This window comes from Phacochoerus africanus, chromosome 15, assembly GCF_016906955.1.
Source record: "Phacochoerus africanus isolate WHEZ1 chromosome 15, ROS_Pafr_v1, whole genome shotgun sequence".
NCBI classification, from domain to species: Eukaryota; Metazoa; Chordata; class Mammalia; order Artiodactyla; family Suidae; genus Phacochoerus; species Phacochoerus africanus.
The window spans coordinates 112,133,478-112,275,540 of NC_062558.1; the positions used below are offsets into that span (position 1 = coordinate 112,133,478).

A 142,063-nucleotide genomic window follows, 5' to 3' on the forward strand; every position below is an offset into this window, starting at 1 on the left:
CACCCTGAGGGGGGAGCACAAGTCCCTCCCCCAACTTCGCCTGCAGAGGCTGAAGGTATGGGGGGGGGGGCCTCTGGTTGGAGGAGAAGGCCCAGATGTACAAAAGCAGCCTCTCAGCATTTCCTCACATATGGACACTCAGAGACACTCAGGGCACACTGACATGCTGGCACACATCCACACACCCTCACAGACATGCATTTATACACCTATAAACTGACCCCTGCAGTCACGGTCCCACACCTGTGAAGAATGGACTCCTTCACAGGCACGTGCTCACAGGAGTGTGTGGCCCTGAGGTACTCACGCACTCAGCCTGCCCCTCATAGCTTCCGCCAAATACCACAGTTGTGGCCTCCTGCTCCCAGCCTTCCTCCAGCCCAGCCTTGTTCACTCCAAACACCCTCATTCATCCTTCTCCAGCTGTTTGCTGATTCCCTCAACGCAACCTTCTCCCTGCCACCGGCCTCTCCTCTCTCCCCTAAGCTCTCATTCCACTTCTTGGTGTTGAGATGAAAGGGAAATTTTGCTCGCTCTACCACTTGACCTCAGCCCTTTATTTGGTACTGAAGGAGTAGGGCCTGAGGGAGACAATGGGGGGGTCCCCTACTATGCCTCCCCAAATACGAGGCCCGTGTGGGATCCCTGTTGGCTGCAGGGGGCAGGAGGCTGTGGAGGGGGGGGGGGAGCAGGCCTCTCCTGCCTTCCATCTATGAAACAACACAGAGCCTTCCTCTTCCTCCACTCCTACTTCTCCCACCTCTCTCTGACCCGTCCTTTGTGGCCTAGCCTGGGGCCCAGATTCTCCAGAAGCATTCCCTCGTGGAGCCACTACCCCTCACTCAGGTGACACTCCTTTTGTGCCTTCGCCTATGATTCTTTTTTCGTGGTTGTGAATCCTGTGAGCCCCTGAAACTGGGGCAGATCCTGGCTGCATCTTGCATCCCCTCACCCCCACACACCTGTCTGGCAGTCCCTCAGCCCAAATGAGTGAGCTGAAGGCTGTTAGTGAACATGGCTTGTCTGAGAGCTGAGTTTGACTGGATGAATGAAGAGGACGTGGGAGTAGAGGCAGCTACATAGGGTAAGTGCATGCCTCCCAACTGCCCTACTACATGGGAAATGTCCATTTGATCAAGAATTAGAGGCTCAGAAAGGTAACATTATTTCCACAAGGTTGGAAGTGTCAAACTCTAAGGCCAAAGCTACTAGCTGCCTCTGTCTCCCTCCTCATGGCCCAGGATGGTGCAGTGGTGCCGGTGGGGCTTGGGGTGGGGTGGGGCTACCTTCTAATAACCATGCTGTCCCACCCAGACTCTGCGGAGTGAGGGGGCCTCTAGTCCCCTCTTCACTATGGGCCCTGAGTCTCTCTCCTTCCCAAGCCCTTTCTTGGGTCGTAATCCCCCCTCCTTTTTTGTCTTTTTGCCTTTTTTTTCTAGGGCCACTCCCTCGGCATATGGAGGTTCCCAGGCTAGGGGTCTAATCGGAGCTGTAGCCTCTGGCCTATGCCAGAGCCACAGCAACAAGAGATCTGAGATGCGGTCTGGGACCTACACCACAGCTCATGGCAACGCCAGATCCTTAACCTACTGAGCAAGGGCAGGAATCGAACCCGCAACCTCATGGTTCCTAGTTGGATTCATTAACCACTGTGCCATGACGGGAACTCCCTAATCCCCCTTTTTGCCCTCTCTGTTATATCATCTGTGCTCAAGATCACCATCTCCTCAGTGTGCCTTTGGCCTTGAACACATTTCCAGGAGCAAGGGAATGGATTACAGTCTTAGTTCCATCCCTGACACTTAGCTGGTGGCCTTGAGCAAATCACTAGTCACAAATTCACTCTGGCCTGTGTGGAGTGAGGTGGGGCTTGCATAGGTGCTGTCTCAGCCTCCCTCCAGTGTCAGCAATCTGGGCTCCAATCCCCGTGGAGAGGAGGGCAAGAACAGCCAGCACCTCACCCTCCTCGGCCCACCCCCAGGCCCCCAGAGGGGTTTGGTCTCCAAGAGGGCTGGGAAATGCTGTGAATTAATTACCATCAGACCTCCGGCCGCTGTTCATCTCTGTAAACAAACATTTTAATATGCAGTAATTAATTACATCTGCTGCACCGACCCTCCTCTCGTTCATCCTTCTTCAGCTCTTCTTCTGCTCACCCTGAACCAACCTCCTCCTCCCAGTTGGGGCCTGGGAACCAATGCAGGGCCCCCTCCCACCATCTCCCCAGCCTTCTCCCCCCACCACCAGATGCAAGTGCTCACATCTGCCATCCTACTCTGCAGCTTTTCGTGCCTTTTCTGTGTCACTAATACCTGTCTGTCTTCCTGACAGTCCTTTGTCTCTAGTTCTCTCTGCCTGGATTTCCCTCTGCAACAAAGTTTAATGCCAGGAACACACTCTGGGAGAGAGAGGAAAATGAGGAAGTCTGTGAATTTACCCCAGGTGTCTAAACACACATTTCAACTCCTTGGTGGTCCAGGACCAGGCTAATTTACAGGGATTATCCAAAAGCCAAAACAGACCCTGTTCCAGGAGTAGCCCTCCCAGCCTTAAGAGCTCCTAAGAGTCCTCCTCTCCCTGTGTCTTCACCCGTCTCACTCCCAGCCTCCACAGCAGCTCAGTGTGAAAAAGAGAGTGGACACATCCAACCAGGTGAGCCCACCTGACCAGGTCACAATTAATTTTCAACACCTTCAGGGGCCAGGGGTATCACCACTGGATCCACCGCCCCAGCCTTCCCTGCCCTTCTAGTCGCCGTGGGTAGGCAGCCTAGCACTGTGGGCGTGTGGATGGCGCCCCCAGCCCCTGGAAGGGGGAGTAGTACTCCTTTTCTGGGGAGGTTCTGTCTACCTTGCCTGGAGTCTGGGTGGGAGCCAGGGAGCCAACACTGGATCAAAGGCAAGAACCCCAAATGAGAACAAGACGAGGGGGCCAGGTGCCTAGGGCTCCGAGCGACAGGAAGGGTGAGAAGAAGAATGCTGGCCCGAGAGGTCCGGCCCAGCTAGGCCGCGCACGGGGAGCCGGGAGCAGGGTGGGCGGAGTAGCGCGGGCGCCACCAGGCGTGGCGCAGGGAACCGACCAGAATGAAATGCAGATGCAAAACGTGCTCGTAAGAGTTTCCTCTCTCTCCCCATCTGCCAAAGCCGAGATTTTAATCTTTAATCCATGAGCAATCAGCGAGCAGCGGCGAATGGCACATTACAGATGTTTTACTGTCGCGGGCGCTCGCAGCTCAGCGCTCAGCACTGGCGCGCCGGCGCCCCCGCCCCGCTCCGCCCCGCCCGCCCCCCTCCGGTCCCTCTTTCTATCGCCTTCGCCCCCAGGTCGTCTTTTAACAATATTCCCTCACCTGCACGCTCCTGGTCCGCAATGGAGCTGGGAATGGGGCGCAGGGCCATTAACCCTTCTTAGCAGACCTGGGGCTCCGCTGGTGGGGGTACGCGCGGGGGCACTGGCGGGGAGGGGACGGCCCTCGCTATTGCGCTGAGGCGAATTCCCGGCCAGGTCCAAATTTGGGGGCGCGAGGATTGGGCCATCGAGTGCCCCGCTAGTTGAGCTGTTCCATCACTAACCCCTTCCCGTCCCATTTCACGACCCCACCTCCAGGGCCGCCCGCAGCTCCTGCGATTAGCGCTCCAGATGTTTGGCTGCGACTGGGGCTGCGATTTCCAGCTGTTGGGCATCTCTGTTCTCACGTGTGGGACCATGCTCGCTTCTGCATGATGAGGGAAGAGAGTACTTTAGTGGTCAGATCCGGGAGATCCTAGGTGGAGTCTTGCGAACCAGCTTGTAAAATCTCACGAGTTGAGAAGTAGTGCTTTCTGTAAAATGGGGACAGGAGTCCCTCTTGCTTCTTGAGAGCTTGAGTGGGAGGAGGATCAGAATCTCTGGAGCCTTTATCAAGCCCTGAAGCCACTTTGCTCCCCCGTTCTCCATAGGATCCTTAAAAGCCACAGGGAGGAACTCTGCCTCCAGCTCAGAAATCCTTAGTGGTGATCTCATTTTGCAAAGATATGTTTGTGTGATTATTTAATTAATATCTGTCACTTCCATTAGCCCATAAGTTCCATGAGGCCAAGAACTGTGTTTTCACTCATCCTTGTGCTCCCTGGGTCTAGCACTGGGCCTCAGTGTCTGTTTATAGCTGGTGTTCAATAAATGTTTTCTAACTGAATTGAAGGGATTCCTGTTGTCTGCTGTAGCCTTGGAGCCTATTTACTTGGGCCATTATCGTTGAACGCGGGCCCTTCACCCCATGCACCTAAGCATGCACACACCATCCCCCTCCTTGGAGACTCTTCCCAAACTGCAGGCCTTATCTCTCTAGGAAACAGCCCATTTCCCCCTACCTCCATGGTGGCTCTTTCCCTTTAGCTAGAAGGAGCCTCCAAGGCAAGGGTATGTCTGACCCTAAACCAAGGCTCCCTTGGCCAGGTGCCTTCTCTCCCCAGGCCCTGAGCTAGGCCCCTTGGACTTAGCCTTCACCCCCAACTCTTGGACATTCTCCCCTTTCTGACTGCTGTCTGCATGGCCACAGACACCATTACCCTCTCTGAAACTCCTGTTTCCCCACCCCCACCAGTCCCAGCCCAGCCCCAACCTAATCCAAAGCTCCATTTCACAAAGCGTGGTCCATTCCATCAGCAAGACTCCCCACTCTCCATCCCAAATAGCTTCTGGTCTCCTGAGAAGAAAAAGGAGAAAGATATGGAGATTGGAAATGCAGAGAATAAAGAGTGGAAAAGAGAAAAGCCTTAGAGAAAAAAAAAAAAATAGGCGTTGGAAGAGGAGATCCACCACAGAGGCAGGGGCAGGCCAGGGCTCACAGAAGAAAAGAAGAGCTCCTTAAATATAGAGGATAGAGGCAGAAACTGTGATTGACAGAGGGAGCCAAAGAGGCCCAGACAGACAGACACTGGCAGAAAGCAGGACGGAAAAGAGGGACGATGCTCTAGGGCCCGAAGAGTGGATTCCGGGAGCGGGAGCAGCAGCTTCAGGGATGCCAAGGGACGGGCGTCTCTGATGGGGCGAAGCTCTTTGAGCCTGGTCCTGTCCCAGCGGGGCACCGGCTTTCGGAGCCGCCCCCGGCCTAGGCCTTAGGGCCCACAGGCGGCCCAGAGAGGCGGCGGCGGCGAAGGAAGCCAGAGTGAGAGGCAGCCGAGCCGCGTGTGTGTTTTTATTATTATTATTTCTGATTAAAGAGGAATTCATCTCGTATCTGCCTCCTGCCAGGGGCCGAGGCGCCGCCATTGGGGTTAACGGTGCGGAAGAATACAAAAAAATTTCATTGAGGAGGATTATAAAAGTTACTAGCTGGAACATTAACAGAAGAGTAACTTGTAAAAAATGCAATATTACAATATTCACAAGGACGGCAGAGCGTGGTAAAGCTATAAAATTCAACATTAAAATCTTCCACAGCCTAGATAACCTAGTTAACAAACATGGTATTGGAACTACTTTTCTGTTGGGGCTCAGGGATACCAGCCGGAGGCAGATCACACCTTGGCAGCGGAAGGGGGCGGGGCAGTCCTGGGCTAGCCCCTCCTTTCTCAGCCTCAGCCTCCTCCCCAGGAAAATGGGGATAACCCTTGTCCATCAAGGGTTGGATGATGCTTAAGGAAGCACCTCAAAACCTCTGGTGGGGCCATACGCTCCTGAGGGTTTTTTTGCGTGCGAAGTGCTGATTAAATTCGCCGCGGATTTAGTCCTGCTGAATGTGATATACATTTCCGTAACTGCAAGATGTGCATGAAAAATGTATTAAGAAAGGATTGTATGTATGCATAAATGTATGCATTCAGGGTGGGCTCTGTGTGCACGTGCAGGATGTGTGTACCCAGGGCCTCTGTGTGTATGTGCATGGTTTTTGAAACTATGTGCCTGGTACATAAGTATGTATGCAGGGTATACAGAGCACAGAGCTTTGAGGTTCAAGGTATGTATGTTCATAATATGCATGTATGTATGCCAAGTGAGATTCTATGTAGGGTATGTATGCATAGAATCTATGAGTAGGTAAGATATTTGTCTACACAAGATAGGTATTTGCTGAATGTATGTGTGTGCATGGTGTCTTTATGTATGGGATATTATGCTATTGCAAGAATATAATCTGTGTTTTTGCAAGATGTGTTTATAAAGGGGATATATGTTTGCTTGGTTCTGTGTGCATGCACAGGCCATTATGTGGTTGTTGAACACAGGATGATTGTGTGTGCAAATAGCATAGAAGTATATGTTTGCTGTGTGTGCAGAATATGTATTTATGCATAGGCTCTGTATGGGATAGTATTCATAAATGTGTCTGTGTGTGTGTGTTTAAGACATGTATACTGTGTGCAGTGTGAGTGCATATAAGCAGAGGATGTGTGCCAATGTGTGTGTCCAGATATTTGTGCATATTCAAGTATCTATAGAGCATGTGCATGTGAGCAAAATACATATATGTGTATGGCATGTGCATTTGTGTGTGAAAATATATAGACATTGTGAGAAATGTCTGCATAAGGGAGTGTCTGTGGATGTCACAGAGCATCTGCTTCTGTCAAGCCACCAAGTACTTATAGTGTTATGGTTAAGAGCACATGCTTTGGAAGCAGGCTGCTTGGGATTGAAGTATGGGACTGAATTTGTCATGTACTAAGTGTATGACCTTGGGCAAACTTAACTTCTGGTTGCCTTAGCTTCCCAATCTGCAAAATGGTAATAACACCACCTATTTCACAGAGCTGTTATTGAGTGTAAATGAGTTAATACTTGCTGTGGTAGGCAGAATAGTGGTTGTCCCCCCAATCCTAATGCCCCAAACCTGTGCTTATGTTACCTTACACGGCAAAAAAGATTTTGAAGATGTGATCACAGTAAGAATCTTGACATAAGATTATCCTTAATTATTGGAGCATGCCCAATGTCATCACAAGGATCCTTATAAAAGTGAAGCAGCAGTGTCAGTCAAAGAAGATGGGAAGACAGAAGGAGAAATTAGAATGATGTGGCCATGAGCCAAGGAATGTGGGTGACTACTAGAAACTGGGGAAGATAAGGAAACTAATTCTCCCCTAGAGCCTCCAGAAAGAACACAGCCCTGCTGACCCATTTTAGACTTTGAATTCAAGAAATATAAGATAATAAATGTATTGTTTTAAGCTACCACATTTGTGGTCATTTGTTATAGTAGCAATTAGAAACTAACACACTTGTATAGCATATGCAACAGTGCCAAGTACACAGCATGGGCATTATAAGTATTTGTTAAAGAAATTCCTTGAAGGTGATGCTTGAGACCCAAGGGAAGGCCTAGTTCACCCGTTGCCAGATTTGCCATCTACATCTAAGGCTGCCTCTGGCGACCCTGGGCCCTCCCCCTGCAGCCCCGCCCCACAAGATTCTGGATCCTGCCAGAGCTTGTGTTTTGCCATCAATAAGCATGGACACAACTCGAGGGGCAGAGGGGATGCTCCCCCAATATACGCCTGCTTCCTCTTCTTTAATCATGCACTGGCTGGCACATGCATTTAGCCCCGTGGTTGAGGGGATTAGGGGAACAGGTTGAGAATCTTCAGACTTTCCTTTTTGCTTGCTCTTTGGCTCAGTCTTGGTAGGGGAAGTGTTGTGTGGAGGAAGGGAAACTTCTATGGGAAGTCAGTGCCTTAAGACCCAGGGGAGTATACACATGTCCTTATGCACAGCGAGCTCCCAAGGTCACTGTTCACACTTCAGCCCTAGAACCCAGGCCACCAGTGGGGGGAGTTCTTGCCATGGCTCTTCCCTTAGCTCTCTGTTTCTTTTGCTGTCTTTCCCTATCTCCAGCTTGGAGCCCCTCCAGGAATTCTCCTCCCATGGTTCCCAGATGGGGACAAGGACTTTAGAGATAATTGCCAGGTGATGATGCAATAAGTGGATTAATTTGCATCACAATATATGTTTAATTCTTACAAACGTGCGTGTGTGTGTGTGTGTGTGTGTGTGTGTGTGTGTGTGTATGAGAGAGACATGGAAACAATCCTTTTCTACCTTCCTCACTTGATATTAAGAGCCTTGAAAGAGCAAGTGCTCTACAATCACTTGGCATCGTTAATGCCTGGACCCTGGAGCCGAACACACATTTACTTGGAGAAAAGAGGCAACTCTGGTCTCTCCTGGGCATGGGGCAGTGCAAAGGTATAAAAAGAAAGGGCAAGTCACATGGAATCTGAAGGAACATTGCTAACAGTTAGAGATCCATTTCTTCTCCCCACGGAAGATAACACAGGAAGTCTGTCCCCCATGGGGACAGCTATGGCACAGGAAGTCTGTTCCCTGTGGGCCTCTGCTTCAGGGCTATGCAGATGTATTTGAGCCAACACATGTATAGGTAGGTCCACACTATAGGAATCACACCACATATAATCAGTGACAGACCCCAGGGAGGTGCGATAGAATATCCTTGAGATGAACCCACTGCGGGTACAAAAGCAGGATGTGGGGTTCTCTGTGCATTTGTGCATTGCTACCAAACTAGAGTTAGAATGACCAGGCAGGGAGCTCAGGCCCTCCACTTCTGGCCAATGTAACGCTGGGTAGCTTAGCTAACCCCTCTGCATCAGCTTCCTCATCTGTAAAATGGGATAAGAGTGGTCTCTAATTCATTAGGTTGTTGTGAGGACTGAATGAGACATGAAATATTTATCACAGTGCCTGAAATATACAAGTCCCCATAAACACTGTTGCTGACTATGGCAGTATTGTCAACACTATCGTTCCTGGAGTTCTCATGGCTCAGTGGTAATGAACCTGACTAGTATCCATGAGGACGCGGGTTGGATACCTGGCCTTGCTCAGTGGGTTAAGGATCTGGTGTTGCTGTGAGCTGTGACATAGGTTGCAGTTGTGGCTCGAATCTGGCATTGCTGTGGCTGTGTGGCATTACTGTAGGCCAGCAGCTATGGCTCCGATTCGACCCCTAGCCTGGGAATTTCCATATGCCGCGGTGTGGCCTTAAAAAAAAAAAAAAAAAAAAAGGACCAAAAAAGAAAAAAAAACATTATCATTATCATTCCTCCCCTCTTCTGGGAAGAGACCGTGTGGTGCTGTGGCCTGTGAGCCAGAGGGACCTAGTTAAAATCGAAGTTCCACCACTAACCAGTTATATAAACTTGAACGGCTGTGCAACTTTAATCCAAATGAGCCTCAGCTTCTTCATCTGTATAATAGGATCAGTAATATCTATCCCAAAGGGACACCCTCTGAGGATCAGAGCTTGTAAATATGTGGCTCAAAAGCCATAACTGGCCTTTAGCTAGGTTTGCTTGGCCTATGCGGTAAATACATAGATCATGTAGTTAGTGCAAAAGTCAAAACATGCCAAAGGGTATACAGGGAAAAATAAGTCTTCCTTCCATCCCTGCCCCCTTCCTTGAGGCAACTACTGTTTCCAGTTTTTTGTATGTCTTTCCAGAGCTAGTCTGTACAGGTACAAATGTGTGCATGTATATATGTACACGTGCCTCTTTTTCCTTCAATAAATGGTAACTTACATATTGTTCCATGCTTTACTTTTTTTACTTAGGTAACCTTGGAGATCTTTCCTTATTTATATATGAAGACTCACTTCATTCTCGGGGAAGGCTGCCTCACATTCCATTGAGAAGATGTATCATAAGTTACTTACCCAGGCTCCTAACAGTGGGTATCTAGATTATTTCTAATCTGCAAACAAGGCTACAGTGACTATCCTTACATATCCATCTGCCTGATCATGTTGGTTTTAATTTTAGACAGTTTCCAATGAATTCAAGGAAACACCAAGATTTCCTGAGTAGAAGCTTAGACAACTAGGCAACACTGGCTCCTACTTCTATACAACAATGCCATCCTCCCATCCTTTAGAGAGAGCTCTGCCCTCTGCGGCCACCTGCAGAACCCCGTTCCCTGTGTCTTCCCAGCTATGCCTACCCCCACAGGCATCTGTGTTTATGAACCCCTGGTAAGACTTATGACACAGCATGTGCAAATAGTGTCTGTAGCCAAGAACGGCTATTGTTAGCCAAGACATGGAAACAACCTAAATGTCCTTCGACGGAGGAGTGGATTAAGAAGATGTGGTACATATGCACAATGGAATATTACTCAGCCATTAAAAGGAAAGAAATAACAGCATTTGCAGCACCATGGATGGACCTAGAAATTATCATGCTAAGTGAAGTTAGACAGCGAGACACTGACATCATATGCTAACACTTACATATGGAATCTTAAAAAAGGACACAATGAACTTCTTTGCAGAACAGAAACTGACTCACAGACTTTGAAAAACTTATGATCTCCAAATGAGACAGGTTGGGGGGTGGGGGGATGGACTGGGGGTTTGGGATGGAAATGCTATAAAATCGGGTTGTGATGATCGTTGTACAAAAAAAATGTAATAAAATACATTTAAAAGGAAAGGCTATTATTACTCTTTCCTGGGGAATTACTGATCTGCAGTTTTTTGAATGGGCCTGTCTGAGGGGTGTAGATTCTCATGTTCATACCCATGTGGGTGGGTTGCCTTCTTTCTGCATGTGGGGAACCGACGGTCCAAACAGGAAGAGGAGCCATGCTCCGAAGCCCCTCGCTCATGCTCACAGGCCTTTGACAGCTCTGCAAGGAGGGAGGAAATTCCTTCACATATATCCTGCTCCATTCAGCAAAATGAAGACTAACCTGCCCATGAGACCTATGCTGGCCAGTATAGTGGCCATTCACCCCAACTAAATTAAATACTTAAATCAAATGAAAGGTAATTTCAATAAATAAATCAATTTGAAAATCAGTTCCTCAGTCATATTTGTCACACTTCGAGTGTTCAGTTGCCACATGTGGCTAGTGGCCACCATACTGATGTGCAGATATAGAACATCTGCACTGTGACAGGAAGTTCTGTTGGACAGCACTGCTCTAGACTGTCATCTCCATGGAGGCAGGGATTGAGTGTGTCTTGTGTAGCCCTGTAACCCCATGCCAAGCACAGAGCCCGTCACAGAGAAGGCACTTTGTAATGGTTAATGACGAGGAATGAATGAATCAGCCAACCAACAGCTCACAGGAGACACAGTCACAGCCTCCTCCACAGCAACCCACTGAGGCAGATTTTTGAGGGGAACCTGAGGATGGGCTAGGTCAGAGGGGACCTCAATATAATGCTGGAGCCTGGCTGTCCCCAGGGAGGCCAGCAGGGTCACCTCCAGGCCTAAGGCCTAGAAAGGAAGCAGTCACCCATGGATGGTTATTTGAGTTAGAAACCTGTGTTCTAAACAATCCTGCTGTCACTTTTTGTGAGGTCTCCCTCCTAAGAATCTGAATAAAAGCCCCTTCTGAAATGCCCCAGCGTCTGTGAGCCTGAGCTGGGGAGACCTCATTAACCCCCTGGGGAGTCAGCACGGAGCTCTTCCAACAGCTGGATGGGGCAGCTGAGGTCTTTCTATGTACTGGAAAATTCCCCACCCAAGCCAGAAGTTGTTCCAGAAGCTATGGTACCTGACCTGTTCCTGTCTAACCCTCCAGTGTATGTATGTGCTGAGAGAGAGGGAGAGGGAGGAGGGCTGAGAATCTGGGTAAGAAGATGAGAGGACAGTGCATGTGTTTAGAATGTATGTGACTTCCTGCTCTTCGGTGTGTCTGTACTGGGGGGCTGTGTGTGCGGCCTGGTAAAGGGTGTGTGTGTATAATGAGCTGTATGTGTGGCGTGTGCGTGATGGAGAGATGCGTGCATTGGGGGCTGTGGGGGGTGTGTGAGGGGCTGTATGTAGCGGGATGACTGCATGTGTGTGCATGTGTGTGGTATGTGTGGTAGAGGCTGTGACGTGTGTGTGTGGGTGTGTATGGGTTGTGGATTGTGTGTCCAAGGAAGACCTGACCAGGCCCTAGAGACCAGGGTGGGGGGCGTTGGGGGTGGCAGGAGAGTGTAAGCGTGTAAGCGTGCTAGGAAGAAGGGCAAAAGCTGAGAGAGTGGATCAAAGGCCAGAGGGAGAGAGGAGAGGGAGAAGAAGGAGAGGCGGAGGATGCGAGAACGAGAGATTGATGGGGAGTGGGGAGAAAAGAGGGGCGGGGGAGGCAGAGAGAGTGGATCAAAGGCCAGAGACGGGGCCCGCGTGGGGTGGGGGAGGGGGAGGAAGGGGCGAGGGAAGGGGGCTCCGCGGGGGGATTGCGGGGCGGGAGTTCGGGCGCTCCGAGCCGCGCGGCTCCCCAGGGAGACGGCAGACACTTTGCGGAGATGTTACTCCGGAGTTGGAGACGATGATAAATATGATAATTTGTATAAAATCTGAATGGGTCTTGTTTTCAGGGAGAATGCCTCGGATGATGAATGGGCCCGGCTCTCAGATAGATGGCTGATAAAAAGTGTATTGGATTGTTGAGAGCGATTTTAATTCTCATTCTCTACCTGCAGATGCCGCGGCCGCCGCGCCCGGCCTCCTCCTCCCTCCTGCCCAGACGCGGGGCGGCCGGCGGCCCGGCCGGCCTCGGCGGCTCAGGAGGCTTCTGAAATGACTCTAATTACAGAGTTATTAATTTTAAGAGGAGGGTGAGCGGGGGGTTTATGATTATTAATCGAGCGCCGGCGCTCGGCGGGCGGGGCGGGCAGCGGGCGAGCGCGCTCGGAGCGCGGAGGACGCTCCGGGCCTCGGGCAGCTCCAAGCCCCGAGGGCTCCACGGCGGCGGCGGGCCAGGTCCGCTTCGCACACTGGCCGGGGCGGCAGAGGCCTCTGGGCGCGGTCCGCACCCCCTCACCTCCACCTCCAATCCGGCCTCCCTCCCACCTCTCGCCCTGGCCCGCGCGCCTGCGCAGCCCAGTGTCCGGGAGACAAGTGGGTCTGCCGCCCTGGGCCCAAGACGCGGCTCTGTCGCAGGAAGCGCACCCTCCTGCCTCTCAGCTCCCAGCTCCCAGAGGTGTGTCAGTGAACCCCAAACCTGTGACTGGTGGAGGGCCGGCTCCTTTAAAGACGTATGATAATAACAGTGGCATTTATGGAGGCCCCTACGTGTGCCAGGAACCGTGTCAGATGCTTTGATGCTTTCATTTCCCCGCTTCTCAGATGAGGAAACTAAGACTTAGAGAGTAACTCTCCTTGGAAGTGGGTGTATATACTCTAGGGATTCTGCAGGCAGCACACACACCCCGCCACCCCACCCCCAACAACTTCCCTTGTCCAAACGCCTCTGGGAGGAAGAGGGCGGCAAGGAAGCAAGCTCCTCTCTCTAATTTACATCCATCCAGTCACCTTCATCCCTAGTGTCTGCCCTGAGTGATTTGGCGGACTGCCTAACACACTGTCCATCTTGCAGGAAGATGTTCAAAAGACCACGCTGCAAACTGGGCAGGCAGACACCCAAAAGAAGTCCATAAGTGGTTTTGCTCCATGGTGCTAGCCCTTGGGGAATATCTGCCTGGCCACAGTGACTACTTTAAAGAACTCACAGGTCATGTCGAAGAGGCCATTTAGTATATCAGGAGAGGTACAAGTTAAATTCCAGGAAAAAGGAGACTCCCTGCAAACATAGGCCCAGACCCCTCCTCCCCATACATACCTATTAATTTCTGCCTTACTCTTCCTGGGTGGGTTAAAGATAGTCTCCACAGGGATAGACCATGATGGAAAATAAATTTTAAAAAATGTAAAAAAAAATGATCCACCGACCTGGATCGTTCCAGAACTTCTTCAACTTGTTTTTTTTTGGCAAAGACAACTCCTGTCCTAAAGGGGAAAAGACAGATCCCTGTGGGCCTAGAGAAAGGAGGGACGACAGGGTGGCTCCAGGATCTAGGGGAGGGCAGCTCTCTGGCCACAGTGAGGTCCATTCCAAGGTGCCCAACACAGTATCTGCTGTGCGGACCCAGAGGAACCAGTAGCGAGGATGAGCTCATGCATAGGGTCCTTGGCGCTCCTCTGCAGGTCCCAGAGCACCTTGGCCCAGTTCGTGGGGATCCAGAGGGACAACCCATGTCAGGCCTGTGAGGAAAGTGCATTAAGTTCAGTCTAGAGAAGTCTTGACTGTGGCTGGTGCTAAGAGTCAGGATCCACCAAGGCCTGAGCAGAGGCAGAGTCCAGCTTTGGGGCGGGGGGCAGAGCATAGAGGGGAGTCCCCACCTCATACTGAGCCTGCAGGTGTGGAAGCTGGGAAAGCCTGAGGGCCCATGGGAAAGGATAAGGCCTGGCTGGAAAATTCCTAGAGTGAGGCTGCCAGCTTCCTGTGAGGCTGAGTGAGGACTGGCGGCCCTGCAGCCTATGGAATGGGCTGGTTTAGGCCAACTCTGAGTTCCCAGATTGAGAAACCCTAGGCAGAGAAGAAACCATGAGATGGTGAAAGGAGACCGCTGTGAGGATCTGGACGAAAGAGGGGCGGAGGGCTCCTGGATGGCCTGAAAGAACCCTCTCAGACTCATTCAGTCTCTGAGCTACACCAGCGTCTCTTCCCCCTCTGGCTCCCCTCTGGGCACTGGGAATACTTTGTATAGCGTGGGCTTAGGAGTGTAGATTATGGAGGCAGTATGGGAGTTCAGATCCTACCTTGGCCACCTACTCGCTATGTAATTGTGAATATGTTACTAAAACTCTCTGTACCTCAATTTCCTTAAAATGGGGTCAATAATACAGTAGGCAAGAATGCATAGAATTAATATATGTAAAGCACGTAAAACAATGCCTGACACGCAGTAAGCCCTCAGACTTGGAAGTTGTTTTTTATTATTAATCTTGTGCCCATGAGGCACCTGGCCTTCCCTCTGGATTGACAACTTCCCCAGAGTATCTTTATATTACTGCTCTGTGTACCCCTGACACCCTGTGTGGGTGCTGGAGACCATGCTCAGTCGGTGTGTGCAGAGCGGTCTGGGCCTGGGGTGGGATTGGGGATGAATTAATGTGGTTATAAACATCTATATGCCAGGGGTTACTCTACCTCTTATTTAATACCACCCAGTAATTCCACAAGGCAAATATTCTTGCCCTTGTTTTACAGATGAGGACACTTAGGCACAGTGAGTTCAAGGGATGCGCCCAAGGTCACAAAATTGGTATGTTTTCTTTCTTTCTTTCTTTCTTTCTTTCTTTATTTTTTGTCTTTTTTGCCATTTCTTGGGCCGCTCCCGTGGCATATGGAGATTCCCAGGCTAGGGGTCAAATCAGAGCTGTAGCCACCGGCCTACACCAGAGCCACAGCAACCTACACTACACAGCCACGTCTGCAACCTACACTAGAGCTCACAGCAACGCTGGATCCTTAACCCACTGAGCAAGGCCAGGGATCTTAGTCGGATTGGTTAACCACTGCGCCACGACGGGAACTCCGAAATTGGTATGTTTTCGAACTGAGAAAGGCGAGGTCTGCCTCAGGACCATCTGGCTCCATTTCCACTCTTGAGGGCTGCTTTCTCTGTCTTGGGGCTAGTGAAACGTTTTCCTCTTCTGCAGTGCACACGAGGCTGCCTGGTAAAGGTACAGGAGACGGGGAGGAAAGAGTTGCCCCCAGACCTGACACTTGAGGTTTCCACTTCTGTGATCACTAACAGAAAAGGTTTACAAGGAGAGGGGGATTGGAGAGGGAGGGGAGGGTCAGAGTTGAGATTAAAGTTACCCAGAGACCTAGATGGACCTTCATTTAGCATCTCTCCCCACAACACACACACACACACACACACACACACACACACACACACACACACGATCTGTGCCGGAGTCCTGCCCATCCTGCCTCCATCTCTCACATCTCCCCTCTCTTCTCTACCTCCCTCAGACATATTTGTTTCAAGATGTCCCATCTTCTCTTGCTGAGACTGTTCTCACAGTGTCTGCTCCTCTCTCTACCTCCAGCCCACTGTCCACACTCGGAGAGTGGTCTTTCCCCTCAAAATCGGATCATTTCTCTAACTTGCTTGAAATCCTCCAATGACATCCCATGGCCTCAAGGAGAAAATCAAAACTCTTTAGAAAAGTGCTCCTTGATCTAGGCCCTGCTACCTACCAGCCTTATTCCTCTTGCTTCAACTCTCACACCCATATCGGCCTCACAGAATCCTTTGCAGGTCCCCAACTAGGTGGGCTGCTGCCCCCTCTCCGTGCCTTTGCTCCTTTGATCTCCTTCTGCCTGGGAATATTTCACCTTGCTATCCCCTGCATTTAGTGTACATTTCATCATCTTGCTGGACCTCATCTACTTTATGAAGTGTTCTCTGACACTTCCAGTCCATATCTCAACAGTTTCCAGAGTTTCTTTGCCACCAGGTAACATTCTCCTTAAAAGCACAGCCAGTGTCTGATTTACCTCTAAAATCCCCGTGTCCATCACAGAGCAGGCCCATATGTGCTGACTGACTGACTCATGCCCTCCCACCTGATCCAGCTTGGTCACTGCCTCTCTACTTTTCCCAGCCCAAAGGATTCTGGCCCAGGTATAAATTTTTTCCTGTCTCTCTGCAAAAGTAGGGTAGACTGAGCTGCTCGTTTTCTTGCTGGAGGGATCCCCTGCCCCAATCCCCTAGTCCAGCTCAATGGCTGACCAGGCCAGAAGAACAAGGCAGGAGGGAGGGGTAGAAGCTGGGAGGCGGAGCAAAATGGGTTGGACCACATCGACCCGGAAGTTCCAAAGGCTGGAAAATTTCCCGGTGTTTGGTTTGTCATCGCAGGGTCTGCCAGGCGGGCAGGGAGGCCTTCCTCTCCTCACCCTCGGTATGCCGAACACAGAGGCCTTTTGGGGTCTCAGTCTCCAACCTGGCGTCCGGAAGGCGCCAGAGCACAGGGGCTTGAAATGAATGAGACCGGAGTGCGCCCACCTTTGTCCACGCAGAGACGTCTTCAGACCGAGGGGAGACGCTCCCTAACATCCTCACTCTGCCTTTCCCTTCAGTCTGCATTTCCACTCTTCGTATCTCTCTGCTTCTCTTCTGCGCGGCCTTCATCCCTGCTTCTTTCTCTTTTTCCCTTTCCTCTTCCCCACCCTCTGTCCAAGGCAGCCCAGGGCCGCGCAGAAGAGAAGAGAAGCCCCTAGAGTGAGCCGAACCTGCGCCGCGCTTCCCAGTCGCCATGGGGAGGCGATTTAGGAAATGCGCCCTCCGCTGGTGCCGGGTCGCGGTTCTCGCAGCATTACTTTTTTTTTTTTTTCTCTCGAAGCTTTGCCCCGGCGCGCCCGCCTGGGCGCTGGGGCTATGCAGGCGGTGGGTGTTCTCGGCGACCCTGCCGAAGAGTTGGGGGGGGTGGGATCCCTAGCTATGGGAAAGCTGGTGGCGGGGCGGGGGGGGGGGGGGGCTCTTCGCTAAGCAGCCGAAGCCTCTCTTCCCTGGGTCCTTGCCTCCCTTTGCTCTGGGGCAAGAAGTCCCAGGCGTCCAATTAGCATCCAAGAAAAAGCCGTGTGCCTATTACTTAAGCATGGGTCCAGGATGATCCCACAACCACCACCAAAATCTGTTGCTTCCAGGAGCAGATACTCTTGTGCGCCCGACGCCCTGGAACTTAGCTTGTAGTCGGGTTCTGTGCCCACCTGACCTAGAGCGCGGAGTGCGCAGGCAGCACTCCCCGCCCGGGACCTCCCGGGTCTGAGGCCCCGGAGCTTGAGCCCTGGCCGCCGCGGGGCGCGCTTCCACTGCCGAGCAACAAAAGCGTTTGCTCTTTTGGGTTGCTTTTATTTTCTTTATTCTTTTGTCCCCTCCTTCTTAATCTCCCCTCTCACTCTTTCTTCTTCCCTAACTTTCCTTTTCTATCCTCCTTTTCACTTTCTTTTCGTTCTCTTTTCTTTATTATTCTCTTAGTCCTTTTCTGTATCTTCCTCTTGTACTTTGGACCCCTGTCTGCCTCTGGGTCCCTGTCTTTCTTTGGGTGTCCCTTCCCGGACCCTTCGTTCTCCCTGCGCTAGGGTTGCACCATCTCCATGCATCATTCTTCTTGACTCGGCCGCCTCTTTCTCACTTTTTCGTTCTCTCGGCGGCCCCAGTCTGGCAGGCTCGGGTCCGGCTGGCTCCCCCGCCGCCGCCGCAGTGATTTATTCTCATCACTCTGAGGAATCAGGTGCTGAACTGAGCCCCGGAACGAGGGAACAGATTTCTCCCAGGAAGGGTTTTTGTGAACCAAACGATGCTAATTATCGAGTGGGGGACGCGCCGCCCGAGGAGGGGAGGCGCGCCTAGCCCAGCGCGCCGGGCGAGGAGAGAGGCCAGGGCCGGACCGCAGCCCTCCCAGGCCACCTCCGCTGCGCCTCTTGCCCCGGCTTTCGCCTTTCCCTGGGAACTTTCCCGTCTGAGTTAACTATTAACCGCTGGCGAGAGGCAATTTTCTTAGGAATTTCAGCGATTTCCTTTTCGCGGTGGAGGCAGATTAACATGCAAATGGTGAGATGCTCGGCTTGAGTCTGTGCGCCGGTGAGGATGCCTCTGCCCCTCCAAAGAGTGTCCTTCGCGACGGCGGAAAACTACAGCCCCGCCATCCCCCTCCCCCGCCCGTGCCGGCGCACGAAGCTGTGACCGAGCCCGTACCCGGCTGGTGCCCGGAGTGAAGGTGGAAAAAGCCGAGTGCCTGGAGCTCGGGGGCGGGGTTGAGGGGAGAGCTTAACCGGGCACAGCTACCCGAGGAGCCCGCGACCCACACAGCCTGGTCCCTACTTGGAGCCCAGCACGTGGGGACGCCCTTGGAGAGACTGGCAAACACGGGGGAAAGCCCTTTCCTGCCTGCAGAAACTCCAAGACAGTGTCTCGCGTCCTCCCCCGCCGCCACAGCCGAGCACCCCTGCCCCACGCGCACACACACCCTGCCCTGGCTTGTGGTCGCGGCAAACTTTGTCAAAGTTGAGCTGCTGGGCACAGACGCCTCGCCTTTTCCTCCTTTCATCTCTTGCCCGGGCGCTCTTCCTGGAGCGGGACAGAAGGAGGTTCTCGGCCTCCGGCCTTGGGAGAGAACAGTATGGGAAAGTCCGAGCCTCGCCTGGCTAGGACGTTAGCCCCTGACCGCCCGCCACGCCGCCCGAAACCCAATGCGGTCCACGGCGGGAGGCTGATTGTTGCGGCGGTCAGGCTTGGCTAGAGCCCTGGCGGAGAGCCGCGTCGCTGCCGGGGTCGGGCCTTCTCGGGGCGCCAGGCCCAGGCCCTCACTATTGCGTCGGGCCCGACTGGGCTTGGGACCCCGGTTCAGGGTTGCCAGCCGCTCGCCAAGCCATCCTCCCTGCACCCTCAGCTTTTCTAGCAGACTTCGCTCCAGCCCTCGCCCCGGGTTAGCTCTCGCCCCCGCCCACCTCGCCAGCTCCGTCTCTGACGGGGCTGCCTCTGTCTCTCTGGCTCTCCCTGTCTCTCTGGCTCTGTCTCTCTTGTTTGTTTCAACGCGCGGACACTGATTGCGCCTTATGAAGTTCTAACTGGTTTTGTGTCAGGAAGATCTTTCTCGCTGCTACCCAGCCTGGCGTGACGGATTAAACATCAACTAGTTAAATAAAAATTAATATCAACTGCCTCCTAACTTCTAATGTCATGTTGTTTATAACTAATGAACTGATTAGGGGATAAACACATCACGGAGACATTCGGCTCTCCTGCCTGGGATCTGCAGCCACCCGGTGCCCACTCCCCAGCACGGCCTGCCAGCTGCCAGGCCAAGAGGAAGGCGGGGGCTGGAGGGGCTGCCAGTTCCCCGGCTTGCTCCTCTGCCTACCTTGTCCCTTTTCTCTCTTTCTTTCTTTCCCTTCCCCTGTACCTTTTCTTTTCTCAGTCCCTCCTCTTTTCTCCTTCTTTCCTCTTCCTTCCTTCCTGCCTTCCTTCCTTCTTTCCTTTCTTTCTCTGCAAAGATCAGTCCATCAGACTGACTCCAGCTTGTGTTTGTCTATCTGTCTCTCTCTCTCTTCTCTCTGATAGTCTGGGCCCCAAATCCGTTTTTCTCTATGAGAGTCCCTGTCTCTCTCTTCCCACTTCTCCACCCTCATTTGGCTTCATTCCTCCCCCAGCACAGAGTGTAATGATTAAAAGCATCTTTTCGACTGGGCTTCTGCCCTGCTACAAAGCAAGAGGCCGAAACCTCTCCCTCAGCACCTTGGGAAAGACTGACACCACCTCCCCAGTTATTTAGGGGGAAAGAGAGGGTGCAGGAATACATGAGGTTGTGTTTTCTATTTCTCCTCTATTTAATCCGGAAGGGGAAGGAGAAAATAAGTGATTTTTAAAACTTTCACCTTTCTTCTTGTCCCAGAAGCAATTAATACAGGTTCAAGTGCTAAATTTAATTTTCAAGGAAAGAAAAACTGCTCTAGTGTCCTTCCTCCAGGGGCTTCAGAGCCCTCTCCACACACCTCCACCTCCCCAGCTAGCTCCAGCCTGACCTGAGCAGGCCTCTACAGGGCCCTTCCTCTAAAGACACTTGCACCAAATCACAATTGTCATCATGACAGCAATAAGGCAGGGGAGCGAGTAATCACAGACCTGGCCCCGAAGATTTTTTTTTTTTCCCTAAGAAGCCACAACGTTTTAACTTGGTTTGCCCTGGACCGCAGGGTCTGACAAGACAATAACAACAGAAAAAGCTTTTAAAACCAATTTAGCACACGTGAAAATGTAATTCTAATGAAGAATCAATAGGCTGGCGGATCATTTTTCCTGGGACTCCTTGGAGAACCTGAGAGAGAGTTTCAATCAATGGGGCGGGCAATGAGCACCAGGGCCCTGCGAAGCAGTGTGGGACAGGGATGAGGGCTGGAAGACAAAGGGAAGCAGAACCTGAGGGAGGAGGCTGGAGGGAAGCTGAGGCACAGGGCTGCCCTTTGACTGACATGGCTTTGCAGGCTCCAAAAGTGCCAGAGCCAAGAGCTGAGAGAGCGCCTTCCTCCTCTTGGTCCCTCTGGTATGCAGACAGGCTGCTTAGCACAATGGCCTCAGCTGCCTTCCCCTGGGCCTAGGCCCCAGCCCTGGCACTGCCCCAACCCTGGGCCCTGTGTTCAGGTAACTGTGACGAGCTGGCTCAGGAGCAGGCAGTATGTGAATGTCCCCAGTTCAAAACACCTGGTTCCCCAGTGGGTGCCTCTCTGCTCTGTGTGTGTGTGAAATGCTGGGTCTCAGTTCCTGTCTCTGAAAACACAGGCATGAAAGAGCAAAGAATGTGTCTGTGATCAATCACACTTCACATTTTATCAATCACTTCACACAAGTTTCTCAAGAGAAACCTGTGAGAAGAGCAAGAATTCTAACCACTATTTTAGAGAAGAGGTAACAAAGGCACAAAGAGCAGTACAGTGATGGTGTGACCCAGCAGGTCATGGCCCACGTGTGTGACTGGGTGTGGTTCTGAGTGGGTGACAGAGGCTAACTATGTGTGTGAACATCTCACGTGTGTATAATGGAGTAACCACATGAGAATGTGTGTGTGTGTGAGTGTGTGACTAGGTTTTCATATATGTATATTGCGCTCCCATCCTTGTCCTTAGGGGTGGTGGTGTGTGTATAACAAAAAGCAAAAAAAAAATTTCTTTTTTACTTTTAAGTTTCTATGCTCTTAGGTTGAAAATTCACTGATTTGGAAAAAAAAAGGAAATGAAACACCAGTAAAGTCTGATGTTTTAAATCACAATATTGGTAAGATGGTAATCTGGCCATGATTTGCCTGAAAGGATAGGGGTTCGTGTTCCTGTAGGATGATTTTTTTAAATTGCACTTGGGAAACCATGATATAGATTTTGCCTCTGGGCTCTTGTGCCCCTCCAGCCTCCTGTCCCTAGTTGTACACTCTTTCTGGAAGAACTTCAGCTGAAGTATCTGGGACTCCAGTGAAGAGCTTCTGTTTCTAACTAAGTGGGTTCAGTAGGCCCTGTGGACCTGGGTCCTGGCCCTTGCTGTGGCCCCCCCACCCCCACCCTCACCCCCATCCCCGCCTGGACACTGGGGCTTACCCAGCACTTTGCTTGTCAGCCTCCCCGTGTCTCAGTGTTACTTCATCAGGGTGAGCAAGCCTATGTGAGAAGGTGTGGCCCAGTGCAAGTGAGTGGGGTTACAACGTGAGTCAAAGAGAAAGGGGTCACGAGTAGAAGCAGTGCTTGAGAGCTGCGTGAGTGTGTAAGAAGGAGTGCAAGACGGTGTGCGTGAGCTAAGTGGTGTGTGAGGTTTGAGGGAAAACTTGTGACAAAGGTGTGAGAGATGTAAATTCCAGATTGGGGGAGCACGATGTGGGACAAAGCGCAAGTCGGTCTTTGACCAGGGATGAAAGCACGAGTGTGCTTGGAGAGGGTGTGAGTCTCAAGGTCCAAGAGACTTGCAGTGAGAGGACCAGGAGCCTGTGGAATCCTCTGGTTCAAAGAGGCGGGCATGTGAGCCTGGCCTGAGCTGGGAGAGAGCTGGTCATTCTCCCTTTCCTCGGGGCCTGTGTTATCTCCTTAAGGCAAAGGGGCCAGGACTTTTTCCTTTTTTTTTTTTAAGAAGGAAGGAAGGGAGGGATCAAAGAAAGAAGGAAGGAAGGGAAGGAGGGAGGGAGGAAGGAGGGGAGGGAGGGAGGAAGGAAGAAAAAGACAGAAGGAAAGAAAAGGAAGAAAAAATATTTAAATTTATTTGGAGCAGGAGAGGCTTGTGAGGGGTTTAGTGAGCAGTTCCACTATGTATTGGTGACAGGGCACAGCTATGTGGCCCGAAAGAAAGTTGGGGTGTGTCTGAAGGAATCTTGGAAACTGGGGCTGAGACCCGGGGGTGTGTGGCAGGCTGGAGGAGAGAGAGCGTAAGAAGGGGCGAGCGCGCAGGAAGGGGCACAGCACAAAGTTGGGGAACGCGTAAGAGTGGAGACGCCCCTGCGTGTAAGGCGGTCGACTGACTGGGAGCGAGTGACAGTGAAGAAGAGGGGGTGGGGTGAGAGGCTGTGCCGGCTTCTAGGCTGGGATTCGGTCTCCGGGCGCCTGCGGCGGCGGCGCGGTGGTGGCTCGCCTACGGCTGGCTCAGGGCCCGGGTGCGTGTGCACGCGTGTGCGCGGGGCGGAGAGCCCGGGCTCCCGGGCGCGTGGCTGTGCCTCGGCGCGGCCGGCTGGGTGAGCGCGGGCGCGAGCGGAGCGCACGGCGGAGGCGGCGGGCAGCCCGGGTTATCTGAGCCGCTCGGTCTTGGGTGGCTGCGCCCAGATCTCCGGGCGGCGGCGGCCAAGGCGAGACGCGCTGTCGGGCCGCTGCGGAGCCAAGAAGCGAGACCCAGGCCCGGACGGCAGCGGCGGGGAGCAGAGCATGGAACAGCGCGCGGGCCGGGCAGGTAAGAGCCGGAGGAAGGTCCCTTTGGCGCCACAGGCAAGAGGGGTGACCGAGGGGGATGGGGGCGGCCGAGCCGAGGGACTCCATCCGTCTTTCATGCCGTGCTTGCCCCGTGGGCGGTGGGCCTGAGGACTCGGGCTCTTCGGCCTTTTTCCCACTGCTGAGGCCTCCTGGCCTTCCCTGCCAGTGTCCACCAAATCGACTAAAAACTTTCCACCCAAAAAACGCGAGTTTTACAACTTCTCCTGGTCTCTTTGCAGAACCTGGCTTTTCCTTTCTGTTGTCGTTTTTGGACTCCATCTTTCCACTTTCCTCAGTGTGGAAATATTTTGCCCAACTTCCTCCAAGTTGGGAGCACCGGGAAGGCCTTAGTTTCTAGTGGGGATGGAGTGTGGGGGTCTGTGCAGGTGTGCTAGTGAGTGGGGATGTGCTCTGTGCACACATCTGTGTGCACACATGTGAGGGTCTTGTGTATTTGAGTGTGAACCAAAGTATAAGCACCGGTGTAGATAACACGTGTGGAGAGAAGGCCACTCCCCAAATAAACACCTCAAGGGAGGCCTGGGGCAAGGGGAGGGATGGCTGGCCCCAGGGGACCCAGAGGAGAATCAGAAGCTGCTTACCCAAAGGGCTAAGGGAATGGAGGGCTGCACTCGAGCCATCCCTCCCTCTCTTTCTCCCTCTCTCTCTCTCTCTACCCCCATCCCCTACCTCCAGGCCTGCCAACTCCCCCTGTCTGCCCACTAGGTGTCCTGGTGTAGCAAAGGGGTGGTAAGCCAGGGACACAAGTTTAGTTTTAGGTTGTGGGAGGGAGAGGGTTGCATCAGGTTCCCAAGAGCTTTTCAAATAAGGCCACAGAGGTCAAGGACTAACTCCAGGCCCTTTTTGCCTCACTCCTCTCCTTCCCCAAATCACCTTCCTCCCCTCCTACCCTACCCTCATCCCCCACCAGCTCAGGTTCTAGTTCTTTCAGCTGGTAATTCAGTTTCCACCCTCAGCACTGCCTTTCCTGTAGCTTCTTGGCCTAGTCCCTGGGCTGCCTCTATTTCCCCTGGGGGGGCCTTGTCCCCACTGGGGAACCTGGGCCCCCAGGAGTGTCAACTGTGGCCTCCAGGGCTTTTAGGGCTCTGGGCCACCCCTCTGCACCAGAGGTTTAAGTAGAGAGATCAATAGCAAACAGTTGTAATGATCTAATTAATTATGGCAAAATTAAAAGCGAGTACAAAATCAATCTCTGATGGTGTTGAAGATGGAATTCAATTGAGAGCCCATCTGTGCACCCCCTCGACCGTATAAATATGCAGCCCAAGGACAGACCTAATGGCTGGGCCTTCCTGAGAACCTCTTTCCGCCTTTCTTCCTCTCCTGCACAGGGCTTGTCTCTCTCTCATTCTGTCTGAATCTATTTATTTTGCCTCCTGCTGGCTCCTGCCCCCACCCCTCCTTCCTTCCCCATCCTGTCTGCTTAGGCTCCCGACACTCCCACTTTTCCATTTTGCCTCTTGGAAGGTGGCTCTCCCTGCCTGGTGTGGGGACCGATTCCCAGTCCCAGCAAAGCTCCCATTTGATGCAGCCTGTCTCCCTCCCCAGCACCGCAGGGAAGAAGGCAGAGTGGTGGGGGCCGTCCTGGAGCACCTGTCAGGGCCCTCATCCCAAGTTGCCTGGTGCAAGGGACACTCCACAAGGGACGACGGTGCGGACTCAGGGGCGCCTGCGCCTACCTGCGTCTGCCCGGGGAGCGGCTCTCTCGGCTCTTGGGCCCGGCGGCCAGCCGGGAGGATGGCAGCGTGCGGCACAGCATTTCCCTTCCCCCCTTTCCCGGCTTTTGCCTGGGCGGGAATCACACTCTCACCGCTTCAGCTTGGGGAAGGGTGAGGGGGGAGCTGCGGACTTGGGCTGGAGGCAGGGCTGGATCGGAGAGAAGGAAACCGCTGTTCCTTCCAAGCTGCCTTCTCTTTCTCTTTTCACCGCCCCTCCGGCTCCTTGGCCCTAACCATCTTCTTACCCATGTCTGGCGGTGCAGACCTCCCCCTGGACCCTGCATCCCCTAGAGGGCCCCTGCACCGCTTTGGCCTCATCCAGCTAGTTCAAAATGAAAATGACATGCACCCGAGCGAGCTAGCTCAGTGGACGCCCTGGCGCAACCGCCGCAGCCGGGTTTGCGAAGGAAGCGGGTTTTATTTAGTCTTACGGAGCCTGTTCCAGAACAGCAAAGACCATCAGGAAAACGCAAGTGAAGGGGGAAGGGGAGAGAATCAGCTACCAGGTCAGTTGTGGTCTTTGACTATCGAGGCCTCAACTCCTAAAATCCTGAAAAGGAGTCCTTTTTATTTTCTTTTTGATGTCCTTCCTTTTACTCTACTGGTGTGTTCCAGCTGTCTCTATGGCTCCCTGTCCCTGGTCCCCTGCCTCTCCCTCCTGGGACCTTGAGCCCACACTAAGTTCCCAGGGATCTCTCTGCACAGGGAGACCCCTCCCACTCCCCATAGTCCTGCAGCCGCCCGCTGGGCCCTCAGGCCTGGGGGAGACACAGCCCCACACCTCCCCGCCCTCTTTTGCCAGGCCTCCTCACCCTATTATTAATTGCTGTGTTGACCTGCAGGATTGATTGGCGGCCCCGCTGGAAGAGGCTGCGGAGGCCTTGGCCTCGGTTGCAGCCTCGGCTGAGAGCAGAGGGAGGAGGGGGAGGTGCTGATATGGGTCCTGAGCTCCTATCTCAGCCCTGCCTGGGACACAGCTGTTGCCTAGACACCCCTCCACCCCCCTCACACACACCTTTACACACCCTCACAACATTCAGACACTCACAGGATCCCTTCACCCCCAAAGAGACACATCAGAAATTCTCCTTAACTGATGTAGAAATTGAAAGAGGCTCCTTCCCTCCATTAGACAGTTACTTCACTATTTGTTATCCACGGGTCTAGACCTCATGGCCGGCCAGTCCAGACGTAGCCGGGCGAACTACTGGGACCTGGGCTTTTTTACCACCGAGATTTCCTTTGCCTCTTTTCCCCCTAGGGACAGTTGCAGAAAGTTAAGAAATAATCTTGGATGCGGGTGGCCCTTAAAGTCACAAATCAAAGCACTTTTTTCCAGAAAGATCCCTCGCCCTGACTCTTGAGGGATTCATTTCAACTCTTTTGTTTCAAGTTCGGGGGATGGATGGCTCTGAACCGCGAAGGGTGGAGGGCGGAGGTTTGCAGCCGTCTGGGGCAGGGCTCTAACCGGATAGCGAAGGCTCTCCCCCTTCCCACCCCTCCCCCACACGCCTAAACCCTATCGGGCGCGTGTACACACACACACACACACACACACACACACACTGCCCCATCCCAGGCCACAGGCCCGCGGGCCAGGAACCTAAGCGAGGGTGAGCCCCCGGGAAGTCCCGGCTCCAGGCTGGAGTGGGCGGAGGCAGCAGAAGTAGGCGAACCTCGGCCGGTCCCCAGAGAGACCCCTCTACCTTGGTTCTCTCCTCGTCTCACCAGCCCCTCTCCTCCACGATCCCAACTTCCCTTCGCTCCGGTCCTTTGTCTCTGGCGACTCCGGCGCAGAGCAGCCTGTCCCCCGTCTGGGCGGCCCTGCCCCTCGCTTCCAGTTTGGCTGGCGGGGCTCCCCCTGCCTTACCCGCTCCCGGCTCTGGCGCGTTCTCCGCCTGCTCCTCACATCCGCACAGCTGCTGAGAGGAGGCAGAGAGGGCGGTCGCGCCGCGGACCGATCCGAGAGAGATTTGGTGCTTGCTCGCAACTCCAGGAAAACTCAGCCCGCCGGGGCTCTCCCGCCCCTCTCCAACTACTCCGCAGCGCCAAGGAGCCGCGCGCCCGCGCCCGCGCCCGCGCTGGTCCCTTCCTTTCCTCGTGCATTGGCGGTGGTTATTTCGCGTCCCCTGGTCTGCCCAGCATCTGAAGTTGAACTCCGCCCGCCCTGTATTCCGTCCCCTTTCGGCTGCCCCTGGCCACCGCCTGCCTCCTTCCTCCGCACCCCCCTTCCTCGCAGTGGCGGTGGAGGGTGGCGGTGGAGGGTAGCGCTGGGGACGTCCGAAGCCCGCCGGCACCTCTCCCTCCATCAGCCAAGTCAGGCTGAGGGCTGGGGACCTGGCTGAGAAAAGGGTTAATCCTTACTCCCTACGGACCCTCAGCCTCATTGGGATCCTCTCACCTTTGGGGACGAAGGGAAGAGGCAGTTAGCCAGGTGGGGACCTCGACTTTGCCCAAAGCAGCCTCTTCAGGCCTTCCAGAGATAGATGCTTTCACAGGTCCCTCAGCACCCCTTTCACGGCTCTTTCTTATTCTGTTCTCTCCCCTCTTCCACACCTCTCCCCACCTCTCATCTCCACTCTGGCTTGGGCAGGTTGACTGAAGGTCCTGGGAGGACCAACTTTCTTTGTTTGGAACCAGACTGGAAGGGGATTTCCTTTCCCAAGTCTCTACCAACAGTCCTGCTCCTCCCAATGGTTTTGGCCCAAAGGGGACTGCATCAATTAACCTGGCTGTCCAGGGAGGGGTGCTATTTAACTGATCCTCTAGCAGGCATGGTGGTGCCGTGGGGTGAGGGGCACAGGAAGAAGTGGGAATGGAAGAATGTCGGGAAAGAGAGAGGGGGCAGAGTGATAAACAAGGATAGGGTGTGGTAGTCAACAGAAGGAAACAAAAAATCCGAAGAGGAGGAACACAGGAAGGAAGGCAGCAAGGAATCCTCTAGTTAACTTTATAGGGTAGAAGTTGGATGGAAAAACCACCCCTTGCCCCACCTACACGCCCAAATTCTTCCTTTACCTCTTTGTGCAAGGTTATGGGTTCAGAAAGCTATGCACTCCTTCCTTAACCTACCATAGAAATGTTTGGTTTTTTAGAAAGCTTTCCTATTGGCCAGCTCCATGGAGAGGCAAAACAGGTGTAAACATCCCTATTTCACAGGTAAGAAAACTAAGGTTCAGAGAGGCAAAGGGATGGCTCTTGCTCCTTCCCTGGGCTTTGGTGTGAGTGGCCCCTTTAGCTGTGCAGAGATCCATAAGTGTAGGGGGAGGAAGGGTGTGTCCAGGTATGAGCCCGGAGTGCCAGGGCCTCATTGGGCCTCTTGCCCCCCACCTCCTCCTGGCTAGTTTCTGTCGGAAACCGGCCCCTCCCCTCTCACCCTATAGACTTGCTGGCCCAGTGTCTCCTGGGTTGACAAATTTTTTTTGGCTCCTGAGTCCGAGGGCCCACAGGCAGCAGCCACCTGACAGGCCCGTGCCACTAAGAGGCAGCTTTGGTGGCCAAGTGGCTTGCATTGTCGTTTCTCCTCAATGGGGCTGCGAAGGGCCGGCAGGTCGCTAGGACCGATTGTGAAGAGCAGCCGGGTTAAAGGGGGAGGGGCCGGGAGGATAAAGGCGCAGCACGTGCGCGGGGCCTTCACAGGACCCACAGACCCGGAGCGGGGGGGAGCAGGCGGGGCCGGCTGGGAGTCAGGCCCCCTGGGCTTCCTGCAGGGAACCCAAATATTGGGAACAAAAGCAGGAAAAGAAGAGTGAGAGCAGAGGGAGGGAGGGAGCAAGGGGAGTAGCGAGGAAGCAGAAATTAGGGGGTCTTAGATGAAAAAAAAAAAAAGAAAGTAGCTTTAGGGGGAATGTGCCGTGGAGTGTGAAATTGCAGCCCATGGTGCTCCATATTGTACCAGAAGCTCTTCCAAAAAAAAAAAAAAAAAAAAAAAACCATCCTCCAACGTGACCAGAGGGCTAGGAAGGGGGAGGGGCGGGGAGAGAATGGGGAGGAGGAGGAGGGGAAAGGGCCGGGCTGGAGCCGATCTGGCCAGGCTGGAGACGGGGCCAGGGTGCAGGCTCTGTCTTCCTGGGACCTGGTTGTAGAGGGGATGCACCCCTGGGTACGCGCAGGGACCCTGGGGGCGAGTGGGCCACAGCTGTCTGGGACTTGGATTGTCAGATGAACTTTTTTTTCTTCTCTGTTTCTTTTGTGTGCGTGCATGTGTGTGTGTGTGTGTGATGGTGGCAACTTCCAAAACTGGGATTAATTCAGAAAAGGAGCCTGGCTGCCGAGCTTCTGTGCTACTGTACCCTCCTCTCTTCCCTCCTCCATTTCTGCTTTTCTCCCCTTTGGACTAGTTTCTCCCCCCTTGGTTCTAAACAGCTTTTTCCCCCCTGAACTTTAATGCATTTAATTTGGTCCACGCTGTGGGGAGCATTTCCTAGGGAGATACATTTAATTTCGGAATTTCTAATCCCCTCCCTCAGAGCCCTGGCCCGGGTTCCCCTTTCCACTCCCCAGGTGGTAGAAGGAGGAAGGCTGGCCCAGGCTCTGGGGGAGGGGCATGACTGGGAAGCTCCTGGGACCCCCGGACCGCCCCCTCCAAGGCTCTGCAACCCCACTGCAGTTGAGCCGCCTTCCCAGACTGCTCGAGGTCAGGAGCCTGGGCCCCAGGTCAGGGCCCAGCCTGCAGAGGGGAGGCAGCCAAGCCTCTGCCTTTCCCTGCTCAGGCAGAGAGCACTGGGCCAGGGAACGAAAAGATGGGAAAAGGAGCAGAAGGGTCACACAGGGAGAGGGTGCAAATGGGAGCAGCGGACAGGGTTTGTGCCACACTTCACTTAAAGCATTGCCCAGAAATGCAATTGGGAGCTCAGGGTGCCAGTCGTGCTCGAGTTGGCTTGGGGCGCCTTTACGTGTTTATACTGTGGGGGAGGAGAGAGGAGCTCAATGGAGATCACCGCTTCTTGGACCCCAACGCCCGACAGAGCAGGCCTGAGATGGCCAGAGAGCCAGGCAGCTAGAGGTCAGCAGCAAGGAAGGAGGCAAGGGCAGGGGCACCGGGCACCGGGCGAGCCTGGCAGGCAAGGGAGCACAGAGAAGGCGAAAGGACGGAGATCCACAAGGAAGATTTATTGGGCAGATCAGATGCACAGAGGCAGCTAATGAAGCAAATCCCGAGATGGGTATCAGAGCAACTCCCCAAAAGTTTATTTGCCTTTAAATTTCCGCAGGGAGGCGGGCGCCTTGTTTGAAGTGTAAATGCCCCTAGGTTGGGGGGTGGAAGGGCCGCTTTGAAAACACCAGAGAGAAAAGGTTCATTTAGAGGCAGACGGGAAAAGCAACCAACCCTGACAGGTCGGAGCCCGGGTTGTGTTTGGGGTTGGGTTGTTTTCTTTCTTTCTCTTTCTTTTCCTCTTTCCTCTTCTTTCTTCTTCCCCCCTTTCCCTTTCTGGCTTTTTTTTTTTTCTCCTCTACTAAAATCAGAAGAAGAAGAAGAAAGGGAAGAACAGAAAAGGGAGCATCAGTGGGAGAGACCAGCACCTCTGAAGAGAAATCTGTGAGCCAGCCCTTCAGCCTGGAGCCCTGGGAGAAGGCAGAGTCTTGGCTAAAAGGGTTTCTAATCATCAAGGAGCATTTCTCTTTGATTTCTCAAAAACCATGATCAGGCTGGAGCCAAGGAGGAAGCTGCCAGGGGCTGGCTTGGAGGAGGGTGTGTGTCCATAGAGCAGTGCTGGGAAAAGTGTCCCAGGAGTAGGGGAGAGTAGGATTCTGGATTCTCAGGGGCTACCTGAGAATTGGACTGTCATGGAAAGGTCTTCACTCCTCAGGGGGTACATGAGGAATATAGGTGTGTGAGTGCAACTTTCAACACACTTTGTGCATTAAGTCCCATTCTGTACAAAACATGAACATCTCTCCTGCCTGGCATGTAAATACACCTATTATCTGCACCCATGCTTCATAGTATGTGTAACCTTGGTGTATGTCTAGCTGGTTCTAGAAAAATCTGTGAGTCTGGTGTGTGGACAGGCGTTCCGCCTAAAGTCCTGCTTTCCAAGAGTTCAGACTTCCTAAGGCAATTTCCTAGACAAACATGTGGAGACCTGGGGCAAATGACTTCTTTAGTTCTGAGCTGCTCTCAGTAAGGACCCTTCCTCTTCATGCCATCCCCTCGCCCCAGTCCGGGGTTCATTACCTTTCTGAAAGGAGCCCAAAGCCGTACTACTTGGGAGCCCCTTCCTCCCAGGCCCGGGAGCCTTTTCCTTCAGGCTGCCGGAACTGTTTTCCTTTTTCGCTCCCCACACCAAGTTAGTGCGTGTTCGTGGGGTTGAGGCCAAAGCAAACCCGGGAGCGCCATCTGCAGGTCTAGAAAGGAAGAGACTGACCTTCGGGGCTGGCCCCAGAGCCTTCCACCTCCTGCCCAAGGGAAACAGCTTGGCTGCCCAGGGGTGGTAGGGGTGGGGGCTGGGGGAGAGGGGGCAAGGGAGGGAGGGCATTTTTTCCTTCCAGAAGTTACTCCGCAGATGGCTTAGGCGGATTGGGCTCCGGAGGATCCAGGAAGAAGGGCAAATGCCAGGATCCCAGCAGATCTGGCCCCGCTAATGACTGCCAGGCTGGGAACCCCGTCGGGCTGAACCTGTCCCGAGCCCCGCCCGAGGAAGAAGGGCGCTCTGAAAACCCGGGTGCAAGAGGCCCTGTAGGAGTTTCCTCCTGGCTGAGTCGGGTGCATTCAGCTCCCAACCTAGCTGCTGCCTGGGCTCCGGCCAGAGGGACAGTGTGGCGCGAGTCCGCGGCGCTTCGGAGGACGCCAGGCTCGGCAGGCAGAGGCCAGAGGAGTCGCCTCAAGTCCGAGTGGCAGGAGCACTGCGCCGGCTTCCCAGAGCTGCCCTCTCGCAGACCCAGGAAGCGGGAGGGAGGGAGTGAAGGAGGGAGAGAGAGTTAAAACATCAGCTGAAGTGCCAAGATGATTTATGAGACGAGGGAAAATATTTCATAAAGATCTCCCGGATATTCTGTACTTAACCAGTTAGGAGACAAAGGACTTCTCCTGCCTGGTGCGTGCGAAAGGACCTGAGCGAGAGAGGGAGCGAGTGCGGACCAGGGCTGCGGAGGCTGGGCGGGCGGCTCCGGGCAGGAGCGGGGGCCGGCCAAGCGCGCAGAGCCTCCTGCGCGAGCTCCGGATCCGCCAAGCTGGCAGCGGGCGGCGCTCAGCCTCGTTCTCAGCCTCTTCTCCCCAGCCGGGGAGAACGAGCCGAGCCTTGGTCTCCCGCGTTCTCTGCCGCTAGCGACCAGGGGTTCTGCACCGTCTCCCCGAGCCCCCCTCCCCGGGCACCCGAAGGTCCAGGAGTTGAGGCTCAGGGGCTATCCCTCAGTCTGCTGGGTCCCACTGAGGCAGGTGGGTCTCCACTGAGGCAGGTGGGTCTCCACCGGAGGTCTCAAGCTCGATGCTAATCGAGAGTTCTGGGCTGTTCAGACCCCGTGAGGCAAAGGGACGAGGGAAGCCCTGCGCGCAGCCGCGCGTGGGACAAGAGAGGACAAACTACCGGGCACTTTGCCCCGGAATGAGAATTGGGGGTGCGTGGGTGGGAAGGTACCTCAGGAGGGAAAGGCGAAAGGGAAGGACCAGAGAGAGGAAGGAAGAACCAGGAGGAACGGAAGGGAACTCAGAACTGCGAATGGGGGGGGCAGGGGGGAGAGGACTAGGGATGCGGACAGAGCTTGGGGCCCCGTGGGTCATGCGGGCACTGGCCAGTGGATGGCAGGGCTGGGTGAGTTGGGACCGCGAGCCGGCTTCCGAGCGTAGCGCGCTCCGCGGCCCTGTGTCGTTGCCTGAATATTCATTAGACTGGTCGCTCTTTATCCTTATCTAACGTTTATCTTATCGGCGAGTTTCGTTTCTTAGCGTAGTTTTAATCCGGGCTCCCCTTCCCCCTCCCCTGGCCCGCTCCCCTCCCTCCCTCTTCCTTCGCCCGGTGCTCCCTCCCTCCCTCCCTCCCGTTTCCCCCTCCCCTGCCCTCCCCTCGCCGGCACCGGAGTGACAGGCGCGGGGCCCTCCTCGCCGAAGCTCGGGGCTCCGGCGCTGGCGAATCACAGAGTGGTGGAATCTATTGCCTTTGTCTGACAAGTCATCCATCTCCCAGCGCGGGGAGGGGGAGGGGGTCTGGAGGGGGCTTTGCAGCTTTTAGAGAGACACACACCGGGAGCCGAGGCTCCAGTCTCCGGCCGAGTCTTCTCGCAAACGCAACCCACCTGGGGCCAGTCCAGTGCTGCCGGCGCCGCTCGGCTCCCTCCCACCCTCCCGGCTGTTCGGCCGCGGTGGCGCGCGCCTGCCTTTTTTGGGGGCGGGGGTCCGGCTCGCGCTCTCCCCTCCCGAAGGCGCCAGCTCGGACATCCCGAGGATTGCTACTTCTTTGCCAACTTCGCCAACTCACCGGCACTTGGAGCGGCTCGGCTCCCCACCCGGCGCCCTCGGGCCGCCTCTGTTTCCTCGCCTGCTCCGACCGCCGCCTCTGGATGACCGGGTTCCAGGGGAGCTGAGCGAGCCGTCTCCCCCACACAGCCTCAGCCCTGGCCGCAGCTGCGGCGCCCGCCATGCGCCCCCAGGTCCCCCCGGCCCGGCCTGCCGCCCTAGGGCCGTTCTGCTGATCGCCCAGCCCCGCGCCCCGACGGTGGGAAGTTGCGGTCGCTGAGGTTGCAAGCTTCGGCCGGCCCGGGAGGAGTCCCCGCGGGGAGCGCAGCGCGGCGCCCCCCGCCCCCGAGCGCCCCACCGCAGCCGGGCGCCCGCTCACCCTCCCCCCCCCCCCCACCGTCCCTCCCTTTTCTCCTCAAGTCCTGAAGTTGAGTTTGAGAGGCGACACGGCGGCGGCGGCCGCGCTGCTCCCGCTCCTCTGCCTCCCCATGGATATGCACTGCAAAGCAGACCCCTTCTCCGCGATGCACCGTGAGTACCGGCGCCCGGCTCCTGTCCCAGCTCGGGGCTCCCCCGTCCCACCCGGACCCGTCTGGGCGCACCCCTGGCCCCCTGCGCTCAGGTCCCATCTTGGAGGCCACCCTAGCTTCTCCCGGTCCCCTTTTCGTTCTTCCGGTTTCCCTCATTTCCCAGTGTGTCTAAAGCCCCCAGCTTCTCTCCCTTCTGTCTTCTGTCACCCATACTTCTTCTACCTGTCTTCCTACCTTCCCTGGTGCCCGTCACCTTCCTTCCTTCCACCTGCTTCTTAGGTCGTGACCCTGGCTTCAGCCTCCCTATTCCCTCCCTAGCCACCCTCTTGCCCAGAGGGCTAATGGGCAGGCAGTTTTCAGGGTTTTGCGTTGTGTTTTCTATCTTCTCTCTCTTTCTCAGTTTGCCTACCCCTCTTCCCTCCCCTCATCTCTACCTTTCTGGAACTTAGAGTGCGGTTGTCCTGGAGGAGACTTCTAGTACTGGGCTGTCTCAGTGTCAGGACAATCAGGCAGAAGAGTGTGGGGGTGGGGTGCCCCCTTCCGACCCTCAGCTCCCAGCATCTCGCGACCCTGCCAGCCTAGCCAAGGCTTCTTGGGGGCTGGTTTGAACTACTTCCTTCCTCTTCTTTTCTTTCCTACCTCCCTTCCCTCTCCTTTCCTTCTCTTTTCTTGGAGTTGAGAGTCTGAGATTGGCAGGAGTGGTCATCTTTCTCTTCCTCTCCCTGGGAGATACTCTAAAAACAAAGAAGGGTTCCAAGGAGAAATCCAAGTCAGTGAGAGATCGCATAGAGAAGCCTTCCAGGCAGTCCCTGGGCAGAGCAAAGCTCTGCTTCTAGTTCTGGAGCCTCCTTGCTGGCTTCCCACTCCCTGGTAAGGATGGTCCAGCCAGTAACCTAGCCAGGAGGTAGAAAAAGAGGGAGAAAAGGAGGGGGGGGGAGAACAAAAGGAAAGCAAATGCCAAAGCTGGAGAGAAAGAGAGAGAAATCAAAACAAGAGGAAGGAAAGAAAAGCAAGAAAACTGAAAGGCTGTTTCAAGGGGGAAAAAAGAAAATGAGAAAAGAAATGAAAAATAGGAAAAGAGAATTATTTTGATGAAATTTGGATTTAAGTCTAGTCATATGTCTTTAGCTTGGAAAGCAGTTCAGAGATCTTTTTGCTGGCTTTTTTTTTTTTTTTAAAGGCAAATAGATTCTAAACAGAAACCTTGTCCTCCTCTGTGGATTAATAATTAAGGATGATTTGTAACTTTTCACAGGGAAACTTTTTAGACCTGGCTTGGATCTGTGCTTAAGACAAGAGAGCCCAAGAGGGACAGCTGTATTTTTCTTTAAACATATATTTAGTGTATATATAGGAGAGCTTTAAAAAAAGATACTCCTGGAATAAAATATATTTCCCTACTAATTTCCAAGCACAGGAAATCCGAGCCAGGGACCTCCGGCTACCGGCTGCCGCAGGTCTCCTAGAGCCGAGGCTAAGATCCTGGATGCTTTTCGGAGGGACTGAAACCGGGTCCCACGCTGTCTTCGCCCAGCCCGCCGGCCTCTGCTGTCCGCTCTCCTCTCTTGGCGATTCCGCTGGGATCTACTGAGTCCTGACTGCCTGCTGGGTGTCACTTCGAAACCCAAAGGGGAGCCAGGCGAGCTGAAGGTGGTCGGAGGAAGGAAGAGAGCAGGACTCAGGCTGGCAAGCGGGTGGACTGGCCGGGAAGCAGCGGCAGCCAGAGCCGGCGCCTGCGGCAGAGGCGCATTCCAGGCCCGACTCGGCGCCGGCTCTCGGCCCCAGCCCTGGACTCCCATCGTGCCACCTTCCCATCCCCACCCCAGAGACTGGGGTCGAGGGACCGGGCCCGGAGCCCGGGGAGGCTGAATTATTCATCTTTAATCTGCCTGCAGCTGCCGCCTTTTCATACCGGTAACGCGAGTTCTCTCGGGGCCTAAATTATTGATGGTCGGATTTGGAGGGAGGGGAGGGGTGAGGAGTGGGGCTATAGATGGGGAGACTCGCATGGATGGGGGGTAGAACAAGAGGTCTTGCCTCCCCCAGCCTCTAGATCAGAGGCCTCTCCCCAGGGGTTTTGCCGGCCCCTATTCTTGGTTCCCCACAAAGGGACCGGAGGGAAACAAGCAGGACACAAATGTCCCCGCTTTCTCCGAAAGTCACCTGAGGCCAGCAGGACAGGGGCTGCAGTCCAGTAGGACTCTGCCACTAGAACTCTGCGCTTGGATTGCTCAGTAAATGCGGCTGCAGATTGATGGCTCTGGGTGCAGGATTTCTAGACTATTGTAAGCCAGAGAGAACGGCGCGCCTGGCAGCACCCTCAGACCTGGCATCTGGTGACCACCTCGGCTTTGAGGTTGTGAGCCTGTGCTGGAGTCAGGCTGGAGACCCAACACCCTCCTCTTGCCCAGGAGAGCAAACGCCCTTGCTGCCAGGTATCCTGGTTGGCTGCCAAGGTCCAAAAGGTTGGAGGGACGTGCACTGGCTCGGGCTGTCCGCACAGGGTACCCCATGAGCCTTCAACCTGCCTGGGCGACCTGCATCATGTGTCCTGGAGGTGGTGGGCCCCAAGCCCCCCCACGCAGCGTGGCAGGCGGGCGAACCCAAGCAGTCTGCGTTCTGTGGCTGCTACCGGGCACCTCTCTGCTCTCCACTACCTCCCTGTCTCCCAGCGCGGCAGACGCTGGGCCCCTGCCTCTTCTGCCTTCCCTCCTCCACTTGGCTTTCTTTGAACTTTAGACACAAGGGAGGTGAAGGGGAAATATGGCTCCCCAAATATCTAAAGATAGAAAACATAAAGGAAAGGAAAACAACCAAAAACACATGGAAAGAGGTAGGAAAACTCCAACTGCGATTTAAAATAAATACAAGGAAAGAGGTAGGGCACAAAGAGGGAGAATGTCAGGGACTTGGCCCTTCTCTGTGCTTGGAGCCCTTGGGTACAGAGTCGACCAGACCCAAACACCCCAAGATCACCGCCTCCAAGCACGCTCTGGCAACTCCCTCTTGCCTGCGGCTCAGGCGGGATCCTGCATCGCGCAGATTCCTCTCCTCTCTTTCCTGCATTCTTTCCTGCCGGCATGAATTCCCGCTTTGCTGTTTTTCCGCGTCTTCTTCCTTTTCGCTTCCCCATTCCTTCCTGCACTTTCTCCCTGGCGTCGCACCAGTCTTCAAGCCGTATTCTTTCCTAGCTCTCCGCCCAGCGTCTGTGCTTCTGCGTCTCTACGGCCCCAGCGGGTCCCAATCCCCAATCCTCCGCGTTGTGGTTGGGCAGCCATCGTTCTCTCGCGAGTCCCAGAACCTGCCCTGTCGCCCTGCCTGTTCCCTTCGCACGTCCTGGGCCGCGGACCCTGACTAATGGCCGGTCCCTGCTGTGTGTGGGGTGTTGTGTTTTTTTCTTGTCTCTCCCCAGCAGGGCACGGGGGTGTGAACCAGCTCGGGGGGGTGTTTGTGAACGGCAGGCCCCTGCCCGACGTGGTGAGGCAGCGCATCGTGGAGCTGGCCCACCAGGGTGTGCGGCCCTGCGACATCTCCCGGCAGCTGCGGGTCAGCCACGGCTGTGTCAGCAAAATCCTGGGCAGGTGAGGGCCTCCGAGCTGCCCCTGGGAGACGCCCTGGCTCCTTCCTCGGCTGGATGGCCCTGGGTCTCCAGCCGAGGGCTTGGCTAAAACTAGAGGTGGCCAGCGGGTAAGGGAGATCCCTGAGTGCGGGTATTTGGAGAGTCACTCCTTTTGGAGAAGGCGCTCAGGTGGTGACTGCAACCCCAGGCGCAAGGGTAGAGCAGGGCCATCCAGCACCAGCCCAGCTCCAGGGTCCTCACTTGGGAGATAGCCTAATTCCGATCTTTGGAAGGGGAAAGACGGCTCTTTCCTTCAGAAGGGGGCATTGAAGGAATAGGGTGGGAGGTAAAAATGGGTCCCTGAGAGGAGAAAATTGGCTTAGGGAGGTAGAAGGATGGTCCCTGTTCCCACAGGGGCTCTGTGCTCAGTGAAAAGGGGCTGGAGTGGTATCTTAGCCCTGGTCCAGCCGCGAGGCCTCCAAGAGCTGATCCTCCTGCTCTTCCCAAATGAAAAGCCAGGCTTCCGCTCCCAGGGCACCTAATCCAGCTGACATGTGCGCATCCCCTGGTTTGACCACCTCCTGGGAGGGAGCGGTCCTGTTGCCCTCCCTCCCATTCTCCGTTCTCCGCTGTGGCCCTGCCCTAGCCACGCAGACTCTGGAAGCTGGCTCGGACCGGCTGGGCCTTTCCCTTCACTCTGCTGCCTCGGGCGGGAGAGTGGCTCAGCCGCTCCGGAGCCCGCAGCCCCCCGCTGTCCCTGCCACTGCCTGCCTCTTGCTGACCCCCGCCGGCCTTCCCGGCGCAGGTACTACGAGACCGGCAGCATCAAGCCTGGCGTGATCGGCGGCTCCAAGCCCAAAGTGGCAACGCCCAAAGTTGTGGACAAGATTGCTGAATACAAGCGACAGAACCCTACTATGTTCGCCTGGGAGATCCGGGACAGGCTCCTGGCAGAGGGCATCTGTGACAACGACACGGTACCCAGCGTCTCTTCCATCAACAGGTGAGCAAGCCACACGGGGCTGCAGGGTGGGGTGCCAGCGTCCCAAGCCAGCCCAGCAGATCTGGTCTCCGCTGCTCTTTCTCCAGCTTCCGCCCTTGCTTCCCACTCCCCATCCCCAAGTCCTTTGGGAGGGGACCTGGGAGGCAGAGAGAGGCAGACAGAGTTGTCTCCAGCTCAGGGCTGGGTATTCCCTGCCAGGCTTCTCCCGCCGGCATCCTGGAAATGAATCCAAGTGTTTGTGGTAATTAAGACTCCAAGATTACGCGCCTCAGTATCTAGAGACAATCACAGCCCACAGCCGAAGCCTTTAAAATGACCAGTGCCTATTCATCGCCTCCAAAGAGACTTCCCTTTCTACCGGCATGCTCCCTTCCCCAGGGGCAGCTGCCTGTCCTGGCTCCCCTACCCTCCCTGCCCACTCCCACAGAGCTGGCCTCCTGGGAGCCCAGGCCTCGCTGGCGTGCTCCACACAAATTTCTGGCCTCCTCGCACCAGTATCCAGGCCCGCAGAGCAAACACCAACCCCCAGCCAGCAATGGGCAGGGAGTAGAGAAGCTGGACCAAGAGTGGGATGCCAGGTTGGGAGGGAAAACCCTGGACCCTAAGGCTAAACTTAAGGAGATGCCTCCAATCACTAAGATGCCAGAGTCCAGGACGAAGGCTGTGCTGATGACAGGCTCAGGCACATGGGACAACTTGATACATAGTAGCACCAAATAGTCGGTTCCTGAGCCACTCCAGCGTGTTCCCTGGGACAAGTGCACATTCCAAGGGCGTGTCCCCTGGCCAGTGTGCACATGTAGGGGGCACCCACGTAAAAATAGCACATGGACACAGGAACCCAGGATGGCTTCCACATCACAGAACTATACAACCCCACATGGGCAGAGGCCCTGTGCAAGTTTCAGACAGTTTTGGTTGGCTTTTCAACCCCTGCCCCTACCCCACCCCCTGCATTTTAAGACAAATCCTCAAATGAGACGGTTGAGGGTTTCATACCCTTGTTTTTCTTTACACCCTTCTTAGGCTCATTATGAGGATAACTAATAATTCAAGTGATGCCTTTTTCTGAAACTGGCATCAGGTATCAAGGGTTTTTTTTTTTTAATATTTTGCAAATGATATGGAATTATCCCAAATCGTCCTGAAAACAGCAGGTAAAATTAGCTGGTAGAATGTACCTTGGCTAAAAGAAGATTCCCTCTGCCACACTCGTGCTGTAACGTACTGCGAGGCGACCCCAGAAATTATCCCAGTGTGTGCCATCTGTATTAAAATGGTTATTCAGTTATGAACAGGGTAACATAATACTGATCAGCTAATTATACACCCTCCGAAAACCCTCCAGCTCCCTGGGCCTGGCTCAGCTAGGTATTGAAAACACTGCAGCTTGACATTCAGACACCCTCCGAAGGAGCTGGAGAAAGACTCCGGGTTGGTTGGGGAGAGGAATGAGTCTTTTGCATTTAAAAGCCAGAGGAGGAGGCTGGGGAAGCTTAGAGGCTGGAGCCAGAGTGGTGGTTCAGATGCCTCGTCTTCTCTCAGCCTCTAGGCTGGCTGCTGGTTCTGGAAGTGAGTTAGAACTAAGGTCATGGTAGGAGAGCAGCCCTGCCGAGGAGTAATGTTGCTGGGGCTGAGGGCTGGTGTTCTGGAGAAAATGCTTGTGCAGAAATGCTTGTGGTCAGTGATAGGATTTTCAAGCCCTTGGAGGAACCCGAGACGTATGTGGTTAAGGCCATTTGCTTCTCTTGACATGTGGAGGATTGGAGCAGTTGAGGCAGATATGGTGGCAGACCCCTTATCTAGCACCCCCTCTCCCCCTCCTCTCCCAACATTGTCTGAGATGTTTGGGGAGGCTGACTTATGCCAAAGTTTGGGAATGCTCTTATCCTGAAAAACCACAGAGAGCAAGGGACAGGTGACCCTAGGCTCAAACTCCGGGGGAGGAACATTCACCAGAACTGGGAGAAAGAGGAGTGAGCCAAGGGGATGGGAGTGGGAGAAAGAGCGGCCTCAGCTTGACAGCTCTGACAGCAGCAGACTCTGCTCGGTGTGGAGCCCTACCACCAAGGGGCACAGAGGCTTCCATTGGGTGTGGAGAAACAGCCTTCCGTAGGCAGGTGTTGCTGGAGATGGCAAGGGAGTGGGAGGAGAGGCACAGGGAAGCCACCCGCAGCATGGGCAGCCAGCCCTGGGGCTGCAGCTGGGCTTCCCGGCTTGCTCAGTCAACAAGGCACAGCTCAGGGTAGTCTCCATTTGGCTTTGGGATGGAATCCTACCGTGGCCCATGTTTTGGAAAGAATTCTGGGGCTTCCCAGTGTGCTGCCGAGCCGGGTCCCTCGCTTCGTCCCTCTAGGTGCTTTGCCCTGAAGGGAGATGGTTTATCTGAGATGCATTGCTTCACCGGAAAGCCTGCTAAAAGCGGGATTTCTGCAGGCGCTGGTGATGCCAGCGCTGTAGGAAGAGCCTGGACATTTTCCTCTGTGCAGAGAGTGTGATGCCTCAGGGGCCAGGGTGGTTCTTGAGTTGAGAGCTTTACTGTCGGTGAGGTGCCTATTTGTGGTTGGTACTTTATAACCATTGTGAGGAAGGGTGTGCCTGTGCCGGCCGTAGGCAAGAAAGGAAGTCCGTACATGCTTACCCACCTGAGCCAAATCATAAGGGTTTTCATCTTCTTCTCCCCAAAATAGAGGCTGTCACCCACACTTGAAATAAGCTGTTATGGTTATAGACAAAATTGCTTTTTGTGCTTTAAAAATGGTTTTGGTTCTCTCTGATCCTGTCGCGATGTAGGATTGACCATCCAACTCCCTCCCCCATCGGCAATCCTCTTAGATAAACCTCTGTGAGCCAATGGAGTAGGTCAGGGAGGCCTCCCACCGTCACCCTCATCCCCAGAGACTACCGTCAGAGATCTGGAGGGTTGACTGGATTGCTTAGCCTGTGGGATTTATCTGACTGGCTCTTGATATTGGGTTACTGATCGCCAAGCATGGACTTGCCAGCTCTCCAGCTTGTACGCCGCTGCTGTAGAGGGTGGGTGTTTATAAACAGGTGACTTGAGATTGAAACCTGGTGTGGGAAATGGCCCAGAGGGAGGAGGGGGTGAAGGGAGCTCCACACTCCTGAAAGGGGGAAAAGTCACCTAGTTACACTGCTGAGCAATTGGCTAGGCAAGAAGGAATTTCCTGATGATATGCCAAAGTCTTCAGGTTTGGCTCTTGCTCTGGGCAGGGAATATAGCTCCTTTGAAAGCACAGGCGCAAATTCCAGATGGAGTCTGGGGTTCCTGAAGATCCCTTGAGGGCACTGTCTTGGACTGAGCTGGCAAGAAGGCCATTACTTTCTTAACTTTTTCTGCCTGCCCTACACTTTTTGGGGATCAAGGTATTCCCAGCTCCTAGATCTTTCGAGTGGATGCTTCCAGAGTCAGTTTCCAACTGAGCACCTTCTTCCCACACCCTCTCTTAGCCTGTTTGTCTCTAAGTGAGCATATTTATTCTCCCAGCAGTGGCAGTGCTGGCTTCAAGAAGGCTCCAGCCCCAGGGCTGTTAGAGAACTCCATCTTGTGTCTTCATCAGAGGCTTGGCATTGGGCTGGCAGTGGTCTAGCTGTTCCTTCAAAGACCTTTCCATGTGAGCTGGGAGCCACTCATCCCAGCCAAGGGAATGCGGAAGACACGCTCAGGGCTGGGTCTATGTCTCTCTGACACTCAGGTTCTAGAATGTTGTACCTTTGGCTCTTGGACCTGACTTGACCTGAAGCTGGGCTGGAGGGGCAGCATGGCCTGCCACATCCATACCCTTGCAGCTGTTGGGTGGTCAGGGCTGGGGGTCTCTTGGCAAAGAGCCAAGGTGAGTTGGTGGATTAAGAAAAGGACTTCTCGGAGTTCCTGTTGTGGCGCAGTGGAAAGGAATTCAACTAGGAACCATGAGGTTGCGGGTTCAATCCCTGGCCTTGCTCGGTGGGTTAAGGATCTGGCATTACCCTGAGCTATGGTATAGGTCGCAGACGCAGCTCGGATCCTGCATTGCTGTAACGTAGGCCAGCAGCTGTAGCTCCAATTCAACCCCTAGCCTTGGAATCTCCACATGCCACAGGTGCTGAAAAGCAAAAAAAAAAAAAAAGAAAGAAAGAAAAGGACTTCTCTCCATAGAGGAATGGGAGAAATAAGGACAGAGAACTTGCTTTCTGTGGCCCTGGGCCTACCACCTCAGGCCACCAATAGCAGACAGACATGTCCATTTCTAAGAATCTTTGGTCACCAGTCTAGCCCCAGAGAGTACCTCCTGGGTCGCTAGAATAACATGAGAAATAACTGCTGGCCTTCTTATTTCTTGAAATGAGCTGAAATTGTCCGCCTGAAAAGCCATTTTTGTTCCTTCAGTTATTTGAGACCTCTTGGCCAGCAGTTGTGTTGGTCTGACTATTGCCCTGTTGGCTCCTAGTGGACAGGCGGGCCACAAGAGGGCTTTCTGGTGAGAGCGATGGCCAGTTGCCCTGAGTTCTTATTTGGGCTGGCAACTCTAGGGAAGAAGGAGACAGGACAGGTGCTCCGTAACGGAAGCTCCAGTTGGGTTTTGGCGGGTGACACGAGGAGGAAAAGAGAGGGAAAACCCTAAATAAATAAATAAAGTGTGTCCCAACTCTTCCGAGAACTCAATAAAACAATCACATCAAATATGAAGAGGCATAAATCTTGTGTCTGCACAGGTAACCTACTCAATTGCTTTTATTATCGCTCAGGCTGCCTCCATTTATTACCGTCCACAGCCTGGGCAGAGGAGGTTGCGTGGAGGGTGGTCTCCAGCGCAATCCTACACCCCGAGAGGCAACAATCAGCCCATACAGCCAGGGATTTCGATGGGAGCTCGGGAAGGGCCCATCTGTCTGCATGAAAACCAATCAATAACTCTGTAACCAGAGCCCTTGTCACAGGGAAATGGACAACACAACAGTTCAATACAGGGGCCACAGGGGGAATTAGCCAAGTGGAGATGGGGCCAGGCAGGGAAGGGAAGGGAAGCAGGGTGCCTGGAGGAGGGAACACTGGGGAGGGCGGGAGATGGGCTCGTGGCACAAGGGGGTGTTATTGTGTAACGTAGGTCCAGCAGATGAGAGGCACTGGTGGAAGTTGCGGCGGTAGGAAAAGGTTGGGATGTGGACTTGTTCCAGGACATGGGGGTCGCATGACTGTATCCGTGACAGTGAATGTTGTGGACCAAAACATGCTTTCAGAGAAAGAATAACGATAGTAGTAACCAGGGCAGAAGATGAACCAACCCGCCTCCCCCAAGACCCTGCCCTCTGAGCGAGGCTCCCTCTGAGCCCACAAGGGAGTGCCCTGCACCAGGGGTTCCATTGTCTGCCCTCCAGCTCCCTAGATCTCCAGCTACTCTGTAACTTTGCTTCCTAAAGCTCAGGTCCCTCCTTGGCCCTTCCTTGTTGCTACCTGCAGCAGGAATTCTTTTATTAAAAGGAAACTGTGTATGCTGGGGAGAATTCCTTTCTCACTTCCTGTTCCTTAAAAGAATGCAGGCAAGTGTGTGAACCTGGCCGGCCACTTCGCTGAATCCCTGCTGTTTCAGTGCTCCCCCCCACCCCAAAGTGAATTCAGATTCACCCCAGGGAAGCAGGTACAGGAGCAGCTGTGTCCGGGGTGGCTCACCCAGCCACGTGTGAGCCCAAGAAAGAGAGAAGGGCCCCTGGGAGATCTGAGGAGCAGGAAAGTGTCTCCCAGCCAGTGCCCAAATAACAAATGTTAAACACGTGGAAAATTAAATCACCGTGGGTTTATCTGTCTACCACTAAGCTACTGGGTTGAAATGTTTTTCTCCTGTTGAACAGGTTATTTGTTTTGGGGTCTCAAGGTGCAGCTTGAATATATTCATGATGGTTTATGGGCATAGAGGTTGATGTCTCCAGGGTACGTGGAGGTGTGTGTGTCTGTGCCTGCCTGTGTCTGCTTTTAGATAAGGCTCTGAGGCCAAGTGGGAGAACAGGGAAGGCCCACAGGGTGTGACCTGCAGTCACAGACAAAGGCTGGACATCTTGTCCTTGAGACCATCCAATCCATCAGCCAGGCAGTCATTGGGCCTTTGGGCAGCAGTGATAGAGTTGAGCGGAAGCGTCATCGTTTCATAATTTGGGAAAACTGGGGCCAAATTTTTCTTCAATTGTTATTTGCATTATAGCACTCCATAGTCTAGTTAGCCCCCAAGAAGGGGCTTGGCTGCAGTGATGCCACCTTGGTGATGGAGAGCTGTGTAAGCCACTGTCCATCTTCGCTTGGGTCCCAGCTCTATTGACAGAGAACTAGTTAGGGACCAACTGCAGAAGCAGCCGTGAAAGTGCTCTTCCCTGTGCATCCCTTTCTGCAGAGATCTGGTAGAGTGGCCCACCAAGGGACCTGCAGGTCCTCCCAGCACGTGGCCTGGCAGCAGCACGGAGACGTGGTCATTGGCAGAGCTCTCCAAAGGGCCAGGCCCCAGACCCAACCTCCAGATCCTTCCCCAACAATCTGGATACTGGGGAAATAAGGAAGAAGATGGGTTTAAGAAACACATAGCCTGGGAGTTCCCATCGTGGCACAGTGGATGAGGTTGCGGGTTCGATCCCTGGCCTTGCCTAGTGGGTTGGGGATCCGGCATTGCTGTGAGCTGTGGTGTAGGTTGCAGACGAGGCTCGGATCCCTCATTACTGAAGGGAGTGGCTCTGGTATAGGCCGGCGTCTACAGCTCCCATTAGACCCCTAGCCTGGGAACCTCCATATGCCACAGATGCAGCCCTAGCAAAGGCAAAAAGAAAAAGAGAAAGAAACACATAGCCTGGAACTGGAGAAGGCTTGGACCTCAGGCAGGTCATGATGGCAGAGGCGGGTGCTTGGGGTCTTCTGGGGAGGGCTGGGCATAGGGGAGCTGTTGGGGGTGTGGAAAACAAGAGGAGGATAACCTGGGACTGGAGGAGGAGAAGCAAGGCCCTGTGTAGACCTGGGGACTCTCGGGTGGGAGACAGGGCATATAGCAGGGAGACGAGGAGGCCACAGAGCCAGGCTCCTCTTGGAGCTCATCTTCAACAGCCACAAAAATAACTGGACTCTTTCTTTTGGTTTTGAGCAATACCGTGATAAGAAGATATTTTGTGTTTTTCATAGAGAGGGGCAGAGTCATTGGCATTTGAGAGATGCTCAGATGTATTGTTGGGCTGTGGGGGGAGGAAGGTAGTGCCCCAAAGTCCAGACTGGTGAGACATGTATTAGCGGGGATGCCATGTGGCTGCAGGGGTCATGAGCACAGATGCCTCTGGGTCCCCAGCAGGGAAGGTCAGTGGGAGAGGCTACAGAGGCTGAGAACGAAAAGGTGAGAGCTGAACAAAACAGGAGCCTGGAGTGTGCGGGCCCAGCCTAGAGGCAGTAAGAGTGTTTTTAAAAACCTTGTGCTAGTTAGTCTGATAAAACACATCTCCAGGCCTGATGCAGTTCCGTGGGCCAGTGGTCTGCAGCCTCAGGTCTGTGTAGCTGGACCTAACTTATCTCTCTGCTTCAGACCAGAGCAGTAATCTCAGTGCCAGGACAGGGGATGTGACATTTCCAGAAGCCCCCAAGGAAGGGAAGTGGGGGAGAGGCGTAACTCGCCAAAGCGGGGGGTCGGGGGGGAATGTGCATGGAAAGGGAAGGACAAAAGTACGAATGAGGAGGACAAGTGGGGAAGGAGGTGATGGGGCTGCGAGGTGGAAGGGAGAGGCCTGGAGCTGGCTCTGCCTGGGCAGCTTTCCTGGAGCTGGAGCCTAGGAAAAGCTTTCGGGGAACCAGAGCTCTGGGCTGCTGGTAGAGCAGGCTGGCGGGGCTGCCCCTGGGAGAGGCTCAGAAGGTTGTCAAGGAGAAAAAGAGGAGGTCAGCCAAAGAGGAGAAAGGTGGCAGAGCAAAGGAAGGGCCATGAGAGGTTAAGTCGCAGGACCCAGAGTGCGCAGCCGCCTGCACCGGGCAGCACATGGCAAGGCAGGCGGGCAGTGGCTGTGGGGCTGCTGCAGTGCGGTTGCTCCAGCCTGGTCCCTGGCAGAAGGGAGTGTGGGAGAAGGGCCAAGAGGAAGGGAGGGAGGTCCAGAGTGCCACCCTCCTCCCCCAGCCTCTGCCGCTTTGCTCTGGACTCTCTCCTCTGCCTGCCTTCAGCCTGGCATTAACGTCTCTGCAGCGAGCTCCCTCTGCAGCCATCTGGGAACAGAGGAAGCCAGAGGACGTGCTGGTGGCTCTTGGCAGCTCCTGGCAGGAGGAGGAGAAAGGGCCGTGAGACAGGGCAGCAGGCTGGAAGGGGAACCCTACCCACTTTGTAGGCACAGTAAGGTCAGGAACTGGAGAGGGGCCTCGGGGGACTGGGAGAGGGCAGGCAGGTGAGGAAGGAGAGCAGTGGGGACCCCAGAGCTGAAACAATGGGAGCGAGCACTAGGGCAGCTCTTCCCAGTCCTTGTGTTCCCTCTTGTCCCCAGGGTCTTGGCCAGGAGCCTCATGGGCAGCATCCTACCTGACAGGCCGCTGAGATGGCCAGGGAGAAGGCCCTCATTCTGCCCTTTATCCTGCGACCTTTTGTCCTAATTCTAGAGGACAAGATGGTGCCCACCTTGGGTGTGGTACCAAGGGAGGTTGGTGCCTCCGTGTTGGGGGCCTCCGCGTGGCTCTGCTTTGGAAAGCACGTGTGGGCTTATGGTATTGGGCCAAGCCTGGTGTTCATGCCCCAGGAAGCTGTCTAAATGGCCCTGGCAGTCCAGGGAGCTCTTAAAAGGAGCCTTGTCTAACAGGGAGCTGGTGGTTTGCCATGCAGAGAATTTCCAGCTAAAGGCATTGTTTGGTCTCAGAACGAATGTCACTGCCATCCCTGGCACAGCCCGCCTGTTTGGGGTGCTAGCAAATGTATTTGGGAAGCTTGGGGTTGCACGGATGGTCTGAGTCCCAATGGGCGGATGGGGGGCGGGGGCTCCTGTCGGGTACAGAGAAGATCCTGACATATTCGGTCTGTGTGCAAGCACGTGTGCTCCTGCTCTGCTGCTAGAGGTGAGGGTGCGTGGAGCTTTGTGTCTCGCTGGGGTGGTACATGTGTGTGTAACACGCTGCTAGGGAAACTGGCAGCAGCTGCCAGATTTGTACGTGCTGAGTCCCTCGTCCGGAGTGTGCATTTAGGTAGAGACAAAGGTCAGGTGATTTCTCTGCTTTTATCCTCTGCCGAGTGGATACCGCCCCTCCCTCCCTCCCACCCTCCCCCACCCCAACCCCAATCCCAGTCCCTTATCCTTCCCTTTCTCCCTTTCCTCCTCCTCCTCCTCATCCAGGTTATCCGGTTTGGCTTAGGAGGCCAGTCTCAGTAGACTCTTATGGAAGAGTGAAGAGAATTTGATAAGGAAAGCAATCCTTCCTCTAGGGACCAAAGGAGGTTTTGTGCCCCCCCCACCCCCACTCTGCTCTGCTTCCCTAAGGAGCTGACACCAGGGCAGGGGTGGCCTTCCCACAGACTGTAGGAGAACCAGAGAAAAGGAGGTGTCCTCAGGCTGGATCCTTGAGCTCCTTTCCCCAGTCATCATGGGCCTGGGAAGGAGAGTCTGAGAGCACCCAGGATGAGGAAGAACAAACGGGTAGAAGAGAGATGGCCAAAGACAGGAGGAGAGAAGGGAGAGCCAGCTGGGATCGACATCAACCAGCAGCAGCCAAAACCTGGTTTTTGGCCAGAGAAATGGACTCTGTGTGTGTGTGTGTGTTGTGAAGGGGGAGGTAGTCTTTTTTTTATTATTAGGGAAGACGTTCTGATGTCTTTTAGCTGGTCTGCTGCACTGAGCCCTCAGCTCTTTGCACAGGGTATAGCCCTCCTAGAAACAGTGCTCACCCCCCACTCTCCCACCCTCTGCACCCCCATCCCAGCACACAGTTGCCTCTTCCCCCACCCTCATGGCCCTTGAACTTGGCTTTGAGGATTAGGTAATTCCTGGCCCCAGGGAGACAGCCTGGAGGGCAATACGGACTCCTTAGGAGATGACCTCCCAGCTTGGGTACAGAAAAAGTTGAGAGAAATTCATTTCATGGCCAGTGGCCGCTTAAAAAAAGGCGATTCCAGCATATGAATGTGATAAATGTTAACTGAGCATTAATCGCATTAAAGAGGGCCCTATAAACTTTTCATTTCTAATTAAATTCGTCCAGTGATGCTGCCCAAGCGAGTACTCTGGGCCTTTGTTTATGTGGAAAATTAAAATGCAAATACAATGGGATTTATTTCCAGGAGTGGAGTGATGGGCTGGCCCCTCCGGCTACTGGTCTCCAGGCCTGTCAGGCCAGGTAACAGCTTCTTTGAAGGTTCTGCCCCTCTTGGGACACATCTTAGTCTGAAGGGAGAGGCCAGAGTTCAAGGTCAAATAGAGTTAGAAATAGAGGACAAGCTGTAGAAAGAATTGAAGAGAAAGAGAAGAAGACAGCAGCCAGCCCAGAAAGAGAGGGGGTGGTTGTCCTGGCTTCCTACCCTCCTCCTCCAGCTCACACCTCTAGGAGAAGGGACCCCAGACTTTGCTTGTGAATAATGTCATTGCAAGCCACCTCTGCAGTTCCAGGGTGAAGGGTGGACATGGGAGGGAGAGTTTGGAGGAAGCAGGCCCGCCAGGCACATGTGGGCTTACTCCTTGAAGAACCGAGGAGTCATCAGGAGGAAGGGCCCAGAGCCTGGATTTCTCTCCAGCACTTTGAGGGTCACATAATGCTGGTCCACATAATGGTTTCACTGGGCTCTTGCTGGCAGTGCCAAGCAGCATTGACACAGGGCAGTGGAGCAGAGAGGCTCAAACCGAGGACGCTGTGCATGCCCGCACGCACGCACACAGCCTTCTCGAACGTGGGGAGGAGAGCTGATCACTCCTAAGAATAAACAAGTGTCCCTTGCAGGGAGTCCTTTAGTGCCATGATCCCTCCGATAAAAGCGGTAACTCTAACTGCTATTGAATGAAGTGATCTAAAGTTCCCGTTTACCAAAACGTAAATTAAGACCAGTGGAGAGAAAACCTGGGTGAGAAAATTCATTTGGGTTTATCGGTAGAGACACTGAAAGATCACTGGGCTGCAGTATGGCTAAGGAAGTTGTAAATAGCATTAAAAAGGAGAGAGGGGAAGAAAATGGAGGTAGGAGAGGTGATAAAAGGCAGAGCACTAAATCGCAACGAGGGGTACATGGACAAAGGCACAAACCGGGTGCACGCCAAGCTATGCGAAATCTCCGGCTGGGGCTGACAGAATGGAGACATACTATGCGCATGCGCGCAAGCACGAGGCCTCAGGCGAGAGGATGAGGCTGTGTCAGTGCGAAGGTAGACTGACCACGACGTGGACTCTCTGTGCCGGACTCCAGGCCTGATCCATCAGCTCTGCCCCACTGATCTGATGGGGTGGGGTTCTGGAGACAGGGATACCGCCTTAGGAGGTATTTAAGGGTCTTTGAGCACATGAGTCTCTTGTGAGCTGGATCCCTGTTCTCAGGGATCTCCAGGGCAGCGGCCCATTTCCCAGAAGAGTCTGCCTGACTAGTTTTGTCGAATAGCTGCTACCCCTGTCCTCTTTAGTCTGCTTCATTCTGGGTTCGTCTTTTCCTCTTTAGCGTTCACTCATGTCTCTTGGAAATGCATGAGCACTTGCTGACAAACAGGTTAATGACTGTGGCAACTCCCAAACATCTGGCTGAAAACCCACACCTTCAGTCAATCATCTACAAAGGTTGTCAATATGATGCCAAATATCTGAGGATTTAGAGATGTTGACGTGATTGATTGAATTTCTTAGTTTTTATCCGGGTGCAGCACCCACACCCGTTTTCATTTCGCTGGTGTTTCATTTCATTGGGAAGCACTGATTTTCCGAGGGAAATTTTCTAGGAAGCAAGGCGGTGGGGTTAGAAAGCATCTTTAATGTATTTGGATCTCATTTCTGGTTTGAAGGGAGGCTGGGCTTGGCCTGAAAGTCAAGCGGAGGGCTGGTGGTGAGGAGCATTTAGTAGCTAAATAAACAAGCACAGCTAATGGACACTTTCCCCAGGAAGTTGGTTGGGCAGCAGATCACTTTGTCCAAAGAGAGCATAAGCTACCTGATAGGCCTGACTTCACAAGGGAATCCACTTGGCCATCTTATGGGAATATCAGGGAGTTTCGGCTTTTGGTCTTTTTGCCCACACCCACGGCCTGCGAAAGTTCCCAGGCCAGGAATTAAACCCGTGCCACAGCAGTGACCATGCCAGGTCCTTAACTGCTAGGCTACCAGGGAACACCTAGGGGTCCTTAATAGATATGCTCTATCCTTCAATTATTCTTTGATCCATCCATCCAGAAAACCTTTGCTAAGTACCTACTATGTGCCAGACATAAACCTATGTAGCACAGAAAACATAAAAAAGTGGGCTCTGAGAAGTGATTGCCAGGAGCTCCCCTCATGGCACAGTGAAAATGAATTCAACTAGGAACCATGAGGTTGTGGGTTCAATCCCTGGCCTCACTCGGTGGGTTAAGGGTCCGGTGTTGCCATGAGCTGTGGTGTAGGTTGCAGATGCAGCTCACATCCTGCGTTGCTGTGGCTGTGGTATAGGTTGGCAGCTGTAGCTCCAATTCCACCCGTAGCCCAGGAATCTCCATATGCCACAGGTGCAGCCCTAAGAAACAAACAAACAAAAAAAAAAAAAAAAGGGGGGGGGGGGATTGCCAGAGTTAGAATCTAGCTTCCCTGCTCACTGGCTCCATGGTTGTGGGTAAAGCTCATATTCTCTCTGGATTCAATTTCCTTCCTCATCTAGTAAGGGGGTAGTCGTGTAGCTATAGCTCTGTCATAGGTTCTTGTGAAGGCTAAATGAGTTATTCTGCATAAACCTTCTTAGAATAGCACCTGGCAGATAACAAGTGCTCAATAAATGTTATTATTATGGCAATAGTAATCATCAAATTAAGTGTCTGTCAGCGTATGTGAGTTCTGGCTTGTGTGCGAATAAACACGGAAATCTTTTAAATAAAAAAATTTGAGGGGCCAAAAAGATATTCTGTGAACAGAATTATGTGTCATGAATGACAGTGAAAATTCTGGATTTAGGAAGGGGGCCTGTCCTATGTACTTTCAGGGAAAAAAAGAAAGAAACCTTTATGACTTAGTTATCTGAGCATTGCACAAAATTAGTCAGATAATTGTCCCTTTTGTCCACTTTGTTTGAGAGCCCAGCCTGTGTGTGTGCGTGTGTGTGCACGCCCACGTGCGTGCTTCTTATGACTGAACACTCCTTCTCTGGGACGATCCTACTGTTGCTTGAGGAGTTGAAGGTTGGCATTTTCTGGGCTTCATGGCATTTTCATGGGTTGTGATGCTTTGCATTTTGTTGTTTTTTTAAAAAAAGATAAGATGAAATGGTAATGGGGAAAAAGATCCTTATTTGATGGGTTTGAAGTGTTCCTCTGATTCTTAAATGTCATAGAGGGGAGAGGAAGGGGAAGAGAGGAGAGAAAAAGGAGATAAGGAAAAGGATGAAGAAGGAGGAGAGGAAGAAGTGAGGAAATATTTGACGGATTTGAACCAAATCTGTCTGCTATGGTTCCACGTGTGTGGATATTCCAGGGAAGTATGGGTGGCTGATAAGTATCGCAGTTACTTCCATTGCTAAGGAATGACAGATTTTATTTTTAAAAATTCAGGAAAAAAATTCACTTTGGGCTTAATGTCTTCAGAATAATGACTCAAAGAAACTGGACACTGAATTCTCATGTTTACTCTGTGCCCAGCATGAGCAAAGATAAAAACCCATGTTTCCTAAACTCACAGAATGTTCCGACTCCCCATCCTCATGGAAAGTGCTATGGAATAAGGCTGTGGCCCCAAGTTCTTCCTGCCTCTTCGGCCCGGTTAGGTAACCAAGTCCAGCTCCCTGGACTCCCGTAAGGTCCACACCCAGATACCTTTACACTCACTCATCTGATTCCTTTCTTATTTCTTCCTTGGTTCCCAATTTAATACCTAGATTCCATTATTCCTCATTTATGCCCATTAGCTGGTAAAGGTCTTGATTTTTAACATTAGGAAGCAAATATTTTTAATGAGCTAAATTTGAATCCGAGAGTGCAATCATTCTTTAATTTTTATAATTGCAACACGTGTCAAAGCCATCTTCCTTTCTGCGTGTTCATTGCACAGTGCTGGCCACAGTCCTCTGTCTGGAGATGAGTGGTTGTGGACTCTTATCAGCGTCCCGCCCCCCGGCCGCCACTGTCCACGTGTACCAGAAGGTCAAGGAGAAAAGTACCCCCTGCTTTCATGCTACCCGATTGTATTTTTGCACATTTTTGCTTAAATCACACACACACACACACACACACACTTTATTTTATCGTAAGTTTTATTTGTATTAGCATGTATGTGGTGTACACAGGCACAGGCCAATCTTATGGCCGATTTACTTGGTAAATCCTTATTTCGTAACAATAACAGCTAACAAGTGCTTACTGCAGTAGGAACTGTTATAAGCATGTTGCATGCATTAATTGATTTAAGCCTCATCAACAACCCCACAGGGCTTTATAGGATTGTTTATAGATAAGGTAACTGGAGTACAGAGAAATTGAATAACTCTCTCAGATCCCAGGCTAAGTAGAACAACTAGGGTTTGAACTCATGCAGCACTGGCTCTAAAACCCATGTGCTTTGCCACTCCTCCATACTTCATATCAACTTTGGATCAAAGGGAGTACAGTCATGTGTCATCTCTTGGGCATCTCTGTATATTTGGAATCTCATGCCCGGGGATGTATTCGTATGTATACTTACAACCTCAGAACAAAGACCCTGCACCTAATAGAAGGTCATGCCTAGTATGGGTTTCTATACTCTTCCATGGTGGGTGTGTCTGTGTGGCCCTCTGAGTGCTGGCCACAGCTGAGCCACATCATCTGGGGATGCTGGGAAGGAAGAAGATGCTGATGGCCAGAGTCACAGAGTGGAGTGGACTGGGAATTCTCAGAACTAAAGTTCATGTTGTTATTTCCATTGAGACCCGGAAATTTACTCCCGTCCATCCTCTTTTAGTCCCATCAGGGATCTAGACTTTCGACAGGCATAGGGTTTGGCCCTGGGGCTTAACTCTCCAAATTAGGCAGATAGAGAGAGGGTGGCACCAGGACCTGGGTCGCTGTGGTGAGGTCAGATCTGTTCCCTATAGAGCAGGGGCAGCTTGCTTCTGAGAATAATAGAAGTGTGCGTTTGGTCATCAAGAGGAAATTTATCCTGCATCCCTTGCATCCTCCTTCTGGAAAGGAGCAGTGCAAATAACCAAGCCAGAGGAAGCTTAAAAAGCTAAAGGATGGGTCTTCTCACCCACGCCCACACCGAGAAAGTAATTACCGAATCATACAACACCACCCAGCTCCAACATCATTACTCAATCCACGTCACCAAGGAGACACCCATTAACCTAATCTCTGAGACATACATTACGAAAAAGAAAGATGCTGATATGATCAGCGAACACAATAATTCAAAGCAGAAACACAGACATTGCCAGCAAACAATACCCAAATTCCTCCAACTCAGTGTTACACAAAGTGCAGTCACCTTGATACAATACCACAAAACATCAAGTAACAAACCTGAAGCCAGCTGCTGGAATGTGTCAGCAATACGTGGTAACACACAGCACAATTCAAACTGCTCCATCCCACAGGCACACCCATACACAAAGGCTGAAATCAGGTGGCCCCCTGCGCGATAGTAAACACTGGTCAGACAGACACGGAGATGGAGCCAGCAGGGCAACACCCAGGCCTCCTGCATACCCAGCAGAAAGCGGTCACCACCGCAGCCTCCCCACGCCCAGCGCTCTCCTGATCCCCAGCACAGGGCAGCCTGCCAGAAAGCAGCAGCGCCATCCCTTCTCTCCAGCAGGTGATGTGTCCAGATCGTCACCTCCGATAAGGCCCCTGGGCTCTCGTTGCTAGTAAGAGAGTAAAGTGTCCCCTGAGCCTGCTTCCCGAGACAGGACAAATCAGCCCTATCCTGGTTGGGGTTGAATACAACTTTGCTGTTACTGAAAATGACAGCGCTCCAGGGATGGAGAGCCAGGTGGGGGTGGGATAGCAGGGGGCTCGCCAAGCTGGGTGCAGGAATTCCCCTTCCTCCACCAAGCCCTGCCTCCTGTGGCCATTCCAGAGCAAAAGCCCTCTTGCTGGGTGTTCACTGAGTATCGATTCAGTCTGCAAGCAATTTTAATATTTCTTCAGGGACTTTCCAGCAACAGCACAAGTCATTAATTCACCCTCCCAAATTGCTTATTCAATAGCAGGAACATGGCTCCTGAATAAAGTCCCAGAATTTATGTGACTTGCACGAGTCAGGAGGTCAAACAACTGTTATGGAGCGAAGTTAAAAATCCAAATAAAATATTGACACTTTTTTGGGGAGGGGGAGGAGAGGAGTAAAGGTATTTAAAATAGGTTTTTGTTGCAATGCCCCCAGGATAAAGAATGGAAGGAGACTGAAGACAAGTTGGAGTTTATAAAATCAATGGAATTTATTGCACATCTACTTGGCATTTAATAATTCTCTCATTTCCACATTCCCCCTCCCCCACCCCAGCCCGGCCATAGACAGAAAGATACACAGGTATACAAATGTACATTTATGCACATCAATACCGGTCCACGGACCAATATAAAAACGCAGTTGTGATGTGGGCATCTGCAACACCTTGGGAAGGGAACAGTATGACTGTGGCTTACAGATTTGACAGAAAGGCATAACTGGGCAGAAATTCATGAGAGGAGTTTTGATAAATACATCCAGTATTATAAATCTTGGATCAATGCCTTAGAGGAGGCATGAATATAAAGATACACTAATCACAGAAGGAGTTTCTAGAAACAGAAACTGAGAAACACATCTGTATTCAGTATTGCCATCAGGATCTTGTACATGATTTGGAAAGCAGAGAGATAGATAGATTTTAGAAAAATCTATCCCCCCAAACTACCAATGCACATAAAATACAGTGAAACCTGAGCCCCTTAACCTAAAATTGACGTTGGTTTGTAGCATAAATGTGCTGCTTATCAAATACAGCTATGGCATGTGCGCAGGAGAGCTGCATGCAAACTCGGTTCGTTGTCTACATATTCGTTTGCACAGTCGTCCAGATCATGGATGTGAAAGCCTGAAGGGAAAAATTTGCTTATGCCCAAATAGTTAATGAACACAAAGAAAAATTTTAAGAACTATTTATATAGAAATTTCCAGAAGAAGTAACCTGGTTGAGCCTACGGATATTGGAGTCAAAGAGCCAAAGTCTGGCTCCAGTGCTCTTAAGCCCATGACCTTGGGCAAGTTGCTTAGCTTCTCTGTTGTCTCCTTGGTGAAATAGAGAGCATGCCTATCTGATAGAGCTGTAGTTAGGATTTGAATGAGAAAAATGAATTTGTTACAATGCCTGTTATAGAATGAATACAAAATAAATGACAGTGATTACTTTTTTACTATTTTTATATGTCAATCTTCTATTCAAGCCCAGTTTCCCGTGGATTCTACTATCTGTTCTTGATACAACTGACTCGTTCTACTCAGTAGTTATCGGCATGGGTTCTGGAGTCAGGCTCTCAGGTTTAAATCTTTGTTCTGCTACTTAACAGATGTGTGACCTTGGGCAAGTTCCTCAACCTCTCTGAGCCTCAATCTTCATAAAAACTTGTGAAAAAAGAAACAATCCACATAAAGTACTTAACACACACAGTGCCTTGGCACGGAGTGAACATATATTAGTTCACTGTGTCCCTTAGGATTATGTTACTGTTATTATTAATAATAATACCACTCATTTGCCATTCAACAAATTGCTTTTAAGTGCTTATGCCAGGCACTGTTGCTAGGTGCGAGGAAATACAATGGTGAGAAAAATAGGCGTGACATGTGCCCTTGCCGAGCTCAGAGTCCAAGGGAGGACTCCCACTGAACTGAGCGAGCAAGAAAACAGGTTTCAGCTCTGGGCTGGACCCTAAGTGGAAGAGGGGAACAGAGAGAAATAGATTGGAAAACCAGGGCGAGCCAGACTGGGAAAGATTCTGAAGGTCCGGCTGAGGAATATTGAATTGCTCCTGTAGGTAATAGGAAGCAGTTGTAGCGCTTTAGCCACATCCCGTTCTTTAAGGAGCAGGACACAAAGAGATCTAGGGATTCTTTCTGAATACTGGAGTTGAGAGGTGAGAGAAGGGAGGGGCTCGAGGCAAGGAAGCCAGGCAGCCACTAGCCGGCCCCACCTGGGCTGCTGAGGGCCCCTTCCCTCCAGGCTGTCTTCTGCTTGCAGAAGGAGGTGGCCTGCCATGGAGGGAGGGGAGGATGGACAGCAGTGAGTCTACAGTGGCAGCCCTTTCGCCATCATATTAGGCAGTCTTCTAGCCTCTGCACCATGGGGTGAAGGGATGGTAGACCCCAGCTCGAGCCCAGAAGCCCTGACAGATGAGGGCAGGGCCAGTGGCAACAGGAGTTAGTCCGGTCACGCTTTGGGCTTGGCATGCACCGCAGACTGGGTTCCAAATGGTTAGTTAAACACATTGCCCCTTAATTTTTAAACCTATGCATATCTTGAAGTTAAATCAGTCCATATGCTTACCATTCATCATATAAACCATCACTATTGCCCCCTTGGGCAAGCCCCATGGCCCATCTAGCCTGGTAAATTGTATCTCGCCTGGGCTCTCGGGACACGTGGTAGGATTATCGCCCTCTGTGCCAGTCTTAGAAGGCTAAATTCTAAGTTGCAGACTGTATGCCTGATATCTAAGGAACCCACCAGGAATCTATTAGCGTGGAAGGTACCAAAACCTATTTTGAAATTATTTTTATTTGTAGCTTATGGTTTAGTTTCCACAGAAGATCTGATAGCTTCTTGGATTTTGGATCCTGTGTCATACGAAGTCAGGATTAGCAGATGTGGGGGGATGTGGATTGATAGAATATGAGTGAGGAACCTTCTTTAACTCACTAAGATGTTCTCCCAACTCTCTCAAGGATAGTTTCCTTACCCCCTGGCTTAAGCCAGTCTTCTCAAATATCAGAGGGTTTAAGAAAAATCTGGAGAATTTGCTTAAATACGGATTCCTTGCCCACCCCCCCATCAAAACTTCTAATGCAAGGGGTCTGAAGGGGGCTTCGGGGATTTGCAGGTTAGCAGCGCCTCCCCCCCACCCCGGGGGTGGGTGCGGGGGATGGATTCTGATGCAAGTGATTCAAGGACAGTAGTTCGAGGACACCTTTCTGCAAGCTTTTGGGTGGTACTGTCATCTCTTAGAGCCCAGTCATGACTTCTGAAGCAATGAGAGAGGCAGAAACTCTTAATACGGGTGAGGGGAACCCTGGTACCTTCGGAACCTGTGTATTCCAGCTACATCCTGCTTCAGCCAGAATGGAGGGTCCCGCCCATAGCTTTCCCTCATCAGAAGTCATTGTCATGCACAGAACCCTGCCTAACATATGGCCAGTTGTCCAAACTGAAACCTATAGGGCATGTGAGTGGGCGTGAGTAGACAACTCTAAACTCTGCACAAACCACACAACCAGAACCTAGGAAAACAGTTCGTGGAAGCACTTCCAGGCTGCCAGCCAAGGCGGGTGGGGTGGCGGGGTGGGGGGCAGGGCAGAGTGACTGCAGTTTCCCTTTTGGTTCCTGAGCTGAGGAAGAAGTAAATTTCAATTCTCCAGTTCCCGAGAAGTACAGAGGGGAGATTCCAGTTCTTCTCAGGGGTAGGGAGAGGTAGGAAACATTTGGGGGAGAGGCAAAACTTTTCCTGAATGATCTATGAGATCTCACTTGAGGTTCTGCCTGGAAAAGTCTCCAGCTGTTTTCATAGCTCTGATTTGCCTCAGGGCATTGCCAGGGCTGGGTACCTGATGTAGGCAGCTCTCAAAGGCCTGACTGAGTTAAAGCGATTACCTGCATTCGTTGGGCAAAATATCCTTTGCTGAAGCAAATATCACTTCATCCTCTTGAATGATCCAGCTTTAACACCCAGGCAGCCCGAAGTCCCTGGCAGAGGCCCCTCCCACTGCCATCTTGCTTAATGGATAGTGGGGCCAGCTAGTCTGAAGCATTCTCTACCCTGGAGTTCCTTTGATTTACTCAATCAGGAAAGACTTTCCCCATACCAGAGATTAAATATTTTCTGCAAAGACTCTAAAGTGGGCAATTTAAACTGATTTATACATGTATACAACACATGGATGTTAATGCTTGACTTCTTGGCCCAAGACTCTTTGAGCAAACCAGTGATATGACCAGGCCTGGGGCCAGCCTGCGTTTCTACTAGGAAGTAATTCCAAAATGGAAAAGGCAGGTTGTTCTAGGCGGCTGGACAGGATTTCATGGGGACATGCTTGGAGAACCCATGTGTATATCACACTGCCAGCCACTGGTTCCAGCAGGTGAGATGATCCCACTCTGTAGAGGAGAATGCTGATGCTCGGGGAGCCCCTCGTTCTTTGTGTCTCAGAACACAAGAGAACAAGAGAATAGAACAATCGAATCCGGGAGTTTGGATCCTGGGCTTTGGGGTATCTCTCTCCTGGAAACCCCAGATTTTCCTTTTTTTTTTGTCTTTTCTAGGGCCGCTCCCACGGCATATGGAGGTTCCCAGGCTAGGGGTCTAATCGGAGCTGTCGCTGTCGGCCAATGCCAGAGCCACAGCAATGCAGGATCCGAGCTGCGTCTGTGACCTACACCACAGCTGACGGCAACACCAGATCCTTAACCCACTGAGCAAGACCAGGGATGGAACCCGCAACCTCATGGCTCCTAGTCGGATTCGTTAACCACTGAGCCACGACTGGAACTCCAGATTTTCCATTTTTTGAATGATTGACTTTGGGCAAGTTGTAATATGCTTCATCTGCAAAATGGGTTGTGGTGAGGATTAAATGAACTATTTGGGGCCCTTTCAACATTGCCTCACTCATAGTAAATACTCAGAAGACAATGGTTTTGTTTTTGTTCTGTTTTGTGTTTATTACTGGAGCCTTCACTAAGGAAGCATTGCTCCTAGAAATCCTGACCCATCTAAGCCTGGAAGTACTGCCACCTGACTTCCTCCAAGGTGAGCTGTCTGAGGTCACCTCCATGCTAATAGGACCTCTTCTTGTCTTCACCTTAGGGGGAGTTTTTGCACACCATTTATTATCATATAATATAAGGCAATATAAAATCATACATAACACAACATAATATGATGGGTAGGTTAACTTGGAAACCCTGAGGCGGACGGTGGATGGATGGATAGATGAATAGATACATTTGTACTAAGTATACATACATTATATCATTCTATTGATTTGTAAAAAGTTCCCGGTCTGCCTGGCTGTAATGAGATTTTTGAACTTTGCGTGGCGATCAATGAGAAGAATATTATTGGCCTGGAGAATTGATATACCTGCTCTCAGTGGCTTGTTCTGCTCCCAGGCTGCCCCGGCCCCCCAGGTGTACGATTCCAGCAGACACTTAACCTTTTTTACAGTGTCATCAGGCTAAAAGGAATCTAATAGTGACACAGGACTTGTGCTCAGCACTCTGCCACTATTGCTTTCCTGTCACAAATAATTTATAGCCTTCTATTTCCATCCCCGAGCCTGCACCCCAGCCCTGCCTCCCACTTTCCCCCAGCTCCCAGGAATCAATAAACTCACGCGGCCACAGTGGGACTTCAGGGTGCGGGGAGACAGACAGACAACGGGAGGGGAGACAGAGAGAGGGGCAGAGACAGGCAGGAAGGGGAGAGAGAGAATGAAACACGGAGGAAGGATGACGGGAGAAGGTGGGAAGAGAGGAGAACCAGAAGAGGAGTTCAGAGTCTCCCTAGCGCTTTCTTAGAATTGAGAGCACTTGTTTCTTCATGGGTTTAACAAACTGTTAATAGAAGACTCATTACGTGCTTTCGTGCTAACTCACAGAGCCACGAGACTGTTTTGATCTCCACTGTGGTGGCAGGTGGAGACCTCTGGGGAGTTTAACCAAAGAGGGTGTGGCTTCACCTGCCTTGTCATCCTTTACTCTAAAGCTCTGCCCCAGCCTGCCTGGCATCTCTTTGGTCCTGAGAAAGCTGCTACTTGTACTGTCTGTGGATCCTTCCCAGGAGTCCCAGGCAGGGGTCCTCAAGTCTGTCTTCCCGAGAGTCTCTCTGATGCATCTCCTGTCAGGCTATGACACCTGCTGCCATTGTTGTCTGTCTTCTCGGTGCTCTTCCCAGCATCCCCAAAATAGCTGCATTGACCAGGCTGGGCCACACTGGCCTGAGAGGCCTCCTTGCCTACACCTGGCTCAGCCCCTCCATGGAAAGCAGCCAGGCCTTGGGGCGGCGGTGGTGGGGGGGGGGTCACCCATAGGAATAATCATACTAGTAGTTATTGTTCCAGCTAGCATTTTTAAACAAATTTATTATAGTTGATTTACATTGTTCTGTCAACTTCTGCTTACAGCAAAGCAACCTGGTCATACGTCTATACACACTCTCTTTCTCATATTATTTTTCATCGTGTTCCATCACAAGTGATTGGACATAGTTCCTGTCCTATACAGAAGGACCTCATTGTCTATCCATTCTGAATGTAACAGATTGTATCAATTAACCCTGAACTCCCAGTCCATCCCACTTCCTCCCCCTCCCCCTCCCCCTCCCCCCTCCCCCTCGGCAACCACAAGTCTGCTGTCCATGTCTGTGAGTCTGTTTCTGTTCATAGATAAGTTCATCTGTGGCATATTTTTTTTTGTCTTTTTGCTATTTCTTGCACCGCTCCTGCGGCATATGGAGGTTCCCAGGCTAGGGGTCAGATCAGAGCTGTAGCCTCCGGCCTACACCAGAGCCACAGCAACGCAGAATCCGAGCCGCGTCTGCGACCTACACCACAGCTCACGGCAATGCCGGATCGTTAACCCACTGAGCAAGGGCAGGGACTGAACCCGCAACCTCATGGTTCCTAGTCGGATTCGTTAACCACTGCGCCACGACCGGAACTCCTGTGGCATATTTTAGATTCCACACGTGAGTTATATCATATGGTATCTGTCTCTCTTTTCACTTAGGATGAGAATCTCTAGTTCCATCCATGTTGTTGCAAATGGCATTATTTGGTTCTTTTTTATGGCTGAGTAGTATTCCATTGTGTATATGTACCACATCTTCTTAATCCATTCATCTGTTGATGGACATTGAGGTTGTTTCCATGTCTTGGCTGTTGTGAATAGTCCAGCTAGCATTTATTGAGCCAAGCATCATACTAGCCATTTTACATGAATCATCCTCTTTACCCTCACAACAATCCTTACAAAGTGGATAGTATTATTATCTTATTTTACAGATGAGGGAAGAAGAAACTGCCAGGGATTTCTCAGGCAATAAGCAACAGAGCTGGAACTCAGACTCAGGCAGACCGAGCCCGGATCCCATCCTTTTCTTCTTCCTTTTGCTCTGCTCACACCCTTGTGAGTGTGAGATGCTAAGTGCTTGTGGTCCTTGTGCTGGACCAAGGCAAAGCCTGGGAGGTTCCTGTAGAAAGGTCAGGGATAAGGAGCATCCCTGTCAAGGAAAGCATTCTGGAAGGAAAAGTGGGGAGCAGGCGCTCTGGCAGAGCAGTCTCTCTGTGGAAATGGGAAGTGGCATCTCCCAGCCCCCGGTAGAGAAGTGCCTTCCAGGGCTCCTGACTGTACCCTCCAAGGATCCATATACGGGAACTTGACTTTCCAGGCCAAACCTGCCTGGGGCCATGGTGGCCATGGATGTGTCTGGATGTCTTGGGGAGCCAAGAATGCAGAAGATTTGGAGGAGGAGGGGCAGGGGGAAAGGGGGTCAGGCAGTCAGGCAAAGCATCCTCCTTCCTTCATCCTTTCAACCCCAAGCGATATTCCTATGAGTTGTTGGGTTGTGTACGGGATGCAGGAGGGCAACGGATGACCATCAGTTCTTCAATTCCATGAGATCAGCTCTCGGGACCAGTGAGTGCCCACCGCCGGTTGTGGGGGATGGGGGGCCATGGCTGGACACCACAAATGTTGGTAATTCACAGAAGACACCCTGCCCAGCACCCCTCCCATGCAGCACCAAGCCACCGCTGTCAGGGAGTAGTGATTTTCCATCACTTCCTGCCTCAGCAAAATCTGCACCAGTGCCGCATGGGTCAGAGGCTCTGGGTAACAAAAACAGCAGCTCCGCAAGGCCATCCAGCTGTCTGTCTCACCCAGCCTACACCCTGGGGCTCCCTCAGTCCAGAGCCCATCCGCCTTTGAGCCAGAGCCACCCACAGGCCCACTGAGACCCCAGAAGCTTTTTGGTGCCATGAATTGGGAGCAGCTGCTCTAAGATGCTCCGCCTCCTTCTAGACTTTGCGTGTAGATCAGTCTACACTGCGCTGAGCTACTATCGGGTCTTTCTCATTGTGATCGTGCTCCAAAGCCAGAAGCTTTTGGCCATCTCACAGCGTGCTGCCTCTCGCTGCCTCCCCCCTAACCCCGCCCCGAGAGGAACTCCATTCCATTCTCTCCTTGCTCTGCCTTCTCTTGCCGTCATCCACTTTCTCTTGGGCAACCCCAGCCTTTCTCTCTGCACCTGTTCTTCGTCCTCATCCAACAAACTTACCCAGGTCTGCTCTCCCCTCAACATCCCCTCTGCTGCCGGGGCTGGCCATCCTCAGCTTCTACACTTTCCTTTTCCACAAACTCCTGCAGCAGTAGTCTGCTTTCGCTGCCTCCCTCTCCTCCTGTCTGCTCCCTAACCTGCTTCTGTCTCACTCCTGCCTCAGCTGCTTGTTGAGACTGCTCTCCCAAGGTCACTAGTGGTCACACATGGAAGTTCCCAGGCTAGAGGTCGAATCGGAGCTACAGCTGCCAGCCACAGCCACAACCACGCCAGATCCAAGCTGCGTCTGTGACCTACACCACAGCTCACGGCAACACCAGATCCTTGACCCCCGAGTGAGGCCAGGGATCGAACCCACATCCTCATGGATACTGGTCGGGTTCGTTTCTGCTGCATCATGACTGGAACTCCCTCCCTTCAATCTTCAGGTCACCGTGGTTGCTGTGGGTTATGTTCTCCTTCTGGAAATGTTCTCCATTGACTTAGCAGAAGCTGCCCGATCTTGATTCTGCCATTTCCTGTATGTCCAACTCTGCCCTTGGTCCAAGGTCACGTTCTCTCCCTCAGCCTCTGATAGTAGATGTCCTCCAGTATCTGCTTCTTAGGCCTCTCATTCCAACCAACACTCCTTTCTAGGACTGTCTGCTAAATTCATATCTGCTGTGTGGGCTGGTGCACGGCCACCTACCTGGACACTCACCTGCCATCTCAAAGGCTGTGTGATGAGGACCACACCAGGCATCTCCCTGCACCCCTCTTCCTGACAGTGGTGCAAACCACCAGCCTTCCAGTTACATGGAACTGGGGTTTTAGAGCCATGGTTGACTCCAGTTAATTGCCAAGTCCTGGCCATTCTGCCTTCACAATGTCTCACAAAGTCTTCCCTCTCTTTTCTGACACCAGCCCCTCTTGGCTTCATGCCTGTCTGTTGCTTTCCCTGCATCGGCTTGTATCTGCCTCCTTTAGTTTAGGAATCACTCATGGCTTGAAACTGTCTAATCCTGGTTCCTATGTACTGGGGGAAGTCTGACAACGTAATAAAAAGTACACCTTTTAGAGACCAAATTCTAACTCTGCCCTTGCTTGGCTGTGTGATCTTGAGTAAGCTCCTTAACCTCTGTCAGCTTTGGTTTTCAATCGGCAGAAATGAAAATAATTGTATTTACTCTGCAGGTTGTTGTGAGAATTCATAGTAGTATATACACGGCAATAGAAATTGTATATAATATTGGCATAGAAAAGGTGCTCAATAAGTGGAAGATTGCCAGGATCATCTTCCTTCCAAGTTTTCAGCCTTATTTCCTCTTACTCCCTTACATACCTCCACAGTTCCCTGTCCAGGCATGGACCCCTAACCCCGTGTGCTCCCTCGGTTCCCATGCTTTGCTTCTGTCCTCCTCCAGCACCGGTTTATAACGCCCTTCCATCCACTTCTCATTTCATCTTAGCATCGTATTATTTTTACTGGGGAAAGATCTTAGAGACCCTGTAGGCTAACCTCTTTTCTTTATAGCTGAATAAACTGAGGCCCAGAAAAGAAGAATGATGAGGCCAAAGCTATCTAGTCACTTAATGGTAGACTCAGGGCCTCATGTACCCCAGTGACTTTTCCACTATCCTCTGTGCCTCTGTGTGTGTGTGTGTGTGTGTGTGTGTGTGTGTGTGTCTCCAGTATCCAGCCTTACTCTGCTTTGAGGACCTACATCAAGTTCCACCTCCTCTGTGACTTCCTTCCTGCAAGGAGGCTGACTCCTCCCCTGCGTCGTCCTGGCACTTACTGCCCACACCCTCGGGGTTTCTTCACTTTCCGCGGGTGTGTGTCCTCCCTACCCAACTTCGTTCCTGGCACTGCGAGGTGAGGCAGGAGCCCTCTCTTGGTTGCCTTGAAATGTTCCAGTACACACACAGCTTCTGACTCCCTGGCCAGTGGAGATGAAGTTGGCATACATACGTCTCTAAGGACAGGAGCAGCGCCTTCAGAAAAGTGCCTTCCAAGGGCACCTGATTTGATCAGTGGGTGAAGGGGAGTGTTCCTGGGCCCTGGTGCCAGGGTTGGTCTCTCACTTGCTGAGTCCTGGGTCCTTGGATCACTGACAGTCCCCAGCCCCAGGATGTTTGATCCAGACCCCTCACCCCCTCACCCCCCAGAATTCACACGGAGGGCACCAGGCTCTTCACATAGTCAAGGCAGGAAGCTGTGATCCAAGTAAGGCCTCCAAGAAGGAGCCCAGTGGGCCAGTGAGCTGGACAGGGACAGCTGGGTTTGAAATGGGTTTGAGGGTCCTAAGTGGGCTCAAGAAGCTGCCCATGGCCTAACATGTGAGAAAGGTACCGCGTGCTGTGTTGGAATCTTGGAGACGAAAGGGTTACCCATGACCCAGCCCTTTCCTCGTTACTTCTCTTTAGTTCAGGAAACGGGACTGTCTCATCCCTCCCTCAACTTTGGAGGACAATGATACAGTCCCGCTAGGAAAGCCAGCTCCAAAACCATCTCCAGACTCCTCTCAGGAGGAGATTGTGCAGTTGAGGAGGGAAGAGTGGCTAGCAGGTCACCAGGGTAGCCTTCACCCCCAGAGAGGGAAGGATGCTGGGCTCCACTCACCCTGCTGCCCTGATCATTGCTACCAAACATTAAGCTGCAATTCAGATGATGCACAAGACAGGACAAGATGCAGACTGCCTCTGCCCAGGGCAGCGCTAGGTGGGATCCACAGAGCCCACAGGAGGGCAAGCTCTATGCCTTGGAGCAGTCAGCGAGGGATGGGTGAGGAGGGAGCTGAAGAGCCTGGGGGAGCGCGTCTGCAGGCCGGGGCTGGAGGTGGCCAGGGCAGGAGAGGGCAGGTGAGGTGTGATGCTATTGCGATGCTGTTGCAGGATCATCCGGACCAAAGTTCAGCAACCTTTCCACCCGACGCCAGATGGAGCCGGGACTGGAGTGACTGCCCCTGGCCACACCATTGGTAAGAGAGCCTAGGAAATAGGGGAGGCCTGGTCCCTGAGAGCCGGAAACACAGCTCCACCCTTGGGAAATGCCCACCTGTCTGAGGTCCAAGGGCTGGGCTCTCCCTGGGCAGCCCAGAAAATCTGCTTGAGAGACTAGCTCATGAAAGCCTCTCTGCCTCCTGCTGGCGCCTCCTCACAGCTGCCTTGCCTTTATCAGACTGTGCGTCTGTCTGTCTGTCTCTCTTCTCTCTAGCTTTCCTTGTCCTTCTCCAATCTTTGTTCTCTGCCCCTCTCTCTTTCATATCTCCTTGCTTACTCATTGCTACTTGCTTAAAAATTTTTAAAATCTATAAAGATTCTCCTCCTCTTCTCCTCCTCTTCTCCTCCTCTTCTCCCCTCCTTTGCCTCCTTCTCTCCTCTTCCTTCCCCTCTGCCTTTCTCTTTCTCTCCTCTCCCCTCCGTACATGTGGCTCTGCACCTGTTCCCCTGTCTCTCTCCCCCCCTCCTCATGGCCTCTCTCCTCTTAGTCCATCTCTTTTGATCTCTGTGTCTCTCTCATCAGCTCAGTAACTGTCTGCCCCTCTCCAGCCACCCGCATTTATTGGCCCTCACTCCCAGCCTCTCAGAGACATGAGCCAGGCCCACCAGGACACGTGCTCACACCCCCATGCCCGCACGAACTGTCTTCCCTTTGGCCCCAGGGCACTTGGTGCCACTGAAGCCGTAGATGAGGTCTGGGGCTCGAGGGGCTGGGATGTGGTTAAACGTCTCCTGCTGCCCCTCTTGGCTGCTGTCCCCTTTCCCTTGACCAGCAGGAACTAGAAACAGCAGGTCCCAGCCCTCCTTGAGTTGGCAGGAGCATCGTTTACCAGACCTGTGTTACAGCGTGTGCTGGGAGGGAGGGTTGGGCCGGGCAGTACCTGAGTTGATCGCCGCCGAGTAAATCTGTTCACTACTCTGTGCCCTGAGGGGGAAATTAGGAGCTTCTTCAGTGATTTCAAGACCAGAAGCAAATGAGAGAGAGGAGCTTCTCACTCCTGGGGAATATCAGGAGCATTCTTGTGTCTCTAAGGGAATCAGAGATAGCGCTTAGGAAGCCACAGACTCTAAATCAGGACTGGTAAACACTGTCCAGGAGACTAGAAGCAATGGGCCGGGCTCTGTTTAGAAGGACTTGCCTGGCCTGGGGATTGGGGATCGGATGAGCCGTGCAAGGAGGCATCCTCGGAGCTGTGCTCTTTGCAGGAGCACTAAGTCACTTTCTAGACTGAGTCAGCTTTGCTGTTTCCATCCATCCTCAGGGAGTAGGTTAGCCTATAGGGAGTGAAATCTCTAGGTCTGCAGTGAAGGCCTACGGTTGACTGGTCCCCATTCAACCCAGGATGGACAGCAGTGAATAGCCTGAATTGTGTGTAGCGGTGCATTCCCCTGAAACCTCAGAGGAAGGAGGGGATTGTGGGCACCCCCCCCCATTTCCTCTGCTTCTCTGTGCCCCCAGCCCTGGGGCTTTGGCCCGTGATCACAACCACTGTCCTGATGGCATTTCCTCCTTACTCCCATCCAGTTCCCAGCACGGCCTCCCCTCCTGTTTCCAGCGCCTCCAACGATCCAGTAGGATCCTACTCCATCAACGGGATCCTGGGGATCCCTCGCTCCAATGGCGAGAAGAGGAAACGTGATGAAGGTAGGGTGGAGGGAAGAGCTTGGCTTCCGCTGTGCATGCTTTGTCCTTGGACTCGGAGCTCCGGTTTCTGCCCGGCCTTGCAGCTGCTCTGCTGTGAGATCAGTTTTAGTAGCAAAGCCCAGGTCCCCCCACTGCCCTGCTGGCTCCTGGAGAGAGGGAGGCAGGCTGCAGGTGGGGCGTTAGCTTCGCCATCTGCTCAGCAGCCCCGACTGCCTCACCTTCCACTGGGATCCCCTCAAATACCCCAGCGGGAGGCCAGGAGGAAGGGCATGAACATGGGCCATGGGAAGGTTTTGGAGGTTGGGGGACAGCTGGTCTCTGACCCAAGGATGAATGGCCACCCTGCCTTGTCTTCCCCTGATCCCACCCATCAGGAGGTGGGGGAGTGACGTCATGCACAGTTGACTCTGGTGTCCTTTCTCTAGAGCACGGGGACCCTGCGCCCATTAAAACCACTCAGGGAGTTGGACCTGGGCCCCCTCTGCTCTTCTCTGTGGGGGGAGATGCCACACAGGCTCCTCCCTCATTCCCTGCAACTCCTCGGGGGCAGCAGGGAGTTAAAGGGCGAGGGGGACGAAGAAGAGGAGCAGGGGGAAAAATCGGAGGAGAGAATGGAGGCGATAAACTTGGGAGAAGGTGTTTTTCAAATGTTGTGACATTAAGGGTCCCTCGGTGACCATCTGGTTCTCTTTTGATGCATGAGGCCAGGGCGCAGGGCTGGCAGGCCCAGACAAACGGAGACACCAGTGTCTGGAGCCTGCTTCCTGCCCCAATCTTATGGTCCCTGTTGGGGAGGCGGTAACTTCCTGGCCCAGGGAGGGCACATGATTTTAAGGGTATCACCTATGAAATAGACAGAACCCTCTAAAGATGAATGTCAAGGGGGTGACCGTATATCCCAGACAATCCCAATGTATGCCTTTGTCTCGGAATCTGGCCAGTCAGCATCTCCTTTTTTCTCTCAAAAATGTCCCATTTGGACAGTAAATCATGTGGTCACCCCAAGCACAGACAAGCCCTTGACGGGGGCAGCTCTAGGGGATCAGGAGCAGAGAAGAGAGACAGAGCCGGGATCCGTAGGCCCAGGCTGAGGGAAGAGAGCGTGTGAGAGCCCCGGCCTCCAGCAGAAGGGGCGGCATGCAGGAGAGGCCCGGGTCTGGCAAGACAGTGATGACCTGGGGCTGGCCTCCTTCCAGAAGCCCTAATGGCCTCGTTTCACAGGAAAACAGCTTGTCTGGCTCTATTTCTCCTTCTTTCAAAATATCCAAACCCATTTGGCTGCCACGGCCTTTGCCACTCACTAAATTTCATTGTGGTTGTTTTGGCGGCGGCCCCTGATGGGCAGGGGGCGGCCGCGTGAAAGGGCCGTGGTCCCAGTTCTCCCTGGGGGTTTCCTACGCTCAGGCTTCGCCTGGTTCCCTGGATCCCTGAGGAGTTTGGAAGATTCTTCCCCAGACTCTAAGCATTTCTCCTTTAACCATCAGCACCTATGAGCTGATCAGGGGGCCCAGGGGGGCACAGGGCCCCTTTGTACTTGCCCCCATTGGCCCGAGGTTGGGACCAAGCACGTGCTCTGCTCCCTGGGCTCCAATGGGCCGTGAAGGGAGGCTGGGGGTAGAGAGGCACCAGCACGAGGCTGTGGCCACCCCAGGTTGGGCCCGGCTGGTCCAGAACAGCGTGCTCTCCTCTCTGAGCAATTGATCACATTCATTGTTTCAAGTCAATTCAATTCAGTGACCCTTTCCTGGGCATCAGTCGCAAGAGAGGCTTGGTGCTATGGGATCCCAAAGCAGAACAAGATATGATTCTTGTCCTTAAGGAGCTTATAGTCTAGTGGGGCGTGTAAGACACGTGAGCCCAGAGAGCAGAAAGGCCCATCAGATACCTAGATATCTGTGTTGTGAGGGAGGTCAGGGAACTCAGAGCGGGGAGGGAGAGAACCTCCAGGAAGGGCTGCCCTTTGAGGATGGGCCTGAGGGGTGGACCAGAGGCATGTTCCAAGACAATGATAGTGTGAAATTCTGATGGACTGAGCCTTGTGACCAGAAGGACCTGTGGTGAAACACACGGGGCTGCTTTAGTCGGAATGAAAGGGCCTGGTGGGAAGTCACAGAGGTTAGGCTAAGTAAGGGAGTTGGGGTCACAGGCGAGCAGGCCAAGAGGGAACCAAATAAGGACTTTGGACTTTCCCTGCAGGCCTGAGAAGCCACTGAAAAGGAGCAGGAGGGGACAAGAGCAGGGCTGGGTTGGCGGAGCCCTTCTTCCTGCGGGGTGATGGTGATGGCAGCGGGGAGAATCTCAGGAGGCAGTTGAATTCCAGGCGAGGGATAAGGGCAGCCGCCATGTTAACTCACCGCTAAAACACTCACCCCCCAGGCCTAGCGGGCCATGGGCCAAGAAGGATCCAAGACCCAACTTCTTTTGAGGGGGGGGTATTCTCTCATCTCGATTCCCCCCTTCCCCAGGTCAACCCACAGGCCAGATGGCTCTGTCCTTTCTCGGGTGGAGGCCAGTTCTCCCCATCCACCCCCCCGCCCAAACACATGCACACCACCACCCACGCCCTGGATCCATGGGACCCGGGTGGGAAGGGAGAGGCAAGCAAAGGCCTGAGCAAGGCAGACCTTTCACAGCCCAGCCCCCCCCTTCCCCCGCTCTGGGTGCCTCCAAGCAGCCAGGCCCAGTGCGCATTAGGGAGCAGCTCCGATGATTAAGAAGAGGAAAGATAATTATGTGTCAAGATGATGTAGCCCAACTCTGCAGTCAGGCCAAGGTAGCACAGCAGCTGGCAGGCCAGTCGCAGGAGGCCGCCTAGGGTATGGGCTGCACAGACACCCAGGTGTGTCCTTCAGCTACTAGGCCAGCACCGCAGGCAGAGAGAAAGCCAACTCGGGGCACTGAGGGGTGCTGTGATGGGAACGGGGGCACATGGGGAGTGGAGGGGCACGTCTCCCTCCAGGAGGACTCTGCGTCCCTGCCAGGCTGGCTGTGTTTTGGCCCCAGTACTGGGGTCTCTCCCTACAAGTGTCATAGCCCAAGGGCAAGCCGTGAGCCTCTCTGTCTTCAAGGAAGCCGCTCCTGCCTCTGGGTACAGTTCAGCCTATTCATTCAGCTCTAACAATGTCACGGTGGTGGGCATTAGCGAGGACAATCACTGCAGCGTGTGCTGGCATTATTGGAGACAATCTCAGCAGTAGTTATTGGTGTTCACAGTGATAATACCCAGGGCATTATTGGCATTGGCACTCAGAATATGGACAGCGTTATTAGTATCTGCAGCAATCAGATCTGTGGGGACATTAGTGAAGGGCCGATCAGCTGTGACTCTGGGGAAAAAGGAAAACTGACAGTGACTGGGAAGCTGCTTGAGACGCCTTCTCACACCTGGGCCTTGAGAAGAATGAAAAAATCCCCAGGCTTTCCTTTGAGAAATGTGCTGGTCAAGAAACTCTGACCTGCCCCCCTCCCCTCAAGAGTTCAGGAGGTCCCAGAGTGAGACAGGTTGACAGACCAGGGATAGATGAGGAAGTTCTGTCACCAAGCACCCAGCAGGCAGGCTGCCCATCAGTCTGAGAAGGTAGATCCCCATTCAGGACCTGCTGAAATCTTTCCTTCTTGGCTGCAATTATGGGTGGCTCTCTTAGGGCCCTTCGAAGGGACACTGCTTCCCTGGATGTTGCATGCCCTGGCTTTTGTGGCTGCAGGAGAGGGACTCGTATTTTTTCAGGCTGAAAGACCAAAGTCCTTTGCCTTCACTCAGCTGCTTTGGGTCATGGGCCAAAGCACTGCTGTCCATTGGTGGTGTTGAAGCACAGAGCAATTACATAATTTGTCCAAAAATCCAAACGAAGTCGTATGGTATGAGTCTTCTCATCTATGTGAGGGGAGGTGTGTTGGTCTCATCCTTTGATGTGTGGGATTGCAGGGGGCCGTGATTTTGCATTCCATTAATTAGGTGCACAATGAATTATGCAGTTGAGTGGTGCCAAACTGGGGCAGTTGTGCGTTTGTAGGCAGGGCAGGCTCCATGGCTGCAAATGGCCGAGTGTTATCACTGCCTTTCATAGCTCCCTTCTGCTTTGCATGATGCCGTACCTGCAAGAAGTGGTTATTATTAGAATTATTTATTTCCTTCATTAGTTTTCCTCCTAGAAGTCCCCCAGTGTGTGGCGCAAAGGAGAGGGTGAGGCTGGGGAAAGGTGCAGTGCCTGCCCTGTCCAGGAGCCCTGGCTTCAAGCAAGAGAAGGCTGCAAAGACCCCCCCTACACACACACAAGGAAGGAGGATTTGGGGTGGGGGCCAGCAGGCTGTCCCCAGAGCATGCCTGGGATGGGCAGGGTGGCTCAGTGGGGAAGGGCGCTGGAAGGAGGCACAGCCGGGTTTGAATCCTAGTGCCTTGGGCAAGTCACTTAACTTACATCAGCTCAGCCTTCCCCTCTGTAAAATGAAGCTGGTGGCGGCACTTACTCCACAGGAACTGTGGAGAGGACTACCCGAGATCATGGATATGGAGGGCCAAGCCAACTCCATCTTGGACAGAGCCAACTTCCTCTTGTCTGGGGAAAAAGGTTGTAATTGATGGGTTTATGTTTCGAGGGGGAATGAAGTTGTGTCAGAGAGAAACTTTTTTGGCTACAGGCTCCCTCATCTTGGTGCGGCTCCTTTTCAGTAGGGCAGCCTAGCGAGTTTCCATTATGGCTCAGCAGGATAAGAATCCAACATAGCATCCATGAGGACAAGGTTCGATCCCTGGCCTTGCTCGGTGGGTTAAGGATCTGGTGTTGCTGTGGCTGTGGCTGTAGGGTAGGCTGGCGGCTGCAGCTTTGATTCGACCCCTAGCCTGGGAACCTCCATGTGCCGTGGGTGCAGCCCTAAAAAGAAAAAAAAAATAGGGCTGGGACAAGCCAGCCTGGATGGGACCAGGGCAGCAGGAGAGAGATGTCAGCCTCCGCAGTGTGATTGGAGGACTTTTGTCCGTCTCTGCCAGCACATTTGCTCTGAGATTATCCATTTGGGCCATGTGTCATTTCTTAGTCTCCATGGGCATTTTAGATGTGTGTACATAAATACAGGACCCCTTCTTTTCTAACGTGGAGTCATCCCTCCCTCTCTCCATTACTGTGTATTTCTGTTCCCATATACAGACTTATTTATTCTCCTTGAGGAATGTATGTTCGTTTTATGGACACATAAAAGCTTTTTTACATGGGTTATGCAAATATGGGTATTGCATGTTTTCTACCTTTCTGAGATCTTTGGTTGAAAGGGGACGCAGAAGGCCAGGCATTGGGCAGGCACCAAGTTTTCCGGATAGTGTATACGTTCAAAGAGATGATCAAATGTGAGCAAATGCCTGTCCATGTCCCTGTCGCCAGCACCAGGGAGCGGGGAGAGCTCTAAGCCAGGCCTGGGTGTGCTAAGGCTCCACGGTCCTGAGACACAGCTGTGCATATAGAGTTTGGTCCCAAAGGCCCCGCAGGCATCACCCTGTGTTCTGCTGGCCAAAGAGTGGGTTGTCCCGAGCCTGCCTCCAGCGGTGGCCCCGGGGCTCACGGCAGGGACATGGAGGCTGGGCACCCTTATACTCTCAGGCTGTGTGGCAGGTGATGCTCAGAACTCCTCTCGCTGCCCTTGGAAGAGGAGCCTGGTCTCCCAGCCTCAGAGTTTGCCCCCCGTTTTCCGCCCACCTGTCTTTCGCGATCTCTCAGTGTCTGTCTATCTCTTATTTGCTCTAGTCGAGGTATACACTGATCCTGCCCACATTAGAGGAGGTGGAGGTTTGCATCTGGTCTGGACTTTAAGAGGTATGGGGGCCAGAGGGACCATGGTTCGGGGCCAGGGGAAAGAGCTGGGGGTGGTGGTTAGACTCTTTGGAGAGCGGGTTCCTAGAGGCCAGAGAGCAGAACAGGGCAGGTGGCCCAGGCCTCCACTGGGAAACCAAGAGGCTAACGGTGGTGGAGTCTCAGGGCCTGGCTCGCTTCCACCATGAGCCACTGCTGGGTTTGGGGCTGAGGCCTGGGTGGCCTGGAGGGTCAGGCCCTCGGTGGATGGGGGGCCCTTTTTCCAGCCCTTGGAAAAACAAAGAGCAGATCGGGTAGTAAAACAAAAGCAAAGGAGACCTGGAAGCACCTGACAGCCCTAATTCATCACGGCCCAAGTTTTTTCCTGTGTTCCCATTATATTTGTTTGTAAAAGTGGAAATCAATTTTGAAGGTAATTTTCTGGAAAGAATGGAAGGGAGGTGGGAGGGCCGGATAAGGCAGAGATGGTAAAAGGAAAAATTTAGGCCAGGCACAGCCCAGGGGCAGCTCTTGGCAAGGTGAAAGAAAATTGCATATTCAATCTCCATCCATGAATCTCCCTCACTGCTGCCCGCCTCCTGCTTGAAAACAATGAAGGCTTTTTCCCAGCGCTGGGCAGGGCCTCGGTATCAGCCTCACTTTAACTTCAGGGTCATTAATTCCCTGATTATTGAAGGAGAAGAGAGGGTTGCAGCATCGTCCATTCCAAAGGCACACCCCCCCATGTGATCAGGCCCTGGGCCGGGGGGCGGGGGGGGCGCAGCCGGAAGTGGGGGGTGAGGTGAGATGTTGTTTCAGAAGAGCAGAGGGGTGGGAGGGAGGAAGTGGGGAGCCAACTGGACTGGGGGGAAGGACACCAGGAGGAGGGGAGAAGAAGGCAGTCATTACTGCATACCTCTGTTGTGTTGTTATTGCAAATTAAAAGTAGCATGTTCCACTCCGCAGCTATCTTTGGGGAGGGAGGGGCACCGAGGGAGGTGGGGGATCTTATCATTGCTTCTTCAGCAGACCAGCCGTGGTGTCACCGTGTGAGGTGACATTTGAATTTACAATTCCGCTGAGAAAAGCCATTAATTCACAAATTAACATTTCTCCCTCTCCCTCTCTCTTTAACACTCTCTCCCTCTCGCACATGGATGTGCAAGCAATTGAAAAGACAAAGGAAATAGCCTTAAGGAAGAGACTTTACTGCTAGTCTGTCTGTGCTGAGATTGCTCCCCCTGCTTCCAGATAGATAAACCAATTACCTGAGCAGCTCTGCTCCTGGCCGCCCGTGATCACCTCCTTTTGTAGGCTGCCTCCGTGGCTGGATTACACTCTGTGTATCTCATTAATGTAAACCAGGCATGCCCTGGTCACTGGGCTCTCTTCCCCGCTCTCTTTCTGGAGGGCCAGCGGGAGGAGTGCTGATGTCAGAACAGGCAGGCCAGGGGGACTCCAGGGATGAGGAGAGGCCACCAGCTGTCCCCCCCTCCCCGGGACTTTGGGTGCATGCGGCCTGGGCCTGCGGTCCTGGAGGAGGCTGCAGGGGGAAGCTTGCAGGGGTGTGCTCCCTGGCAGGGGTGCATGGGCGGATGTTTAGAGGCAGAGGTAGGAGCCAGAGCTGGCCTCTCTGGGGCCCACAGCGCCTGTTCTCTGTGGCCTTTTGGTCCAGAGGCAGGGGGTTGGCAGGAGCTGAGAGGGGTTTGTGCACTCCCTGCGGAGAAGAGCTTAGGGGAAAGGTGCACTGAATCTGCACCATTTTAGTGGGACAGCATGCGGCCCAAAGGAGCTGGGAGGGGTACCTGCCCAGGAGGGCCCGGAAGGCGAGGGGAGGTTGCGCTCTGTTGGATAAACAAAACGAGGCTGCACTGATTCCCTCGCTTAGACTTGGACACCATTAAGTCTGTTTGCCACTCAGTCCCTACACACATACCCAGCCTGCCAACTCCCTTCTGAGAGAATACCCACCCAGGGGGGCAGACCCAGGGGTGCTTGCTGGGCTCTCGGACCTCGAGTGAGCTTAACATTGTGGGTGGTGGGTCGCAGAGACCACCGCCCCCGCCCCCCTTTATGTTTGCTCTCACTCCCCTCCAGGCCCTGGCCAAGCACGGCGAGAAGACAGTATATGGGCAGAGGGAAGCCAAGCAGAGTTTGAGCTTCTTTAAGGAAAGTACCTCTGTGGTTTATTGCTGGAATTACATGATTTCACACATACTGGGCTGCCTGGCACAGGTCACAGACTCTGACCCTCAGGAGGCAGGTCCCATGAAAATCCAGAAACCAAATCTACGTGGAGGAACCATCTGTCTGGACAAGTAGCCGACTTTAACTGCATTAACAGAGCGCAACCTATGTTCATTTTCCAACAAATATTCAAAACCGGGCTACTGGCCACTCCTGTCCAAGAGAGAGCTAAGGTTCAAAGGTCAGCATTCACTAAGACACCCCCCCCCCAAAGCCCATTTATGAACACATATTCATTGTTATGATTATATCTTCCTGGTAACCTAGGAAATTAGACCGTTCTTACCTGAGGGGGGACTTTTTCTATCTTAGTTGGATCGCATGTTTTGGCCAGACTCTCATGGGAATGTTGGCTACGAGCCTGTTGAACACTGACCGTGTCATTATCCAGAACTGGGTTTAAAGGTTTTATTAAGACCTTTACCTGGACCCCGTGCACACGTGGGGGAGGTACCTGGGGAGGTACCAGGGCTTAGCCATGGCTGTGTGTAGTTGATGCGGGCGTGTGAATTTGTACCTAAATCCCTGCGTTTATACCAGAGTCCGCAGTCGAGTCATTCACCGCCCTAATTTCTCAACCAGTTCCTGCTGTTGTGGAGAGTTGTATTTGGTTGTTTGAGGAAGTGTGTTGAGATTTAGCCCCAAAGAGGATTTTTGTTTCCTCAAGTGCCAAAAAGTCAGGATAGGTCAACAGAGGATGCACAGATTTGCAGTAGAGGGACTGCGTGGGACCCTCCACCGGTGGCAATCGGGGTGGGTGCAGCACAATACAACAACTTGGCCTTGGGTCCTTCCCGCCCCCCCCGCCCCCGTGGCTGCGGACTCCCGTGCACCTGCATGCACACCCGTCTTGTCAGGATATACCTTCAGCCCTCGTCTTCCTCTGGACAACTACCTTCCAGCCCTGCAGGTGGGCCCAGTGCTCCTTCCTCACGGGCAAGGGGACCCAGCAAGAAATCTGCTGCGTCAGCTCTGCCCTTCTCCCCGGGGGTGAGGGGGCATGGATGCAGGAGGGAGGAGCCGGTCCCTGCCACTCGGGAACTCACGTCCCTGGGCACCATCTCCTCTGCAGGCCCTCAGGCAGCTGAGACGGGCAGGGGACTGGGGATGCCTTGGAAAAAGGGCAAGGGAGACCCAGAACTGCCACCTGCCAGAGGAATGGGTCCCAGCCAGCATTACTGGCTGCATGACAAGGGCCCCAGAGCCCAGGGAAGGGCCTCTCCTTTGCCTGTCTTCCTCAGGGCCCCGGTGGCCAGTAGGGCTCTCCGGGACCCTCCTCATTCTTCCCCGTGGGGGTGGGAAGGCAAGGGGGGTTGGGGGAGGGCCGGAGACTGATCACGAGCCTTGGAGCCGAGTGGCAGCAGAGCCAGTAATTCAAACCATCCTGACCCTTCGGTGAACCCAAACCTGCTGACCTTGACAGCACCAGACAAGGGAGGCTTCACAGACCTCAACCTGCATGGAGGCTTTGCCTTCTCTCCCTCCCTTCCTCGGAGCCCATGGCCCAGGCTCCAGGTGGCTCCTGGTTTGGCCGTCCCAGCGAAATGTCAGCATCCTCCCTCCCTGAGCTGCCCGCCTGCCTGCCTCAAAGCACCCTTTGTGCTCATCTCTGCCAGAGACAGTTGCGTGGACATCTCACGGGGGTCTCTCTGGGGCCTTCTGCTTTCAACAGAGCTTTTACACCTTGCCTGCTCTCCTCCTGCCCAGATTTCATCTTTTTCAGCAGCACTGGCTAGTGTGTGTGTTTGTGTGTGTGTGTGGTCTGGGTGCATACAGGGACAGGGATAAAATGTGATCGAGACAGAGCAGACAGGGGAGGAAAGGAAAAGAAAAGCCAGAGGAAAGCAGCCCCAGGAACCTGCATTCAAGTAAATGCAGTTATGAAGTTTATGATCTCCTCCTGGGGGGAGCTGGAGTCGGTCCAACAGCCTCTTGGAGCCGGCCAGACAGCTCCCGAAGCAGAAAGTGCGGCAGGAGTGTGAGCAAGTGACACGGAGAGAAATGCATGGCCTCTCTCTCTCTCTCTCTCTCCCCCTTCTTCTCTCTCTCTCTCCCTCTTCCTCACTGGCTCACATAGATGTCCCCCGGCCCCAGCAGCCTGCAAAGACTAGGATGGAGGGATGCAGACAAGTGTGTTTGGTAGGAGGGACCCAGGAGCTTCCCTTCCCTCTTACCCCCACCCCCCCATCTCCATTTCCTTGGCAGCATGGACCACTGGGGCAACTGGCTTGTGGAAGCTGCTGTGGGTGAAGGGCAGGGCGGGTGGTCCTGAGGTCTAGGGAGTAAAAGGGACCAGAATGTGGTCTCCCAAGAACCTGCCTTTTTGCCAGCGCCAGGGATCCATATTTTTCTGGCACCTTGGTCTAGACCAACCCGGTACCCCACAGCTACTGAAGACAGCTGCTGGAGTTCCTTGTGGAGAAACCATCAGAGACAGTATTTTTTTCTGGGAATTCAGGGGAAATAAATGGTTGACTAGGTTGGGATATGGGAGCTCTCAGAGGGACTTACAAGCAAAGTGAAGCACCTGCCTTTCTAGACTCTGCTTCATGGGCACAAGCACATGGGTTCATGTGTGAAGTCACTAAGACTAATACTGACAATAAGAATACTCGACTTTAGAGGAAAAAAGAGAGTGGAGAAGAAAAATGGCTAGAAAGGGAAATGTGTAGCCAAGGCCTTGGCTCTGGGGGGGCAGAGGTGTTGGCAACAGCCAGTCTCTTGCCCCCGGTGCTGCTTCCGTGACATGCCTGGGCTGGGGACTGGCAGGGGAGAAATTGACCTCCCACTTCTTCCTGGGAACCCTGTGTCCCTATTCAAGTTCTTCCAGGAGCTGGGACAGAGGGGGACAACAGCGGGAGAGTCATCCAAAGGCTGTGAGTCGAGGAGGAGAGGGTGCAGGGGAAAGGGAAGGGTGGCTAGAAATTGCTGATTGTGGAGGATGCTTTGGGAGGCCAGGAGATGCGGGGCGTGGAGGGAGGCAGGAACTGCCCAGGGATGGCTTTTGCCCTTTCTCTCCCCTTTTCTCTCCCCTCCCCTCCCTCCTCCTCCTCATCCCTCCCCCCTTCCCTCCGCACATCTTTATTGGTTCCGGTAATAGCGTTGATTTGCATGTCAGGCAAAGCCTTGCTACACACACAAAAAGAAAACCCCAGCCGTGGCGGTGTGGCAGTGTCAGCTCTCGCTGTTGTTCGACAGTGTAAAATTAAATTAATAAAGCCCCCAACACAGGAAAACATAACAGGAAATTAATGGCCTTTACTGTCGCTCTGATGCAGTCATTTGCAACCCTGCTTTCCGCACCAAAGACTTCATAAATGCAAGCAGTTTCTCTAAACAAGCATACTTAGAGCGGCCTGGTATGTAATTTTTCGCCTTGCTTGTGTCCTTTGAGCTAACAAAGCCCCCTTCCCTTCCGGCTCTAGAGAGGTTCCTAACTGGCTCTGGCCCCAGCTGGAGCCTGGCACCAGGCAGGAGGCCCCAGCCCCTCCCAAGAGCCCAGGGAGGGCTGAAGGAGGACCGGGTCCCACCCAGACAGAGCCACAGCCAGCCCTCCATGCCCGCTGGCCACCAGAGAGCCCTGAGGACCCGCAGGAAGGCACAGCGCAGGCTCTCAGCCAGGAAAGTTGATCCCTTCGGGGAATTCACCCAACCTCCCCCCAACCCCGGCCAGCCCTTCCTCCGCACAGCTGTCCTCTCTCTCCCACTACCTGTTTGCTCCCCTCCCCCATACACACCCGCTCGCCCTCCTTCTACTTCTCATCAGAATCTCACACACCAGGCTGGCTGTGTGTTGGCAGCGGGTGCCCGTGCCCTTCTTTTCTAACAGTAGCTGGGGGACTAACCGGCTCAAAAAGGGGAAAGTAGGAGTTCCTGTCGTGGCTTGGCAGAAATTAATCTGACCAGCATCCACGTGGACGCAGGTTCAATCCCTGGCCTCACTCAGTGGGTTAAGGATCTGGCATTGCCGTGAGCTGTGGTGTAGGTCGCAGATGCAGCTGGGATCTGGCATTGCTGTGGCTCTGGTGTGGGCCAGCAGCTGTAGCTCCAATTCAACCCCCAGCCTGGGAACCTCCAAATGCCGCGAGCGCGGCTCTAAAAAGACAAAAAAGCAGGGGGAGTAACTTTAGTGGCACAATTCTCTGGGGTTCCATGCCTGCCCCTGTCTCCCTCTTCGCCTCTGGTTGGTTTGGAGACATGAGGGTCCTAAGTGATCATTCAGGCCAACCCTCTGACCTTGGGCAGGTTTCCCATAAGCCACTTTGGAGAGCTGAGCGTCTGTGGTTTTGCTTTGGCCTGTCAGTGGGCGGGATATTGAGAAGACTTGCACTCACCTCTCTAGGGATCTCTGCGGGCCCAAGTTCCCGCTGGGTTGAGATATATGAGCGGTGTAAACCACCAGGAGGTGGATCCCAAGGAACTTAACAATCTTTGAAGAGGCAAGGTTACCCTGGGTCTGACCATAAGCTGTTGCATAAACGGTCGAGCCGTGTGGCTGAGCATTCGGTAGGAATCCGGGGATGTGGCTAGAATAGCAAGCAGGAAGTGGGACTTGAACCTGGGACTGGCTGAGATTCAGAGAGGCTCTCATGGGGAGGGAGGCCAGTGGCTGGGCTGAGAGTGGTGACAAGGCAGAGTCAGGTTCTTATCTTCTGTTCTTATCTGCCACTCCCATAGAACTCTCCCTGCCAGCAGTTCTGCCTGACAGGTCACAGCCCCTGCCTGGACACAGGACATAGATAGAAAGTTGTCGCTGTTCGCAGCACTGCCTTTATACTGAGGTGTGGAGGGAAGCGCATGGGGGACTTCGAACTCAGATATCCGAATGGCGGGCTCCATCTCCACCCCTTGCTTGGGCTGGGACCTTTGGCTGATTACATAATCTCTCCGAATCTCAGTTTCCTTCATTTAAAATAGATGGGACGTAGAGTGGTGGTAAAAATCTCCACCACTCTCCTCTCCCTCCTTCTCTCCCTTCCATTCATTCCACCGGAAAGGCGCTGGGCTGAGCCCTGGATGGATTTCCGTTTCTCACATGGTGTGGTCCCTGCCCTGGAGGGAGGTCCCTCACCATCCTGATTACCCATCTCTGAATTCCTTTTTGACAGGTGCGGTCTCTCTTAAAAGAGCACTAAAGTCTAGAAACAGTCTAGCCAAAGCCAAGTACAGTAGAACCATTGCTGTTCTCCACCTGGAGATTCTACATCCATAATGTAGCCTTAGATTACATTCGATTTTTTAGCAGCCGTGTCAGTCTCAACTCATATTGAGTTCGTGGTCAACTAAAACCTCGAGATCTTTTTCACATCAATTGCTATCAGCCAGATCTACCCCATTCTGCACTTGCGTAATTGATTTTTTTTTTAACCCAAACATAGGGCATTCCATTTATCCCTGTTGAATTTCATCTCGTTGGTTCGGGCTCTTAATTCCACCTGATTAAGATTGTAAGGATGTCTTCTATGTCATCATTCAAGCAGTTTTTTAAAAAGAGTTATTTCCCTTTAAAATAAAAGAAAGCTACATGACCCACCAGTGGAGACGCCCCTCACCTGGTTGCTTTAGGGACTATTGAGCCCAACAGCCATCAGCCATTTCACTGTTCTTCATCTTGTCTGTAAAGTTAGGAAGATTTTAAAAATCCAGTATAAGTTGATGGACAGATTGAATGCCTGCTGTGTATAATGCATAGCAGGATTGATTTACAAAGGCAAATAGGACACAGTCCCTGACCTCAAGAACCTTCTAATCTAGTAGGAGATAGATGTGCATACAAGCAGAATGTGATAGATGCTATGATCAAGGTAGAAAGTGCTGTGATAAACAATAAAAAAATAAAATAAAATAAAATAAAAAAAGGAGGGAGCAATTTCTTCCCACCAGGGCTATTGAGGAAGTCTTGATGGGGACGGCATTTGATCTAAGCATTGATAACTAGTTAATGTGCTACAGCTTATTCTTGGGGGGTGCATGCAGGCTCCATGGTATGACTGTTTTCTTTTCTAATGCCCACGAATTAACTGCATGATAGTTTCTTCTACGAGGTTTCCAGGCCCTAATATTAAATGTATTATAGTGATATTCGCATGAGCTTTCTTTTCCTCCTTTTTTTGCGAAGCATGATGGCGTTGGTTTTGTCACAGCCTTGCCCTTTCATCGTGGGCAAGGATGATCAACAGCAGCAAAATTTAGGATCCTACTGCCCCCCTGACCTCGTGTTTCTGATATATGAATTATCTGGGCCTGGGAGAATTAACCCAATTGAAATGGCTAAGAGTTACCTGCCTGGTCTCCTTCTGACCCAGGCAACTCCCGCTGGTCCCATTTTCAAGATTCTTTTCTTTGATGGAGAAGACAAAGGCAAGCTGGGGGTGGAGAAGTTTTACCTTTCCTCCCGTTTCTCTACCTATTCCCTCCCCTCCTAAGCACAGAGCCTCATGCCGCCTTCCTTTTTATTCTTTCTCCAGACACAACCACCAAGGCTCTTTTTTGTCGTTTCAGCTTGTTCTGAGCTTTTGTCTTCCCGACGGGCTTCCTCTCCTCTCGCATCCATCCTTGGTTATGGTCTCCTCCGTCCATCTGTTGTGTGTCCTCTCTAAGAACAAAACAGTAACTTGTGTCTGATAATAAGTGTAATACATGCTCCTTGTAAAAGAGCATTGGGAAGATAATAATAAATTTTTTAAAAACCACCCATAATCTCATCACTAAGAGAGAACCACTGTTAGAATTTTGGCATATTTTTTACAGTCTTTTTTTTTTCCTGTATATGTAGGAACTATATATTCAGGAAATATATATATTCTGATAAAATTACATCTATATTCTGATAAAAAGTATACATATTATATGAACTTTTTATCAGAATTGGAATGAGACGGTACAAGCAGCTTGTGTCTCGATATTTTCACTTGACATTATATAGGACCGTTTTCACATATCATTAAATATTCTTTGAAAACATGATTTTTTAATGGCTGCATAATCTTCCACTCTTCGGTGTACATGTCCTTTTAAAACCTAGACTCATCATATTTTAAAGCTTATTCGTGTGCAACAACAATGATTTTCCTTAAATGCCCTCGCTCTCCACCCCTCCCCCACTCCCACTCCCTTTACTTTGTCAGGTTGATTATTCACGCTGGTAGAGGCAGAATTTCATTTTTAGAGTATCCTGTGCTCATGGAGTTATATTCCCTTCTACAGTCTCTTGCCATGGGATCACACAGCCATTCTTTCCCTCAGCACACAGCAGTTTGCTTTCCTGGAGTCAGAGTCTGCCCAACACCCCTTTCCTTTGCTACCGTCACCTCTAAACGTGGTTGCTTTCTTCTCAGATCCCCAACACTTTCCTTTCATTGAGTTTTCTTTCTTGGTCAGAATTAAGCAACCTGGAATAGTGGGAAGGGCACGGACTGAGAACCTCGGTTTCTATCCTAATGATGACTAGCTGTGTGACAGGGGAAAATTACTCAACCTTTCTGAGCCGCTCTCTCTCTTTTTTTTTAAAACTCTCTAAGAGCGAATCAGATGAAATTATCTCTATGATACTTTCTACCTATGAAATGTGATAACGCTGGATCTAGAGTAGCAATTTCCTAGGCTGCTGCTTTTTCCTGCTAAAAGACAACTTGCAAGGCAAGTATAGAATGTATTCCATCTGACAAATCAACCAACAGTTTTTGTCACCTCCTGTGTGTCAGGCCCTGGGCTAAGTTTACAAAAATGAAAAAAAATGGGTCCCCACCTTTAAAATTGTCACAGTTTAGCGGAGAAAATAGACATTAAAGAAGTTCCCATCATGGCGCAGCAGAAACAAATCTGACTAGGAACCCTGAGGTTGCGGGTTCAAATCCCTGGCTTCGCTCAGTGGGTTGAGGCTCTGGCGTTGCCATATGCTGAGGTGTATGTCGAAAACATGGTTCCAATCTGGCATTGCTGTGGCTGTGGCATACGCTGGTAGCTGAAGCTTCGATTCAACTCCTAGCCTGGGAACCTCCACATGCTGTGGGTGAGGCCCTAAAAAGCAAAAAACGAAACAAAACAAAACAAACAAAAAAAAAAGAAAGAAAGAAAAGAAAGAAATAGACATTAAAAAAATAACTGTAATACATATAGATTCTAAACGTGGCTCTGCCACTTATTGGCTGGAGTAGGTGATTGGGGCAAGTTACTTCACCTCTTTAGCCCTCGGGTTCTTCAGGTTCTGAGCTCAACAGCCAGAGGCACGTCACCTGGCTTTGCTTCTGCCTCCTCTGTCCTTTATTAGCTGTGTACCCTTGGGAAAGCTCCTGAACCTCTGCCCTTCCATTTCCTCACCTACAAAACAGGGATAATAGTAGAAGCTTCCTGCTTAAGTTCTGGTGGAAATTATATGAGTTAATACATGTAAAATTCTTAGATGAGTGCCCAATATATAGTAAGCACTTAATGTTAGCTGCTATTATTGTACGGATTAAATCAGTGGCTTATGTTAGGCCTAGTGCCTGGTACCATAATAGGAGCTGAATCGATTTTAGTTATTATTATTATGTCTACAATAGAGGTTTGGATAGATGGCTACTGGAACACAGAGAAAAGAGAATTGAACGCTGCTGAGGGAGGAGTTCGCAAGCCTCTGGTGTTCATCTGAGGAAGCTCAACGTTGAACATCTCGAGGGACTTGGCCAAGGTCATATAGCAAGTGAGGGACAAAATTAGGATTTCAACGCAGGAGATGTTACTCCTAGTGTAGCATTACATTAGGGCTACTGACACAGCTGGTGTTCCCAGAGGCTGGGTGTATGTGGGCCCAGTAAGACTGAGATCAGGAAGGCAGGTAGGTAGGTAGGTTTGTAGGTCTGGCCCTGCCTTCCACTTCTCTTGGAATGTTTAGAAGTGGGGCTTGGTCAAAGGCAGTAGGTTTGCCAAGGCTGGAAGGCTAGACAGAAGCTGGTCTTGCTCAGAGCCAAAGCTTTGGGCCAAGCTTCTTTTTTCTTCCTTTTTTTCTTTTTCTTTCTTTCTTTTTTTTTTTTTTTGTCTTTTCTAGGGCTGCACCCGTGGCATATGGAGGTTCCCAAGCTAGGGGTCAAATCGTTGCCACCGGCCTACACCACAGCCACAGCAACATGGATCCAAGCTGCGTCTGCGACCTACACCACAGCTCACGGCAACATTGGATCCTTAACCCACTGACCGATGCCAGGGATCGAACCCGAAAACCTCATAGTTCCTAGTCAGATTCGTTAACCACTGAGCCAGGACAGGAACTCCTGGGCCAAGTTTCAAGGGCTTCTTTGACCCCTCCTCTTGAGCTTGGCTCAGGGTGCCTGGCCAGGACAGTGCCACAAATTGTCTGCTAAAAGGACGGGAGGCCATGGGGAATGACATCCCATCTCCTTGGACAGAGAGGGTTTGCACCTTCTCTGGCCCAGCCCTCTCAACCCCTTCCCAGCACTTGGCGGCATCCCCCCCCTTCTCTAGATCTCCTGTCTCCTGCCCTTCTCTCCTATCTCCTACCCCCCCAGCCCCGCCCACGCTCCTTCCGATTCCTTTCTCCTTCCCGCTCCCCTCTGCCCCCGACCCTCCCCAGACCCTCCCCATGCCGTTAATCCTTCTTCAGTCTGGAAAGCAGCCTCGCTCGCGCTCGTCAGCATCCCCACCTCTCTCCCTGTCCTCAATCAGATGGAAGGCCAGGGTAGCAGCCCAGACCCCGAGGTCCTGCGCCGCCGTGGGGGTGGGGGTGGGGCCGGGGCTGCAGAGGCGGGCTGCCCTGAATGACAAGCGGGGATATTGATCGCATTCTGAACTCAGCCCAGCCGATAGAAGGTAATTAATGACTCCATTTGCCTCAGTACCTAGGAGAACAATTGAGTTTGAAACTGCAACAACTGGCAGCTGGGGAGACTGGGGGACGACCTGGGGCTGAACCCCTCAAAGAGGGAAGGTGGTGTGAGTGGAACTAAGGCAGAGAGAGGAGGGGCAGGGGCCACGGGTCAGAATGGGATGCGGCAAAGCGCCCCGCCCCATCTCAGCGCCCCACCACCACCACTCCTGCCTCCCTAGCCCCCTGCAGGCTGAGGCCCATCACCCACTCCTCCCACTTCCTCATGCTTTTTTCTTTTCTTCCTATATCCCTTCCTCAGGTCCTTTTTGGTCTGTGGGTGAAATAAGACTTCTTTCGCCCAGACTGCTTCCCCCTGGCTGTGGGATCACGCCCGTGTTTTTCACTTTCCCTCAGCTTGTTTCTTCCTTCCTAACATTGAGCTAATGGCATCTCTTCTGCAAGTGTTTCCTGGGAATTAGAGCTAATGTGTATAAAGCACCTGGAGGCTGCCTAGTATATAGTTAGTGCTCGGTAAGTGAGGATGGTGATGATCTTTGATAAAGAAGGCAAATGGGATAGAATGGAGAGGGCTTTCGAGACAGATATTCCTGAGTTCAAATCCAGCCTTTGGCTACTTTCTAGTTGGATGATGTTGAACAAATAATTTTGCCTCTCATCTGAAAAATGAGAATCATAATGGTAAATACCTCCTAAAATGGAATGGATTTAATGAGTGTAGGTGGAATATTGTCAGTTTCTCCATCGCTGGGTAGGTATTTGCATTCGGGCTTAGAAAACTAAAGTTAGTTTAGTTCTTTCCTGGGCTTTAACAGAATTCCTCTTAAATGCCTTATTTCTCCTTCTGAGGTTTGGGTGAGCAGTTCCTGTTCCTTCTACCTTGATTTCGTAGACTTTGATGAGCCCCGGTGCTTTCTGACCAAGGCAATGGCATTATTTCACTCTGTCTGTTACCACTACCCACACCTACCTTTTGGTCAGTGCCCAAGAATTTCTGTTGTCCCTTGCAGTGATTACTTTGGGGATTCAGGAATAATGTCAACACACAAAGAGGACAGAACACTTCTCTTTTGTCCCCTGTCTCTAGCCCTCATCCCTGATACATGGTGTTTAGGCACTGCCCCTCTCCCCAAGCTGCAGAGACCTCCCTGGACAGCTCTATTCATGAGTGGCCAGCAAGAGGGTTCTAGTTTGGGGTCAGAGAGGTGGGAGGTAGGGCTACAGCTCCAGGGCCACCCAGGACTAGATGGGGAGTGACAAGGCTAAGTGAACGAGGAGATCACATCTTTGTGTTGACGACTCAAAGCCATTTTTATTAATGATACTAGAAGTGGTATGTGCTTGTTGTACAAAGACTGGACCATACAGAAAAACGTATGGAGGCCAGGCTCTGCCCGTGGGCTGGGCGGGTAGCAGCAGCTGCTCATTGCTGCTCAGGCCACAACCATCCAGGGGCACCTTCCCTGCATCAGGCTCCTTGATGGATATGCCCTTGATCTAGCTATTTACCCTCCTTTATTCTGCCCTTCATTTACTCTCAGCCTCAGTTTCCTCATCAGTAAAAAGGAGATTCGAATCCTTAGTTACCTTGGAGAATAGTTAAGAAGCCCGAAGAATGTAAGGAGGTCGAGGAAAGCTTTTTGTTAACTGCTGAGCAAATAAGGAGCGGTCAGAGGAGGAGACAATATGAGCCTTTGTTCCCCTTGAAAGAATAATCTGCGTCAAAGTTTTAACTCAGCAGTTTGTTTAATTTAATTAATGTCTGTATATCCTGCCTCATTCCAAAAAGGACTTGAGGTAGCTCGCTCTCCTTCAGAGCTGCTACAGCTCACACCAAAGGGACAAAGCACCTGGAAGGGCTCAGTCCTGTGAATCCTGCTACCTGGTTATGCGACCTTGGACTGGTCACCTCCCCCTCCCACCTCACCGCCCATCCCGCTAGTTTTCATTACCATAAAATGAAGAACTTGGGCCAGGTGTCCCCTCGTCATTCTGGGCACAGTCTGGGCTCAACCAGCCCAGGGGCCATCGTCGGCAACCTCAGGGTAGGGAGAGTGCAAAGCAAAAAAGGGGGAATGTAGGGAGGGACCCAGGGTGGCCCTCAGCTGGGTCCAGGTCCCCTGGGTTTGGCACCCAGGTAACAGGGTGAAGTGAGGTGGAGGGCAGGCTCTGGAGTCAAACCGACCCCGATTCAAATCCTGACTGCCGTGTACCAGCTGCATGGCCTTGGATAAGCGACTCGACCGCTCTTCTCCTCCATTTCCTTATCTTTATAACAGGTATCACAGCACTTACCTACCTCACAGGGTCGTTGGGAGGATTAAATGGCATGTACGAAGTGCTCAGCACCGTGGGGTGGATGGTGGCTGGGCGGGGGACTGTGGACCAGGGCCAAGCCCTCCGCATGTGGAGACTGACCAGCACAGGTCCCTTTCCTCCTTCTGGGCGGTCTTACTAAACCTACAGCAACATTTTCCAACCTCGATCTTAAAAATGTGGCCTGAGAGTGGGAAAGAATATTGGAAATCAGAAAGCCCAGGACATGTGGCGCTGTCCTCCTCCACCCCCCCGCCCCAGTCCAGGTCCTGGACTGCCCTCCTTATCTGGACCCCCAGGCTTCCGTGAAGGCAGAGCCAGCTGGGTTCACTCTTATGCCCTCAGCCCAACCTGTGCCTCCCTGGGCATCTGGTGTGGGAGGCTTCTTCCTTTTCTTCTTCTCTGCCTCTGTCTCCCGGCTTCCTCCTTCCCTAAGCTTCTCCTCCTCGGACCTCTGAGCCCAGGCTTCTCCTGGCCTCCTTTCCCCACTCCCTTCCCAGCCTTCCTCCTTGCCTCCGCCCCTCCCTGCCTGCTCCCCCGAGGGAGGAGCACCCCTCGCCCCGCCCTCTGGAGAGAGCCTTCGAGAGCTGACTTGGGGGCACTGCCTCACCATCCCCCATCAGTAATGCCACTGCCCTCTCCCTGCCCCTGGCACTCTCCTCTCTGCCCCCCAGAACTTCCTTTGTGCTCCTTCATCATCAGGACTCTGCCTGTCCCACCTCCCCATCACCTTCCTTCTTATCTGGGGCGTGTCTCCTTATGTCTCCTGCAGCCTCTCTTGGTGGTTTTCTCATGCCTTCATCACACCGGGTTGCCTTTCTGCTCCTCTAGCACCTTCGGTCCTTCCTCGCCTCACCCCCCTTCGCTCGCCTCTTCTTCCCTTTCCCGCCTCCCTCGGGCCACCTCTTCCAGGAGCAGCCTTCCTCCTGCCTCTCCTTCCTCCCTCCCTCCCGCTTTCCGTTGCTGCCTCTGTAACCTGTCTTATCACCAGGGCCTGAGTATACAAAAAAAAATAAATAAATAAAAAGGTCAGTGAGTGGAGGGAGCAGCAATAACCCCTAAAACAGTACTATCAGTGGAACATGATTGATCAATTGAATTCCATAGCGGCTGAAAAATGTGGGATTAAGTAGTGTATTATACGCACAATGAGTTGAGGCATGATGTTCATTTCAAGTTCATTTCGCCGGCCTCTGCCACCAGATCAGGCAATCAATAGGGGCAGCAGATATCATATATCACCTCTCTGCGGGCTGGGGAGAGAGCGCCATAATCTCTCGCAAATTTAGAGTGACAGATTTGTCAAGATCTGAAGGGCCCCTGAATAAATGAAGGAAAAGAGACTCCTCCAGCCAGTGACCTGAGGACAAAGCTTCAGTTCAGCCCCTCCACGCGCGCGCACACACACACACACACACACACAGACAGACACACACACGTGGGCTGAGCCAAGCCACACAGAGGCATATACACAAATTTACACAGAAGCATAGCATGAGTCTTACCACACACATATGCACATACCCTGCGCACAACGTGTGAGCATGTGCTCACAGACAAATGCACTGTACTCCCCATGACCCATCAGGGACACTGCAGTCACCACACACAAAGAGTCTTGCTGTCTCCCTCAGCCCTGACAGCGGGGCTTTCCTGAAAGGTAGGAGGACTCCAGCAAGAAAGAACTAGACACAGCAAAACATGCAAATAGCTCCAAGGGGTGGAATTAGGATGATGGCAAATCATTGAAAGAGGAGAAACACAGGGGACGTCGGCTCACACTCCCCATGCGGTCACACACGTACACATGCACTGTTTCAGACCGCTTCTTGTTCTGTCACTTACACATACGCAGACATGTATTTATCTGGATGTTGATACGTGTACAAATGCATATACACAGAAAATACACAAATGGGAAAGATAAATATGCCACATCCTAACTCATATACAGAGATGCATACATTCCCCCTAAGGCAGAAAATCATTCCAGGGGCTTACACAGAAAAAAACCACCACAACCAGGTTTTGTGGCCATGAGAACAGAGGGAACATAGAAATATCATCAAGGCTATCTTTGCGTCTGTCTGTCCACCTCAGACATGATCCTGGTCTCCACTCCTCCCTCTCTCTCCCTCTCTCTCTCTCTCTCTCTCTCTCTCTCACACACACACACACACACACACACACACTTTCTTCGCTTTGCCACTCCCTCCAGGATGGAGTGAAAACAGGAAGCCTCATTAGGAGAGCAGACCCCCTTGCTCCATCTGGGAGGCCAGCAAGAGAGGATGGCTGCAGGTTGAGGTTAATCAATATGTAATATTTTCTATGGTCTCCTGAATGATACTGTACCGTGTTACTGTATATAATGCAATATTGATTATATCATATCGTATAATCACCTATAAACTGATATATATAACAGTCCCAGAGGAACACCCTGGGGCCTATGGCACGGGCCAGCCCCAAAGGCGCCCCAGCTGGTCTTGGGCTGAGGGGAGCCAAGGAGTGGCCAAGCATGGCTGGGAGGACCCAGCTTTGGGTGGGGGGGGAGTTGCGGGGTGGGCGTGCAGGGAGTGTGGGCAGAGCAGGTACTTGGCTCACTGTGCGCTCTGCAAACCCCAATGGACAGGGTGTAGACAGCAGGGTCAGGGATGCAAGGGTAGCAGAGTGGTGGGGAAGTCTAGGGAGAGCGGTACCCTGACAGTACCAACCTGCAGCCCAGGGAGCAAGCACTTTGCAGCACCGCCTTGGCCTTTCACGCAAGGAGCTAATCTCAGCTCCCTGTGAAGACCTCGGGAGGAACCAGGAACCAAAGAACTGGCCCCTGGAAAAAGCCTAACCAGAGTCCCGGTCAGGGACAGAGGCTGAGGAGGGTGGCCTGGGCACAGCAGCATCTACAGACACCCTGTCTTCAGGCTCTGCCTGCGTCAGCGTTTTACAGCTGTCATGCCACCTGCTGTCCTCACTCTCCAGTCTCAGGCCTGGCCCAACACAAGCAGAATGCCTCAGCTGGGCCCTCGGAGGCCCTCCTCCCTCAGTGATGAAGTTAATTACTTCACTCAGTCTCCATGTTACACTCAGCCTCGGAGATTTGGTGATTTTCCACCCTTGGAGTCAGTGGAACTGAAATTCATCTCAGAGCCCAGTTCAATTCTCCACAGGCTCAGTAATGCCTGCCCGAGACACCCAGCTCCTCCCCCAGGCTGACCCTGGCGGGGAGACAGAGGGGTTCAGGGGGGACATGCCCTGGGGACACAGCCCCCAGGAGCCCCACTGGCTCCACCTCTGCTGTGACGACTTCCTTTTCTCAGCCGGATCCCTGAGGCATGGCCAGCCCTTGGCCAGCCCCGCCAGCCTCCAAGCTGGGAGTGAGGGGGTCCCAGCATGGGTGCAAAGCTCTGGGGGCTGAGCCAGGTGCCCGGCCCCTCGGCCCACTGTCCTGCTCTGTGCCCCTGCCGGCCTGAGCTCATATCCCGAGCGTCCATGTGTCCTCCAGATGTGTCCGAGGGCTCAGTCCCCAATGGAGACTCCCAGAGTGGCGTGGACAGTTTGCGGAAGCACTTGCGAGCTGACACCTTCACCCAGCAGCAGCTGGAAGCTTTGGATCGGGTCTTTGAGCGTCCTTCCTACCCTGACGTCTTCCAGGCATCAGAGCACATCAAATCAGAACAGGTGAGGAAGGCGCTTTCCTCTCACAGAAGTGGGAAGGGCCTGGGCAGAGCAGGGCCCCTGGAGGATGTGCTCACGGGTGAGACACACACACGCCCAGCATCGCAGGGGCCACCTGTGGGTGTGCTGTGTGTGCACCATGTGGACACGCTTACGCCGGGACTTTGGGGAGCAAAGCTAAGGAAAATCACCGTCGTGTATGGTAGTTAGAGATGGTGAGTGCCAGGGCGAGCATGGCCCTATGTAAGCCTTCTGCCATTTCAGTTCCAGTCCTTGGTTTCCCTGTCTTGTAGAATGAAGGCCTTGGATGTGTGATCCAACAGGTCCCTCCCAGCCTCGCCATTCTGTGCTCCGGCCTAGAGTACGCAGGGGGTCCTCCTACCTAAATGCCCCCAGCAGCCTATGGAAAGTCCACGTAATCCTGGGGTGCTCTTCTTGTCTGGTGTCAGGAGGTGAACCCACTGTGCTTACCTCCTGCCCCCTAATCCTACTGTCTAGTGTGACCCCAGGCAGGCTGACAGCTACCCCTCGGACCCAATACTTCCCGCAGAGGCAGAACAGCCTAGAGCAGGCCGCCTGGGACGCAGCCCACCACACAGCAGCACAATATACAGCATAGAAAGCCATCTCCTGACTCCTCACGCTCACCCGTGTACATGTGTCCACACACCACCACTACCCACCTGCTCCGTCCCCACCCCTGCTCCATGCAGCCCGCAGGACCTGGCCCAGCGCCCCAGACTACCAGCTCAGCACAGCTCCATGCCTGCCTCCACCCATGCATCAGGCTAGGCTGCTGCGCACAGGGCCCAACACCTGTTCCCCCTATACCACAGCCCAGGCCAGGCCCACAGCCGCAGCACAACACAGCCTGCCGTGGTTACACACTCAGACACACACACACTCACTCGAACACGCACCCGCTCAGCCTCACAGGCTCCGCACGGCACAGTTCCGCTCTAGGACTCCAACAGCTCCCAGCCATTCGCCTTTCTCCCCGCCCGTCCTTTTATCCCATAAGCTGTTTGTCTTCATAAAACAAAAATCAAAAGTCTTTTTAAGGTGCCCTGAGCCATAAACCAACAAAGGAGGAGCCGGCCGAGGCGGGCGGCTGGGTGCACCCTCCCCGAGTCCCCGGCTGTATTACAATGAATAACCTTTATTTACTTTCATTAGACTATTAAACACCAGCACAGTCATTTTTCCCCCTGAAACTCGGAGCAGGGCCCATAAAGCAAATCCGAAGCCTAATTGAGTTCATTTTAATTTCTCTCCGATCACAGCGAATTACTCTGGTGATAAATCAGGGGGCAGCTTCACCCCCAGTAGAAGGCCTAATTTGCAGCTAATTACAAAACTGATTTCTACAGGAAGATCAATACGAGAAGGAATTGGAAATGACGAGGCAATCCTGTCCAGCCGGTGTGGGGAGGGGGCCCTCTGGGGGGGCCAGGAAGCGGAAGGGAAAAAAACGGACCCGAAAGAGCAGAAAATCAGTTTTAATTTAACGTAATATTAATCAGAGCAACTTTTCCTGCTTTGTGCGGGCTCCTGGTCGGCCCAGCTCTGGGGTCTGGCTTGGCGGTGGCTGCAATAAAAAGCCAATTACCCGAGTGTTTCGGGCAGGACACCCTTTCAGAGTCAATGACTGGCCCCCTCCCACCCTTCTGTTAGCCATGTGGACTCTCCCCCTCCCCAATTTCATACCCCAGTGCACAAGCAGAGAGCGAGGGGCCCGTGGGGCTGTCTTTGTTTGTTTTTAAAAAAGGGGCGCCAGCACCCGCTCAGCCATCAGCGGGCCCAGCAGTGCCAGGCTGGACGCCCCAGGAGGGCCTTCCCCCAGCTACTGCCACCCCTCCTCCCCCAGACTCCCCACCCCAGGGGGACCTTAAAACACCCCTTGCCTCTCAGCTACACCCCGCCGTTGGGGCTTCTTAGGACAGAGACGCGAGAGGCGCTGGGATGACCACTGAGAGTACGCAGGCTGCGCCTCGATTTCCCAGAGCCGGGTCCGCCCCCACCCACACAAGGCTCCATCAGCCATTGAGCCCACCCCTCCCCCCCACCGCCCTCTGCCCGGCCAGCTCCTTCCACCCCATCTGGGAGGGCTTCCTGGTCCTCCTCCCCATCTGCGCTCCGAGCCCTCTCTCGCCTGTGTGCGTCAATCGTGAGCTGTCTCTTTTCTCTCTCCTCCCAGGGGAATGAGTACTCCCTCCCAGCCCTGACCCCTGGGCTTGATGAAGTCAAGTCGAGTCTATCTGCATCCACCAACCCCGAGCTGGGCAGCAACGTGTCAGGCACACAGACATACCCCGTTGTGACCGGTAAGGGGGCTTCCAAGGAGGGTGGGGAAACTGCTTGCAGAGGGGGGCGCCTCAGCCCGTGCCATCTGGGGCCCAGGATGACAAGTGGGCCCCCTGCCATGATCTCTGCAGAGAGAGTGAGCCAGGGTGCTTCCTGAGCAGATGTGTGCAGATGTGGGAGAAAAAACTGGGGTCAGGGTCTCTGTGGGCTTCAGAATCGAAAGGTCAAAGCCGGGAGGGGCTATGCCTGGGTCTTTCTGCCCATCCTCTCGATTCTTTCTTTGCCTTTCTTCTTACCTCCGCCGAGGTGACCAGAATTATGAACCTCTTGTTAGGACATGGGCAGAAGAATGCAGAGGGCAAAATAGCGGAGCCTCCACACTCCTGTGTCCCCAGGGCTCCTGGGGGACCTGCTTTCCTCTCCTCTGGACATCCTGGGTGTACCAAGGCTGTAGCTTTGGGCTTCAGGGCATGGCATCCAGCACTGTGGTTATAGATAAGCTCCATTATTTCAGCCCTTCTCCAGCTTCCCAGAGAAATCACTGAGACCAAGGCTTGATTTCAAGGCCAGGCAGGGTCAGGTTTGTCCCGGTCAAATACAAGGGGAGGGGACACCTTACGCGGATGCTCGCATGGATTAGGAGCAGCAGAGGCAGCTAGGGGGAAGAAGGCTGAGGTGCCGTGCGGTGAAGGGCCCAGCAGATGAAGCTCCAGGCCACAGGGCTGGGTTGTGGAAGGCGCCTGGCACTGCAGAAGGGTTTCCAGGCCAGGAAAGTGCCCAAGTGGGAGAGACACACATTGAGGTGTTATTAAAATTCACCTAATTATTCTGGAGACACTAAAGCCAATGTGCCGTTTGTTCCTTGGGAGACAGAATGATTGAGAAGGGTCTCGGTGGGGATTGGGAGACACTGAGGCGTTACCTGCCGAGCAAGGCGAGCAGAGGCGGCCTGGGAACCCGGCAGCAGAGCTGCAAGCAGCCAGCGTCACAGCCAGTGGCAAAGACAAGGAGCGGGCATGGCCCCACTGGAGGCCAGGGCCCTGGTTCTGACTTGGAGCTGTTCTGAGCACAGCTCAGCCTGAGATGGGCTGCAAGTGGCCTCCCAGCCTCCAGCTGGGGGACTGGGGAGAGCCTTGCTGTTAGCTGTGCTAGATTCTCCCTCAGGGGTGTCCTGGTACAACTGTTTCCAGCCTGGACAGAGTTGAGCTCTTTGGCTGGGCGATCAGAGGTTAAGTTCTGGAAGTGTCGGAGAACTGGATGGGCTTTTGGGAGTGACAGTCTTAGCGGGCTCCAGGACACAGCCTGTTATCCACTGGCCCTCAGCTGCAGCCCTCCATAGCCCAGCTCGGAAGCTTTCTGAGCTGTAGGGGTTCTGACCCAAGAAAAGGCGAAGGCCCAGACCACATTTCTCCTGATCTGCTGAGTCACAGTGGTCACTTTCCAAAGGTGGCCCACCACAGGCAGTGGCAAAACAGAGCCCAGGAGACTTTTCTCCAACCCCAGCTGTGTTTCCCTGGGCCCAGGGCCACAGTCCAGAAGGCAGAGGCCTCCTGGAGTGGAGAGCTGGATCTTCAGGGCAGGGTTCCTGCTGCAGGAGAGCTCAGGCTGGTGCAGAAAAGTGCCTCCACCTTGAGCATCCCCCGCCCGCCTCCCCCCCATGGCCCTGGAACGGTCCCAGCTCAGCCTGGGAACATCTCCGGCTGATCCATCTGGATCCAAGTGTGAGAAAAGTTCATTTCAGACCCAGCTTGACATTCCCAGGTGGCAAGTTAGCACTAACATCTCAATCTGTATGCGACATTTCAATCAAGCGAGGAGTAACAAAAGCAGAACCATTAACATTCGGAGCTGTTCACCAGTGGTAATGACGGGGAAACTCGCTCAGAAACTGGAAATTACCAAAAAGAGAGAGAAGTGTATGGAGAGGTGGGGGAGGGGTGCTGGGCGGGGGTAGGGGGCAGGGAATGATTTTTCTACACTCAGGCCAAGATCCAATGTTTGAATTAATGGTGCCATTACCCGAGAAAGGGCTACAGATTATGCTCATTCTTAAAATGTTTTTGCTGGCAATTAAACGGCTGCAGTTATTGATCTTTGTTGATTTTATGTCCTCCTAATTTGCATAATCTATTAAAGATGAATGATTCATGATGTGTTTATTATGGGGATGAACAGAATTTGCTGGAGGTGCTGTCAAGGTGAGAAACGGGGCAGTGCCCAGAGACTTCATGGGCCATCTCAGGAGCGGGTCCCGTAAGTGGGCCTTCGGACCCTGAGTTTGCGGGGAGTGGTGAGCAGTGGTGTAAGGAGAGCAGGCTCCAAAGAAGTGGACTTTAGAACATTCTAGAAAGACGTTGGCATCTGTGAGACTTGAGCTCCAAGCACAGCGGGGATGAGGGAGTGGCTCTTGGTGTGTTTATTAAAATTCCTCTTCAAGATGCTTTAAAAGCTTATTCAGGTGGAGAATACAAAGGGCACTGGTGGAGGAGGAAAAGGCAGGCCTTTTCTGGCAGGTGTTTCTGGCCAGGTGTGTGCTAAAGGTGAGAGAGCGGCAAGGCCATCCTGTGCCCATAGCCTGGCTCGCGCGTAGCAAGGTGTTCAAGGAGCTCCCTTCATTCCGCACACCCTAAACACCCAGCTCACCTTCCCCAGGCACAGGCAGCTGGGGCCGCAAGGATCTGGGAGTGAGTCCTGAGGAAACCAGCCCAGGAAGGCCTAGCCCAGCCTGAAGAGCTGACCTTATTGATATTCCTGCCATCTCCTGGCACTGGAGGCTGATTTCAAACTTCACCAGCCACTTGATGCAGCTGTTCCACAAGGTCAGGACTGAGAGGAGAGAGGAGTCTGGACTATTGTGTGGAGGGGAGAGCGGGGCCCAGTGGGCCAGGACACAGCTAATCACATTGCAGGCAAGGGTGGCTGCCAGAGGCTGGGGCTCGTCCCCAAAGCCTCCCCTCCACACCTTCCATCACGGAACCAAGGAAAGAGACTGATTTTTCTGGGTAGTGTTTGCAAGTTCTGCCGAGATTTTAATTTCACTGCATCACAACTCAGCAAGCTGCCAAGTCAAGCTGGTTATTTAAATTTATCACCCACTTTCCCTTCCGCCGCTGGGCTGCTCTAGCTTAGCAGCATCTCTTCTCTCCAGCCCAGTGCTCTAGGCTGCTGGTCTGGAACGGAGCCGAGTCTCTCCTAAGTGATAAGGAAAAAGGGAGCAACTAGATGAGAAAGTAGATGGGGGGGGGGTGCTACTCTGGCCGAAGGCTTCCTCAGGTTGGCTGGCTGTGGTGTGTGCCTTCTACCGCCTTCTTCCCCTTCCAAAGGACCCCACAGCGGGATGCCACCAACTCTGCTGTAGCCCCAGGGGCCCCTGGGCCAGGGCCTCTTCAGGGAGGACTGTGGCTCCAACTGTGTGCTGGTACCTTCAAGTCTCCCATCACTGATAGAAAAGAGCTCTCCTTCCCCATGACCTCCTTACCTCGCCCCCTCCCTCCACCCCCTGTGCCCGGCCAGGCCCGGAGCCGTGGAGGAGCGTGAGGGGAATCTTCTCCGTGACGCGGATCTGCTTGGAGAAGATGAACACTAGTTTAAGGATTCCCAGAGTCACTCGGAGATGCCTCTGAGCACCTAAATAGAGATTCCCTCGGCCTGGTGAAAATCCACTCTGATAGTGAGAGCAGGTTTCCTACCCCAGAGCCCAAATGGAGCAAGAGGGTGCTGGAGGAAGTTGGGGATGGTACAGCGGTGCTCTGTGCTCTCTCTCGAAGCCGAGGGATGCGCCAGGGCCCAGAGCTGCTGCACCGAGTGGGCTTCACGGGCCTCGGGCGGGCCTCGCTGCCAAGCACTGGGAGAGCTTTGTGCAAGTGTAGTTCTCACCACTCTCATTTTAATCCCAAAGAGGTAATGGAGGATGCGATTGATGTCCAGAAACGAGGCAGGCTAAACTCACCGAAACACAGCTGGATAAATATAATAGGAATTGCTAATATACAACCAAACCTCACTCTCTGTGCCAGAAACAGAGGGAGCCTCAGAGCCAGAGCAACAGTGAGAGACGGCTGGTATCACCTGGAGGTAGACCCTAACCCACCAGACACAAGACATGACCTTGGATCCAAGAGCAGCAGGAAGCTAGAACTGAGCATCTCTCCGCATGAAGCCAGAAACAGAACAGGGCAACACTGTGCATGAAAGGAAGGGAAACCCACAAACTCATCCCAGAGGCCCCGGGGAAGCAAGTGAGGGAAAATAATGTCTCTGTGAGACGCGGAGACCCCAAGCCTGACCCTGGTTCAGAGTCCAAATTTCTACCAGGAAGACGTGGTAGGAACCCCCAGTCAAGAACAGACATAAAAATCTGTCCAGGATAGTAACCCCCTGGGGAACCCTAGCAGGAACAAGGGCAAAGTTTCCTTGCAGAGGCATTCTATGATCCAGGACACAGGGGACTCCCACAGAAAACAATCCACCACTAAAGATGAGCTCATGATACAAAATTAGACACCTCACATGAATACAAACAATCGCAAGGGAGAGTTAGCAGAAGCAATATATGGGGCAGTCAGTACCCCCCAAGAACTAGAGATCATAGAACAATCCAGAAGCAGCTATAAAGTAAGCATATTTAATATTCTGAAAAAGATACAAGAGAACGGAGTTCCCGTCGTGGCGCAGTGGTTAACGAATCCGACTAGGAACCATGAGGTTGCGGGTTCGGTCCCTGCCCTTGCTCAGTGGGTTAACGATCCGGCGTTGCCGTGAGCTGTGGTGTAGGTTGCAGAAGCGGCTCGGATCCCGAGTTGCTGTGGCTCTGGTGTAGGCCGGTGGCTACAGCTCCGATTGGACCCCTAGCCTGGGAACCTCCATATGCCGCGGGAGCAGCCCAAAGAAATAGCAAAAAGACAAAAAGAAAAGATACAAGAGAAGTATGTTTTGTGTTCATCACAGATCTTTTTTTTTTTGTCTTTTTGTCTTTTTGCCTTTTCTAGGGCTGCTCCTGCAGCATGTGGAGATTCCCAGGCTAGGGGTCCAATAGGAGCTGTAGCCACCGGCCTTCGCCAGGGCCACAGCAACGCGGGATCCGAGCCACGTCTGCAACCTACACCACAGCTCACGGCAACCCCAGATCCTTAACCCACTGAGCGAGGCCAGGGATCAAACCCGAAACCTCATGGTTCCTAGTCGGATTCGTTAACCACTGTGCCTCGACGGGAACTCCTTAATCACAGATCTTGATCCCACATCCCCTTCCCCACCGCTGCTCAGCACATTGTCAGGTAACGGAGATCCTAAAGGGCAGAGAATGCACCTGTAGCAATAGTCCCTGATGCTTTGGGGCTCAGGAGGCAGGGGAAGAGAGAAGCCTCAGCAGCCCTGAGAGCAGAGGTGTTCCTCGCTTAGCCAAGCTCTCAGACTGCGAAGTCTCAGCAGAAGACCTTCCCTTCTCTTTGGAAAAATGTCTGAACATTGGAGAACTGTAACAGGGACGGTCCATTCCTCCCTCATGCGGGAGAAGGTGGTTTTATTGAAAAGCTTGGGAGATGCTTCTCCTGATGCCCAGAGACTGCCACTCTGGGGGAATCTGTAGCTAAGGTCCAGGAGATGAGGGTGCTGCCTGAGAGGGAAGTGCCCACACACTGGGAAGGAAGAACAGAAGATGCGGGTCTCCTGGAAGCTGGCAAATTTGAGCAGAAGTGGAGGAGGCCAGTAAGGCTAAGTTCAAAGAAAAGCAGGGGCTGGCCCAAGTTCCCGTAGTGGCTCAGCGGAAGTGAACCCAACTAGTATCCATGAGGACGCAAGTTCGATCCCTGGCCTTGCTCAGAGAGTTAAGGATCCCGTGTTGCTGTGAGCTGTAGTGTAGGTCACAGATGTGACTCAGATCCCGAGTTGCTGTGGCTGTGGTATAGGCCAGGAGCTGCAGCTCCCATTTGACTCCTAGCCTGGGAACCTCCATATGCAGCAGGTATGGCCCTAAAAAGAAAAAAAAAAAAAAAGCAGGGGCTGGTCCCCAGGGGCTAGAGACCTGGGAGGGTAGTGTGGACTCACCTTCTAAGAAAGGGTCGCAAACTCTTAGAAATTCAGACTCCTTGCCCACATCTGGGAAGGTTAGCGAAGTGGCCTTTTAGGGGCTAGAGGTGTGGACTCTGGGAACCCCTCCTCCCCCTTGCTCAGGGCGTCCTGAGGACCGCTAGGAAGTGCCCCTTTCCTGTAGTTAACAACCTCCTTCCAATGCGACTGCATTTCCCTCCATAAAACAAACAGCTTAGCCCTTGGCCAGCCCCTTGGGGGAGGAGAGGGCAATAAAGGCTGAGAAATGTTTCTGAAGGATGCTGGGAGTCTCCTAGCCTTGTCTGTCGGCTCAAAGCCTCTGATTAGCTGGAGGAATTTAGGGCACAGACATCAGAGTCCCTCTCCAACCTTGAAAGGAGAGGGCTAGGGCACCTTCAGACACACGGCAAATCTGAGAGTCCGTTGCTGTGGAGGCCGAACCAAGACAAGGGCTCCTCTTCATCTGAGAAGGCCCATTGGAAAGAGGCTAGCCTCCTCCAAACAGTTCCGAGGCCTCCAGCCACATCCACAAGGACCTCCAGCCCCCAGAGCTCAGCTCTGATTTAATTACAGGGCATTTCCATAGCAATGAGACATTGACAGATAAGGTGGGTGCCCTGGGTCTGCAGCCCAGGGAGTCCTTGGATCAGGGCTCTTTCTCTTCCTCCTTTATCCAGTTCATCTCTAGAGGGAAAAGATCTTGCAAAGAAAAGGCATTAATTGACTCTAGGTCTGGGAGAGGCAGGTCAAATTTGAACGGAATAAAAGCTGTACCACCCAATCTCCAGCCCCAATTCCACACTCATGTCTGTGTCCACCAGCCATCCCAAGGGTGAGGGGCTGTCCTCCCCAGTAGGGTGCCTGGGCAGAAGCCCGTGGTGCAGCCAGTGGAGCTGCAGAGGGAAGGAAAGGCCTGAGGAGGAGGAGGAAGAAGGTATGAAGCGTTCCCAGGCATCTTAGCAAAGATGTAGTTCCGTGGTCTTCTAAACCGAGCTCGAATTCGGCCCATTACCTTGGGCCTTTCTTCTTGACTCCTCCCTTCATCTCTTGGCTCCATCCATGAGATCCAAAGGCTGAGCATCCAAATGGCTGAGCATCCAAATGGGCTGTGCTTGGTTGCCCACAGCATGAACTCACTAATTCATTTAGAGATCAAGGAGAGAGGACAGTTTGAATTTGAATCAGAATGTTTTCAAGGAATCAACGATCTCAATTTCTCACCCATAGTAACCATCTTCAGGCTAACAAAGTGTTCACTAGTAGAAAACACTGTTTTCTTGGTCAGCTGGGTTTTAGGGAATCTTTCATCTGCTGATGATGTTTAGAGTGGCTTGGGGCGTCTCAAAGGAGACTTCTCCAAAGGGCGGTCTCTCCCAGCACTAAGCCTGTTTGCTGCATTATTTGGCACTTTCTAAGAAGAAAAGCTTGGCTAAGCAAAAGGGAACTCAGCCAACCCAACCATTTCTGAATGACCAGAACCCCTAAATAGCGGCGTCCCAGTGAATTTTACAGGTTTGTATTGAGACCAAGGGCTCAGAAATGTCCTTGGTGGCCTTAAGCATCACCTAGGTAAGACCTAAAACCTGTTTCCCTCAGAGAGCCAGCCACCCCCAAGTGACAGGAAGACACCTCCCCCCAGGGTGATCAGAAACCTTCCTCTTTCCCCCCTCCCCATTAGCTGTAGCCTCAGGACAAACTAGCCACTAGCCAGCACTTTTTTCAAGCCTGAGCTTTGGGAGGCAAGCCCTGCCACTATTGTTACTTGGGAGAGGGCTTTGCAAGCCTTCAGCCTGGAATCCTCCCTGTCCTCCTCAGTGGCGGCTGGGCTGGCGGGCAGGGAGGGAGGAAATCCTGCCGCAGGCTCAGAGAGCAGCCTAATGCTCGGGCAGCTTAAGTGGCCGTTTTCCTTGGGATTAGGGTTTCACTTACACAGAGCGCCTGAAAAACACTGCGCTTTCGGAGGGATTAGAGTTGACAATTCAGTGCTCTCAGAGAACAAAATAAAGCCAGAGAGGAACTGGGAGACCTGGAGTATCGAGAGACCGTGCAAACAGGCTTAACCTCTGCCCACCCAGCACAAGGAACTCTCTTGCTCTGAGCCCATCAGCGAGCCTGGGCCCAGCCTCCAGAATGCCAGCACCCGCCCAACTCGTCTTCATTTGCAACTTGCTGATGGAGCTAGAGAAGGTAGCCTGGGGGACCTGAACCAACTGAGGAAGGTGTGGGAGTCTTCCCCGCTCTGAGCCTCTGTTCCTTCCTCTATAAAATAAGGGAATTAGCCTAGAAGATACTCAAGTTCCCTTTCAGCCCTTTGAGAATGTGCTTCTCCCCAAAACGCCCTCCGCTGATGTCAGGATCCTGAGGCTGCAGCTTCATCCATGGTCCAGCCAAGTTAGAGAGAAACTGCCTCTTGTGGGGCCCTAGGCCAGCAGGCTACCACAGCCCAGTCAAGGGCCATGTGCTGGGCGAAAACGTGGAAACAGCATGACTGGTTGTGTCCAGCGCGTCGGCTGTTGAGGTGCAGACCTCACGGAGCCCACACAGACCTGGCCTGCGTCCCTGCCTAGGACACACTGGGGACTAAAGGTCCAGCTGTGGGTGGGACGCGAGATCAGCTGGGGGAGCAACTGCCCTGAGCTGCAGATGCAGCCCCCTCTGCTGGAACCCAGAGCAGACCGGCCTCAGGATGAGGAGGGAGGGGCCTCTGCCCCCCACCGCCCCTCTACCCCCAGGGAGAAACCTTTAAGAGAATTTGGAAACCTGGCAAGTGAGGAACAAGATGAACTATGTAGAAAACTCTTTCCCTCTCCATTCAAAGCACCTTTTACAGATTTAAAGTTTGTTACTTTGGTGTGTTCTGTTATCACTCGGGTTGGTCATAAAGTGATCATAATTGGTACAGTAAATGTAAATGACCAGTATATTTAGGCAGTAATTACAAATTTAGTAACTGTGTATTCTTGGAAATATTATAAATGCTTGGGTCAAATGCAGGCACAGACTGCCAACCTTGAAGCAGTCTAATGCCTTCATTTTCACTACTGTATGAGAAGCCGACAAAACTTGAGGTTAGGATAGTAAAACAAGAGTTATGTTTTCTGGCCTTAGGGTGCTCCATGATGTCAAGTGGATAGCAAAAGTGCTCATTTTCAGAGAAAGATGCTGAGGAAAAGCATCTCTAAATTCACTGAATATAACTTTTCCTGTATAAATCTGTATCTGATAGGTCTTGTTGTCTTGCTGTCACTGAGCCAAAGCATCTCTGATGTTTTGGTGGCTTCCTTTTTATTATTTCCTTGGTCTTCTGGATGCTGACATTTGCATTGCTTGAGATAAGCCCGCCTCACATGTTCTTTTACTATTCTTTGTATGATCTTGTTTATTGGTACCATTCAAATAGTTTCAAACAAATCAGTGTCTTTCATACTCCGAAGAACAGAGGTTCTTCTGGTCTTTTATAAACAGTGCTTATTAATCTTGAGCCTTCAGTACTCTTGAGAACCTAATAAAAGTCATCTAGATATTACATATGTGTGTCTGTAACATCTTATGTATGACTTTATAGGGACTCCCCGAAGCGCATCTGTGCTGTTCTACAGGATCAGTGAACCCCAATTTCAAACCCTTACTGTAGAAAATGGAAGAACCTGAAACATGCAAGAAATAAGAAGCAACAAGATGTTCTATTATAGGAAGGATTCGCTTAGCCAAATCCCAGGTTACCTTCCTATCTTTTTTGTGGGCCTACAGTATTTGAGCAGGTCATTCTAGAATCCATTCCCAAGACTACTGCTTGTTCTGTGGCCCAGCTTCTGCCACCTACCAGCCGTGAAATCTTGGACATAATATTTATTGCCTCTGAGTTTCAACTTCTCATCTATAAAATGAGGATTAAAAACAGATCAACATCATAGGTTGAGATGAGGATTAAATGAGACAATATACAGAAAACATTTATGACAGCACCTAGCATAGTAGTAGGTGCTCAGTGCATGCTAGCTAGTCTAGGTGCAAGTAGAAACACAACTCTGCCCTTGCCTCTTAGACCTGACAACAGAGCATAAATTACCCAGTGGTGACTGCATTTTTTTTTTCTATACCCATGGCACGTGGAAGTTCTGGGATCAGGGATCAAACCCACGACACAGCAGTAGCAATGTCAGATCCTTAACCCACTGAGCCACCAGGGAACTCCAAGATTTTCTTAATAAAGTCTTCCACTTTGCTTTTCTCTGTACTCGTAAGAGGAACTGCACTTAGATTCTCCAAAAGAGTTGATTTGCTCTGGCCCATTTGGTAAGGAATGTCTGACAAAAGTGCACTGTCTGATTCAAATGTAGTGATTGCTGCAGAAATTGGCTTTAGAATCTTCAGGGACTTGTGCAGTTGAACTGAGAAGACATCCTCATCAAGTACAGTGCTTCCAACACTTCTGGGTACTTTAGATTCTCAACTACTCCTGCTTCTTGAAGAGCCTCTTTGTTTTTCAGAAAACTCTCAAAGGATATTAGTACTCAACCCCATGGAGTTTTACTACAGACTTGCAGTGTCAATATTTTATTCTTTGTGTCCTATTTTTCTTGCCTCATCCTAATGACAGCAGCAACAGTATGAGATTTTGCTTGTCAGATGACTTCTTTCGCCTTTTCTTTGGCTCTTTTGGGGAGATTCTGGCTTTATGTTATCATTAAAAGGCAGCGTGGTTCAGACATGGCTTCACACTGCAGCTCTGTCATTTACTAGCTCTGTAGCCACAGGAAAGGCATGGTGTGTCTCTGTGCCCCCATTTTCTCAACTTTAAAATAAGGATGTGAGACCAGTCATCTGAAAGGCTCTTCCATCTTTGAAACTTTGTAATCTTGGGAGTTCCCCTCGTGGCTCAGCAGAAACAAATCTGACTAATATCCACGAGGAGGGAGGTTCGATTCCTGGCCTCGCTCAGTGGGTTAAGGATCCAGCGTTGCTGTGAGCTGTGGCATAGGTCACAGACGCAGCTGGATCCCTCAATGCTTGGCTGTGGCTCTGATATGACCCTTAGCCTGGGAACCTCCATATGCCGATGGTGCAGGCTAAAAAGACAAAACAAAAAACAAATAAACAAAAACCTTTGTAATCTTAGGAAACAATTATCCAACATGAAATGCCCATCCTCTTGTAATATGTGGGTTTTTATCCATGTGTGTTTCTTGGTGCTGCTTTCATGTTCCTGGCATTTATTCTGCTGCGAAGCTGTTATCTTCTCTTTCCCTGCGTTTGCTTGTTTGTTAGTTAGTTAGTTTGTTTGTTTGTTGTCTTTTTGCTATTTCTTGGGCCGCTCCCGCGGCATATGGAGGTTCCCAGGCTAGGGGTCCAATCGGAGCTGTGGCCGCCAGCCTATGCCAGAGCCACAGCAACGCGGGATCCGAGCCGCGTCTGCAACCTACACCACAGCTCACGGCAACGCCGGATCGTTAACCCACTGAGCAAGGGCAGGGACCGAACCCGCAACCTCATGGTTCCTAATCGGATTCGTTAACCACTGCGCCACGATGGGAACTCCTGCTTGTTTGTTTTAAGAAGGTGGCTGTGCGTCTTAAAGTTTTAGAGTCCATTTCTGCTCCCATTTGTCCATCCCTCTGTAGTAAGGTGAGGCCCAGGGCTCCGTCGATTCTTCCTTGCACAGATTACATTACCCATTCATATGCTCACAGTAAAAGAGGCTTGCTCAAAGACTGCTGCTGGGCAAATTGTATGACGGTCTGAGTAATTTGAAAACTTCCTACAGTACGTGTTGTCCATTATTGACAGTGGTGTTCCAGAAGATTATATGACTCTGGCAAGGGTTTGGTCAATTTGTTCCTGCTCTTCAGGTGTTACCTGTGTGCTGATGAAGCGACTGAGAGTGCTTTTGTATGCAGTGGCTTATACCTTTGTTGGCTCAGGGGTCCTGAATGGGCGCCTCTTGGTGGTGATACTGATGTGACAGAATCCACAGCAGCAGAAGCACAGCTGTTTGCAGAACATCAGGAAGCTGTACTTTTTCTTCATCATGGGTCTCTTCTCTTGCATTTAAAAATGTCTGAATAGCACTTTCCAGATTCGGTTTTTTAATTTTTAATTTAATGTTATCATGGTAAGTTTATTTACAATGTTGTATTAGTTTCAGGTGTACAGCAAAGTGAATCAGTCATACGTATAAATATATCCATTCTTTTTTCCCCTTCATAGGTTATTATAAACTATTGAGCAGATTTTCATATACTATACAATAGGTTCTCGCTAATCATCTATTTTATACAGTCGTGTGTATGTGTTATTCCCACCCTCCCAATTCTTCCCTCTCCACAATGGTTTCACTTATGGTAACCATAAGATTGAGTTTGAAATCTGTAAGTTTATTTCTGTTTTTAAATAAGTTCTTTTGCATCATTTTATTAGATTCTACATATAAGTGATATGTCTTTCTGTCTGACTTACTTCACTTAGTATGATCATCTCTGGGTCCATCTGTGTTATTGCAAATGGCATTCTTTCATTCTTTTTTATGGCTGAATAATATTCCGTTGTATACATGTACCTCTGTCCATGGGCATTTTGGTTGCCTCCATGTCTTTGGCTATTATAAATAGTGCTGCAGTGAACATTGGGTGCATATATTTTTTGAATTAGACTTTTCTCTGGATAGATGCCCAGGAGTGGGATTGGTGGATCAAATGGTAGTTCTATACCTAGTTTTTTAAAGAACCTGCATACTGCTGTCCATAGTGGTTTCACCAATTTACATTCCCACCAATAGTGTAAGAGGGTTCCCTTTTCTCCACACTCTCTCTAGCACTTATTCTTTATAGACTTTTTGATGATAGCCATTCTGACTGGTGTGAGGTGAAATCCTCATGGTAGCTTTGACCTGTATTTCTGTAATAATTAGTGATGTTGAGCATCTTTTCATGTGTTTTTTGGCCATCTGGATGTCTTCTTTGGAGAATTATCTATTTAGAGCTTCTTCCCATTTTTCATTGGATTTTTTTATTTTTTGATATAAAGTTCAGTGAGATGCTTGTATGTTTTGGAGACTAATCCCTTGTCGGTTGTCTTTTCATTTTTTTTATGGTTTCCTTTGCTGTGCTCAGTTTTTTAAAATAGCATTTGGAATGTGTCTCTTAATCAACAGTTCAACAGGCAAAAGTTTCTATATGTTAGAAGTTGAACCATTTGTAAAAGAAAAATCCACAGGAGTTCCTGTCACGGCGCAGTGGTAAACGAATCTGACTAGGAACCATGAGTTGCAGGTTCGATCTCTGGCCACTCTCAGTGGGTTAAGGGTCCGGCATTGCCATGAGCTGTGGTGTAGGCCACAGATGCAGCTCAGATCCCACATTGCTGTGCTGTGACACAGGCCGGCAGCTGTAGCTCCAATTAGACTCCTGGCCTGGGAACCTCCATATGCCCCAGGTGCGGCCCTAAGATGAAAGAAAGAAAAAGAGAGAGAGAGAGAAAGAAAGAGGAAAGGAAAGGAAAGGAAAAGAAAAGAAAAGAGAAATCCATGGAAATGAACATTGCAATAGGGGTGCCTCAGGTTAGCTGGAAACACCTTTCTGGTCACCACCCCTTTCCTCTTCTTTCCTGAAGCTAGGTCAGGGACTGTGTGGCACCGCCTTAGAGTACAAGGAATTTGTGTGTGACACATTGGGGGAACTTTGCAGCTGAAAATCAGAATTCAGATGCATTTAAATTCCTGTTTACTGAGAAAGAAGTATCCTTCTTTTCCTTACTCTCTGTGGATATTAGGATCTCAGGACCAGTAACTGGGTTTCTGAATGCTTCTAATTTAAAACCTCTACATCCTCCTCTAACTTTCCTCTGTCTTGGGCCTTTTTTGACCATGAAATGCCACATTACTAGGAACTGAGAGGTATTGCTGAGTTGTGCACTTCAGGTCCTCTTGGCTAAGAGATGGTCGGGAGGAGTGTACCTTTAATTGACATTTGAAGTCAATGAAAGGAAACCCACAGCAAAGCAAACACAGTTTCTCTCTTCTATCTCTCTGGGAGTCTGAAGTGTTCTCTTGTTTGACACTTCTGCTCTGCTGCTTCTGAGTTTTAAAATGTAAGCTATCAGCTACATCAGAGAGAGAAGAAAAACATTCTGTTGCATGATAAAGCTGAGTCACAACATAGGAGTCCCTCACTTTTATCATCCTACATAAATCTTTCATCATCCTATAAAAATTCATAATCCATTGTTCAAACTATTTGCAGAGAAAAAGCAGATTCAAACATTCACATTTTGTCTAAGCCTTTACCTCTTCAAAGGACACCAACATATATGAAACAGAAAACAAAATAACCCACTTGGAATTGGCTATGAAGTCTAGTAAGATTAATAGAGAATTAATCAACAAGTTTTTTTACTGAGCATCTATCATGTTCTCAACTGCAAGATAGAGCAGCAGACAGGTCCCTGCCCTCAGTTTGATTGTGAACTTTTTGAGGAAGCAAACAACAAGGCTGGGGCTTCACGAACTATGACAAGGAAAACCATGGAGCACAGACACTCTAGTTGTTTAGAAGAGAGAAAATTCTCCAATGAGTAGAACAGTAGGGGTTTTAAGGCTTGAGATGGAAGGAGAGGGACACTATAGTAAGAAGAAGAAAATGTTACAGCAAAAGCAGAGGTTTCACAGCATCCAAGTCAATGAAAATAGTCAAACTAAACCAGAAGGGGTAAGAATCAGAGCCGAGGAAGTGGGGTGGGGCAGAGTACCTGGGAGGCTTTGAACACCTGGCAGAGTTTAGACTGCCGAAGAGACACCCCAACTGTCAACTACAGAGAATCAGGGATAATTTTTACAAGGGAAGTGATGTATTTCATGGGGACCAGCCAGGCAGCCACATGTGGGACAGACTGAAGGAGAAGAATGTGGAGGCAGGGAATCCAAGCACAAAATCTGTCGTGGCCCACCAGCAGCAGGTGCTTTGGAACTGAGCAGTGGAGGTGGTGGAGGAAATGGAGATGGGACAGATGTCACAGACATCATTAAGGTGAACTGACAGCGCTTCATGATTGACTTCAGATGGGGCCGGGAGGGGAGGCTAAGTCAAGAAGGACTCCAGAGTTTGGGTCTGATGGTGTTCCAGCGGGTCAGTAGAACTGACGGTGGGGAAGATGATCTGCCTTTTTTCCCTGGCAGGTTTGAGGTGACAGTGGGACAGCTAATGAAATGGTTCATAGGTAGCTGGGAATGCAAAAACCTCGGTTGTCTCTCTGTCTGCTTAGGGAAGCATGGATCACTCAGGTGTGTCACCGTAGTGGTGAGGAAACGCACACACTTCAGGAACGTCGGAGGTGGGGTCAGATTTAAGGGCAGAGTGGTAAGGAGAGAAGAGCCGTGGAGAGGCTGAGGACTAGGGCAATTGATGCAGAGGAAGTGGGCCAGAGAGGCATAGTTCTGGGACTCCCTCCAGTCATCTCTTGCCTTCCCAGGGTTGGACAGAGGCACTGGAGTGGGAGAGTGGCCCTGGCTGAAGAGGAGTAAAGGAGAATGTGGAGAGGATAAATGGCATCTAGGACCCAGAAGAGGAGGAACTAGTCCCTGGGGCATGGACGTATGGGAGAGAGCAAATTATGGTCATTAAATGTTCGAGGCTGCTAAATGGCAAAGAAGGCGGTGACCCCTTCCTAGAGATGGAAGGGGCGGCCAAAGATGAGGCAGGCCATTCAGGCATCCGCAGGAAACGTCTGTGGACCGTGGGTATCTCCCTAGTATTGACTCACGTTGTCTTCCCTCCAGGACACTTAAGGAAAGCCCTTCCTCCCACCCTTCGGACTCTAGCTAGTAGACACCTCCAGGGACAAAAGGCTAGCAGCTAGTGAGGGGAGCAGATTTTGCTCATTGGAACTTGATCTGATCCACTTGCACTGTTGGCTCAAAACTCCTGATTTGCTTCAGCCATGGTTTTCTATCTTTAAATGCCATGAACGCTAACAGCAATATAGCCCACTGGGCTGCCCCTCGACTCTTTACACCTGCCAGGCCCAGCACCTGCAGCTCTACTTGGAGAGGACAAGGAATACCCATCAGCTATTTATGGGCAGTGATGGTGGGGTGTCCTCCAAGCCTGAAGGAAATAAGGAGTGTTAGAGAGGGGGGCAAGATGATAGTGGTCCATTTGGCTACTGGAGAGATCACAGTTGAGTGTCTCTCTCTGGGAAGAAGGAGTAAAACCGGGTCATCTCCCCCCATTCTCCATCTGGGTTTGGGCTACAGAGACACGAGCAAAGGCAAACACATACGCGCGCGCGCACACACACACACACACACACACACACACACAAATGTACAGAGAAACACAGAAAGAGCTACATAGAGCCAAGGTGCATACACACAGCTGATCATAGGACATTTAGGTAACAAGTTTAGACACACGTACGGGCACACCTGGACCTTCTCACCCAGATGTGCTCCCACATGTCTGCACTCAGCGCTTGCTTTTCCATGGAGCACCCCGGTGTGAGCAGAGGCAGGCCCCTCTCTTCCAGGCCTCACCCCTTCCCCTTTGTGTTTTTCCAGGTCGTGACATGGCGAGCACCACTCTGCCTGGTTACCCCCCTCACGTGCCCCCCACTGGCCAGGGAAGCTATCCCACCTCCACCCTGGCAGGAATGGTGCCTGGTAGGTGACAACGTTGCAGCAGCCTGATTTAGGTGGGGGTAGCTAAATTGTGGGTGAGCTGCTGAGGGGTCTGTAGTCTGAGGCTGGGGGTGGGGGGAGACCCACCATCCCCTCCCCCACAAACCACTGCCGTTCTAGCCCTTTCTCTCCCCAGAGGCTTTAGCCCATCCTTCATCCTCCCTCATGAGCAACCCAGGGAGGGAGCTTGCAGAAGCGGCCCCGTCTGTGCACCCTACTCAATGTCCTGGCCCCACCCACCCCAGCCTGTGCCCGGGGAGCTCTCAGCCTCAGCCCCAGCCCACCCCCAGCCAGCAGACACTGCTTAGAAGAGCCTGCCCTGGTTTCCATGGAAACTTGGAGCCAAGAACCATTTCCAGGGGCATGTCAGTCACTCAGACAAAGCCACCCTGGTCCACATCCACCCCCAGGGAAGACCAGCGTTGAGGGCCGACCCCACCCCAGGGAATGGAGGGAGTTCGTCCCTAAAGGAAGAGGAAGCAAGGACAGGATGTGGCAGGAACCAAAGAGACTGGCTTCAGAGAAACAAGCTATAGCACCCCCACATCTCGGAGGAACCCCAGGCCCTCATTGCTCTTGGGGTCTCTGACCCATCCCAGACTGAGAGGAGCTGGGTTTGGGCTGCGTGGATCTGAGAGACAGAGGTCATGTTTGGGGTCCAGTGACTACAGCTGGAGGTTGTGCTGTCCCCAACCCCTCGCCGCAGATCGGGAGCTGAAGAGAGTCGAAGTTCTGTTCACACAAACACCAAAAAACTCACGTCTTAAAGAGGATGAGACTCACTTGCCCTGCATCCTCTCCTGCTGGCTGCCCTCTGTGTGCCCCTTCCCTGAAGCTCAGCTCTCATGAGGGAGGGGATAGAATAGACCCCATTCCTGGACCATCTATTCAGGGACAGCCTTGGGTAAGCAGAACTGGGGAGAGGGAGGAGGCAGAGAGGGAGGCTGCTGCAGGGTGCTGTAGCATAGGGGTGAAGGGAGTTGGGGGAACAGGGCAAGGAGAGTTGGAGATGTGGGTTGGGGGCTTTCTGCCCAGATTTGGGGTAAGGGGAGCAGAAGTGTTGGGTGCAAGGAGATTCTTCTGGGAAGGTCCCAGCAGTGAGCAGGTGGAGGCTGGAGAAGGTCTTATAGAGGTGGGGGGTGTTGGCGGGGGGAGCCTGCAAGGAGGTGGGGATGAGGGGAGCCGCAGAGAGAGCTCATGGTGGCAAGGGGGGAGTCGTTAAACAGAATCTAGTGCTGATGAGGAAATTACACTTGTTTCATTAGCGATGGGGAAGGAGATAGCTCAGTTCCTCTTGGTCACAGTTGAGCTCAGAAGCTCATTATCCTGCTGCACGCATGCTTTCCCTCCTCGTCAATAAACAGGCTTTCCAGTGGCTGCATCCCCCACCCCCACCCCAGCTCCCTCTCCGAGAGGGGCCCCTTCTCCTCTACTTAACCCGCGGTTAGGGATCACTGTAAACAGTCTGGGGTCATCACACAGGAGAAAGGGCGAGGGGGAAACCCAGAGGCCTGGCCTTTCTCCCGCGGTGGGAGGGAAGCAGCTTCCGACGGCTCCCAGCCCACGGGGCCCTCCGCTCACGGGGCCCTCCGCTTGCCGACCGGCGGGCAGTCCACCTGCCTCCCGCCGCCTCCTTCTCCTGCTGAGTGACCCACGGATCAAATCTCTGTAGAGAAAGGAGGGAGGGGGTGCTTCCCAATAGAGCACCCCACCCCTTGCATTGGCACCGTACTGAGATGCCATTCTCAGGACTTTCTGGGACAAAGTGTCCCAAGGGCCTATCTTCACCACCCTCCCCCGCTTCCACCCTGCGGGGCTGTGGCTCCTAGGACCAGACTTTCCACTGAAAAGGCCCTGGCCCCCAACGCAGCGGCATAGGTGCGCCTGGAACCGGAACAAACCCTTCCTTGTTTGGCCCAGAGCGCCTCCGCAGGGAGCTCTGGGCTGGCACTGCCGGGCAGCTACCTCCACGCGGGTGTGCGAGGCGCGTCGGTGCTTCTGCACCACCACCTCCACGGGCCCTCCCCACGCAGACCCGGTGGATTGCTCCGCCTCCGCCCGGCCACCTGCCTGCAGCGGGCATCGCCCTGCCCGCTGCACTTGCATGTGGGACCCAAGGGGAGGCCACTGGCCCAGCACGTCGGGTTCGCACTGGCATTGCGCGTGTCTGATCCCAACTCCCCCCGCCCTCCCGCAGGGAGCGAGTTCTCCGGCAACCCGTACAGCCACCCCCAGTACACGGCCTACAACGAGGCTTGGAGATTCAGCAACCCCGCCTTACTAAGTGAGTACGCCACCTGGCTGGCCGGCGGCTCAGCGCGTCCGTCCGCCCGCCGGCCAGCGCGGCTGTGCTGCTTCCGAACGCGGGTCCGATTCCCCGGGACCCGATCTTTGGGTGCCCAGCCCGGGCAGGCTCGTTAGCGCAGCACTGAGGCTCCGGGATCCCTAGAGGACGCCCGTGCCTCCTGCCCCTTCCTTCCCCTCCGCTCCCTCCCAGGTAGCAGCTCTGCGCCGCCCCCAACTCTCCGCCCCCTTGAAGATCCGCAGTCGGGCGGCGGCGGTCACCGATCGGGTCCCTCTCCCCTCCGCTGAATACAGCTCTCCTGGGGACAACCGGCCCCGCAGCCCAGCCAAGGCCTCCTGCCCGAATCCCTCCAGATCCCAGCCCGGGGAGGTCTTTTCTTTGCTTTTCTTTCCTTTTTTGTTCTCCTGTTTGTCCTCTCACCCAGCCCATTCTTCTCCTGTGTTAACTTCCAGGTTCCCCTTATTATTATAGTGCCGCCCCCCGGGGCTCCGCCCCTGCCGCTGCTGCCGCTGCCTATGACCGCCACTAGTTACCGCGGGGACCACATCAAGCTTCAGGCCGACAGCTTCGGCCTCCACATCGTCCCCGTCTGACCGCCCGCCCCGGAGGGAGGGAGGACCGACGCGACACGAAGCTTCCCGGCCACCGTCCCAGACCCACCCCCATCCCAGGATCCCTGCAGCCCTTCACCGCACCCGGTCGAAGGCCGGACAGACGGGTGGAGCCGTGGGCGGGACCCTCAGGCCCGGCCCCGCCTCCCCATCCTCGCCCGCCGCCCCTCCCCGCCTGCCTGGACTGCGCGACGTCGTGGGTAGAGCCGACCCAGCTCGTCCCCGCCTGTCTCGGAGCCGACCAGCCACGCCGCCGAATTCTGGCCGGGCCCGCCGCTGCGCGCGGTGGACGCGTTTCTGTGACACACAATCAGCTCGGACTGCAGCGCGGCCCAGCCCCAGAGCAGCCCGCCTCGGACGCTCCAGCGCCAGGAGGCTTCGCTGGAGGGACTGGGCAAAGGAAATTAAGGACAAAACGATTTTCTGCAGAAGGAGGAATAGCCTCCTGCCAAGCCTTCGGGGAAAAGTCCTTACCCCCGGGCCAGCTGGACTGCCCCCACCTTCCGAGTGTCCCCAACCCAGAAGGTGGAATGGAATGAAGGCGTGGGGGCCGGGCTCTAGGGGCGGGCTCGGGGTCGTCAGGTGTTTCCAAGGTTGAGACCCAAGGCACCCAGGCCCCAGCAGCCCGCACCCGCCGAGTCCGACTCTTGGCTCTACCATACTCCGCCCCAACTGCCCTATACCCCAAGGTCCAGGCATCTCCTACTAGTGACCAGACTCTCAGCCCCGCCTTGCCCCTACCTCAGCGCCTCTTCCATCTGCTGACCTCGCAGTTCCCTCTCCTGCCCGTCTTTTCCCCATCCCGGGACGCTCTGCATCTCTCCTCCCTAACTCGCCGCCCCACCGGAGGTTCTCCCACGCCTGCCTCAGGACCAGTTTCCAAAGGCGGCGGGCACTAGTCTTCCCCAAGCAGTTATTTGATGCCCCCAACACAGACTCTCAATCTGCCGGTGGTAGGAGCAGGTCCTGAGCAGGCGTTCGAGCTGCGTGAGGTGGAAGGTGGGGAGCTGCCCATTCCACACCCACCCACCCACCCACCTCCAGCCTCTAGCCTCCTCCTCGGGCAGGAACTGAACAGAGCTGCAAAAAGTCTACATTTATTTAATGTGACGGTCTTTACAAAAAGCAAAACAAAACAAAAACCTAACAGGCTGCTGCTTTGTAGAAAGACGGTGTGTGTCGTGTGAAGGCGAACCCAAGAGTGTATATAACCCCGCCCCGCCCGCCCCGCCCAGCCCCGCCCGGTAGAGTCCCCGTTGCCCACCCGCCCTGCCTGTAGATACGCCCCGCTGTCTGTGCTGTGAGAGTCGCCGCTCGCTGGGGGGGAGGGGGGGACACAGCTACACGCCCACTAAAGCACAGCACGTCCTGGGGGAGGGGGGCATTTTTTATGTTACAAAAAAAAAAAATTACGAAAGAAATCTCTATGCAAAATGACGAACGTGGTCCTGTGGACTCCTCTCGCCTCTGTTTTGTTGGCTATTTCTCTGTAATTCCGTGTTTGCGCTCTCTCCTCTTCTCTCTCCTCTGCATCTTTCCTCTCTCCATCTCCTTCCTCTGCTTCTCTCCCCTCTGTCTCTGTCTCTCTCGGTCTTCGTCCCTCTTGTCTATCTCTGTCCCTCCCTCGGCCTCTCTCCCCAGCCCTGCTCCGGCGGCCTTGCCCCCTGAGGCTAGATCAGAGGTGGCAGCTCCAGCCCCCGGGGCTTGCCCCCTCGAAGCCGGGCCCCACGCGCCCTGGGCTGCCGGCGGCCGGGCCGCCCCGCCCCGTAGTTGCTCTCTCCGTAGCGGCGATGCGCCCTGCATGTCTCCTCACCCGTGGATCGTGACGACTCGAAATAAGAGAAACAAAGTCAATAAAAGTGAAAAATAAATAAATAAATAAAAATCCTTGAACAAATCCGAAAAGGCTTGGAGTCCTCGCCCAGATCTCTCTCCCCTTCGAGCCTTTTTATTTGAAAAGGAAAACGAGAAAAGAAAACAGTTCAAGGGAACCGCCGGTGCCCAGGCAGGCTCCAGTGGCCCGAGCCGGGTGGCGAGGGAGCCGAGGTTTGAACTCCAAGGCCGAGCCTTGTGGGGCTGGCCGGACGGGGGCCCCAGACCCAGACCCAGCCGAATCCTCGAAAGATTCCCCCGATGGCTCTGGTCTCCTTGGCCACTTTCAGCGCGTCGGTTCGTTTTGATTCTTTTTCCCTTATTTTCTTTTCTTTTGTGCACATAAGAAATAAATAATAATAATAATAATAATAAATAATAATAAAAATTTTGTATGTCACTCCCCATGGCTCCAGGTTTGTCTCTACCTGTCTCTGGGACAGGCCTTCCCTCATACTAGTTGATCCCAAATAAACCCTCGATAATCTTCCCAACTAACTACCCTCCCACTGCGACTCCCCCCCCCCCCCGCCCCCGCGCTCTATGAGGAGTCCCTCTTTTCGCAGCTGAAAGCAAGCAATGGCCCAGACAAGTCAGCCCGTCAGTAGCCCCCTCCTTTCTACTCACCCCCGCCCTTGAGGCAAGGAGTTTTTGCTTTGCAAAACTTCAGAATAACTTAGAATGAGCCAATTCCGTCGCCCCACCTCTCCACCCACATCCAAACTTAGGGTGCAGGCTCCTAGAATGCGACGTCGGAGGCCCTCTCCTCGTAGGGTAGGGGATTGTCTACTGCCCTGTCCTTCCTCCGCTCCACTGCGCAGCCACAATTTTTATCCCCCAGTTCGCACAGAGACCACGAACTCTTGCCATCAGTTTCCTCGCTGGACATTTCTTTCCAGGTGGGGACAGCGTCCAGCTCTACAGAAACCCGAGGAGAACCCGAGGGCTCAAACGACCTCGTGCGCCCCCTGTGTCTTGCGGAGCCCCGGCCTGGGCGAGCAGCTGCTAGGATTGGCGCGGTCTGGGTGTATCCCAGAGAGGGCGCGCAAGCGCCTATTTCTGTGGGTCGGCTGGTCGTTCGTGGCTCCCGTTTCGGTTGATCTGTGTGGGTCCTTATGTCCCTGGGTGGGTCTGGGGGGTGAAGAAGTGGGAGAACTGTTTGGTTGCTTTTTGTTTTTTGTTTTTCAGGCATCTTTACTGTTCTTGTGCCTGGGTATCCAGTGAAGGATCGGTGTGTTTGTCCCTGTGAGTCTCTGTTCCTGTTTGGGGGAGGGATGGGGTGATTGTCCGGATAGTCCGGGCTGCTTCTGAGATACCTGGAAGGGGTGTCCTCTCCATCCCCTCAGCAACCCTCCAGCGCCAGCCATTCCTCAAAGGCCGCAGCTTCCAGACATTCTCCACCCTTGGGTAACTTTCCTCTTCTGCCCCTGGGAAGACTTCCCCACTCAGCTTCCATCTCTGCCTCCTCCCACATGAAAGGCTCTTGAAGCTCTGAGCTGCCAGGATGGCTGGGCAGCTGCAAGCAGAGCCTAGAGGCAGACTGAGGAGTGAGCTTTCCCATTGGCTGGGGGCAGTGTCTCCTGGAAACCTCCTTCCCATCATGATTCCAATAGGCCTATCTTTCCCCAAGCCTATTTGCCCAGCCTACCTACATCATGACACTGGAGGAGCCCCAACAAAGCAGCAAGCCTCTAATCAAGTCTGTCTCCCTCCTTCTCACTCCCCACCTATGTCCCCTCCCTATTACCATCTTAGCAAATGATAGTCCCACTTTTTTTCATCCTTCTCTTGCTCACCAGGCTCTTAGAAGAGGGGTCTTCAAACTTCTTTGATCATACACCCTAGCAGTAAAAAGAATTCTAAATGTGTACTCCCAGTATAAGCATATTCACTTATTTACAAATTCCATAAATGTATGACTAGACTCATATATTATGAATCTTATACGACACAAGATAGAGAAAAGATGAGATTGGAAAACATAGACATTCTAATATTCTCTTCTCATGCCTAAGTGGATTACCTTGTGCCCCCTGGAAAGGTGTACCCCACTTCAGAGATCCTGCTCAGAACCCACGAAAATCCAGCATGGCGGAACTTCTGATTATTGCCTGATGCCCAGCAAGTGAATTCTTGGAAGTTGTCGGGGTACTGGGTTGGCCCAGTCAATGTTGCGCTCATCATATGGAGTAGGCTCTCTGGCCCCACTGACTGATTTTGCCTCCAGAATGAGAGCTTTGTCCTGCTCAGTTCGTCAGACTGGGAGCCAGGGCCTCTTACCTGGAACCCATCAGAACATCTTACTTTCTGTTTTATTTCTGGTCTCCTTAGGACCGAATTGGACAGTGAGGGTCTGTTGTCAACAGAGACCACCTCTGCCCAGAAGCTTTCATGCTGTGTCCCTCCTGGGGTGCTGATTTCTGCTTGGTCTGATCCTGAGGGCCCCAGCCACCCACCCAAACATGTTCTACGGCCCTTGACCTGTTGGCTGTTCTAACTGTAGTCCTAACACAAACAAGCCTGTTCTCAAGCTTTCTTGTTTCACAGAACTCACCTAATTCTATCCCCACCCTACTCCCACAGAGCTCCCAGCTGAGATTCACCACATATGACAGTTAGAAACTGTCCTGGGTTGAGGGAACAGCAGGAATAGAGACACAGAGGCATGTAAATATAACAGATAGAAGGCGGCTGGAGTATCAGCTGCCCGGGGAAGACAGAGGGAGGCTGGAGGAGGTGGCATGAGCTGAGGCTTAAATGTAGCTGCGAGCCAGGACACTAGAAATGTCAAAATGGTACCCATCACTTGACAGCTTCTTCAAGGAAGCTGCCCCACTCACAACCCCTCCTGCTATGTATCCACCAATACCTCTGTTATTTGAATTGGATTTATGCACAAATCCAAGATGAGCCATCAGTCCACCTCTCTCGGGATACAGAACTAGGAAGTATACAGAGATTGGGGCCATTGACCATGACAGGCAAAGTCCAGTGGAAACCCTGAAGGGATCCACAGTCTTCTTCATCTTAGTCAAGGACAGCTCCATTCTACCAGTCACTCAAGCTAAAACCCCAAGTCTTCCCTGACTCCTCTTGCCTTTCCCATCCCACATCTGATCCACCAGCAAAACCAGACAGCTCTGCCTTTATTTTTTTTATTTATTTTATTTTTTTTTCTTTTTAGGGATGCATCCGCAGCATATGGAGGTTCCCAGGTTAGGAGTCCAATCGGAGCTGTAGCCGCTGGCCTATGCCACAGCCACAGCAACGCGGGATCCCAGGATCCAAGCCACGTCTGTGACCTACACCACAGCTCATGGCAATGCCAGATCCTTAACTCACTGTGCAAGACCAGGGATTGAACCGGCAACCTCACGGTTCCTAGTTGGATTCATTTCCGCTGCTCCACGAAGGGAACTCTAGCTCTGCTTCTAAACAGACCCAGAATTTGACCACTTCCAATGATCTGCGCTGTTGTTATCATCCCAGTCCAAGTCACTATGATCTTTCACCTCGATTTGCAAAAATAGTTCTAACTGGTTTCCTATTTTCCATCTTTGCCACACCCACCCCAGTCTATTCTACCCCAGCAGCAGTGATCCCCCAAAGTGTAAACCAGAGCCTGTCCCTCCTCTGTCAGACGCCCCCCCCAGTGGCTCCCCTTCTCCCTCAGAGTCAAAGTCAGAATCCTAAAACTGATCTATAAGGCCCCACTTGTTCTGACTGTCCACCCTGTCCCGCCACCGCCATCCCACCCCCACCCCCCAGCTCACTCTGCTCTGAGCCTTTTAGCCACTATGCTGAGCTCCACTTACACCAAGCACTGGCCTTCTCAAGACATCAGGACATTTTCTCTTGGTGTTCCTTTCCCCCAGGGAGCATCCTGGCTGGCTCTTCCACTCCTTAAGGTCTCTCTGCACCCCCCCTTCTGTTCAGAACTCTCCCTCCAGCATCTTGTGTAGTTCTTAATGGGACTGTCGATCATGGTGCTCTGTCAGCTCCTGCCCATAGATGTCTGGCCAGTGGAGACCCCATGTCTCTCTTCAAAGCACATAGACCTCAAGTTAGGAAAAGTCCTCTCAGAAGGCTTGTTATTAGGGACTGGAAGAGTCCTTCTTCCTTTGGACTGTGAGCTGCAATGATGAGGGTGTTGGACTCCTAGGGACAGTTCCCCAAGTATGGAGAGTCCCTGCCTGAGAGTGCAGTGCAGTCACACCCAGAGTTAGGCAGGGGCATGCAGAGCTGAGAGGTAGACAGAAAAAGGGCTCTAGTTTTACCCCTCGAGCCTCTGGAGCCACCTGGACCTGAAGCAAGACCACTTTGGGACTTCCAGGATCATAAGCCAGTATATTCTCCTTTTTCTCACTTAAGCAAATGCGTTGAGTGTCTGCCAACTGTAACCCAAAAGTTCTGACTTGAACATTTCTGGAGGCCGTGAATGCCCTGTTAGAACTTTGAATTTTTTTCTATAGACATTGAGAGCTATGGAAAATTTTGTGACAAGAGAGAATGGCATAATAGACTCACTTTTTTTTTTTGGTTACACTCATGGCATGTGGAAGGTCCCAGGCTAGGGACTGAACCCACGTCACAGCAGTGACCTGAGCCACAGCAGGGACAAAATCAGATCCTTAACCCACTGAGCCACAAGGGAACTCCTGTGAGTATGCTTTTTTAAATGTAATTTTGAGTTTAATAAAATTTAAATTAAAAACAAGAGGCAACCAAGTCCTTGACACAGATAAGCATAACCGTGCAGTGAATACACCAGACTTTGCTTTTTGTTGTTGTGTGACTGAGGGAAGGGCACTGGTCTTTGGATTTGGTGACTAGGGGCACCTGGTGACCAGAAAGCTAGTACTTTCTGAAGGTAGAAGGAGGGCTGGCAGGGGAGGGGGGCCAAAACCTGAGAAAGTAGATGGAGGCAGAGTATAAACAATTCTTTTGAAAAGTTTGGAAGGGAGGAGAAAACAAGAAGGACCAGGGGATGTTGTGGTCTGTGACCTCAATGGAAGATCTTTTCAGGCTAAGGGCGATGAGGACAAGCCTTCGGGCGGAGGCAGGCCAGGGCAGGGCAGGGCAGAGAGACTGTTCAGAGGTGGACTGGGGGACTTAGGGCAGGAGGCCTGAAAGAAGGAGGTGGCGGCATAGGGGTGAGGGCTGGGGCACAATTGGAGAATTCTTCAGGGGAGAGCAGATCATGATGGGGTGGGGCTGCCCTAGCTGCCCAGAGAGCTTTCAGGAGACACAATTGCTGTCAGCCTAGAGTGTGGGAGCAGGGCTAGGTCCAATCTTGTGGAAGATAAAGAGTTTTGGAAGAATCTTTCCTGGAGATCTGGAAAGTAGTCCATGAGCGCAGAAGGAGCACATTGCCAGGTAGCAGCAGAGAGAGCACACGGAGGTGGTAGATCCCTGCCTGGATCCAGGGCTCCCCTTCCCCTGGCTGGCTCATCTCTCGGGACACGGAGTTCAAGGCCCCCAGAGTACACTGTTCTCCCCTCCCCCACCTGATCCACATCCCCCTCCTTCCAGTGGCCTCCCTAATTGATGGAACCCCAGCAGCACCTTGGGCCCACTCCCCCGGTCTAATCTTTGTAACTGTCCATCCCCAAGCACTCAGGCTCAGCCTCCACTTCCTGGTAAAAGAAGCTTGTAGAAGAAGGATTCCCTCCCTAAGGAATGCTTAGCCCCAAAATGCTTTTTGTTCTAGAGGCAGAGCAAAAAGCATATGCATATGGAGGCCTCTCCAAGCTGAGAGCAAAAGGGATCCAGAGGTTGGCTCACAGGATCCCGGGGAACCTTCAACAAGCCCCTCCCTGTGCCTGCCCCGGTTTCCTCCTGTGTAAAGGCAGATGGCGCCTCGGCCTCCTCTCCTCTTTGACATCCTCTAGTGGTCTATGGCAGGTGGCCCAGCAATCTCTGTGGCCAGGAGAAGGTCAAGAAAGCTCTGTGGGGTGGACTGGGTACATTCAGATGGGGAAGGGGATGGGGGAACTTTTTAAGTTAGAAAAAGAAGCAGGGATTTATTGATCTATTGCCGTCACTCCCACTGGGGAGTTTGTGCTACCTTTTCCTATCTTTCTTCCCAGTGTCTGCCCAGAGATCTCCAGGAGAACAGTGGGGACCATTGAGGATGCAGGGTAGAGGACTATGGGAGAGAGACAAAGGAAGCAGCTATTTGGGACCAATGACATTTCCTGCCTCCTCCCAACACCCACACCTGCCTAAACCATCCCAATACCCTAATTAGCTAGTCCCTTAGGTCCCTGTTAGCCAGGCCGGCTGAGCGCCCAACTCCCCAGGGACCAGCCCCCTTACCCCCCAGACTAATCAGTCCCTTTGCTCCTTGAGTGCATGAGCATGTGCACAAGTGCGCGCGTGCGCGCGCACACACACACACACACACACACACGCACTGCCTTATTCTCTCCCAGAGCCCAGGGCCCCAGGTCCTCTTCCAGCCTTCAGAGGGTTAATGTAGGGTGATGCTGAATTCTCCCAATGAAAACACCTCATTTGAGATGGTTGAAAGGATGGAGAGAAGCCAGACAAAGTTTGGAGGGTCCTCTCTCAAACTTGTGGGACCAAGGATGGGTAGCAAAGAATGCAGCCATGATTGCAGGGTGCTCTGTGGCACCCCAAGCCCTTAGGCTGGCACCTCTCAGGTCCCTATCTATGGTCAATAGGCACCCCAATCCAGACCCCCTCCTCCCCTTCATCTCAGCCCCCCCATTCATCTCCCCACCCCCTACCCCCCGACACCCGCACTGTCAGCCCAAACACATGATAAATTGCCCTGTCAACAGAATTCATTCAGGGACCAATTAATTCCACAGAAATGAACCAGGAGCCATCAGTTGCTGAAAAACTCAGAGTGCAGGGAATGGAGGGAGGGGGTGCAGGCGGGGGGTGGGCGGCAGAGGAGGGGACAGGGAGGCTGGGGAAGTTAGTCTGACAGAAATTGGTCATTTAATGCTTAAGTGCACGCTAGACAGCCCTGTCATCGCCCGCGGCCCCCGTGCGGGATTAATTATCAGAGGAGGAGAGGGCAGCCCAGCCCAGCCCAGCCCAGCCGTCTGTCACCAACCAAGACTAGAGTCACCCAGGACTTGGCCACCCTGGGTCCACTTCCAGGTCTCCAGTTCTTCTGCTCCCTCAGCTTCCAGGCACCCCCAGACCCCAAGCCTAGGCCCAACCTCATATCTTAGACCCTTAGCCGCATATAGTCAAGGCCTTGCCATCAGCTATCTTAATTAGGAAGGCATCTTTGGCACCTTGCCTGGGGTAGGCTCCATAACTCCCTGTGCCCCTCATCATTACCCTCAGCCATCTTAGGGGACTCTTTGTTCAGAGTCCAAGCCATGACGGTCCCAATCGCTGATCCTAATCTGAGGAAATGGCACCATCTTCCACTCAACTGCTTAAGTCAGAATCCCTCTCCCTCATCCCACTCAGCCAATCAGACTCCAAATCCTGTCAGTTCAAACTCCTGGAAACATCGCAAACCCTAGCCACCTGCTCCTAGCTTACCGCCACCACCATCAGCAGCTCTGCGTGCTCTCCTGATTTAGGCTCTTTCTTGTAGCTAATACTATGTTTTAAAATGCAAACAATACCCTTCCGTGCTCCCCGCCATACTCACACACATACACAAAAACTTCTAATTTAACACTCTTTGGTGGACCACCCTGGGCCTGCAGGGAATCAAGTCCAAACACATGATTCACCAGCCACAAAGCTCCAACCTCTGCCACCCACCCAATCTCACCTCCAGGGCGCTTCCCCTGCTCTCTCTGCTCCAGCCCCACTGACCTTCCCTTCCTGCTTTTGCACAAGCTCAGCCTGAAACACTTTCCCCCCTGTGACCCTCGCCATTCACTTGACCAACTCTTATTCATCCTTGAAATCTCAGATTAAATGTCACTCCCTCCAGGAAGCCTTCCCTGACCCCGAACTGTGCTTTCCAGCTTCCAAACGTCCCCATTCATCAACATGTCACCCTGCTTGTTCATTGTCTCTCTTGCCACCAAATGTTGTTTTGCAAGAATGGAGTTTGTGTCTTTATCCTTCAAGCCTGGCCCTTCATGGATACCAGAAAATAGTTGTTGAATGAATAAAGGCCTAATCTTGTCTTGGCTCTATCCCCGGCTTGACTCTGGGGCCAAGCTCCTCAGAGGCAGACCTCTCCTGGCAGCCCAAGTTATGCTAGGGTAGCTGGACAGATGAGAAACCCTCAGGAACACGCCGTCGTCCTGTGAGCCCAGCAGACTGACCCAAACCAGCTCTGCTCGGTGGGTTCAGATGAGGCCGTGGAGAGTTGGAGGTTAGAATGGTAGAGAGAGGAATTTCCCACTGTGGCTCAGCAGTTACAAGCCTGACTAGTATCATGAGGATGTAGGTTTGATCCCTGGCTTCAATCAGTGAGTGGGCCAAGGATCCAGCGTTGTTGTGGCTGTGGTGTAGGCTGGCAGCTGCAGCTCCTCTTCAACCCCTAGTCTGGGAATTTCCATATGCTGCAGGTGCAGCTCTTAAAAAAAATGGTAGCGAATTCATGGCCAGAAAGACTTAGAAGAGCAAAGCCCAGGATCTGGAAGAAGCATGCTCTATGCAGCAATGTGAGTGCCTGTGAAGCATGGGGCTGATCAGAGGTGGAGGGGAAGAAACAGGTGGAAAGTGAACTTTCCAGAAGTGATTTTGATATCTTTACCTAAGGTTGAACTGATAAGATGAGGATGCCAATTAGATGAAAAGGATGAAGGAGAGGGAGACCAGCTTGGGAAGGGCAATGAGCACCAGGCTAAGTTTGGCCTTTTTCCTGCCCTTGGGGAGGGGTCACGGACGGCTTCTTAAGAAGGCCAGGTGCAAAGGTTTATTTGCGAAGTTGATTCTGGATGCCAGCAGTGTGGTTGAAGTGGCAGGTTGATACAAAGACACCATTAAGAGGCTGGTGTTGTTATGAGAAAGGGAGAGAGGAAGAGGGAGAGGGAGCGGGAGCAAGAGAGGGAGAAAGAGAGAGAGAAATTGACCTGTGGATGGAAAGTTTGTGACAGAGAGGTCTCCCAGTAGAGGCAGAGGGCGCTGAGGTGAGCTGAGGGAGCGCCATCAATCAGCTCAAGGAGGCCTCATGGCAGCCTCACTGGGATGGCGTATTTGGATTTGGTTGTCCATTGGGTCTGAAGGCGAGGAAGAGAGGGCAAAAATGACCACTTCCAAGAGCCCCCAGCAGAGGTAAGAAGAGAGGCTGCCTTGGGACTAGAAGCAGTAAGCATGATGTCCAGTAGAAAGAATTACAGGGAGGTAGTTAAGGGAGTGAATTTGCCTTGGGATGTAGGATTGGGAGATCTATCTTCCTGCCCCCACTCCTATCCTCAAATGTGCATTTCGGTTCAGATGGGCCAATGTAACGCTGTGACAAAGTAACTGTATAATACTGAAAAAAGTGGTCCTCCAATAATATAATGCAGTAAAGATGTGTCACCTGGTACAAGTGATAGGGTATGGCTGTGATGGTGTAACCCAGAAACAGGATAACCCCATGATAATTTATTAATAGCAACCAGGAGGTAATGGGTCGATTTATTGGTCAACAATATGAGGCTGGATTGGGGTAATGCACTAACCCTGTAATCAGGGACACTGTTGTGCTGAAATGACTGTAACAGGCACACAACCAAGCAATGAAATGACAGACTTACAGTGTAACATGATGGCATGTTAATTCAGTAATGGTGTACTGATATAATGATGTCATGACCTAATAGCAGAGTGGTGATGATGGCACAGAAGAATAAAGCCTCAAGGACAGTGGAAGGGAAGAGGATGGAACTCCCAGCCTGAGCCTAAGGGCCCTGAGAATGGAGGAAGGGAACCCTTTCCAAGTTAGAAAAGAAGCTTCCTCAGGCTGCAGCTGAGGTCTGGAATCAGCTTTTGGAGGGAAGATGCAGGCGGGGACAGGAAAGAGCTGGGCCAAGATGGGAAGTGGGGAAAACAAGAACTAATGGTTGTGTCCCACTATGCGGGGCATCATACAGCTCTGTGGGGCTGGCCAGATGGAGGGGCCCGGGCTGGGGACAGAAGAAGGCAGGCTCTAACTGCAGAGTAGTGACTGAGCAGGCCTGACAGCATTGACTGCTCCCAGTACTCACTCGGCCCAAGTGGCATCTGTTCCTTCGGGAGCTAAAGGGATGGTAAATCCCATTCAGCGAGTGTAAGAGTCCTGGAATCATCAAATTGACAAGAATATAAAACAAAACTCAGAACTAATAATAACATGATTAAAAATAACTCACGTTTATCCAGACTTTAGCATGAACTAGGCACTCGCTCATGCTCAGGGCTTTCCCCACGTTATCCACAATAGCCCTATTATGAGATCAAGACATATTACATATATTTGCCCAAAGTCATACCGCAGGTAGGGGGTAGAACTAGAGTTCAAACCCAGGTTCATTTCCCTTTTAAGGCACATCCATGCCCTTGACATGGTAAGAAGCAAATCAGGGAGCAGGCTGAGGCACAGCAAAAACATGTAACATATTCCTAGACATAAATTTCATCAAAAGACCAATTTTAAGGTGGACAAAAATGTATATAATAGCAAGCATTTATCTAAGAAATAAAGGAGGAATTGAATACATAGACTTTTTACCTGTTATTTGACAAAATGGAATGATAAACCAAAAAGTTTTTTCTAACCTTCATCTACTGAAGGGGGGAAACAAAACGGAGAGGACAGGGTAGAAGGCTGACATCACTGATTATATCTTGTACTGTACATTCGACTTTCGAACCACGTAAATATTTCACATAATGTCACAACAAAATTAAGTAAACAAATAAGCAATCCCTGAAAAACAAGAGCAAAATGAAGCAAATGAACCTTACTGTCTACAGAGTTGGTATCATAACCACATAGAGAGAAACTATTCCACATAATTTAAACCTAGTAATTGGATATATATACACATTCCCTAGTGGGCTATACACCAATAAGGCAAATAATAATGATAATTATATTCTTGGAGTTTTTTTGGTGTGGGAGAAACAAACAAAACCAGATGGAAGATCAATAAAGATAAGTAAAAGCCTTGTGTTCCTAGATTTAATTGGATGTATTAGTAATAACTCTTGATGCATTTTACCTTTTTAAAAAAGCCATTTCCAGGAGTTCCCTTTGTGGCTCAGCAGGTTATAAAGCTGACTAGTATCCAGGAGGATGCCAGTCTGATCCTTGGCGTCGCCATGAGCTGTAGTGTAGGTTGCGGCTCCAACCTGGCATTGCTGTGGCTGTGGTGTAGGCTGGCAGCTGTAGCTGATTCAACCCCTTGCCTGGGAACCTCCATATGCCACAGGTGCAGCCCTAAAATAGTAAAAAAAAAAAAAAAAAAAAAGTCATGTCCTGGCTTTCTATGCTGAAAAAGACAAGAAACTGACCAACTTAGTAGCAGTAAACACCTCTAGTTCCAAACTGTGGTCTTTAAACACCACCTGGTTGTACTAAAAGCAATGTGGATTCTTTGGGGGAAATGAAAGATGTCAAGTCTGAAACAAGAATTGTACAACATGATCCTGGAAATCTCGTCATAACAGAAAGTAAGGAAGCTAATAAAGACCAGTAGGGTCATGTCAAAAGGACTCAGGTGCTAACTAGATGCTCCCATTGACCAATAACTAGACAACTGAGCATCAATGAGAACAATAGCTACAACCAATTGAAACTCCTCAAACAGATGTAAATCCATGAATACATAATTATACTTAAAAGAAAAACCTTGTTGATCTTCTTTAGAGGAGGGGAGAGGAGGGAGGGAACTAACAGTTTAGGAAACTGAAAAATAAAGAGAAAGGATCAGGCATTTCTATTGCATTTCTTAAAAGAATTGCACCTCAAAATGTTGATTTCATTAAAAAAAAAACTATACCTCAGGAAAATAAAATGGTTGGTAAGGGGAAGTTTCTCTTTATAGAAGTCCTCCAACTAATAAATGAAGAAGGAATGGATAGAACTGGAATATCATCATTTTGCAACCCCTCATGGAATAATGATCATTGATGGCTGTTAATTTCACAAAAAGAGAAACAATAGAATCTTATTTGCCTCTTGATGAAAATACAAAGAAACAAAAAATAAAAAATCCTTAAAAGCAGTACTTCCCAAAAAAATCAAACGTGAAGCCAATCATGCCTCTAGATGTAACTACCATTTTACAGAAAACACTATAAACAAAGAAACCACAAGCATGCAATCTAATCTAGGCTCTTGCTTGTATAATTTCCACAGATTGTGAGAAACTTTTAGTACAAATAATCTTTGTCAATAAAGAAATTGCAAGAGGGAAATATGAGAGACCTAAGAAACATAGCACTAACTGCAATACACTTGAATCCTGCAATTAGTTAAAAAGAGGAGGAGGAGCAGGAAGAGGAAATTTGACGAAGTAATCAGGGAAATGTAAATACTGCACTAATTGCACATTATGAGGGTTTTTTTAGATGTGCTAGTGATACTAGGGTCATTTTTGAAAGTCATTTTATATTAGAAATACAAATAAATATTTATAGATTTTATGATATAATGTCTGGAATTCTCTATAAAATAATCTAGGGGGTGGAATGGTTGGAGACTAGTAATTGATAATTGTTAGAGTTGTGTTTGTTATACTACCCTCTCTACTTTTGTATGTGTTTGAAATTTTCAATAATAAAAATGTCAGAGTTATCTTGTGACGCAGCACGTTAAGGATCCAGTGTTGTCACTGCAGTGGCCTGGGATGCTGCTGTGGCACCATTTTGATCTCTGACCCAGGAACTGCCACGTGCCATGGGTGTGGCCAATAAAAACAATGATATAATGTTAAACCACTGTTAGATTAAATTAGTTAAAATTGGGAATTGTAATCTCTCCCATCTTGACTTTCAGAAATTCAATGGCTTAGCTGTCCAGGATGGAGAGTCTAAAGAATCTGACCAGCCCGAAAGAGAATACCTCTAAATTCTGGCAATTGGGGTCTCCCACAAAACACCTGGGTACCCACCTTATCACTTTTCAGTGAAGTTTATTATTCAACAAATCCCAAACATGCACACAGGGTTTCCAAGCAGTCTTTTACTGCCTTACGTTGGTGTATTGATGGAGAGGAAAGGATACTAATGTTTTAAAATAAGCTTACAACATGCAAAAAAAAGACCAGAAATAACTACCACAAGAAGAAGAAAAAAATCTTGAAAGAATCAAAGTCAATTCATGAAAGAGGAGAAAACTAAAAACGATCCTCCCAAAGAACTACCTATAATTAATAACCTCAGAGAGGAAGCGAAACTCACATCTATGAAATAAAAGTGATGTACTTTTAAGGTGCATTCAGAAAATAATAACAATTTGTGGAGTTCCCGTCGAGGCGCAGTGGTTAATGAATCCGACTAGGAACCATGAGGTTATGGGTTCAATCCCCAGCCTTGCTCAGTGGGTTAAGGATCTGGCGTTGCCGTGAGCTGTGTGTGGTGTAGGGCGCAGAGGCGGCTCAGATCCCGTGTTGCTGTGGCTGTGGTGTAGGCCGAGGGCTACAACTCCGATTGAACCCCTAGCCTGGGAACTTCCATATGCCTCAGGAAGCGGCCCTAGAAAAGGCAAAAAGACAAAACAAAACAAAACAAAAAAACAATTTGTAATTCCTAGAAATTAATACATGTATATGTGTATATATGAACATGTGTTTATGTATAAAAATAATGGAATTAAAAATATTTCATAGAATGTTTTCAAAGTAAAGTTGAGAAAATATCCAGAAAGTAGACTGTGTAGCCACAGAGATGAAATTAGAAAGGGAAAAAAACAAGAAAAACTGAAGATAAATATAGAAAGTATAAACAGCTGACTAATGGGAGTCTCAAAAAAGAAGCACAAACAAAGCAGAGGTAAGAAAATTATTTTGGAATAATTCCATAAATTTTCCCAATTGAAGGACATGAATTTCTAGATTGAAAGGGACTATCAAATACCAAGCACAAAGGATTTACAAATTCTCACATCAAAGCATATAATTATAAAATTTTAGAACACCAGGAGTTTCATCATGGCTCAGTGGTTAACAAACCCGACTAGTAACCATAAGGGTTCGATCCCTGGACTTGCTCAGTGGGTTGGGGATCTGGTGTTGCCATGAGCTGTGGTGTAGGTCGCAGACGCAGCTCAGATCCAGCATTGCTGTGGCTGTGGTGTAGGCCAGCAGCTGTAGCTCTGATTGGACCCCTAGCCCGGGAACATCCATGCATCACAGGTGCAGCCCTAAACAGACAAAAATAAATAAATAAATAAATAAATACCAAAAAAATTAAAATTTTGGAACACCAAAGGATAAGAAAAGTTTCCAGAATGAGAGAAAAAGGGGACATACAATGTTTGACAATGACAGGAAACTTCTCAACAACTACAATGGAATTATTGGATAAAGGAAAGATAACTTTAAAAATTCTTAGGAAATAATTTCAAGTTTAGAGTTCTATATGCAACCAAAATATCAATCAAATGTGAGACTAAAATATTTTTCGCACTTCCAAAGTTCTCCCAAATTCCTTTGCATTCTTTCTTTAAAAACTACTGGTTAATGCTCTTCATCAAAAATGAAAGAATAGGTTGGCCCCAGTGTGGCTCAGTGGGTTAAGAATCCGACCAGTGTCTGTGGGGATGCAGGTTCAATCCCTGGCCTTGCTCAGTGGGTTAAGGATCCAGCATTGAGCTGTGGTTGCAGAAGTGGTTTGGATCCTGCATTGCTGTGGCTGTGGTGCAGGCCAGCAGCTGCAACTCTGCTGCAAGTGTGGCCCTTGAAAGAGAGAGAGAGAGAAAGAAAGAAAGAAAGAAAGAAAGAAAGAAAGAAAAAGAAAGAAGAAAGAAAGGAAGGAAAGAAAAAAGAATGAATAAACCAAGAAAGAGGAATAATTGGAACCTAGTAAGGAAAAATCTAACACAGGAGAAAGGTGAGGGGAATTCCCAAACTGATGGCAAAGGAAAATTCCATGATGATAGTTGTGTAACATCCATGGAGTAACAAATACACATAGGAACTAGAACAGTTACACCACAGTTGTGTAAATTGTTCACTAATCAAATGTGTCTAGTTCGGGGGCCAAAAATGAAAACTAAAATTCATCTTGCACTCCAAGCCACATTCCTGATGAAAGATTGCATCGAACCTAAAGGAAGAAGACAATCTTACTAAACTATTTTTCCGAAGAGAGCACTATTCTATAATTTGCCATCCAGGAAGCTCCTTTTTACAATCCATCTGTGCAGAGGGGGTGCTCTTTAAAAAAAAAAAAAAATTTACTTGAAGGGGACGTTTGTGTTAGTGATGGCCCTGAATGGAAAAATTATAGATCCAGGAGTTCCCGTCGTGGCGCAGTGGTTAACAAATCCGACTAGAAACCATGAGGTTGCGGGTTTGATCCCTGCCCTTGCTCAGTGGGTTAACGATCCGGCGTTGCGGTGAGCTATGGTGTGGGTTGCAGAAGCGTGGCTGGGATCCTGGGTTGCTGTGCTCGGATCCTGCGTTGCTGTGGCTCTGGCGTAGGCTGGCAGCTACAGCTCAGATTCAACCCCCTAGCCTGGGAACCTCCATATGCCATGCGAGCGGCCCAAGAAATGACAAAAAGACAAAAAAAAAATTGTATTTCGTGAAATATAATTAGACCTAACAACAAAAGGAGAAAAGAATTTTAAAAAAAAGAAAAATTATAGATCTAAAAAGGATGACACAAATTAAAATATAGTAATAACAGATTACAAAACATTCTTGACAAAAATAAAATGTTTCATATTTCTGATGGGAACTTTGGATGTGAATAAGTAACTAGAAAACTTAGCAAACAACTGGTGAGGAAGGAACTGAGGCAATTATTAACTCCAGGAAAAACAAAAAGTTATGCAATAAATAAAATATGGTGAAAGTCACAACATGACTCAGCTGTAGAAAGAAAGAGAGAAAGAGAGTCACACATTTATATGCATAAATGCCAAATATTGATCCTACTTCAAATTGTGATATAAGTATATTAAGAGAATGAACAATGATAAAACAAATATAGATGGTGGTATAAGAAAGGCCAATTCTTATCTTCCAAAATTGATAGTCAATAAATAATATCTCAAAATGAAAAGTCAAAAAAGCAAGATAAACATGATATTTCAATAGAAATAGGGAAGAAATATCAGAAGATGTAGCTAAACAATTAAAAAATGGTAACCTATGGGTTACCTCCTGTGGAGAGCTAATAAGAGATAGGTATAATAGTTTTTGAGTCACATAAACAATTTTTTGGCCACACCCATGGCATGTAGAACTTGTGGGGCCAAGGATCAAATCCACGCCACAGCAGTGACAACACCAGATCTTTAACTCTCTGAGCCACCAGTGACCAGTAAACAACAATTTTTAATGAAAATTTCAAAGATACATGAAAATAGAATAGTACAATAAATGCCCATATTTTAATCACTCAGTTAGTCAATATCAAGATTTTGCCATGCTCGCTCATGTAAGCATATTAGTTTTAAATTTTTTAATTAAAAATGTTTAGAAATACACACAACAAATTAATAACATGGCTACCCCTGAGGCACGTGACTGATATAGGGGATGGGAGGTAGTGGGGAAAGAGAGAAATTTTTTTCTCTTAAACAGCTATATTTTTATCTTACAAATTCTTATGCCATGCACTAATAAGATTAATAAAGATTAACATCATTTAATCCTCATAATAGTTTGAAGTGGATACTAGTATCATCTCCATTGGACAGAAAAGAGTTGCTATCATTTTACGTCTTTTTTTAGTGAGCAGGTGTTCCTTTTTAAATCATAATTTTTAAAAATAGGAGTTCCCATTGTGGCTCAGTGGGTTAAGGACCCAATGTTTTCTCTGTGAGGACACAGATTTTACTCCCTGGCCTCCCTCAGTGGGTTAAGGATCCAGCATTGCTGCAAGTTATGGTACAGACCAAAGGTGCAGCTAACCCAGGAACTTCCACATGCCACAAGTGTGGCTGTAAAAGAGAAAAAAATGGGCCATAGAAACCTATTCCCTTTCTCATATGACAACCATTTGGCTATTAGAATTCTTTTCTTCTCCAGTATTAAAAATCCCAGTTCTTCCAATGTAGACATACACTGCAGTTGACAACACTGTCACTCTCTAATGTATCCCAGTCCAATAATACTTTATGGTCATTCTCGTCATCAGACTTAGTGTTTAGATCCTTTACGATAAGGGTTGTCCCCTATCCCCCTGCTGATATCATTCTTAAGAAGTGTCCTCAGCCCTGAACCTAGCAAAATATGCCACCCTAGGTGGAACCATTGACCTTCCTTATCCCAAGCTTTCTGCCTCTCCTAAAGCAGTTGGGAGCCTGAGAGTCATCACACTCCTGGGAGTGCCACACAATTGATTCACCATGCATTAGGTGTCACATAAACTTGATCTTTTTCAAGTGATTTCAACCAGGGCCCCAGCCCCATATTTGCACCTCTGATAGATATTAACCTGCCTGCAGGACTCCACCTTCCTACAAATGTCATTTGTTCATGTAGGATCATTGTTCCAGCCTGTCAAGATCATTTCTCTTTGCAATTCTGTCATCCAACCTATTAACGATCCTGTTCCTCTTTGTGTCTTCTGGAAGCTGAACACCTACAGCTTCATTTGAGCCATTTGTGATGAGTTATAGAAACATCACTTAACCAGGGCTGAGTCACAGGTTCAAAGATTTCCTACTGGAAAGACATAAGCCCTACCATCATCACACTTCTTTGGGGACAGTGAGTCACAAGTTATGAATCATACAAGCAGGGCCATCATGTAGCCCGCATTTCTTCATTGTATCCACAAGTGTAATATGACAAACTGTTTATGCCCTGTTGAAAGCAAAAAAACAGTATCTTCAGCATTCCCCTAACCTCCTCATTCAGTGCCCTTATCAACAAAAGAAGCACGGTATTCTGCTCTGTGGTATGTGTTCTTAACGAACTCTGCCAAAATGTAGGTATGTTCACCCTTATTAGGCATCGCCAGATCCCATGTATAATAATCATTTCTAAAATTTTGCCAGGAATCAATATCGATCTTGACAATCTTTAAGTTCTAAATCCATTGTGGGCTTTCTGATGACCATAACAATAGTACTTAGCCATCTGCATCCCATAGCGCCCCTCTAATCCTCCCTGATTCCTTGGAGGTTGCTGAAAGCAGATTCCTGACCACCTGTGATTTTTGACACCTATCCAGACTTGGATGGTTTTAACAATATTTTTCCTACTATTTTTGATTTGAAATAATTCTCAACACTCTGGAAAAAGGAAAAAGGAAAGGCAGTAGCTCTTCTTTCTGTCTTTATTTAATATCATACCATGACCTTCTATCCCAAAGGTTGTTCTGGATATTAAGCACATTTTTATTAGTTCATGCATTCATTCATTCATTCATTCACTCATCCATCCATCCATCCGTCCATCCATTCATTTATGTTTAATCACTAAAACAGCACATACTTATTAAAATTCAAGTATTATAGACAGAGCTAAAGCTCTCATTGATCAGTCCTAATTCTAATCCTTTTGGGGAGGGTGCTGTAGGGAGCAGGATTTTGATGTGGGATCTCAGTTTCCAGACCAGGGATTGAACCCAGTCACAGTGATGAAAGCCCTGAGTCCTAACCACTAGACCACCAGGAATCTCCCTAGTCCATTGTTTATTGTTACTAGCTTGGTGTATATTCTTCTATGCATTTACAGACATGTATATACACAAAAAATGTATGCTTTGGTTTTTTGTTTATGTTGCACATCCTGTAGAACATATTTCACAATTAACATTTTCCTAGGAGACTATCTCTAGATTTTTAGTACCCAAACTTTATAGAACACATGTATTTCACAATAATGTTTTTCAATTGTTGTTTATATAGGGAAGATATACACAGCATTTGTATCGCCAAAGTTTGATATGGCATTCTAAACATAACGATGGGCAGGAAAAATCCCAAGTTACATTTCAAATGAAATTGGTATGGTGTCAGAATCATGTATAGGTATTTTGAAAAGTGTCAACAAAGGGGAAGTGAGTCTAGAGTGTGGTTGACGCTGAGAGGCCTTATTATCCCCAACAAAGCAAGCGTTCATTACAACCATACGCATTATTTGGTAACCAGGAAGCACTATTCTGAGTATTTTACATCCTAACATAATAATTTGTTAATTCTATTATTATTATTCTATATAGGCACTTACTGGGATTTAGTTACATTTTAGGAAATCTGTTGAGAAATTCAAGTTGACACATAACTTGTTACCATTTTTCCCATTTAACATAATGGATAATAGGCTCTTTGTTAGTATTTTCACAAAGAGTGTTTGATCTGAATGAATGGATTTTGATATTAGGAGAGAAAAATGCCTGTCCATCAACAGACAAAAGGATAAACATAATGCAGTATATCCATACAATGGAATATCACTCTATCATAAAGAGGAATGAAGTTCTGATACCTGCTACCACACACTTGAATCTTCTAATCATGATGCTAAATGAAAGAAGCCAGACACAAAAAGACAAATTTTCTGTGATGTCATTTATAGGAAATATAGGCAAATTCATAGAGACAGAAAGTAGATTAAAGGTTACCAGGAGCTGATGAGAGGGGGGGATGGGGAGTTGTTGCTTAATGGGTACAGAGTTTCTGTTTGGAATGATGAGAAAATCTTGGAACTGGATAGAGGTGAGAGCCGCACAACATTGTGTGTATAATCAATGCCACTGAATTCTAGACTTTAAAATAGTTAAAATAGTGACTTTGATGTTGTATAGTTTTTACCCCAAAAAAAGAAAAGTACTATCTACTTTTAAAACTTTTTAGCACTGAGATTCTTATTTACATTGAGTCCTACAACATATGGAGAAATTCAGGAAGAATCTTGTTTTTTTGTTTGTTTGTTTTGTTTTTTTTTTTGTTGTTGTTGTTGTTGCTATTTCTTGGGCCGCTCCCTCGGCATATGGAGGTTCCCAGGCTAGGGGTTGAATCCGAGCTGTAGCCACCGGCCTACGCCAGAGCCACAGCAACTCGGGATCCAAGCCGCGTCTGCAACCTACACCACAGCTCACGGCAATGCTGGATCCTTAACCCACTGAGCGAGGCCAGGGATCGAACCCGCAAACTCATGGTTCCTAGTCAGATTTGTTAACCACTGAGCCACGATGGGAACTCCAGAATCTTGTTTTTACCTTAAACTTTTTAGTTTCCTTAAAAAAAAAAACAAAAAACGGTAGAGTTCTCATTGTGGCTTAGTGGAAGCAAAACTGACTAGCATCCATGAGGATATAGATCCCATCCCCGGCTTCGCTCAGTGGGTTAAGGATCCAGCGTTGCTGTGAGCTGTGGTGTAGGCTGCAGACACAGCTCCAATCTGATGTTGCTGTGGCTGTGGTGTAGGCCAGTGGCTACAGCTCAGATTCAACCCCTAGTCTGGGAACTTCCATATGCCACGGGTGCGGGCCTAAAAAGACAAAAAGGAAAAAGAAAAAAAAGAGGGACAATGCCCTTATACATACAAATGACAACTGTTTTCTGTAACTTGCTGCTCTCCTTCAACAATATGCCTTGGTTCGCCCCCTGTGTCAGTACCTGGCAGTGCCTCCCTCCATGACTGGCTATGGGATAGATGCACAGGAGCTTATTTGACCAGGACAGATTTTTATCAACCTCCACTCTATTCAAGCTCTAACCTTTCTGGTGCTTCTCACAGTGTGTTGCTAATCTGGTGTCTCTCTGCCTGGTCACCCTTCTTTCCTTCCAGGCTTTACGCAAGGCCATGTCGGTCTAACCTCATTAGAGACCTTCCCAGGTAGTCACGCTGGTATTCTCCCCTGCCTCTCTTGGATTCATGCTCAGGGATAGTCCTTGCATTATTGTTTATAAAAGCAGAAAGCATACAAGTGTCCATCAACAACAGACTATTCAATAAAGTTATCCTTTACACACTACTATCTATAATATAGGAAGTAACAAGAACCTATAGTACAGCACGGGGAAATCTACTCTATACTGTGTAATATATATGGGAAAAGAATCTGAAAAGGAATGAATAGCTGTATGTGTATAAATGATTCACTTTGCTCTGCACCTGAAACTAACATGATGTTGTAGTCAACTGCACTCCAATAAAATTAAAAACTAAAAAATAGGAGTTCTCATTGTGGCTCAGCATGTTAAGGACCCAACTTTGTCTCTGTGAGGATGCAGGTTCGATCCCTGGCATAGCTCAGTGGGTTAAGGAGCTGGTGTTGCCATAAGCTGCAGCATAGGTCACAGATGTGGCTTGGATTCAGTGTTTCTGTAACCGTGGCATAAAGCTCAGCTTCAGCTCTGATTCAACCCCTAGCCCAGGAACTTCCGTATGCCACAGGTGCAGCCATAAACTCAATTAATTAATTAATTAAAAATAAAGTTTCCTTTATAGTAGATTACCATGCAACCATTAATGAGGTTGGTATAGATAACAGAATTATAGTTATTGGCATGAGTATATATTAAGCGAAAAAATGTTTCCAAGAAATATGTATTATACAATATGATTTTTATATAATACAAACAAAATTGGTTATATGCGTACAAATAAAGTCTGCAAGGATATACACCAAAATATTAACAGTGGTAATCTGAGTGATAGAATGACAGATGATATTTTATTTTGCATATCCGAATTTCCTAGTTTTTCTTCAAGTAACATTCATAACTTACGTAATGGGGAAAAAAAGCTTTAAAAAAATATAGTGAAGGTTGATGTCCCAGACTCTGGTAACTGTACGGAGCTATCTTAGAGCACAAACAACCTTCCTCTCCCTTCTCTCTTTCTCCCTGAGAGTCCCAGTCTCCACTCTAAGTAACAGGAGGCAGGCAAAACCCTCAGCCTCGGGTTTTGTCTTTGTCATTGTATTTAATCCTCACAGAGTTCCCGTTGTGGCGCAGTGGAAAGGAATCTGACTAGTATCCATAAGGATGCAGGTTCCATCCCCGGCCTTGCTCAGTGGGTCAAGGATCTGGCATTGCTGTGAGCTGTGGTGTAGGTTGCAGACACAGCTCCGATCTGGTATTGCCGTGGCTGTGGTATAGGTCAGCGGCTACAGCTCAGATTTGATCCCTAGTCTGGGAACTTCCATATGCTGTGGGTGCGGCCCTAAAAAGACAAAAAAAAAAAAAAAAAAAAAAGAAGAAGAAGAAGAAGAAAAAGAAAAAAGAAAGAAAAAAGACAAGGAAAAAAGTATTTAATGCTCACAACAACTCTTGAAGGGGTAGATAGTATTAGGCCCATTTTACAGATGAAAAACTCTCTGATATGATAAGAAATTGCCTTCAATTACGCAGCTAAAACATTACTAAAGCAAAATTCAAAGTCTAATCCGCCTGACACCAAAGCATGCCCACTCTCTCTCCCCACCTCCCCCACACTTATTTTCTCTCTTTAGAAGTATCCCCAAGGGGGTGGAGGGGAGGGATGGAGAGTTTGTGATTAGTAGATGCAAACTATTATGAACCAGATAGATAAACAACAAGGTCCACCCGCAGAGCACAGGGAACTATATTCCGTGTTCTGTGGTAAACCATATTGGAAACAAATATGAAAATGTATGTATATATGTATAACAAAATCACTTTGCTCTACAGCAGAAATTAACACAACATTTGTAAATCAAATGTACTTCAATAAAATAAATTTTAAAAAAAGTAAGTACCTCAGAGTTCTTGCTTAAAATTTTCTGTCAAGGAGTTCCCGTCGTGGCACAGTGGTTAACAAATCCGACTAGGAACCATGAGGTTGCAGGTTTGATCCCTGACCTTGCTCAATGGGTTAAGGATCCGGCGTTGCCGTGAGCTGTGGTGTAGGTTGCAGACGTGGCTCAGATCCCGTGTTGCTGTGGCTCTGGTGTAGGCTGGTGGCTACAGCTCGGATTCAACCCCTAGCCTGGGAACCTCCATATGCTGTGGGAGCAGCCCAAAAAATGTCAAAAAGACAAAAAAAAAAAAAATTCCATCAAATCTCCCTCTCCTCTCCACCCCTTCACATCAAAGGCCTGGTGGCAGAGGCCTGGTGGGCGCCTGGAGGCAGTAACACACACAAATGTTCCTAACATTTTACATCATGGCACCATAACTGTCCTATCCTGACACAGCTACCAGCCTTATTTCTGTCAGAGCAGCGGTTTATTCTCTCAACAACTCTATACTGAGCAACTCCTAAGTCACAGAAAGATGGAGGCACTGGCAATTCTGTGGTGAACCGGGCAAATGTGGTTCTTGCCCTCATGGAGTGTACGTTCTGGGTGGAAAATGCATCATTAACAGCACATGGGCCCAGAACAGAGAACATTCATGCCCAATAATAAGCAGCACAGGTTCATCAAGAACCAGCAGTCAAAACGGAGAAAGAAAAGGAAAAAGCAGATGGGTGTAAGGATGGGAAGAAATTTCTAGAGCTTGGTTCCGTGACTTCATTCTTGGCCCTTCTATTCTCTGTTTCTGTTAATGACCTCCCACCTCATCAGCTTATCAGAAGATATAAAACTTGTTACATGGTGGAGGAAAAAATGAGGGCCTCACAGACAGTTTGGAATAATGGGTCAAAATTACCATAATGTAATTTAAGGGATAAATGGGAAGTCCTGGGTTTGTATAACGAATTGATTGCCCCTGTCCACAGAAACAGTCCAGGCTTGTCAGGGGTTCATGTCAGAAAAAGCAGAGAGTCTTTGTTGCCCTGAGCTAAATGCGGGTCCTCAAAGCCAACCAACTACTAAAAAGCTAGGCCGTAGGTGTGGGCAGCCCCTGCAAAGTGCAGCAGAGGCTGGAAAGTCACTCCTGCTGTCCTCGGTGCTGTTCTGAAGGGGCCCTCCACCCACCCAGGCTCCGGGGCAGGCTGCAGGTGCCAGTAAAGACAGGCTGCACCCCTGCATCATCATGTGTCCAGGCTGACTACCCGCTCCCCCCACCACCACTTACAGAGTAGCCGGTGGAGGCCCGGAGGCGGAAGAGGCCCAGGGGAGACAGCAAGTTTGCCATAGAACTAGGACAACCCTTGACTATCCTTTTTTTCTTTTTTTCTTTTTTTTAATAGATTCTCTTTTTTTTTTTTAGGGCCCCACCTGCGACATATGGAAGTTCCCAGGGGTTGAATCGGAGCTGCGGCTGCCAGCCTACACCGCAGCCACAGCAATGCCAGATCCAAGCCACGTCTGCGACCTACACCGCAACTTGCAGCAACACCAGATCCTTAATCCACTGAGCAGGACCAGGGACTGAACCCGCTTCCTGGCAGATACTATGTTGGGTTCTTAACCCGCTGAGCCACATCGGGAACTCTACCCTTGACTATCTTGAATAAATGAATGAATGACATAAAATAATGAGGATAAAGTACATGGAGGAGCATCAGATGAGATCAGGAACATCCATTTCATCTTCTTTGGGGCATCAGAGAAGAAAGAGTAATCAAAGTGATAAGTCTTCCCATTGACTTAGACACGGATTCTTGGTGCTGATACATAAGTGCATGTGTCTATGTGCCCTCTTCGTGCCCCCAAAGATTCTGCCTTTTGACCTCCCCTCGTGCTGTCTTCCCTGCTCTGGGTCAGTGTTAGAGGCAAGCGGAAAGGCACTTTTCAACTCTCGCCCAACTCCTGGGCTTTCTGTCCTCTTTCCAAGACCCCTTCTTCAGGAAGCCCACTTGAATTGGGGAGGCAGTGGTGCTAGCCTCCCACCCAGCCAGGGAGCCCTACCAGCCCTAACCCTGCTCAAGGCAGTTATCCCAAATATCCTACGGGGACAGGGACCCAGAGAAAGCCCCCATCTTGTACTTTTGCACCCCCTATCTCCCTGCGTTCTTCTGCACCTCTGACCCCTCATCCTCTCACCCTCATCAGAGCCCCATCCTTAGTCCCATGTCTCCCTCAGACCCCAGACCCCAGACCCCCCACTTCCCTCTCCCTCCTCCTGTATCCTCCCCCGAGATCCTCTGTCATTATCTCTGGAAAGTGAGGCTTGTGCATCATCATTAATGGACTAAACAGCAGGGTCAGCGAGGCAGGTAGCAGTAAACGCAGCAATTACGGCCGCGCCTCCATCCGAGCGCCTTCGCTCCCAATCCATCTCCCCTCATCACCAGGCGGTGCTGAGCCGGCCCTGCCTTCATTACATTAATCAGGTTAATTCCAAGTTAGAGCCCACATTCTAATCAAAAGGCAGTCAACAGGGGTGGGGTGTCAGGAGAAGAGGGAAGAGCGGTCTTCCCAAGGGTTGACAGGAGGCCCAGGCCTGGACACCTGACAGCCTGCCTCCTGGGCCCCATCTCTTCCAGGGGCTACTCCCACTCTGCATCTGGGCCTGGCTCCTGAGACATCTTTTGCATCCTGGACCCAAGCCAGGGCTAAGGCTCTGGATACATAGTTCGAGGCTATGAAGAATCTCTTTCCTTGTCTCTCTGAACAGGACAACTATGCCTTCATGGACTGTTGGCAAGGTTGTACACTGACAAAATCTAGGAGGGCCTCATATTCATACTGAAGTCTACTCAAATGATGCCCTTAGAATTTTACAATATACAACCTGAACAAGAGTACAGAGCAGCCCTGCAGGCCACTTCCTGAGGAACCAGGGGACTAGGGAAGGTAGGGGACAGTGGAGGAGGAAGAGTAGAGGCCACAGGGCCAACATTGGAACTCAAAGAGCTCATTGAAAGGAAACAGAGATCAACAGACCTCCACAGCAGAAACAATTTCATCAACGCCACCTCATGGGCATGTACCCAAACTTCTGTCCTCATCCTCTGCTAGGTAACCTCATCAGCTTCCACAGCTTCAACCATCACCACACTGATGAAGAGCCCCTACCCTCGGTCTTTCCCACTCTGGCTTCATATCCCGTATGGGGAGCCTCACATGGAAGTCCCACCAGCCACACAAAGAACATAGTTAAAATAGCTCAGAAGTTTCTCTCTCAAATCCACTTTTCCTTTTTTCAAAGAATTCCTCCCTATCTGGCCCAAACTAGAAATCTTAGAAATCATTTGAGAGTCCTCTTGCTTGGATCTTTTTTTATTAGTTTTCTATTGCTGCTGTTACAAATTACCACAAACTCAGCTAAAAACAACACAGATGCATTATCTTTCCATTATGGAGGTCAGAACTCTAAAACGGGTCTCGCTGCACCTGAATCAAGGTGTTGACAAGGCTACGTTCCTTCCTGGAGGCTGCAGGGGAGAATCTGCTTGCTGGCCTCTTCCAGCTTCTGGAGGCTGCCTGCATTCCTTGGCTCATGGCTCCTTTCTCCATCTTCAAAACCAGTAGCATAGCTACTCTCTGACTCCGGCCTTCCCGCCTCCTCTTTCACTCATAAAGGCCCTCGTGAGTACATTGGGCCACCCAGCTAATCCAGCATGATCTCCTGGACCTGAGTAGCACGTTTAATCAATGCCATCTGCAACCTTACTCTGACCCCTTGCCATATTGGCCAGTTCTTGGGATTAGGGTATGGATATCGAAGGGCCATTAGTCTGCCTACCACAAACCCCAAATGCCCCATTGCTCTTCAAATCTTATTAATTTTATGCCTCTAAGATGATCCTTCCTTCTATGGGTTCCTACCTACAATCTTCATCTTGGGTCATCTAGA

General features: G+C 51.2%; 1 protein-coding gene across 4 annotated transcripts; it reads left to right on the forward strand.

The window, feature by feature from the left end:
- Positions 1–22,980: 22,980 nt before the first annotated feature.
- On the forward strand, positions 22,981–115,762 carry PAX2 (paired box 2). 4 transcript variants are annotated; one of them, XM_047761569.1, is made up of 12 exons: positions 22,981–23,200; positions 33,772–33,882; positions 37,294–37,462; positions 38,246–38,443; positions 65,957–66,042; positions 67,590–67,709; positions 73,445–73,513; positions 91,378–91,553; positions 93,748–93,874; positions 110,452–110,553; positions 112,769–112,855; positions 113,329–115,762. In XM_047761569.1, exons 1-12 carry the CDS (start codon positions 23,176–23,178, stop codon positions 113,403–113,405), a joined length of 1,347 nt encoding a protein of 448 aa, XP_047617525.1. In that variant the 5' UTR covers positions 22,981–23,175; the 3' UTR covers positions 113,406–115,762. The 4 variants fall into 4 exon arrangements, with proteins under 4 accessions (XP_047617525.1, XP_047617524.1, XP_047617526.1 ...); XM_047761568.1 differs by having other exon boundaries at positions 113,348–115,762; XM_047761570.1 differs by lacking the exon at positions 73,445–73,513 and having other exon boundaries at positions 22,983–23,200; positions 113,348–115,762.
- The last annotated feature ends 26,301 nt before the right edge of the window (positions 115,763–142,063 follow it).

Coding starts and splice junctions, on each gene's coding strand:
- PAX2 (XM_047761568.1), top strand. CDS start 23,176: ATGGAACAGCGCGCGGGCCGGGCAG. Junction 33,883..37,293: donor CCCCTTCTCCGCGATGCACC/GTGAGTACCGGC, acceptor GTCTCTCCCCAG/CAGGGCACGGGGGTGTGAAC. Junction 67,710..73,444: donor GAAGAGGAAACGTGATGAAG/GTAGGGTGGAGG, acceptor TATTTGCTCTAG/TCGAGGTATACACTGATCCT.